The sequence below is a fragment of the Lampetra fluviatilis genome, chromosome 62, assembly GCF_964198595.1.
Source record: "Lampetra fluviatilis chromosome 62, kcLamFluv1.1, whole genome shotgun sequence".
In the NCBI taxonomy this organism is placed as follows: Eukaryota; Metazoa; Chordata; class Hyperoartia; order Petromyzontiformes; family Petromyzontidae; genus Lampetra; species Lampetra fluviatilis.
Window position 1 is genome coordinate 1,551,254 of NC_136336.1, and position 123,591 is coordinate 1,674,844.

Below are 123,591 nucleotides of genomic sequence, written 5' to 3' on the forward strand. Positions count from 1 at the left end.
GTTATTCTGTCTCTCACTGTTCAAATAAACCTACCATTAAAATTATAGACTGATCATTTCTTTGTCAGTGGGCAAACGTACAAAATCAGCAGGGGATCAAATACTTTTTTCCCTCACTGTATACAATACACAGACAGTATATACAATACACACACACAGTATATACAATACACACACACAGATAGTATATACAATACACACACAGACAGTATATACAATACACACACAGTATATACAATACACAGACAGTATATACAATACACAGACAGTATATACAATACACACACACAGTGTATACAATACACACACACAGACAGTATATACAATACACACACAGTGTATACAATACACACACACACAGACAGTCTATACAATACACACACACAGACAATATATACAATACATACACAGACAGTATATACAATACACACACACAGTATATACAATACACACACACACAGATAGTATATACAATACACACACAGACAGTATATACAATACACACACAGTATATACAATACACAGACAGTATATACAATACACACACAGTGTATACAATACACACACACAGACAGTATATACAATACACACACAGTGTATACAATACACACACACACAGACAGTCTATACAATACACACACAGACAATATACACAATACATACACAGACAGTATATACAATACACACACACAGACAGTATATACAATACACACACAGTGTATACAATACACACATACACACACAGTATATACAATACACACACACACAGATAGTATATACAATACACACACAGACAGTATATACAATACACACACACACTGACAGTCTATACAATACACACACACAGACAATATATACAATACATACACAGACAGTATATACAATACACACACACACAGACAGTCTATACAATACACACACACTGACAGTATATACAATACACAGTACAGACAAGAAAAAGTACACACCAGACAACACAGAATCGATGTTTTTCACTTGGAATCGAGGCGCGTGAATCGCATTTTGAGGCATCGATCCGCGCCCCCTGGGCCCCGCCTCCTCGCTCCTCATAAAACCATAGCGCGCTTAGGCACCGCGCGCCGCCCTGGCCGCGCTCCCATTGGCCGAAGCGGCCCCACGTGACCCGCCGCACGTGTCCAGCGTTCCCGCGCTTATGCGCTTTATGTAATTCAACGGCGTACTCCGGGCACAAATCCGAAATTTCCTCTTCCCCTGATTCATGGCGCCCGACCCCCCCCCCCACCTCATTTAATTCCGAACTTAGAAAAATAACAACAGACATCGACGCTGCTTACGGACGGCCACAGTTCACTCGGTATTCGCGTTATTCTCCTCCGTCTTCACCGGCGCAGGCGGCATCGCCCCGAGCCAACTGGGCCAAATGCGCATTGAACGGTCCTGGCGAATGTGCCGCGGCGTGGAAGCCGCCCCCCCGCCAAGTTTACGTGGTGGCCGCGTCGCCCACGTGGCCCAGGGCTGGGGGGAGGGGGGTCACGTGGGTGGCGCGCACGTGCGCGTGCCGCCTGCAGGTGTCGCTCTCCTTGGCCCCGCCGTGCGAATGTGGAATTTCAACTCGCGGTGCTCACATTTGACTGAAAACAACAAACTTTTATTTTTTTGTTGCCTTTCACACTTACATCCACGACCAGTAAGCTGACACACGTAGCGCGTTCCTTTTGTTCGACACGTTTTCCGCGCGTGTTTTCCTGCGCTAAGTTAGTGTCATAGTGTGTACCCAGACAAACTGTTATTTTCACTTTGGGGCCGTCCATAAATGACGTCACGCAATTTTGGACGATTTAACCCCCCCCCCCTCGTCACGCGGCGTCACAAAAAGTCAGACCCCCCCTCAAATATGACGTCACACAGCTCTGCCCCCCCCCCCCTCCAAAATAAAACATGCTTCAAATCGCTTTAAACTATTATCATTGTAGTGCGTATTTAATGTGGCACTGCACTCTGATGTTGTAATTAAGTAGAACGTGTTTATATTTATTTAAAGTTGCGCATTTTGATGTGACGTCACATTTCTAACCCCCCCCCCTCGTCACACATCGTCTGACCCCCCCCCCCCTAGGTGCGTGACGTCATTTATGGACGGCCCCTTTGTAAAAAAACCACGGAGAGGTTTGGGGTGGGTGGGTGGCTGACAAAGGACTGTCAGGGTTAGTGAGCAACGCAGAGAACCCTCAGCGTGCCGGTTTCATCTGCTCTCATGCCTGTCAACCCCTTATCAGAGCCCGACGTATTACAGACCAATTCAGACATTCTTGTTCACCCCGTGTCCCTTAACAATCTCAACTTCATCCTACAAAGTCCCATCACGAGGGAAAAACACAAACATATTAGTTTTGCCCGTATTGAAACGTCTTATGGACCAGAAAAGTAATTTCCCTGTACTTGAATACGGGTAACCCGTATGGGTTGACAGGGGCTCTTAGGATATACAACTTATTTTTCGTTACTTTCTTACTTTTCCTGTACTGTCTTTGGTTGTGTTCGTTGTAACTTATGACCCACCCCTTACTTGGCATCTGTGAAGAGCTTCATAGCTCATCGGATTGCTCCAGGATAAAGATTATGATTCTGATCTCGGGCTTGGGAGGGGACAGGTGTCGCAGCGGGCTCGGGAGGGCTCTCTGTGTGGGGGTCACTTCCTTTAAACAAACGGGAGGAGGAGAGTGCACAACGCATTGTAGTTGCTTGATCTGACCCAAAGATCATTAATAATTGGTCGAGAAAGCCAACACCGTTACATTTTTGAGATTCTTCATAAATGTAAACGGCGCGAAATCCAATTCTAGATTAATTTTTCGCTTTAAGGCCGGGTATAATATTTTTGATGTGTGCCGGCAGACACCGGTTCAATTCGATCTCCCGGCACGGCGGTTGAAACCACGGGGCAAGTTTATGAAATCCTCTGTCCACCAAGCGGTTTCAAATGGATAGCACCGCACAGTCGCACCTCCCGATGAGCACGGTTGGCTACGTACGGTACGAAAGAAGTTCAACGTGCATCGTCAATCGGCAGGTTGCGTCTGGTGGGGGTAAAGTGCGGGTGCTCCCATCACTTCCGAGACGTCAAAAAAAACTAAAGCGAAATACAGATTGTCCCCGAGTTACGATGGCCCGACTGACGATATTTTGACTGACGATGGGGTCTTCGTAAAGCATCTCCATCATAAGTAGAGGACTACCTGTACACCCCCGGGAGCGGCCTCTCCAGAGCTCCCTCCAGTGGAGGCCCCTTCCGCCAGCAGTGGCCTGAGCAAGCAATTGCAGGGCTACGCCTTTGCCGTCTGACCCTTGGCCCGAAAACAATGTGCACCGTAATCGATGTTTAGCTGGGGTGCTGTCACCGATCAATGTCACCAGCAGCTGCTCGTGTACCCAGGGGTCACTCTCGCGACTGAAACTTCATCCTGGCCCCTCGGCCTCTCACCTGGTTAGAAAAACTTTGGAACGCAGGCGGAAAGGCAGGCCTGGAGCAGCACACGCATGTGTGTATGTATGTTGATCTTCTTTCGCACCGTACGTAGCCAACCGTGCTAATCGGAGGTGTGGGGTAAGGACAACAAACTCAACACAAAAAACAGTTCTGAAGAAATTAGTTTGTCAATCCCGATTATTTAAAAGTGCATAGTTCCAGCGGCTTCCTAATATCGCAAGGAAGAGCGTTCCAGACGGCCGCAGAAACGCATCCAAAAGCGCACGATGCGGTGACCATCTTTGTTCGATGGCCGGCAGCCAAAAGTCGCTGCTGCTACTTGCGAGGAGTTCGCGTTATGATGTATTACTCCTTGACGAGATCAGCCAAGGTAGCTTTCACCTGTTGACTCTTAACGTTCAGAAACAGCTGTCAGGCAAGCAATGGCGGCGCTAGGCACAAGTAAAAGCGAACATAACGAGTCAATTGACATAAATGTAACAAGCTGATTCACGTCAAGACGTCTCACAATATTTTGCCCACATTCGTGTTCTCTCAGCAGCTCCATTCGTGTCTCTGTCGTCTATCTCTCTTCCGTCATCTCACTCGGATTGTATACATTGAAGAGGGAGGTTTGGAGGACAGCCCCTAATGGGCTAGTTTGGCGCTCTTCATCGCAAGGCCCCGCGGGCCACTGGCGGCCCCCTGGTGGCCTTTAGTGCGGCTCCTGACGTGCGACCCCCCGACAATACACAACACGTGACACCCCCCCCCCCTCCCCAAATCATCATAGTGCTGTTGTCAAACTCACCAAATGGTTTCACATGTGTGGCGGCCCTCCTTACACTGATGATGTCTTATCGGCGAAAGTGACCCCCCCCCCCCTCTGAAAATAGAACACTGCTCCAGCACCACCACTGCAGATCAGCCGATACGAGTCTCTGACTCTTCCTCATCCTCCTAATCCTCCTTCTAATGCTTATCCTTATCCTCCTCCTCCTTATCCTCCTAATCCCTTTCCTCCAGCGGCGGTTCCCATGACGTCTCTCTGCCTATGGGGCCCCCTCTCCCTGCTGAGGGTCCCGAACGGGGGTCCCCTCGTCCTCAGGCTCACTGGTCATCTCCCTGGGCCCTGCCGATCCCTCCCGGGCCTCCTCCTCCCCCTTCTCCTCCTCCTCCTGAAGGGGCCCTGGCAGGGCCGAGCCCTCGGCAAGGGGCGGTTCTGGGCCTGCCCTGGCCGTGACGTCACCGGCAGGGCCGTTACCGGCGAGTGGTTCCTCGCCGACAGCCCGGGGCTCCTCACCGAGAACCTCGGTGCCATCCCGTGAGCCATCACCGGTAGCCTCGCCGGCCTGCGAGTGATCGTCGTCAGCCTCACCACGCACCGCCAGAGGTTGCTCGCCGCTCACCTCACTGCCACCCTGAGGGTCCTCGCCAAACACTCCCATAGGGCCATTGCCGTTGACCTGATGTTCTTGTGGGGCCTCGCTGTTGACCTGACCTTGTGGGCCTTCACTGGCGACCTTCTGAAGCGCCTCACTATTCACCTGACGCTCCTCATCATCGGCCTTCTGAAGCTCCTCACCATTCGCCTTCTGAAGGTTCTCATCATCGGCCTTCTGAATCTCCTCACCATTCGCCTTCTGAAGGTTCTCACCATCGGCCTTCTGAAGCTCCTCACCATTCGCCTTCTGAAGGTTCTCATCATCGGCCTTCTGAATCTCCTCACCATTCGCCTTCTGAAGGTTCTCACCATCGGCCTTCTGAATCTCCTCACCATTCGCCTTCTGAAGGTTCTCACCATCGGCCTTCTGAAGCTCCTCACCATTCGCCTTCTGAAGGTTCTCACCATCGGCCTTCTGAATCTCCTCACCATTCACCTTCTGAAGGTCCTCACCATTCGCCTTCTGAAGGTCATCATCGGCCTTCTGAATCTCCTCACCATTCACCTTCTGAAGGTCCTCACCATTCGCCTTCTGAAGGTTCTCACCATCGGCCTTCTGAAGCTCCTCACTATTTAAATTGTGAAGCTCCTCACTACTAACCTTCTGAAGTTCCTCACCATCGGCCTTCTGAAGCTCCTGACCATCGGCTTTCTGAAGGTCCTCACCATCGGCCTTCTGAAGCTGCTCGTCATTGACCTGAAGCTCCTCACTATTGAAATTCTGAAGCTCCTCACCATTAAACTGGCCTTGCTCACTATTGACCTTTAAAGCTTTCTCCAAAATGACATCATCCTCTTCAAAAACCTCCCCTCTGACCTCCTGGGGTCCCACACTCAGCACCTTCTCGTCCCCCAGGGCCCCTTTCGCTGGCCCCGCTGGCGGGGCCCTCCCCGTGGCACGCCCCTCCTCCCCCTCCTCCCCCTCCTCACGGGCCCTCGTGACGTCTCCTCCGCGGGCCCCGTTCTGGGCGGCTGCTGGAGGAGGGAGGGAGGGAAGGAGGGGTTATTTCACCTGGATAATCGACGAAGTGGAACATCTCGTTTGCAAGGATGTCCAAGATGATGTCAGGTGACACACAGCAAACGCGTCATGACAACCAATAATAGGTACCGCGTCTTTTCAGATTAACAAGATCCACTGTAGCTTATACGACTACATTAACCCCCCTCTGGTCGTCGCACCCGATAGGCCCACGGTGATGACGTCACCTTTGCTCCCCTCTATTTAAGACCAAAACAGGAGGACTTCTTCACAATTCTGACTATCGCCTGATGAAGCTGGTAATCACCAGCGAAACGTCGGACTCGAATTGTATATGTTGTGGGGATACTCTCCAACACGCCGCTGTGCTGAAGTAGTGACCAATTGGCACGTTTTGTTTACGTGACGGGTGGTGGCAGGTTTAACGACACAAAAAACCTCTATTCTTGATATTATTTGTCGCAAAAGTCTACGTGTTAAACTAACGTCATGCCATTTACACACCCACACACTCGCGTACAAATATGCCCCCCGTATAGCATTTTGAGGCTTTTGGGGCAAACACTGTTAGTGAACAGCACCTACAAAGGCCGGGACGGCGCACGAGGGCGTGGTGTGGCCAGAACCATGCCGCCTTTGTCTCGCACAGCACCGGGTTCTCATTTAAGGCTGATGGAGATTAGTCCGCACACTTTGCTGTGCCACCTTCTCCTGGAAGAGCCAGCGTATGGCTCCTCCTCCACGCTCACCCACGGGGAAGGATGTTTCACGACATCGTCTGTGCGGTTATCCACCAACCCTCGCTGCTGCCTCCATAATCAATATCACACCCACTCGAACTAAACTATGTTTTTATTTTACCAGGAAGAGCTCACGGGGAGGGAGAGAACACGAAAACTCCAAATATACAGCAGGCGTCTTGGTCGCAATCGAACCCACGACCTCCTGTATCCCAGGCGAGGGAGTTAACATCTTGCCAACCGTGGCCCCCCAGATATAAATAATGAAGCGGTAGACACCGCGGGTTCACAGAGAACGAGCGACTTGAAGCTCGACTCTCTGGCACTCACCGGTAACGGCTCGCAGAGGGGGGCCACCCTTGGCTCCCACGGGGACCCCCAGAGCCCCTGGGACCCCGACACTTCGTTGGGGAAGGGGGCGAGCAATGGGGAGGGCACCACCGCACTTTGCAGAGACGGCGATCCCTCTGGGTTGGTGACACGGACAAAACATCAGCATAATCATCATCATCAGTAGGAGCAGCATCATCATCATCATCATCAACGGCATCTTCATCAACAATGTCAAGCTTGTCACCCATCATCGGCATGATAATCAGCATCGTTAATATCATTCCCACATCTGTGATCATCGTCATCATCACCATAATCGTCATCATCACGATGAAAATAATCATCACTTGCATCACCATCACCACCTTCTTAATTGTTACCACCACCATTATCAACATCATCATCATCGAATCACAATCCTCATTCTTTTATCTGCCATTTTAGCATCACCATCAACAAAGACAAAGATCCCCCATATAGTCTTAACAGACTGTTGGGGTAAGTGCCGTTAGCGAGTAACTATAAAGGCTGGCACGACACTGTGAGGGGGTGGGGTGGGTGGACAACACCACGCCCGGCTGCCTTTGTCTCCCCAGTGGAAATGTTTACACACCAGGTGCTCATTTGAGGCTGAGTCGACCTAGGGGAGGCCCATGTCCGGTTCAGATAATCGCTCCTGGTGTTGGCCGCCGTGAGCGGGAACCGAACTCGGGTCGCCGGGTTCGTAGTGCGACGCGATAACCGCTACCGCACTACCACCGCTCCCAATCACCACCGCCGCAGTCACCGTGACGACCCTCACCGTGAGTGGCCGCCCTCCCCGGCCTCGTGCACGAGTCGCCGGTAGGCCGCGATCTCCTCCTGCAGGGCCCCCCGCGCCTCCGCCACGTCGGCGCGCGCCGCCGCCTGCCGCGCCAGCCCCGCCCTCGCCCATTCCATCTCCTCCCGGAGGGTGCCGGAGCGGGCCCCCAGGGCCTCCAGGGCCGCCCGCGTCCTCCCCTCCGTCTCCTCCAGGGCCCTGTGCAGCTGCTGGTGCTGAGAGGAGCGTCCGTGGGGGGGGGGACCAACGAGGGCAGGGATTCACCAGGGGGGGGGGGGGGGGCCCAATCCTACGGCCGCGGCCTCTCGCGAGCGCTGCTCGCGCGGCACGTTTGCCCGTTGTCGCGAAATGTGATGATTCAATGTTATTTCACATCGTCCGTGCTAGTTGCATCCCACAACGCCGTGCATTAATTCATGTGCGAGGGACCACTCCGATTTATGGCGACTACCAAGCCGAATGAAAACCTTCAGGGGAAAAAAAGATTAAACAAAACGAGAGAAATGGCACGAAAGCCAAATACGCAACGAAAGTTTATCACACACAGAGGCATTTGATCCATAAAGTGTCCACATCTCAGAGCACATTCTCGAGCCGGGACACCTTCATAGGACTGCTGGTGGAGTGGCCAAAACAGCGATGCCTAATTCAAACCAATCGGTGACCGTGTCCAAACATTGTGTTGGGAATAATTTATGGGCAGGCAGAGCGGTAGATGTCTTGGACAGGCAGTGAGAACACACGAGGCCTCATGTGAATGTGGGGTTGACTACTTGGGGACGTCGGGGATGACAGTCAATTCAGTTGCACCAAGAGTAGCAATGAGAACAATTGGATGCCACTGGGAGGAGCGATGGTGTAGCGGTTAGCGAGCCGAGTTCGATTCCCGCTCACGGCTAAGACCATGCAGTGACGGTTATGTGAACCGGTCCTGGGCCTCCCCTAGGTCGATTCAGCCTCAAATGAGTACCTGGTGCGGTGTGTAAACATCGCCATTGGGGAGACAAAGGCGGCCGGGCGTGGTGTTGGCCACGCACTCCCTCGTATACTGTTCCGGCCTTCATGGGTGCTCGCTAACAGCACTTGCCCCAACATTCTGTTCAGGCTATACGGGGGATCTTTGTCTTTGACTGCTGGGGACATGATAAGTACCGCAAGAAGTCAGCGAAGACGGTGAATTACGTTGCACCACGAGTAGCAATGTGAACAATTGGATGCCACTGAGATGAGAATTCCTGTGCAGAGGATTTTGAGTGAATATCACGGACGGAGCTGAAACGTCTCGGAGGAAGGACGTGGCTCGTGGAGGACGCGTTCCGCGTTGCTCCGTGACACCTGGTGGGTGTCTCTGGGGTGGGGCTGCGTGGTGTCGCAGCCGGCGTTGTGTTCCGCATGAACCTGGGTGAACGTCGCTGCCCATCGGACTCGGGGTGGGGGCGTGGGATGCTCACCCGGCTCCTCTCGCTCTGCAGCTGAGTGCTCAGCTCCGCCACGGACCCCTCCATCAGCTTCGACTCCATCTCCCGTCCGGACGTCCCCGCCTGCCCTGCGGCCCCGTTCTCTAGCCCCGTGGGGGAGTCGAACTGAGAACATTGGGAGGAGGGGGGCGGACACGGGTGGGGGGCGTGGCAGTGTTTGGGGGCCAATTCCGCCGGTTTATTCATTCGCCGGCTTAAGTCGTTCGCTCATTTAGTCGTTCGCGCGTTCACTCGTGTTGTCGTTCGTTCATGCATTCGTTCAATGAGGCGCGTGGGAGATGGTGGAGGCTGCTTTGGGGTTGAGGTTACTCTCGGCATGCGAGTCGTGGAACACCGCTAGGATTGTGGTAGGGGTCAAAACTGGGTAAGAGATGTGTTACGGCGAGGATTGGGGCTCTGGTTAGGGTTAGGATTCGGGTTAGGACTAGGGCTGTGGGGGTAGCACTGGGGAAAGGGGCTTAGGGTCATAGCTACGATTAAGTTTGGGGAAAGCGTTGGGGGGCTGTGGTCAGGGCTGGGGTTGGGATTCGCGAGGAAGTCACCAGCGGATGTCCTATGGATATACTCGGCCATAGGAATGTGGATTTTGCCACGATTGGCTCTGCACCGCTGTAAGCTGTAAATGAGCACCAATGTGTTCATTTGAGCAGCAAATCACTTTGATTATTTGACAGCTGCTGCTGTTGCTGCAGTTGCTGCTACAGCTGATGTTGTTGCTACTACAGCTGCTGCTGTTGCTGTAGTTGCTACAGCTGCTACAGCTGCTGTTGCTATAGTTGCTACAGCTGCGACAGCTGCTGTTGCTACAGTTGCTGTTGCTATAGTTGCTACAGCTACTGCTGCTGCTGCAGCTGCTGTTGATGTAGTTGCTGCAGCTGCTGCTGTTGCTACAGCTGCTTGTTGCTACAGCTGATGTTGCTGTAGTTGGTTGCTCTGGTTGCTACAGCTGCTGCTGCAGATGCTGCTGCCGCTGCTACAGCTGATGTTGTTGCTACTACAGCTGCTGCTGTTGATGTGGTTGCTACAGCTGCTGCTGTTGCTACAGCTGCTTGTTGCTACAGCTGTTGTTGCTGTAGTTGGTTGCTCTGGTTGCTACAGCTGCTGCTGCAGATGCTGCTGCTGCAGATGCTTCTGTCGCTGCTACAGCTGCTGCTGTTGCTGCAGTTGCTGCTACAGCTGATGATGTTGCTACTACAGCTGCTGCTGTTGATCTGGTTGCTACAGCTGCCGCTGTTGCTACAGCTGCTGTTGCTGTAGTTGGATGCTCTGGTTGCTACAGCTGCTGCCGCTGCTACAGCTGCTGCCGCTGCTACAGCTGCTACTGTTGCGACAGCTGCTCTCACCTGCGATGAGAACGCGTCTCGCATCTCGTCCTGGAAGCGAGCCGCGACCTCCGCGTACTGCGCCCTCAGGGCGGCCAGAGCCTCGGGCAGAGAGGGGCCCCCCCCGGGGGGACCCTCCGGCACGACCCGCAGCCCGCGGGGCGGAGCCGCCCCGAGACCGCCCGCGTCCAGCTTGAGAGATCGCTCCAGCTGAGAGGGGGGGGGGGGGAGTAAGAGGGGGTTGGTGAAAAGAGCTTTACAGCGCATCGGATTCTTCCAGTATAAATACATATTCAGATTGTGGTGTTTGTGGTGAGTGGTAAGTGAAGACTGGTGCCTGTGGTGAGTGATGGTGAGCGGTTGTGAGTGGTTGTGGTGAGCGATAGACGATTGATGGTTGTCGAAGGCCGGTGTTGAGCGGTAGCTTGGTGGTTGTGGGTGAGCGGTTGGTGAGAACTCGTTGAGTGACTTGTGATTGTTGGTGGTCTGTGGTGCGTGGCTGTGGTAAGTGGTGAGCGGGGTGGTGTGGCCAGCGCCACACCCGGCCGCCTTTGTCTCCCGGTGATCCGTACCTCCTGGCTCCGCCTGTTCAACTCATTGAGCTCCTCCACCCGCGACTCCAACTGCTGATGCAGAGCCTCCCGCACGAACCCAGCCTCGTTCAGCTCCTGCACGGAGCAGTTACAGAGTGCACCCATTTTAAATGCATCCAAAGCAGTTACAGAGTGCACCCATTTTAAATGCCTCTGAAGCAGTTACAGAGTGCACCCATTTTCAAGGGTGGCACAGTCGGGTTTTTTACAATCGGGTTAAATTGTCTTTTTATATTAAACCCGATCATCTGAGATTGGGAGAAATCCGGTTTAATTGGTTCTAATTGCAGAACCGCACTTCGCCAACTTATCAACGATGGGCTTCATCCATTCCAAGCTAAGGAACTCACCGGTGCCCACGATTGTGGAGAAGTTCGTGTTCATCAAGACCAACCTGCCCGCCGCATTCTACGACTACCCCGTGCCCGACGGCCCAGAGTACGATAGCAGCACAGACGAGGAAGCAGCCTAAGCCTATCAGAGTTTCGTATTCATAAACCAGGTTTTAATTCTAAATTTGAATTCTAGATTTGAAGCTTTCGTGACTGCAAGGATTCATATTCTTAGGTTGTTTAGGTAAAGTCACGTAGGTAAATTTTTTTAATAAAATTAATAAAAGTAAAATAAAAATAAAATCAAAATCACGACGTTTCGGAGGCAACACAAAAACCTAAGAAGAGGTTTTAATTCCCCGAAATCGGGTTTAATTGTATTAAAGAAAAAACCCGATGCCTGCCGCTGGAAAAATCGTTTTTTTTCCACCCATGCTCATTTTAAATGCCTCAAGAGCCGTTACCCATTTAGGTACCTCTTTGCATTGGCACATATCCCCTAATTCTGGCAGTTTGACTCTGGTTATTTTTAATTCCTGCTTTTCATACACGGATAAAACGCGCCGTACAAATGTAAATTATTATTTATTTGTATTATACGCCCTTGAGAGAACAATTACAAAGTATATCCATTTAGATTCACCCTCCCTTCTTCTCCACCTCATAGAATAACTACAAAGTGCACCCATTTCGGTACACCCCGCCCCCCCCCGTTAGACCAATTACAAAGTGTACTCGTTCAGACACGTCCCTCCGCGCCTGCACGGCGGGTCGGGGTCGTCATCCAGCAGTGGATTGGCAAGAGGGTTGTACATGCGCAGAACCACATTGCATGCTGTGTGTTGTGTAATGTGTGTGTAGTGTGTGTGTGTTGTGTAATGTGTGTGTTGTGTGTGTGTTGTGTGTAATGTGTGTGTGTGTTGTGTAATGTGTGTGTTGTGTGTGTGTGTTGTGTGTAATGTGTGTGTGTGTTGTGTAATGTGTGTGTAGTGTGTGTGTGTGTTGTGTAATGTGTGTGTAGTGTGTGTGTGTGTTGTGTAATGTGTGTGTAGTGTGTGTGTGTGTTGTGTAATGTGTGTGTAGTGTGTGTGTGTGTTGTGTAATGTGTGTGTAGTGTGTGTGTGTGTTGTGTGTAATGTGTGTGTGTGTTGTGTGTGTTGTGTAATGTGTGTGTTGTGTGTGTGTTGTGTGTAATGTGTGTGTGTTGTGTAATGTGTGTGTTGTGTGTGTAGTGTAATGTGTGTGTAGTGTGTGTAGTGTAATGTGTGTGTAGTGTAATGCTGTGTGTGTAGTGTAATGTGTGTGTTGTGTATTGTGTGTAATGTGTTTGTTGTGTACCGATATTTAGGAGCGGAGGCGCAGCGGTTAACACACTGCGCTTACGAATCGGGGCCACCAGAGTTCGATTCCCACTCACGGCATCGCTGAACCGGTCCTGGGCCTCTCCTAGATCGACTCAGCTTTAAATAAGTACCTGGTTTTGGTGTGTAGAAACATTAGTACTGGGGAGACAAAGGCGGCCGGGCGTAGTAATTTTCCACCCACCCCATCGTGGATCATGTTGGCCTTCATAGGTACTGCTCGCTGACCGCACTTGGCCCAACATCTTGTTTGGGCTATCTGAGGGACCTTTGTCTTGTTTGACGGTCACCGCATCGCACAGCACTTTCAGATGCGCTTCTGCGGCCGTCTGGAACGCTCTCCCTTCCAATATTAAGAAGCCACGGGGGCCATGCGCTTTTAAATCTGAATTGAAAACTGTTCGTTTCTGTTTAGAACTGCTTTTTGTGTTTAGTGTGTTGTCCTTCCCTCCGCACCTTCGATTATCACGGTTGGCTACGTACGGTGCGAAAGAAGTTCAACATGCACACGTAACGGTGCACTACAATAATTGTTGGGAGAGTTTGTTGTTGTTTATTAGTGTTGCTGTGGTTGTTTACTCACCTGCACCATGCGCCCAATGTCACTGCTCATCTGGTGCCCGACTCCCGCAGCGAATTCACACCTGTGAGTGAGAGGGTGAGAAGGTGAGTGGGAGGGTGAGTGGGTGAGAGGGTGAGTGAGAGGGTGAAAGGGTGAGTGAGAGGGTGAGAGGGTGAGTGGGTGAGTGAGAGGGTGAGTGAGAGGGTGAGTGAACAGGTGAGTGGGTGAGTGAGAGGGTGAGTGGGCGAGTGGGTGAGTGAGAGGGTGAGTGAGAGGGTGAGTGAGAGGGTGAGTGAATGCGTGGGTGAGTGAACAGGTGTGTGGGTGAGTGAGAGGGTGAGTGGGTGAGTGTGTGGGTGAGTGAGAGGGTGAGTGAGTGCGTGGGTAAGTGGACAGGTGTGTGGGTGAGTGAGAGGGTTAGTGAGTGTGTGTGTGGGAGGACGAGTGGGTGTATAACTGGGTCGACAGGTGAGAGGGCAGGTGAGTGGATCATTGAGCAGGTGACAAGTGAGAGAGGTGAGAGCGCGAGTGGACAGCTGAGATACAACAACAGGCGAGATAGGTTAAAGCACCAAGTTTAGTGAGATAACAGCAATGATAATGATTCCACGCACCTCCGATTAGCATGGTTAGCTACGTACGGTGCGAAAGAAATTCAACACAGATGTACATAATGATTCTGAACAAAATGATAGCGATTATAACTCTTGTGATGCGATTTACATAATACTGATGATTATGAATATTGTGATGAAGATTGATACGGATCATGATGCCGATTATTTTGAGGATTATATTGGTATACGATCATTTATGATTACGATAATGATATAGATTAAGATAAGGATCACGATCATGATAATCAGAACGATAATGCTCTCTCTGACTTTTATGATAACGGTGATCACAGCCATGACGATTTGTGAGAGTAATGATGATGATGGTGACGGCGAAGGAGACCCGCACCTCCGATCAGCACGGTTGGCCACGTACGGTGCCAAAGAAGTTCAACGTACGCACGAGATAATGACGGATGATGATGATGATGATAACAACCGCACCTGGCCACCAGCTCGTTTCCCGCGGCACACGCATCTCCCAGCGCCACTCGGAGGCTCGCCGCCTCGCTCGCCGCTCTCCCCACGCTCCCGAAGGCGGCCCAGAGCGCAGCCTCTGTGCCCGCGCTGCCCGAGACCCCGGCTCCTCCTGCCCCCAGGGCTCTGAGCTGCGCCCTCAGGGCTTCGTTCGCGTCGCCGAGGCGACGGGCGCCGCTCAGGTAGCCCGGGATGCGAGCGTTGAGCGCCCTGAGGGCGTCTCGCTCGTCCTGCCGGCTCGGGCTCGGGCTCGGGGCGAGGGTTGTGGTTGTGGCCAGGGCGAGCCCGCGGGCCCTGGGCGGGGTGCGGTGCGCTGCGATGCCGGGGATGAGAGTGAACATCGCGGGGGATCGAGGAGAGGCGAGAGGAGAGGTGAGCGCAGAGGGGATGCGTCGTGTGGGGGTGGGAAAGCGGTGATTATATAGAGGGGCGAGTGAGCGCACGCCCATCACATATCACACCCACACATCACACCCACACACCCACACATCACACACCACACATCACTTACACTACCCATCACACCTACACTACACATTACACCTACGCCACTCATCACACCCACACATCATGCACATCGCATGTACTCTATGTTGACCTTCTTTCACACCGTATTTCGCCAACCGAGCTAATAGGTGCGGGGGGAGGACCGCAAACCAAACACAGCAAGCAGTTCTAAATAAAGTAGTTTGACAATCTAAGCGATTTAAAAGTGCATCATAGCGCCCAGTGACTTTCTAACATCGCGAGGAAGAGAGCGTTCCAGACGGCCGCAGAAGCGCATCTGAAAGCGCGCGGCGCGGTGACCACCATCGCACGCACACGCGCCTACATATCACAGGCACTCATCACACCTACTACGCCTACCACCCCCACTGCAGCCATCGAGCCATCACTGTCAATACACCCATCAGACGACGCAAACATCACTCACCCACCCACCCACACGTACAGCCATCACTCACTCGCACGGACATCACCCGCGCCCATCGCAACCGCCCATCACACGCACCACGGATGAGCTTCTCACTCGATATTTCCCGTGACGCCCCTCGGAGTTGGATTTGAAGCGAGGATTAACGGCCTCAAGCACCGCCACTCGAGTACAACGACGTATGCATGTCAACAACCACAGACAACGCCATCCCCCACATCCATCGCAGCCGGGTACGCAATGTCTCCGATGTCGCTGGGTCTCCTCCAAGGCGGCGGTGTCTGCCTGCGTTAGTGACGCCGCGTGAGCCGCACGCACGCGGGGGCAGGGTGTGAACGTCCACAGTGGCGCACGAGAACAGCCGCTGGCAATGCACGGTGCCCTGATGCCATCCACCATGGGGCAACGCTCACATCATCATCATCATGCGCGTAAGCATGTGTATGCTGAACTTCTTTCGCACCGTACGTAGGACAACACACTCAACACACAAAGCAGCCCGAGAGAAATGAGTTTTCAATCGAGATGGCCAGCAGCCAAAAGCCGCAGCTGCGAGGATGAGCACTGGAGTTCACGTGATGGTTTACGCTCCTTGGCGAGATCGCCAAAATGTTGTGGTTTATTCGTGGCAAGCACTTTGTATGCAATGAGAGCCACACTCTGCGCACTGCTGGATGAAGGCGTCCCCCGCACCCCTCACGATCCTGCCTCGCGACGATGCGTCCGCTCGCCAGCGCACGAACCGCTCCGTCTCCCATCGCCTCCTTTGGCCGCCACTCCGCCCCGAGTCTCGACCGCCGGCAGCGCATCCTATCCGAGGCCACTTTACTTGATTCTTAAGCAGTCAATGTGATGATGATGATGGCGATTCTAACCTTCCGCGTGTTCTCCAATCCACGTGCTCCTCCTTTGCGGAGCGCCGCGGTGGCGAGACGTTAACTTTCTCGCCTGGCATACAGCAGGTCGTGGATTCGATTGGAACCCTCATGCCTATTGTATATTTGGAGTTTGCGTGTCTCTCTCCTCTCTCTCTTTCTCCTCGCTCTCTCCGTGGTTGCGTGGCTTTTTCTCCGGGTTCTCCGGGTTTCACCTCCACATTTGGAATCAACATCACGCGTTTATAGAGTAAAATGTGGCTGCTGTACATTTACACGCGATAAGCCACCACGTCGTTGAGCTGTCATTCGTGGCCCGGTCGCTTCTGGAAAAAAGACCTACGCAGCTCAGTGGGGCCTTACCTGGCACAATACTAATTAGTTGACTTCGCTTAAAGCCTCTCGGCGCGGTGCCTGCCTGGCTGCCTGCCGGCCTGCCTGCCTGGCTGGCTGCCTGGTTGGCTGGCTGCCTGGCTGGCTGGCTGCCTGGCTGCCTGCCGGCCTGCCTGCCTGGCTGGATGCCTGGCTGCCTGCCTGGCTGGCTGCCTGGCTGCCTGGCTGGCTGGCTGCCTGGCCGGCTGCCTGGCTGCCTGGCTGGCTGCCTGGCTGCCTGGCTGGCTGGCTGCCTGGCCGGCTGCCTGGCTGCCTGGCCGGCTGCCTGGCTGCCTGGCCGGCTGCCTGGCTGCCTGCCGGCCTGCCTGCCTGGCTGGCTGCCTGGCTGCCTGCCTGGCTGGCTGGCTGCCTGGCTGCCTGGCCGGCTGCCTGGCTGCCTGCCGGCCTGCCTGCCTGGCTGGCTGCCTGGCTGCCTGGCTGCGCAAGTCTCGTGCCTCTGCTGGTGCGTGTTACACTCGACCGACTCGGCCCCCCTCACACGAGTACCTGGCGCGGTGTGTTGACATCGCCGCCAGGGAGACAAAGGCGGCCGGCCTGGGCTTGTTGGCACTTGCCACCCACCACCTCGTGTGCCGTGCCGGCCTTCATAGGTGCTACTACTCGCTAACAACACTTGCTCCGAATGTCTGTTGAGGCCATACGGGGGATATTTGTCGTTGTATTCACGAGTGAGGAGCGGTGGCGCAGTGGTTAGCGAGCATTGCGCTACGAACCCGTCGATCGACTTGCGTTCCATTGGCACCAACGGCCAATGTCCTCGACGAATATTTGAACCGGTCCAAGGCCCCCCCTAGGTCGACTCAGTTGCAAATGAGTAACCGGTGCTGCGTATAAACAATCAGCACTGGGAAGACAAAAGCGGCCGGGCGGGGTGTGGGCCACCAACCCCTACAACGGTGCTCGCTAATAGCCCTTGCCCCAACAATCCGTGTAGGCTATACGGGGGATCTTTGTCTTTGTGTACTCACGAAACGAGTTTTCATTGACATTTGACACTTTCAACAGTTGTGGGAAAACGTCCCGTGGAAGATGACACCACAACAGGCACTCGTTTAAGGCCGAGTCTACCTTGGGGAAGCCCAGGACCGGTACAGATTTCTTGTCACCGACATTGGCCATTGAGTGGGAATCCAACTGAGAGTCGCCGGGTTCGTAGCGCAGCGCGCCAACCACTGCACCACCGCTCCCCACGCACTCGCACATCAGCCCCCGTTCGCCACTACGCAGCGTTGATGTGAGCACAGCGCCTGTGCCAGGCTAGGTGCATTTTGAGGCCACGTGAAGCGTCGAAGGCTCGCTGACAGGAGGCCACAGGACAGACCCAGGTGCCATGGGTTTGGCTGACCGAGGTGACTGCCCGATGCGCCCACCTGCACTCCCTAACGTGCCATCTTGCTGCGTTTTAGCCGCTACCCCACACACACGCAAAGACCCCCCACGCGTAGCCTGTAAACAGACTGTCGGGGCAAGTGCTGTTAGCGAGCAGCACCTACGAAGGCTGACACCGCCCGGCCGCCTTTGTCTCCACAGTCCCGGATGTCTCCACGCGCGTGCAGACATCAACAACGAATGACACCCCGAGCCCGACTCGGCAGGTGCACGCCCTCGCCAGGGGCGCTCCTGGCACCCCCTTGCGCCGTCTGTCCTCTTGCCAGGCTGTCTGGGAGGCTGCGTCTCTTATCTCGGCGTCTCCCAGCTCGCCCAATCACACGCCCCACCGCCCCCCCCGAACGAATGTCATCGCTTTCTCGAGTGACAGATCTCGGAACACGAGGCTTGTGGAGACAGAGCGATCGAAACACCCAGAGGGTGCCGCCTGCAAACAACCACAACTAACCCTGGCATGACAAGCGAGGGCAAAGGTTTACCCCTCGTGTAGCCTCCGCAGGCTGTTGGGGCAAGTGCTGCTGCGAGCAAGCACCGATGAAGAACGGTGAGGAGGTGGTGTGGGCCGCACCACGCCCGGCCACCTCTGATTCCCCACAATGTATTGCTTTAAGGCCGAGTCAACCTAAGGGAGGTCCATATATTCGTCTCCGATGTTGGCCCCGCGAGCGGGAATCGAACTCGTGACACGTCTGCTTCGTAGCGCAGCGTGTTCACCTGTGCTCCACACACACACACAGCACCTCCAAACGAGACACACAAGCTACATTTTGATCAACAACAATGAATTACATTGCCGGCGTTTATTCACGATTGGCATCAACGGCGAATATCGGCCACAGGGCGATGTCAACTTGAAGACGACTCGAGCCGGATGAGGCCATTGTTTTAATCGCAGGAGGGGGCGAGGGGGGGGGTGGATGTTTTTGCCGTTGGCCGGATCATATAATCATCCGTCCATCTGTGGCGGGTGTTAGAGAGACGTAATTTGTTCTACGATAGCAATTTATAGAACTGGTAACGTGCAACAACCACGAACGACAGGCGTGCCCACGCCCGAGCGATCAGTTAAATGCAACTCAAGTTGAATGCAACTGTGCCGCTTGTACGTGTGTGCGGACGTCGCTGCAACCAGTTTTGCGAGCAATTTGGTCGAACCAGTTGCCTGCAGTACAGACTCCACTTTGCGACCATTGATCCGCTCCGAGGTTTGCAACGAGCTTTAAGTGCCCACCATGCGACCCAGTGCCGGATTATCGTAGTAGCATAAGTAGCTACTACATATGTAGTAGCCGCTACTACGTAGTAGTAGCCGCTACTACTACGTAGTAGCCGCTACTACGTAGTAGCCGCTACTACGTAGTAGTAGCCGCTACTACGTAGTAGCCGCTACTACGTAGGTAGTAGCCGCTACTACGTAGTAGTAGCCGCTACTACGTAGGTAGTAGCCGCTACTACGTAGTAGTAGCCGCTACTACGTAGTAGTAGCCGCTACTACGTAGTAGTAGCCGCTACTACGTAGTAGCCGCTACTACGTAGTAGTAGCCGCTACTACGTAGTAGTAGCGGCTACTACGTAGGTAGTAGCCGCTACTACGTAGTAGTAGCCGCTACTACGTAGGTAGTAGCGGCTACTACGTAGTAGTAGCGGCTACTACGTAGTAGTAGCCGCTACTACGTAGTAGTAGCGGCTACTACGTAGTAGTAGCCGCTACTACTACGTAGTAGTAGCCGCTACTACGTAGGTAGTAGCCGCTACTACGTAGTAGCCGCTACTACGTAGTAGTAGCCGCTACTACGTAGGTAGTAGCCGCTACTACGTAGTAGCCGCTACTACGTAGGTAGTAGCCGCTACTACGTAGTAGCCGCTACTACGTAGGTAGTAGCCGCTACTACGTAGTAGTAGCGGCTACTACGTAGTAGCGGCTACTACGTAGGTAGTAGCCGCTACTACGTAGTAGTAGCGGCTACTACGTAGTAGCGGCTACTACGTAGGTAGTAGCCGCTACTACGTAGTAGCCGCTACTACGTAGTAGCCGCTACTACGTAGTAGTAGCCGCTACTACGTAGGTAGTAGCCGCTACTACGTAGTAGCCGCTACTACGTAGGTAGTAGCCGCTACTACTACGTAGTAGCGGCTACTACGTAGTAGCGGCTACTACGTAGGTAGTAGCCGCTACTACGTAGTAGTAGCGGCTACTACGTAGGTAGTAGCCGCTACTACGTAGTAGCCGCTACTACGTAGTAGCCGCTACTACGTAGTAGTAGCCGCTACTACGTAGGTAGTAGCCGCTACTACGTAGTAGCCGCTACTACGTAGTAGCCGCTACTACGTAGTAGTAGCCGCTACTACGTAGGTAGTAGCCGCTACTACGTAGTAGCCGCTACTACGTAGGTAGTAGCCGCTACTACGTAGTAGCCGCTACTACGTAGTAGCCGCTACTACGTAGTAGTAGCCGCTACTACGTAGGTAGTAGCCGCTACTACGTAGTAGCCGCTACTACGTAGTAGTAGCCGCTACTACGTAGGTAGTAGCCGCTACTACGTAGTAGTAGCCGCTACTACGTAGTAGTAGCCGCTACTACGTAGGTAGTAGCCGCTACTACGTAGGTAGTAGCCGCTACTACGTAGTAGTAGCCGCTACTACTACCGCCTTTGTCTTCAACAGTGGCAATGTTTATACACCGCACCAGGTACTCGTTTGAGGTTGAGTCAACCTAGGGGAAGCCCAGGAACGGTTCAGATAATGGTCACAGGTGTTGGCCCTGAGTGGGAATTGAACCCGGGTTGCGGGATTCGTAGCGCAGCGTAGCGCAGCGTATCGCTAACCGCTACTACACTACCGCTCCCCACACACACACACTGACACACACACTGACACACACTGACACACACACACACACACGCGGTAGACATTGCCCCGGTTGCACAACTCCTTGCCCAGATGTGGACAAAGCAGGTGCAGGCAGCGATTAGAACAAGAGCCGGTCACGGTGTCCGTAGCGAGATTTACACTTAAACTACACGAGCGTGGGAATGGACATTAGCTACCCGAGGGTAAACCCGTTGTTTAAAGTAGGTAGGGCAGCAACACTCCAGGACGGCTTAAGAAGGTCATCCAGCAGTGGATGGATCACGGACGATGACGATTCCATCAGCACGGTTGATTGCGTGTGCCACGGGAGCAGGAAGGACCGGGTCCAGCGGGCTTCATGAGATTTCTAGGGTCCCTGGGATTAGGGGACCGGGTCCCTGGACTTAGGAGGGACTGTCCAATTGGTCTGAGTTCCTTGTCGAGGTCCCATGGTTCAGATCCGAGGTTCCGAAGTTCTAGACTCCTTGGGTCTGAATCGAGTCCTCCATCTATGTTGGATGACGCGTCGCTGGACAAACGCGATGTCAGGCGCCACGGAAATCTAAAAACCTAATTTTTACCGCCGTTGACTTCGTGATATGAATTTGGGATGGGTTCCTTGGGAGGGGTCACTTTAGGGTCGAATAAAATTGCACGGGTTACCAGAAAATTACATAACACGTTTAAATACATAAATTAAGATAGAATTATCACCCGAGATGGTGGCTGAGATTGCGTTTAGAGGGTAGCGCGGTGCAGAGAACGGCGACGTTGTAAACACGATTGAGCGCTATTTTGTTGGTGCCATGGCGTCGCTGTCGTCACGTACGCTGCATAACCTCCCGCGCTATCTTGCGATTGTTCATCACGTTCGGAATGAAATCGACGCTTTTTAAATCTAATTACGTTCCGTAAATTTGTTGGTGACGTTATAGAGAAACAACCAAAATAGAGGACTTCCTGTGTACGATCCCTGGAGTCCAGGAACGAGGTTCCAGGAACGAGGTTCCAGGAACGAGGTTCCAGGAACGAGGTTCTGGGTACTGGGTATGAGGCTCCAGGAACGAGGTTCCAGGTAAAAGGTTCCAGGAACGAGGCTCCAGGAACGAGGTTCCAGGAACGAGGTGCCAGGGACTGGATCCAAAGGCCCTCGGTTCCCTCATGCTGAGCAGACCTGGAATCGATTACAATTCACAGCAACGGCTTTTGGCTGACCATCGAACAAAGACGGCAACCGCATCGCGCGCTGTCAGATGCGCTTCCGCGGCCGTCTGGAATGCTCTTCCTTGCGATATTAGGAAGCCACTGGAGTTATGCACTTTTACGTCTAAATTGTGAACACATTTTTATGTTGTTTGTTGACTAAGCACGGTGTGAAAGAAGGTCAACATACGTACATAAATGTGTAATCCGCAACATATTACAATGTAATTGTCCTTTTAACCAACAATGCTGCTCTAATTGGAATTATAATTGACCCCAGTTCTGGTCCTGAGGCCTAGGTTCCTTGCTCAGATCCTAAGGTCCTAAGTTCTCTGTGAAGTTTCCATGATACCAGGCCCCTGCTTGCAAGGTCTCATTGTCCAGGTTGATTGGCAAGCACCAGTGATTCCAGGTGACCAGGTGATCGGTCTCAAGCTCTTTAGGACTGCTTTTAGTGTTTAGTTTGTTGTCCTTCCCCCGCACCTCCGATTAATACGGTTGGCTACGTACGGTGCGAAAGAAGTTCAACGTACACACACACGTACATCTTCCAAGCTGAGTGAGTGTCATAGGTCAGTGAAGGTTCTGTGGTCTGGGTTCATCGCCAAGGTCGGGTTATTCCAGGTCCCAGGGTTGCAGGAACGCGGCATCCCTGGGTTTCTATGGTCCGAGGTCCCAGGAAGGAAAGTTCTGCGGGTCAGGTCCATGACTGGGCTCCGGGTGCGCAGGTCCTGTGCCAGGCGGTGGCCTCGCCTACATCCCCTTGAGTTGCGCCATGAGGTCCTCCAGACTCTGCTCCGTCTCCTCCACGGAGGGCCCCGCGTCTTCAGCCAACTGCTCGGGGAGAAGGGGGTGGGGTTGGTGGGGGACCCGGGGGACAGGGGGGTGGGGTGAGGGGTGAGACCCCAAGGTAGACAAGGAGTGGTGGGAGACCCCGTGGGAGAAGGGGGGGGGCAGGAGAGACCCAGGGATAGAGGGGGGATGGGGCAGGGGAGACCCAGAGGAGACCGCGGGGGAGAGGCACCACGCAGTTCGACTTTAGAAGTGAAGGCGGGTCACCCCCGTGTCATCAATCCACTGCTGGATGAGTGGCTTTCTACACCACAGGAATACATACATGTGACCATACTTCACCAAAAAATGGTCACTCCGGAGGGGTGAATTATTTCTACTCTGGTCGCAGTACAATTGTAATGAAAGGGTGCCATCTGTTGACCAGGAGGGATAATCACAGGTATGGGTGTGTTATATGATAGCCAACTAGGAGGGGGGCGTGTCTGGGTTAAAGGTAAAAGGCGGGGTCAATTTGGAAGCTCCGGGAACCTGCTGGAAGGTTCTAGAAGGGGGCGTGGCCGGAGGCGGGGCCTGGCCACGCTACGGAGGATATCGGGGGGACGCGAGCGAGGGTTCGGGGCTTCCGTCGCTGTCTTCACCGCCATCTCTCTTCATCGTCCGGCCGCGTGGCCGATCCTCAGCACGGCTCCCATCGTCGTCGTCGTCGCTATATTAGTCAGCCAGCTGTAGAGTTAGACGCCGACGATGGGGCTGTGTGGACGGGTCAGCTATGCGTATCCCGTGTGTGTGTATATGTCGCCCAGTGATTGTGCCTGTAAGTGTGAGAAATAAATAAGGAGCCCTCTACACGTCGTATCTCGGAAGTCGCTCACTACACAATTACTAAATTAAGGTTACAGAAACATTAAACAGATATATGGGGTGACCGGTGTACACATATGTAAATAGATGAGGATATATGATGTCACAGTTAACTTCAAGTGATGTTATCAGAGAGAATTGAACATGCTATATCGCTGGACCATGTCACACTGTGTGATGTGTGCATACCTGTGTGTGTGTACCGGTGTGGGGAGCGGTGGTGCAGCGGTTAGGGCGCTGCAGTACGAATCCAGCGTCCCGAGTTCGATTCCCGCTCACGGCCAACACCAGTGAAGGATATCTGAACCGGTCCTGGGCCTCCACTAGGTCGACTTAGCCTGAAAAGAGTACCTGGTGTGGTGTGTAGTAAACATCACCACTAGGGAGAGAAAGGCGGTCGGGCGTGGTGCTTGCCACCCACTCCGTCTTGTACCGTTCCGACCTTCATAGGTGCTACTCGCTAACAGCACTTGCCCTAACAGTCTGTTAAGGCTATACGGGGAATCTTTGTCTTTGTATCTGTGTGTAACTGTGTGTGCGTACCCGAGTGCGTACCTGTGTGTGTACCTGTGTGTGTGTACCTGTGTGTGTACCTGTGTGTGTCTACCTGTGAGTGTGTACCTGTGTGTGTGTACCTGTGTGTGTACCTGTATGTGTGTACCTGTGTGTGTACCTGTGTGCGTACCTGCGTACGTACCTGTGTGTGTACCTGTGTGCGTGCCTGTGTGTGTGTACCTGTGTGTGTACCTGTGTGTGTGTACCTGTGTGTGTGTACCTGTGTGTGTGTCTACCTGTGTGTGTACCTGTGTGTGTGTACCTGTGTGTGTACCTGTGTGTGTACCTGTGTGTGTGAGTACCTGTGTGTGTACCTGTGTGTGTGTGTACCTGTGTGCGTACCTGCGTACGTACCTGTGTGTGTACCTGTGTGCGTGCCTGTGTGTGTGTACCTGTGTGTGTACCTGTGTGTGTACCTGTGTGTGTGTGTACCTGTGTGTGTGTCTACCTGTGTGTGTAGCTGTGTGTACCTGCGTGCATGTACCTGCGTACGTACCTGCGTACGTACCTGTGTGTGGACCTGTGCGGGTTTGGTGTAGGCGAGTCGCACCCCTGGCACAAGAACAACTCCCGGACTCCCCTCCTCCTCCTCGCCCGCCTCCGTTGACGTCTCAGCCAACAACTCTATCCCTGCAGGCAGGACACACAAAGACACACGTAGATATATAATATATATATACACAGACAAAGATCTCCTGTACAGCCTGCATAGACTGCTGCGGCAAGTGCTTTTAGCGAGCACCAATAGAGGCCTGCACGGGGCACGAGGCTTAGAGGTCAACCGAGGGGATGCCCAGGACTGGTTGAGATAGTCGCCACCGATGTAGGCCTTGTGCGCAAATCGAACGGGGGTTTGTAGCTTTCTGTGTGTGTGTACGTGTGTGTGTACATGCGTGTGTACGTGCGTGTGTACGTGCGTGTGTACGTGCGTGTGTACATGCGTGTGTACATGCGTGTGTACATGCGTGTGTGTACATGCGTGTGTATACGTGTGTCCGGCAAAAATAACCCCCTACCTCGTCTCCTGGCCAAACCCCATTTGGCGGAGCCAGGAGACTGAATCTTTACCCTCGGGCAAGGATAATTATCAACATCGCCTTGCCAGGCACGCTGAGGAGAGGCTTGCGGAGCCCCAATGCGGTTTCCGGAAAGGGCGGTCCTGCACAGATGCCATATTCTCTATCCGTCTGCTACAGCAGAGGTGTAGACAATTCCAACAAAACCTACATCTCTGCGTTATAGACCTGGTCAAGGCCTATGATACCATCAGTAGGCCTGGGCTCTGGGTTGTTCTTCGTGCTTTCGGAGTCCCTGACCCTCTGCTCATGTTCATTCAGGACCTTCATGATGGTGAGTGGGCCCTGGTAAAACTACGTGGCCGGGAGTCGGAGCCATTCCCTGTTCACCTTGGGGTGCGACAAGGATATCCTCTGGCTCCCACATTATTTAACATCTAGATTTGAAGTTTTCGTGACTGCAGGGATCCATACTCTTTGGTTATTTCGGTAAAGTCACGTAGGTAGAAAATAAATTAAATCACGACGTTTCGGGTGCAACACAAGCGTCCGTCATCAGGTGGGACAACCACAGCAAGAAACAACTTCAGCAATTGAAAGATCTGGACAAAGTCCCATCGGTGAGCTTCTCCGGCAGGCAAGGCTGCGTTGGCTGGGTCATGTAGCCCGCATGCCCAGCCACCGCATGCCTAAACAGCTTTTGTTCGGCCGGATCGAGGGGGCTAAACGGGCGCGGCACGGGCTAGAGAAGAGATGGAGTGATGTGGTACAGGAGGACGTGGAGCTGAGTGGACTTGCCGATGACTGGTACCAGCGGTGTCAAGATCGGCCTCTGTGGAGGAGGCTCGTGAAGGACGCTACTGGGCAGTTGGAGGCAGTCGCCCTCCAACAACAACGGAGGGCGGAGGAGCGACGCTCACAACAATGAGCGGAGCGCCGGGTGGCTAAAGCACAGCAAGTTGCCACAGTAGGGGCACAGGTGGTGCATCAGCCAGTCGTCTCAGTCAGTCAACCTGTGGCACCTGCTGAGTCTGCCCCATGACCTCCTGCCAGCGGGCGTTCGACACTTCACGTGGCCTCAAGGTGCACATAGCCTGGCACAAGCGTCGTGGTGACGTCACCGCCACTTAATGGCGAATGGCGGTTGTTGTTGTTGTACGTGTCTGTGTACGTGTGTGTACGTTAGTCTGTGCGTGTCTTTGTTTTTCTCACAGTTAGTGCACTGCGCTACAAACCTGGCGACCCAGGTTTGATTCCCGCTCACGGCCAACATATGTAGGGATTATCTGAACCGGTCCTGTGTCTCCCCTCGGTCGACTCGTCCTCAAATGACTACCTGGTGCGGTGTGTAAACATCGCCACTGGGGAGACAAAGACGGCCGGGTGTGGTGCTGGGCACCCACCCCCTCGTGTGCCGTGCCGGCCTTCATGGGTGCTCGCTAACAGCACTTGCCCCAACAGGCTGCTAGGGCTATATGGGGGATCTTTGTGCGTGTCTGTGTGTGTCTGTGGGGAGCGGCAGTGGAGTGGTTAGCGCACCTCGCTATGGAACCGGGCGACCCGAGTTCGATTCCCGCTCACGACCAATAACAGTGGTGAATATTTGAACCGGTCCTGGGCCTCCCCTAGGTCGACTCGGCATTAAATCAGAACCTACTGCGGTGTGTAAACATCAGCACTGGGGCGAGGAGACAAAGGTGGCCGGGCGTGGCGCTTTTCCACCCTCTCTCCCCCTTGTGTGGCGTGCCGACCTTCATCGGTGTTACTGAGAATGGCACTTGCCCAAACGGTCTGTTAAAGTATATTCTTGGTTCTTTCGGTAAAGTCACGGAGATAGAAAATCAAAATAAAATAATAAATTAAAAATAAAAGCAAAAAACCACGACGTTTCTTCGTCTGTTCAAGGCCATACGGGGTTCTTTGTCTTGTAGGTGCGTGCGGCTCGCTCGCCCTCTCACCCCAATCGTTGTCTTCGTGCAGGGGGGCCGCCTCCTCTTCCAGTGGGGCTGCAGGAGGCTCCTGACGGGGCTTCGCCTGGTGGTGGTGGTGGGGGGGAGGGGTGGGGGGAGGGGGTGGGGGGGGAGCGAGGGTGGTGAGGGACGATGCGGCCTAGCGTTATCGCGCTGCAGATATTCACCGTTCGAGAATCCAGCAGCCGCCCCGATTGTTACTGCGGGTCTAACAGCCGTGGCGATAACAACCCTGGCAATAACAGCCGTGGCAATAACAACCCTGGCAATAACAGCTGTGGCAATAACAACCCTGGCAATAACAACCCTGGCAATAACAGCCGTGGCAATAACAACCCTGGCAATAACAACCCTGGCAATAACAGCCCTGGCAATAACAGCCGTGGCAATAACAACCCTGGCAATAACAGCCGTGGCAATAACAACCCTGGCAATAACAGCCGTGGCAATAACAACCCTGGCAATAACAGCCGTGGCAATAACAACCCTGGCGATATCAACACTGCGCGCCATCTGCGTCACTCGCAGTGGAGACGTTACGGGTGCCATGACATCATTCGCAAGAGCAGGCCATTCGTGTGGCCGAGCCAGCATCAACATTTTAGCCAAATTCTAAGACATTACTCAAGCGGCGCGTCGCATGGCGATCGCCACCCACAGGCAGACCGTCTTGCTCAATGGGCTTGGTCATTGTCACGTCCCGACCCCGTGCCCCTAATGGACATCTGCGAAAAAGAAGATATTTATAACTCATCGGATTCCTTCTCCAGTACAAATAAAAACTCTGATTACTCTGGAAACCAACATCTCGTTCTCATGGCCTCAGACCACAAATGAGACTCTTTTGACTTCCACCTGGCTAAACCCAACTAGAAACTTGAACTGGACGAACGGAGAAATGGAGAAGACGGAGAGAGATGGGCTGGGTGGGGGTGTGGGGGGGGGAGAGGGGTGGGGGGCGGGTGGGGTAATTGGGGGGGGGGGGGAGCGCGGCACGAGGTAGCAGGCGTCACCTGGAACTCGCGCTGGCGCTCGCAGCAGTAGCGCTCGTCGCACGTGGGGTTGGGCTGCATGGCCATGCTGGGGAAGAAGTCCTGCATCGCATTGTAGCCCAGGTAGCGGCTCACCTCGCCGAACCCCAGCAGGTACCTGCCACAAAAAACCCCGCCCACCAGCATAGCCTTTCATAATATGTTGGGGCAAGAGCTGTTCGCGAGGACAACCTATGAAGGCCAGCACCACGTCTGTCCTGTTTAACACGAACTCAAACCATTACCATAATGCAAATCTCTCACTTGAACAATATCATTTACACTCATATTGAACAACAACCCCTGTGAACAACCCCCACTAACCCCAACAACAACCCCCACTAACCCCTACAACAATCCCCACTAAAACCTACAACAATCCCCACTAAAACCTACAACAATCCTCACTAACCATACAACATCCCCACTAAACCCTACAACAACCCCACTAACCCCTACAACAACCCCCACTAACTGGTACAAACACTCTCGCTAACCCCTAACCTTGGTATGCGTGGTGGTGGTGGTGGAGAGGCGTGCTTAGGGTTAGAGGTGTGCTGGTGAGAATGAGGGTGGACATGGTGTGGTGGAGACGATGGTGGTGAGCATGGTGATGAGCGTGGTGGCGAGCGCGGTGGCGAGCGTGGAAGCGAGCGTGGTGGTGAACGTGGTGGTGAGCATGGTGGTGAGCGTGGTGGTGAGCGTGGTGGTGAGCATGGTGGTGAACGTGATGGTGAGCGAGGGTGGCGTGGTGGCGAGCGTAGTGGTGAGTGTGGTGGTGAGCGTGGTGGCGAGCGTGGTGGCAAGCGTGGTGGCGAGCGAGGGTGGCGTGGTGGCAAGCATAGTGGTGAGCGTGGTGGTGAGCGTGGTGGTGAACATGGTGGTGAGCGTGGTGGCGAGCGTGGTGGCGAGCGTGGTGGCGAGCGAGGGTGGCGCGTTGGTGAGCCTAGTGGTGAGCGTGGTGGTGAGCATGGTTGTGAACATGGTGGTGAGCGTGGTGGTGAGCGTGGTGGCGAGCGAGAGTGGCTCGTTGGTGAGCGTAGTGGTGAGCGTGGTGGTGAGCGTGGTGGTGAACATGGTGGTGAACATGGTGGTGAGCGTGGTGGCGAGTGAGGGTGGCGTGGTGGTGAGCGTGGTTGTGAGCATGGTGGTGAGTGTGGTGGCGAACGTGGTGGCGAGCGTGGTGGCGAGGGTGGTGGCGAGCGTGGTGGTGAGCGTGGTGGCGAGCGTGGTGGTGAGCGTGGTGGTGAGCATGGTGGTGAGCGTGGTGGCGAGCGTGGTGGCAAGCGTGGTGGCGAGCGTGGTGGCGAGCGTGGTGGTGAGCGTGGTGGCGAGCGTACTTGAGCGCGTTCTGCACCAGGAGGCCCGCCACCACCCCCATGGTGGTGGGGAGGCTAGCGGCACAGACGCCGTCCCTCTTCAGCGCCTTCTCGTCCATGTTGGCAGCGACCACCAGCGGAGGGGCGCACTGTGGGCGGGCACCGACAAGGGCGACCAAAGTCAAACCACACGGTCGTGGCCGGGAGGAAGGGCCGTAGCCCCGAACACGTCACCTGTTACGTATGTTTTCCCGTTTAAGGCCAAGGAAGTTCTACTGACGAACGTGTCGAGTTCCTCGGTGCATTTCACCTCTATAACCACTGTTAATCAGGACGCGCATCGCACAGATGCAGCCAGTGGTCAGTCCGGATGGGCCCCACGTTTGTTTTCGATACGGGTATTTTTCCGCGAAAAATCGTGGCATTTTTGCGTCCACCATCTTCTCAGTTCAACTTAAAAAAAAAAATGTTACCAGGTAAGGCCCCCTGAGCTATGTGTAGCTCTCTTTCAGAAGCGAGCTGGCAACAAATGATAGCTCAACGAAGTGGCTTAGCATCGTGTGGAAATTTAGAGCAGCCGAATACTCTAAACGCGTGATGTCGATTCGAAATGTGGAGGGAAAAACCGGAGGACCTGGAGAACAATCTACGGGACCACGGGGAGAGACATACGCAAACTCTAAATAGACAGGCATCAGGGTCGGGATCAACCCCACGACCTCCTGTATACCAGACGAGGTAGTTAACATCTCGCCACCATGGCAGCACACATTAACCATAACCACCACGTGGGTCAATATCTAATACAGATCCCGTGATGTGAATATAAAACAAGTATAACCCGTAAAAACAAAGTTTTTCACTATAAATCCTTTATATGCGTGGCGGCTAGAGTCCTCTCGTCCTCTGGCTTGAGATGGCTGCCACCTATGGGTCAGATGATTGTCTGGCAGCATTAAACAATTGGTAATTAAATATTTAAAACAATTTCCCTAAACAGTGTAAAATTTAGGAATTTTTTTCACGAAAATGCATTGTCACGCACAACGAGTCTGTGTGCAAAATGTCAGCTCGATTGGATCACGGGAAGTGGGTTAAAAAACGACCGAAAGATGTGCACGGTCCTAAGCAAGCAAGCAAACTTAATATAAAGGATTTAAAAAAGGGTTCGAGTCCTTTAATTGGGAGAGAAAACAAAACACACGGCAACATCGAACGGCCTATTGGCAGACTGGTGGCCACTTGGAGGCCGACGGCGTGGGTTCACCACGTGCCCCGCAGAGACAGCTGCCAACGGGGGTCTCCCTGGGCTCAACTCCAGCAGGACACTGGAGTTGTCAATGTGAGATGTAAGGCGCGTTGAAGTGCGGCGCTGTGCAATCCAGTGTAGGGGTGTTGGTGTGGCGCCCGCGTGCTGGTGTGGGCGTGCGTGCTAGCGTGGTGCCCGTTCCCAAGCTGGTGTGCGAGCTGGTGTGGCATGTGCACGCCTCGCTGCTGATGTGGCTCCCGTCCCCGTGTGGTGCCCCGTGCTGGTGTGGCGCACGTGCCGCTGCTGCGTGTGTGGTGTCGGTGTCGTGTGCGTGGAACACTGCCAGCGTGGTGCCCGTGCCGGTGTGCCACGTATGGTGTGTGTACCCGTGCGGTGTGTGTACCCGTGCGGTGTGTGCACCCGTGTGGTGTGTGTACCCGTGTGGTGTGTGTACCCGTGTGGTGTGTGTCCCCGTGTGGTGTGTGTCCCCGTGTGGTGTGTGTACCCGTGTGGTGTGTTGTGGTGTGTGTGCCCGTGTGGTGTGTGTGCCCGTGTGGTGTGTGTACCCGTGTGGTGTGTGTCCCCGTGTGGTGTGTGTCCCCGTGTGGTGTGTGTGCCCGTGTGGTGTGTGTGCCCGTGTGGTGTGTGTGCCCGTGTGGTGTGTGTGCCCGTGTGGTGTGTGTACCCGTGTGGTGTGTTGTGGTGTGTGTGCCCGTGTGGTGTGTGTCCCCGTGTGGTGTGTGTACCCGTGTGGTGTGTTGTGGTGTGTGTGCCCGTGTGGTGTGTGTGCCCGTGTGGTGTGTGTACCCGTGTGGTGTGTTGTGGTGTGTGTACCCGTGTGGTGTGTGTGCCCGTGTGGTGTGTGTACCCGTGTGGTGTGTGTCCCCGTGTGGTGTGTGTACCCGTGTGGTGTGTTGTGGTGTGTGTACCCGTGTGGTGTGTTGTGGTGTGTGTGCCCGTGTGGTGTGTGTGCCCGTGTGGTGTGTGTGCCCGTGTGGTGTGTTGTGGTGTGTGTGCCCGTGTGGTGTGTGTGCCCGTGTGGTGTGTGTGCCCGTGTGGTGTGTGTGCCCGTGTGGTGTGTGTGCCCGTGTGGTGTGTGTACCCGTGTGGTGTGTGTACCCGTGTGGTGTGTGTGCCCGTGTGGTGTGTGTACCCGTGTGGTGTGTTGTGGTGTGTGTGCCCGTGTGGTGTGTGTGCCCGTGTGGTGTGTGTGCCCGTGTGGTGTGTGTGCCCGTGTGGTGTGTGTGCCCGTGTGGTGTGTGTGCCCGTGTGGTGTGTGTACCCGTGTGGTGTGTGTACCCGTGTGGTGTGTGTGCCCGTGTGGTGTGTGTACCCGTGTGGTGTGTGTGCCCGTGTGGTGTGTGTACCCGTGTGGTGTGTGTACCCGTGTGGTGTGTGTACCCGTGTGGTGTGTGTGCCCGTGTGGTGTGTGTACCCGTGTGGTGTGTGTGCCCGTGTGGTGTGTGTACCCGTGTGGTGTGTGTACCCGTGTGGTGACCCGTGCTAGTGTGGTGCATGTGCCGGTGTCGTGTGCGTGGAACACTGCCAGCGTGGTGCCCGTGCCGGTGTGCCACGCGTGGTGCCTGTGCGGTGTTTACCGCGAAGCAGGCTGTCTCGCCAGGAATGATGAGCTGGATGTGGCCGGACACGGCGTTCTCACTCACCCCCGACTCAATCCACACCTGGCTCAGCTCGTTACATGCCTAGGGACATCATCATTATCAACATCAGCATCAACATCATCCGCATCAGCCACAACCGGCCCACCTCATTACACGCCTGGGACTATCATCAACTTGATAATCCACGTGATAAATATAATTCACAGCAGGGGTCCGTTCAAAGGAGCAGTGCGCTCCAGAGCGCTGTTCGATTTTGAACGACTCTGCTGGCCCCGCGCGCATTTGTCACAATGGCGGGAGCGAACGGTCCGTGGAGCTGGAGGGGTGAGGACATTCGATGGGCGCTACCAGAGCCAACCGTGACGAGCTCTGGAGTGACGTGTCCCGGCGGGGCACGGCGTGTGGTGCTGTGGCGTGACCACGTGGCCACATGGACCACCCACCGTGTTGATGGCCATGCGCGCTTCAAAGTTGTCGACGCAGCAGAGGACCAACTCGACAGGCCGGCCCTCCTGCAGGCCCCCGTGACTGTGCAAAGACAAAGATTCCCCACATAGCCTTGAAGAGATTGTTGGGGCAAGTGCTGTTAACCGGCACCTATGAAGGCACGACGCACGAGGGAGGTGTGACCAGAACTACGCCCGGCCACCTTTGCCTTCTCAGTGCTGATGTTAAGGTACTTATTTGCGGCTCAGTCGACCTAGGGTAGGCCCAGGACGGTTCAAATAATCGTCACTGTTATTGGTCGCAAGAAGGAATCGAACTCGGGTCGCCGGGTTCATATCGCTGCGCACTGACTGCGACACTGCCGCTCTACATCATTAACCATATCTGCTGCACACACACATGCACAGAAACACACATGCACACAAACACACATGCACACAAACACACACGCACACAAACACATGCACACAAACACATGCACACAAACACACACGCACACAAACACATGCACACACAAACACAAACACACGCATCACTCCAGGCCTCTAAGGATCCATCGGCCGGTTTGAACTTTTGATCGCAACGGTGTCGTTGTACGGAGGTGTCGCGAGAAAGTGGGAAGAGGCCGAAGGAACGTCGATCTGACCTCACTCGCTCCATGAAGTGCTGGAAGTTGCCCATGGTGGTGATGTTGTAGTTGTGCGTTTCAAACTGCACGTCCGGGTTGATGTTCCTGCAGGGGGACGGGAGATGAAACGGGAGTGAGGGGAGGGGAGGGTGGGGCAAGGTGCATCGTTCTCGCGCGGCGCTGCCCTGCGCACGTTTCCGCGTTCCCCCACCGCGCCGCCGTGCATACCGCAGGGTGTGCTCCGCCGCCTCCACTTTGCTCATGCCCGCCTGCTGCGGCTGGAAGAAGAGCCGGTTCATGTTGGCCAGCTCCACTTTGTCGTAGTCGAACAGCAGCAGCTAGAGCGCACGCACGCGGGCGCAGGTCAAGGCGGTGGCGACGCGCGAGCCAAGTGCGACGGGCTGTGCGACTTGCGTGCGTGGGAGAGATAATCGTCGTCTTCAGGGTGCGTATCAGGGCGCGTCACATGCGATAAGCGACTTGCGTGACAACACCTCGTCTCTCAACCATTTGAAAAGGCACCCCCAGCAGCAGCTGTCCCCTGTGAGGCACACGGTGGCTGGGCACATGGCCTGCAAGCAGGCGTGAGTCTGCCAGTGGGGGGCGATGATCACTGTGTAGTCTCACTTTGGAAATAAATAAAAAAGGCTCAACACGTTCGTGGCATTTTTACGTGCTGACGGAGGAGCTTTACCCAAAACGTCTCCTATTTTTTGGTTGTCCTTTCAAGTGCAGCATTATTGAGGAAACACGTTGAGCTCGTGTTGTTCATTGCGCTTGCGCAACGCTGCCGACGCAGCACCGGCTGCTGCAGCACCATTGCCAAAATATTGCGCCGGTAGTTAAAGTATAAAAAAATAACCTCCATTCAATGGGAGGTCGCTCGCTCCTTCTCTGCAGCTGCCCGCAAAGGTCTGTGACTCCCTATCCCTGATCATATGGAGCTGCAGATGATCCTTCGGCACGTTCCAATCCAGGATCGGGATCGCACTCATGGACTCCACGTGGACCGACCCGCTCCCTCTGGAGCAGACGCGGCGAGCGAGCGGCAGCGGCGGCCCTCACCTTCCCCACGCCGCAGCGAGTCAGCATCTCGGCCGTGACGCTGCCGACGCCGCCCACACCCACGACCGCCACTGCCACGTCGCGGATGTGCTGGCACCGTGGGCAATGAGCCGGGAGAGTGAGGGGGGGGGGGGCGATGGGAGGCAGGGCGGTAGGGGGGGGTCACAAAGAAACAGAGTCAAAGTCACATCAATGTTCAGCAGCAATGAATCCCTTGATAAGCATTTTATTAATTTAAATATTTCAGCTGGATAGTCCCTCCAGAAGACAACGTCTAAATTTAAAGGTTGTAGATGGACACGTGGGGTGTCCAGGGTGTCGATGGACATTTATGACAATACGTCCAGGGTGTCAATTGGGTTTTGACGCGGCCCAGCTGGTAGCGCGTTCGCCGCTTGCTCCAGAGGTTCGTGGTTCGAAACCAGCGGCCGCCCTGGTTATTACGACGGATGTAATAACCAGTAGTCACTGTGATACTACGACTAAGTGCCGCCCACTTCACTCACAACTAAAGTTTGGCTGAAACACGTGATAACCGCCAGGCTTGACTCAAGACCCAGTGTACGTATGTATGCTGGGCTCTGTGGTGGCGAGATGTTAACTACGTCGCCTGGTATGCAAGAGGTCGTGTGTTCGATCCCAACCCTGATGCCTGTATATATGGAGTTTGCATGTTTCTCTCCCCGTGGCCGTGTGGATTTTTCTCCGGGTCCTCCAGTTTTTCCCTCCACATTCAGAATCAACATCACGCGTTTAGAGTATTTGGCTGCTATAGATTTCCACGCGATGACGATGATAAGCCACTTTGCTGAGCTCTCATTTGTGGCCAGGTCGCTTCTAAACAAGAGCTGGCTCAGTGGGCCTTGCCTGGTAAAATAAAGAATATAATTCATGTTGAACAGTGCTCCGAATGGTGCAGAGGGAATGAGGCCGGCTGGGTTGTCTCACCCACCTCATAATTGTCCACCACCCCCATCCTCTTGAGCGCCATCAGCCGACTGCGCAGTACAACACACGGGGAGACGCGTCAAGGAGGGCGGTAATGCGCGTCGTTGTGTGGCGCTGTGTGTGGCGCTGTGTGGTGCTGTGTGTGGTGGTGTGTGGTGGTGTGTGGTGCTGTGTGTGGTGTGGTGGTGTGTGGTGGTGTGTGGTGGTGTGTGGTGGTGTGTGGTGCTGTGTGTGGCGCTGTGTGTGGTGGTGTGTGGCGCTGTGTGTGGCGCTGTGTGTGGCGCTGTGTGTGGCGCTGTGTGTGGCGCTGTGTGTGGCGCTGTGTGTGGTGGTGTGTGTGGTGGTGTGGTGGTGTGTGGTGGTGGAGTCTCTCACCTGTAGGGGTTGCTGTGTGTGTGCTGCTGTGCGTGTGTGCTGCTAGGGAGCGGTAGTGTAGCGGTTAGCGCACTGCGCTATGAACCCGGCACCCCGAGTTCGATTGCCGCTCACGACCGACACCAGTGACAATTATCTGAACCGGTACTGCGCCTCCCCTAGGTCGACTCAACCTCAAATGAGTACCTAGTGCAGTGTGTAGTAACATCGCCACTAGGGAGACAAAGGCGCCGGGCGTGGTGCTGGCCACCCACCCCCTCGTGTGCCATGCCGGCCTTCATAGGTGCTGCTCGCTAACAACAGTCTGTTAAGGCTATATGGGATATCTGTAGGAGGCGGCTTACCGCAGCCTTCGCTCGGAGATTCGGAGATCCGTGCGGCGCTGCAAGGATGAGTGGTGGGCGCGGATTGTTGAGGAGATGGAATCTGCCTCAGTAGCCCGCACAAATCAATGTTTTATTACATCAAAAAGTAACTTGCAGCGCCTCACCTATCACCATCCTTAAGGGAAAGAACGATAATCCGATCTCCGACCCCCAGGTACAGGGCTGCAGGTTTTCAGAACATTTTTGGGAGGTCTTGGGGGAGGGGAATTCCCTCAGCCCAGGCAACATCATGAGGCAAGATAGGGACGACCCTGCTAGGGCTGCCGTGCCTCAAATATTGGCAAAAGTAGCCGCCTCTCCTGAATGGTTGGCTGAGGTGTCATCTGTGGAGGAAGCGTGACGGGCGATCCGAAGTCTGAGACCAGGAAAAGCGCCGGGCAGAGACGATCTCCCAAGCGTAATGCTGAGGGAGGGTGGCATCTGTGTGCAGACTGCCCTACATGACATCATCACAACTGTGTGGACCACAGGACGGGCTCCGCAGACTGTAACAACTATAGGGGCATCTCTCTTCTCAGTGTCTCAGGAAAGGTCCTGGAAAGGATTATTCAACATCGCCTTGCCAGGCACGCTGAGGAGAGCACCCCAATGTGGTTTAATATTTTCTGTCCGTCTGCTAAGGCAGAGGTGTAGGGAATTCCAACAAGACCTACATCTCTGCTTTATTGACCTGGTCAAGGCCTATGATACCATCAGTAGGCCTGGGCTCTGGGTTGTTCTTCGTGCTTTCAGAGTCCCTGACCCTCTGCTCACGATCATTAAGGGCTCTCATGATGGTGAGCAGGCCCGGATAAAACTACGTGGCCGGGAGTCAGAGCCATTCCCTGTACACCTTGGGGTGTGACAGAGATGTCCTCTGGCTCCCACATTATTTAACATTATCTTTGACCACGTAGTTCGAGAAGCTTTCCATGGCTGTACCAGAGGAATTTACATCTGGTACAGATACAACGGGAGGCTGATCGATGCCCGGGTGCGGTCAATGGATAGCTCCCTATTGGTCAACCATGTTATGTATGCTGATGATTGCTGCTCACTCAGAGAAGGAGTTGGAGGCGCTGCTGCTGAACCTGGAGTGTGCCACTAAGAGGTGGTCTTACCATCAGAAACATTCCGGCTGGCATGCCTACGATGCATCCTGGGTTTAACCAGGCTGGATTGTGTGAGGAGCTCACAAATCGTTGAAGATCTGGACACATCCCCATCAGTGAGCTCCTCCGGCAGGCAAGGTTGGATCATGTAGCCCACATGCCCAGCCACCGCATGCCCAAGCAGCGTCTGTTGGCCGCATAGAGGGGGCTAAACGGGCACGACATGGGCTGGAGAAGAGATGGAGTGATGTGGTATGGGAGGATGTGGAGCTGAGTGGACTTGCCGATGACCGATTGGTACCAGCGGTGTCAGATCGGCCTCTATGGAGGAGGCTCGTGAAGGACGCTGCTGCTGGGCAGTTGGAGGCAGTCGTACTCCAGCAACAGCGGAGGGCAGAGGAGCGACGCTCACAACAACGAGCCGTGGGGCTAAAACGCAGCAAGTTGGCACAGTAGGGGATACAGCTGGTGGCCCATCTACCGGTCATCTCAGTCACCCAACCCAAGGCACCTGCTGGGTCTGTCCCGAGACCTCCTCTTGTCAGCGAGCCTTCGACACTTCGCGTGGCCTCAAAGTGCACCTGGCCTGGTACAGGTGCCGTGGTGAAGTCACTTCGTGGCGAATAGCGGGTATTGGTGTGCTGCTGGCGGAGTCTCACGCCTGTAGCGGTGGTGGTGAGCGGTGGTGGTGAGCGGTGGTGGTGAGCGGTGGTGGTGTGTGGTGGTGGAGGTGAGTGGAGATGGTGGTGAGTGGAGTCTCCCGCCTGTAGGGGTTGCTGTGTGAGTGATGGTGGTGAGTGGTGGAGGTGAGTGGTGGAGATGGTGGTGAGTGGAGTCTCCCGCCTGTAGGGATTGCTGTGTGTGTGGTGGTGGTGGTGAGTGGTGGAGATGGTGGAGTGGTGAGTGGAGGTGAGTGGAGGTGAGTGGTGGAGTGGTGGTGGTGGTGGAGTCTCCCGCCTGTAGGGGTTGCTGTGTGAGTGATGGTGGTGAGTGGTGGAGGTGAGTGGTGGAGATGGTGGTGAGTGGAGTCTCCCGCCTGTAGGGATTGCTGTGTGTGTGGTGGTGGTGGTGAGTGGTGGAGATGGTGGAGTGGTGGTGAGTGGAGGTGAGTGGAGGTGAGTGGTGGAGTGGTGGTGGAGTCTCCCGCCTGTAGGGGTTGCTGTGTGAGTGATGGTGGTGAGTGGTGGAGGTGAGTGGTGGAGTGGTGGTGGAGTCTCCCGCCTGTAGGGGTTGCTGTGTGTGTGGTGGTGGTGGTGAGTGGTGGAGATGGTGGAGTGGTGAGTGGAGGTGAGTGGAGGTGAGTGGTGGAGTGGTGGTGGTGGTGGAGTCTCCCGCCTGTAGGGGTTGCTGTGTGAGTGATGGTGGTGAGTGGTGGAGGTGAGTGGTGGAGATGGTGGTGAGTGGAGTCTCCCGCCTGTAGGGATTGCTGTGTGTGTGGTGGTGGTGAGTGGTGGAGATGGTGGAGTGGTGGTGAGTGGAGGTGAGTGGAGGTGAGTGGTGGAGTGGTGGTGGAGTCTCCCGCCTGTAGGGGTTGCTGTGTGAGTGATGGTGGTGAGTGGTGGAGGTGAGTGGTGGAGTGGTGGTGGAGTCTCCCGCCTGTAGGGGTTGCTGTGTGAGTGATGGTGGTGAGTGGTGGAGGTGAGTGGTGGAGGTGAGTGGTGGAGGTGAGTGGTGGAGGTGAGTGGTGGAGGTGAGTGGTGGAGGTGAGTGGTGGAGGTGAGTGGTGGAGGTGAGTGGTGGAGGTGAGTGGTGGAGTCTCCCGCCTGTAGGGGTTGCTGTCCAGCACCTCCGCGCTCATGGTCGCGATGCGGGGACGACTCTCGCCGCCCCGCGCCGCTGCGCGCTCCGCGGCCAACGTCGCCTCCAGCTCCCGCACGCGCGCCTCCAGCTCCTCCAGGCGAGCCGCAGCCATCGCGATCTCTCTCTTCGCTCTCTTCCCCCGAACTCTCCCCGCGTCGCTTCTTTCCTTTCGCGTTCGTTGACTGTCCACCCTCCAAGTCGATCCGATTCCCCCACGATTTACTCAGGTGGAAGAATCGAATCCGTTTTAATTCCAACCCTCAAGTGTTTTTTTTAACGTAAATATAAAAAAAAATGTCCTCATCGTCCCTCACGTCAGACATTGCAACAGTCTGACGTTAACCCCTCCAGGGTTTTAAGCAACAAAAACGCGGCGGAATGAGTGTTGGGGGAATCGACGCTGTAGAAGTGGCCGCGCGTCGAATCGCTTCGTCCAAAAAGAATCGATCCGCGCGCCACGCGACTGCCTCGTCATTACAATCGGCCCGCCGGCTCGCGCCTCGCCCACGTGACGCGCGGGGACCAATCGGCGGCTCGCGTTTAAGTGCCGCTCAAGGCAAATAGACCACGTGGGTGTCCTGCATCCTACTGCAGAAGGTGCCAATGCCCGAAACGTCGCGCGTTACTTTTCTCTTTAAGGCCCACTGCGTTGTTGTCGAATGCACAGCAGAGACGGGTCATCGCCCGAAACGTTGCCTATGTAATGTCTACTTTGTAGTAATCAGAATATTCACTAGATACCGCAGGAATCCGATGAGCTGTGAAGCTCTTTGTCACAGATGTCCCAGTCGGGGCACGGGGCCAGAACGTGACAACAAACGTCACAATATGAAGCTCACACAGAGTTCTTGACGAATGTTTTATATATTTATTAAAATTTCACACCCACTGCGTTATTGTAAAATTCACCATAGAGAAGGGTCATCGCCCGAAACGTCGCCATAAAGTCCCGAACTATTTTATTGAACTAATGGTATAATGTGTTTATATATATAGGGACTTTATAGACGCCATGTATTTTTTTTTATATTTAAATGCCACAACACGGGGTGGGGGAGGCGTGGGGGCGGGGTGGAGGAGGCGTGGGGGCGGGGTGGAGGAGGCGTGGGGTGGGGGAGGCGTGGGGGCGGGGTGGGGGGGCGTGGGGGCGGGGTGGGGGGGCGTGGGGGCGGGGTGGGGGCGGGGCGTGGGGAGGAGTGGGGGCGGGTGGGGAAGTGACGTCACGGGGCCAGCCACAAGAAAACCCAAAACCACGTGGGGGTGTTTCCGGGCCCAGTGCAGGCGTCGAGGGCATCAGCAGCAGCGCCGCCCCCCCCCCCACGTCTCCAGCAGCGCGCCCCGCGTCACCTGACGAGCAGTGGCACGCGTGAGACGCCGTGCAGGTCGTGCAGACACCGTGCTCGCAGCAAGACGATGAGTGGACTCGCTGCTTGGAGATTCGCCTCCTACGCGGCTCCCAGCCGTGGTCCGTATCTCTCTCCCTTGACGTTTACGCAACAACACACTTCGCTTTTGGTGGACGCAAGCGCAGTACTCGAGGGTGCACCTAGCCTGGCACACGGTGACGACAAACCACCGCTGGGATGCAGCGTAAACTCGACAACACTGCGGGCCCAATAAGTAAAACCGAGGTGAATAGGGGGCGACGTTTCGGGCAATGAACCTTGTCCGTAATAAAGAGCGGAACAGGAGAAGCAGGAGACGTGAAAGGCCACGCGATGTTTCTTAGGAGCTGTGGAGGTCATGTTCACAAGATCGCCGTGATGACATTTTGTGTTATCTTGAGAAGGCGTTGCAGTCAATCGTCCTAAGAATTAATCAGTCCGTGTGATGCTGCGTTGGCAATCTGTCTCTGTCTCTCGTGTTTCCCTCGTATACTTAGAATAAAAATAGGCGTTTAGAATACTTGTCCACTACAGTATTATACATTGCCACGTGATGATAAGCCCACGAAGTCGAGCTGTCGTTTGTGATCGCCAGGCGGCTTGCTGAGACGGAGCTAAACTCGCAGCCTCGCCACCCAGTTCACATGTGCAGCGTCGTGACGCACACGAACAGAAGCCGCCTTCAGGAGGACGACGACGAGGAGCCGTGAGGGTGGTCCTCAAGGCCGTGCGGTTAATCCTGTGTCTCGTCCGTCTCGTGTCTCCATCTTGACATTGGGGGGGGGGCACTTGCCTCCGTCTCCCTCCAGTGTCGCTGCCCCTTCGGGCCACGGCGGCCTCCACTCGGGAGACACGTGACGACTTGCATGGAAGGAGCTAAATGACCTGTGACCCCCCCCCCCCCGAGAGGACCATTCACCGTGGAGATGGAGCGCTCCAAACTCGCCCGTGCAAGTGCGAGCTTTGTAGTCGTCGTTCTTGCATGTCGAGACGGCGAACGATGTCCTGGTGGGGGGAGGGGGGGAGGGAGGCCTTCGTCATCCAGCAGTGGATTGCGCGCTGGTGGAAGTTGATGCCACCGGAGAGACGCAGCAGCGGCGATGGTTGTTGTGTTGATGGTTGTTGTGTTGATGGTTGTTGTGTTCATGGTTGTTGTGTTGATGGTTGTTGTGTTGATGGTTGTTGTGTTGATGGTTGTTGTGTTGATGGTTGTTGTGTTCATGGTTGTTGTGTTCATGGTTGTTGTGTTGATGGTTGTTGTGTTGATGGTTGTTGTGTTGATGGTTGTTGTGTTGATGGTTGTTGTGTTGATGGTTGTTGTGTTGATGGTTGTTGTGTTCATGGTTGTTGTGTTGATGGTTGTTGTGTTGATGGCTGTTGTGTTGATGGTTGTTGTGTTGATGGAGGCCGCGCTGATTTGTGGCGGCGGCGGCGAGAGAGTAAACTTTTGACAAAATACCGGCAAAAGGTCAAAGACCCGCATGCTCTTAATGGCCAGCGGTCATCGATACTTTTCGTAGGTGCCGGGTGAGCCGGTGGTGGGCACTCCACGTTACTATGTCGAGGACCAAGCAGGGCACGCCTGAGAAGGAATGGCGCCGCTGTTAAAAAGCTCAAATCGCGCTGTGTCATCGTGACCGGAGGAATTGGCGCGGTGCCCAGGAGATGTTGACTACCTCGCCTGGTCTGCAGGAGGTCCTGGGTTTGATCCCGACCCTGACGCCTGCTGCTGTATATTTGGAGTTTGCGTGTCTCATCATCATCTCGGTGGCTAGGAGATGTTAACTCCCTCACCTGGTCTGCAGGAGGTCCTGGGTTTGATCCCGACCCTGACGCCTGCTGCTGTATATTTGGAGTTTGCGTGTCACTCTCATCATCATCACAGTGGCTAGGAGATGTTGACTACCTCACCTGGTCTGCAGGAGGTCCTGGGTTTGATCCCGACCCTGACGCCTGCTGCTGTATATTTGGAGTCTGCGTGTCTCTCTCATCATCATCTCGGTGGCTAGGAGATGTTAACTACCTCACCTGGTCTGCAGGAGGTCCTGCGTTTGATCCCCGATCCTGGCGGCTGCTGCTGTATATTTGGAGTCTGCGTGTCTCTCTCATCATCATCTCGGTGGCTAGGAGATGTTAACTACCTCGCCTGGTATGCAGGAGGTCCTGGGTTTGATTCCGACCCTGGCGCCTTCTGCTGTATATTTGCGTTTCTCTCTCCCTGTGGTCGCGTGGATTTTTCTCCGGCTCCTCTGGCGTTTTCCCCCTCCACGTTTAGAATCGACGTGCGTTTACAGGCATTTGGCTGCTATAAATCTCCACACGACAGGTCACTTCTAAAAAATTCGCTATATCTGTCAGCGGGCGTTACCTGGGCAAATAAAAAAAGTTCCTGGGTGCTACTGGCTAACGGCACCTCAACAGTCTGTGAAGATTTCACGGGGGGAGATATTTTGTCTGCTGCCCGTCCCACGCAGGGCTGCTGGGCGCTCGCTCTGCCCGGCTGCACGGCGCCGCCGGGCGACTCCGCCAGCAGCAGAAGCCGCCACCGGGAGGTGCCGGGTCCGTGAAGCAGGCGCTCTACAACGACCCCAACTACATCCCCAAGCGTCCCGCCAACAACCCCATGAAGACCGTTGGCTGGGCCTGGTACGAGTACGCGGCCACTTAAGTGACTCATATTTTAACCGGTCCTCCGCTAATTGGAGGTGCGGTGTAAGTTGAACTTCTTTCGCACCGTACGTAGCCAACCGTGCTAATCGGAGGTGCGGGGGAAGTACGACAAACTAAAACAGTTTAACACGTAGCAGGCTTTCGCGACCAATATTATTCATAATCAACGTTTTTGGGTTTAGATCGCGTTATTTATAAATGTGTCGTAACCCTCCACCACCCGACACGGCCAATCGTGAAACCACAACATTTACAAATTGTAAATGTTGTGGTTTCATGCTTCAACACACCGGTGGGCTAAAGCAGTGAACTATTTGTCTTTTGTCAACGTGACACTTTTTTACTGATTGGCCGTGTCGGGTGGTGGAGGGTTACGACACATTTATAAATAACGCAAACTAAAACACAAAAAGCAGTTTTAAATAAATGAGTTTCCAATCTCGTACCTGGTGCGGTGTGTATAAAACATCAGCATGGGAGACGAAAGCGACCGGTTTATTTTCTGCCAGCGTCCAGATTGCCGGAGACGTGCTTGCTTCGCTCTGCCACGCAAGCCCCAAGTGTCGTGTACTCGACTCGGCCCTGAACGAGTAGCTGGCGCGGTGTGTTGACATCGCCACTGGGGAGACAAAGGCGGCCGGCCGGGCGTGGTGCTGGCCACCCCCCCCTAGTGTGCCATGCTGCCCTTCATTGGTGCTACTCGCCAACTTGCCCCAAACAGCTCGTTAAAAGGCTACGCGGGGGTGATCTTTCATCTTTGTTAGCGCGTGATGGCGGGTGCGCGCCCCCGTGTGCGTGCCTCTGCACAGGCTGATCGGGATGCCAGTCGGCGTGACGCTCTTCATCCTCGCCAAGGGCCAGGTGGAGCGGAACCGAGCGAAGCAGCTAAGCGTGCGCCGCCGCATGCAGCTGGCCAACGAGGAGGAGGACGTGGGGGCCGCGGAGACGCGGTAGCACGTCGGGGCCGAGCCGGCACCACCGGCAGTGGGCACCTCCGCCGCTCCGCCTTTGGAATGGAACGCCAAGGGCCACCGCCGCTGCTACCGCGGGGGTTTCCGCGGACGTGCTGCAGCGCAGCCCTCCGATGTGTTTTCTGGGTCGTACCGCGTGGCGTTCGCTACGGCGTTCGCTACGGCGTTCGCTACGACGTCCGCCGTTTTGCTCCCACGTGCCAGGAGCTGAATTGAGCTCCACGCGCCGGGGAACCTCGTGGCACCGGTGGTTGCACCGCCAACGATGTTTTTTTTATTTACCGTGTTTGTTATCAGCGGTTTCCTTTAACCTCGGCTATATGAAATATAGACCCTTTGATACACGCTAAATATTGCCTCTATCACAAGGGCGACCTGGGTTATATGAAGATTAAATGCTGCCTTGTTCATGTACAGCTATCTGTCAATCCATTGCTGGATGAGGGCTTCAGTGTGCCATGCGGGTCATCTCGTGTTTTTTTTCACCATACTTCACGCTCGTCAGAACCGGTTTATAAAAGGTGGCAAACACAGTACAATGATGGATTTTGCCTCAACCACACATCACGTAGACCCCCCCAAGAGCGTCGAGACCAGCATATCATGGTTTGGTTCTGGCTTGGTTAGGTAAATCACCCATGCTGGCTCGGCACGGATGTACCAGTGGAAAAGGAGTTTTTCAGACAACCTGCGCAGGTGCCGCATATTCTCAGGTTCGCAATGCATTGTAATTTATATAACTACATGAGCCGCCCACTGTGGTCTTCGCACCTGATAGGCTCAGTGATGTCACCTTGACTCTGTTTAAGACCGAGACGGGAAGACTTCCGTCACAATTCTGGCAAATCGCCCAATGAAGCTGGTTATTGTAATCGCCAGAGAAACGTTACAGCACTCAAAGTGTAAATGTTGTGTTAACACTCCCGACACACCGGGTGTGTGCTGAAGTAGTAATCAGCATGTTTTGTTTACGTAACAAACCTTACCGATTGGCTGTCAAATAATAGTCGTGGGTTAGCGACATTTATATTTACACGATCTAAACCCAAAAAATACTACCCCGTATTTATTAGTGAGATTACTTTAAAACATGACCGCCACCTCGAGACACGACTTCACACCTCGAGACCTCCCAGTTGTTGTCGCTCGCCGTCTGGATTGTGCTCGGCTAACATCACGGCCCAGCTCTTTGTAGCCGTTGGCCATCCGTGAATCGTCCTCCCGTGGTGGATGGGGCGCCCTGTATCGTTAAAACCGCCTGCAGCATTCTTGTCGAGCCCGGCTGTGCGAATAAACAGGACTTTTTAAAAATGCTGGCGCGCAATGTTTGGTTGTTACGAATGTGTGCAGAAAAAAAATATTCTATGTCGGACGTTGTGCAGAGAAACTGCTGTTCTTGCTGCACAGTGGCGAGATATTAACTACCTTGCCTGGTATGCAAGTCGTGGAGTTCGATCCCGACGCCTCTATTATATTTGGAGTCGACACGTTCTCTCCCCGTGGTCACATGGATTTTTCTCCGGTCTCCTCCCTCCACATTTAGAAACGCACGTTTTAAATTATTTGTCTGCTGTAAATTTCCACAAGCCACTTTGTTGAGCTGTCATTTGTGATCACCAGGTGGCTTCTGAAAAAGAGCTACACAGCTCAGTGAAGACTTAACTGTTAAAATAAAAATATTAGTGTTTGCGTTGTGATGCGCAGAACAGGAGCCATGTTCAATAGGACGGGAGAAGCGGTGGCCAGAGCACCAAAGCTTCGAGGCCCGTGATGGTGGCTCTCTCAAGACGTGTACGTTGCCACGCGATTCTGTGTTGTCTGTCTCTTGTGTACATCTTTTCATGGGGTCACTTCCTCTTGTCTCCTTAACAATCGGTGTCTGTTGGTCTCGAATAGTCGCAAGAGTGTTCACTGCGGTATAAACCCGTTTCCACGTCCGTCTTTCATGCTGTGTCTGGGATCCCCCCTCCCTCCCGCTCAATGCAAAGCCCCAATTAGCATTGAGACAACGCTGCCTCTGCAGGAGACTCAAATACAGGGTGTTTCAAACAGATGGACCCGATTTGAAATTGCTATATCTCTGCAACCACAAACCGCCCATGAATGAAACTCTTACCACTTGAAAGGGCGGGGCATAGAGAGGGCGGGGCATAGAGTTTCAGATGATTACAGCTAGATGCCTCTTGGCCCCCAAGATCACCCCCAGACATCACCACACCCGGCGACTGTTTCGTGTGGGGACACGTCAAAGACCGTGTTTTTGTGCCACAATTAGCGACTAATCTGGATGACCTCAAAACAGAATCACGGCAGCGGTGACTTCAGTGGAAGACACTTTGAGAGGCGTTTGGGATGAATTCAACTATCGTCTGGATGTTGTCCGTACAGCAGGTGGAGGGCACATAGAGCATTTATAAAATGGCTAGTAAAACTTGATAACTCGTTAAACCGTTTGTAACTTTGTGTAATTGTAACATGTTGCCATCGTGAAATATACTGCTATGAAATTGGGTCCGTCTTTTTGAAACCCCCTGTACATCCTTTATTCCTAATCCTCTCGTCCAGTGGTGGAACTGCATCATGTACACACGCCATACGCCTGAAGGACGAGACGAGGGCTTGTCCAAGCAACAGCAGCGTCATCAGTCCCAGTTCTTCGTTCACCATCGTCTCGAAACAGTCTCCGGACCCCGGCAGGACGTCTCCCAGGAACGATTGTCATCTTCATGATTGTCATCTTCATCATTGACTCAAGGGACGCCCCCCCCCTTCCGTGCGTGGAGGATCGATTCACCATCTCCAGGCAGTCTCCAGGCAGTCACCGGGGCTTCCGCAGAACGTGGTCCCGGGAACGATCGCCATCTTCCTCTTCCTGATCGTCTCACCCAAGGACCACCCCCACCACCCCCACACCTCCGCATTCTAGAAGATCGATTTGTTTGTCCAGCGAGGCTGTCCAGGGGATCCTCGGTGGATGCGGCCACGATCCTCCAGCAACTCCTCCAAGGCGATCCTAAACCTTCCGTGGCATTTCTCGTCGTTCTCTTCGCTGCAAGCCGATTGCCCGCGATTCACAGTCGCAAACCCCCCTCCCGTGTTAGCAATCCCACCTTGTGATCGCTGCCAACGCTCTTGGCCGTCTTAGGGACAAGGCAAGGAAAGAGGCCACGCGCGGGACGTTTACAGAACCAAACATATTTAATAGAGACATGTGGGAATGCTCATTAAGCCATCATCCGGAATTTCCTATTCAAAACGCACACGGACACCGTTCCCCCCCACCCGACCCGACGCGGTAAAACGGGATAAAAACGCAACGTGAGATTCGTTTAAAATGTGCTTAACCGACGACAGTTCATCTAAAAACTTCATGGATGCAAAACAAATTAAAAGTAAAACGACACAGTACTCCATAGTAATCATGATACAAACATTGACCCATGTTGCACGCGGTGACTTAAAAAAAAGCGACACATTTGTTATTATAAACACAGCCAGGCGCGCGTGGTGGCTTACCTAACTAGGTTAAAAAGTTCCGACGCTCCCGACGTTTTGCCGAGTTTGGGAAATCCTCTTAACGGATGCCGAGACGACGGCGCGAGCCGTTTTCACGCTACCAGCTGGTCGTTTAGGACAGGAGGGTAGAGAGACGGGGGGGGGGTGTTGTGGGATGGGTTCGGGTCCTTTTCATTAAATAAAGTGATGCGTCGTCGTTATAGTTATTATGGACTTGTAGCTATTTCTTTTACTTACAGAGTTATTTACGGGGAACGCCCACGCCACCAGGCAGGGGAGCAAGATGGGTTTGTGCGCAGGAGCAGAGATCCGCACGCAAAGTGGTGTGGTCGGAGGGTGGGAGGTGGTGTGGTGGGAGGCGGAGGTGGGAGAAGGGGGGGTGGGAGAATGGGGGGGGGGTGGGAGAAGAGGGGGGGTGGGAGAAGGGGGGGGGAGAATGGGGGGGTGGGAGAAGGGGGGTGTGGGAGGCGGAAGTGGAAGGGGGGGTGGGAGAAGGGGGAGGTGGGAGAGGGGGGTGGAGAGGGGGGGAGAGGGGGGGGGTGGAGAGGGGGGGAGAGGGGGGGAGAGGGGGGGGGTGGAGACTCGAGCTTGGATTTACGTTGAGGGAGGGATGCGTGGGATGAGAGAAAGCACGCGGATTACAGGTTACTTACCTGATTAAAACTGTTAGGAACAGCAGTTGGTGGTGGTGGTGGGGGGTTGCACAGGACACGTTAGAAGGAACGATGGCCGATGATGGTCGAGAATCATACAAGAGGGGGGAGCGGGCGGGCCAAGGAATGCAACGCGCCACAAGAGCACGCCCGCCAAAAGAGATGGAGCGATGAAATCGGCGCGCGTGAAGGTTTCTAGGCAGATTGTTGCATCGCAGGATAGTGTGAAGGCGACGGTGGCGGCGGCTTGGGGAGGGGCCTTTATCCAGCAGTGGATCAACCGTGGCCGACGATGCACATGATGGCTTGACAAGACTGGAGGATCTACATCATTAGACCTCCTTTGCCACTACCAAAATATACCAAAATATAATAAGAGGGGTTTTCCCCTTTTTTTCTGGCAACCCAAACTGAAACCCTTTTTTACAAGGATTCATGTCTGCATTAACCACACTATGATAATATATGCATTGTCCTTGAAACTGATTGGTCCACACCAAGGGATGGCTTTCTTTTGAGCCTCGACCCAATTGGTGCTCGACCAGAGGACGCCAAAAGGCGTAAAAAAGGGTTTCAGTTTTGTTGCCAGGAAAAAGGGGAAAACCCCTATTATTAAGACTGGAGGACTCCGAGAGAAGCCGATGGCCGCCACTCAGTGATGGAATGTCAGCTTGAAACCGATTTAAAAGGGAGCGAGCGGAGAGGTGAGCGAGGAAGGAAAGGGATGGCAACTCCATCTACTCCGATCGACCGATGCGTCTTGGGGTCGTTACGTGAGTACAGGCGGTCGCCGGGTTACGGAAGGGTTAGAGGTTCACGGGAGATATCCGTAACCCGAATTTTCCGTACGTCGGAAAGTGAATACTTTCCCCCCCAAAATCAACGATAGAATCCCATAGCCGGAAATAGTCTCCCCCCTACCGTTTTCTCTCAGTGCTGCATCACGCTGTCGTCCGTTTTCTATCGCGATCTTTACCGTATCGCTGAACGTACGCTCTGCGCTCCCTATGATTCTTGAATTTAATCGAATATCTTACCCTAAAACTACCCACAATGACACTCATGGAACATATACTGCACTGTGTCCAATTGTTTATGAATACCACGAAGCATAGAAAACATGATTTATGAGAGCATCGGATTTCCCGAAGTCTTCCGTAACACGGGGACTGCCTGTAGTTCGGCACAAGGCTGTCGGGAACAGAGAGCAAGATCCGGGAGGCGTGGGAGCGAAAACGGAACAATTGCATTTCTCTCGAGAAGCTTCCAAAGCAATGGGAGCAAAACGTCAGACATCGGCCGTGCGTAATGACGCACGGCGCGACTCGGCACAAACTACTCCTGAACAATCCCCACCAATTTCATTTGTGTGTGTGTGTATATATTATACACTTTTTTTGGACGGGTCAGGGTTGGTGGGGGTGGTGGGGATGGGGGTGAGGGGGGCGAGGGGGGTGAGGGGCCGGTGCGACGGGCACCGCACACAGCGCCGGGAACCGCACACAGCGCCGCAGAACGGCACACCGCGACACCGAGCGCGCCATAGAGCGCGCCACCGAGCGGGACACAGCGGCACACAGCGGCACACCGACATCCTCGTACGAGACGTACAACCAACCACGGCAACACACACGCAAACGTTCGGGGAGTATGAAACAAAAATATAAAAAAATGAAACAAACGTAAAAAGGGAACCTTCAAAAGACAAAACCCCCGCACGCGCACATGGAGATGTCCTCACACATGCTGATGTCGTCACCACCACCACCACCCATTCCTGGCACTGCCTCATGGCGCCAACATCGTCACTCGTAAAAATAAAAATCTCAGGGCTGCGCGAGAGGAGAGACAAAAATCAACAGAGACATGCGAGACGTTGGCTACGGCACGGCCAAGGGGCGCGTGCGAGAGAACTCCGCCGACGGGCAATTCACAATCACCGGCTCTCACATCCAAGGACGTCTAAGGAATTAGCATCATGCAGATTCGATCCATTCACTTTCACCGAGATCTGTTCGATCGGAGATATATGGTTCATTCGTTTTCATCGAGATCCGACTGATCTTAGATTTTTTTCCTATTAATTTGATTTCATATACAGTACAGCTATTCATTTAGAAATCGATTCAACCCATTCACTTTCACCGAGATCTGTTTGATCGGAGATATCCGGTTCATTCATTTTCATCGAGATCCGATTGATCGTTACTTTCAATGTGATTCAATTTGACATGTTACTCTTCATTCATGAAGGACCAAAGTAATTTTTGCAACTTCTTCTTTCGTACGGCAGGAGGGGAAAAGGAGCGCCACACCGATGGTGGCGTTTGATGTTTGGGGGACTTCACCTCACTTCGCAGGCACGGTATGGCGATTCACTTCCACCTAGCTATGAATTCATTTAAAGATCAACTCATTCAATTTGGATAAATATTAATTCACAATATCTATTTCATTCACCTTCGCAGCGCTGTACCGCAGGGGATGCTTCCAACGTAATCGACATCGCTACGCGTGTACGTGCGCTGGAGGTAGCTGGTATGAAGCCCCAAGTGATAGCAGAAACAATATGCGTGGCCCCCCATTCGCAATCCATTGCTGGATGAGGAGAGCTTCCCCACACCGTGTGTGCTGGGGGGGGGGGGGGGCTATCTGGCATACTTCACTCCACTGGTCCATTGCAACACATAGGTGCGGGGGAGGAGCGTAGGCGTTGGGAGCGGAGTAGAGTACAACGGCGGATTTTACTGCACTGCCCCACACCCCCCACTCCGGCTCCGAACGTAGCCTTGACAAAGAGTTAACAATTAAGTTGTTAAATATATCCATATATTTCATTAGTTGCTTGTACAAAAAGGTGGCCACTTTCGGTGCAAATGAGAGAAGCAACAGAGATCGCGATCACTTGACAGCAACAGAAGAGGTTGAATCGATTCACTCGGGGAAAAGCCACACGACCGCCTGAAGAGTCCGCAGACCGTTTATTTGTTTTTCAGGAGACTCCTGTGAGACTAGGGTGTTTTTGGCCAATCACCAATTAGTTACACTCTGCATGTTGGCTATCAGCTATGGGAGGAAATCGGAGAACCCCAGCGGAGGAAACCCCATGTAGGATTACGCAAACTTCGGCTGCCGATGAAAGTGAACGGCGATAAACCGTCACACGTCCCACAGAGCTAAGCCGAGCGGTGCAATCGGAGGTGGTGCGCGAAGCTCTCAACGAAACACGCTCGGAATGTGGCCCCACCGCTCGCCATCGCTTGCACAGCGGCAGACGAGAGCGCCGCTTCGTGGGCAAGTCAATGGCGGTTTGTCCTGCGGATCAGACTCGTCGCCGCCGTCACCATAAGAACGTGGAACTTCCATCAATGGCTCGGGGGGGGGGGGGGCTGTAAACGGGAGATGAACGCCAATGCCTCAATCCTCATTTGAGCGCAGATTATCAGACTGACGTTTGTTTGACGCAAGTGGATGGGCGGTGATGGCGCCGTGTGCGAGGGCTCTCACCTCCTCTCCGCGGTGCCACGAGTCGGACAGCCGAGGTGCTCGGAACGCAGACGAGCTCCCCGCGTGCGCGAAACCGAGCAGCCGTGCGCACATACACAGGCAGGCAGGCGGACGGACGGAGAGCCAGGGGAAAAAAAGAGGAGTAGAAGGAGAGTCGTGGGCAGCCACGGGATAAGCGAAGAGGGTTTTCACACAAAAATAATTGTTTTTGCAAGCTTCTCCCAACGATATTGCACGTGTGCAATATCGTTGTCACATGCCAGACGAAGCGGGCTACCGTTGGGGAACCCTCGCAGAGTGCTGCCATGCGGCCGCTTGTCGGAGAGCTGGCCGCAAAACTGTACGACTTCGGTGAGGTCCCTCCAGGAGGTCTTCATCATCCACATCAGGCAGCAAAACCCGTTTATTTGTATGCTCTGCGCTGCGAGTTCGTCGCATGGAAAGCGGGCGATGTTTTACACTTTCCTGAGCCGGGCCAAAGCCGAATTAAGTGACGAATCATAATTTTCCGATGATGGGGGGGGGTGGACTTAATTTTTGGCGCCGTCAATCGTGACTCAGCGGCCTGGCGGTGGCGCGTTCGCTTGTTGCAGAACTTCACGGTTGGAATCAAGTGGCCCGCCCTGGTTATTACTGCGGTTGTGGTGGTGCTGCACATTTAGACGCGGTAATAACACCACCACGCGCCATCTGCTTTGCAGCGCGCAGGAGTCAAAAGTCCACATTTAAAAAAACTAAAAATCTTATTCCGTAAATTACGCAACTGGGGCCGATACTACATAAGCGACCGTCGCCCGTCCTGGCAGACTTAATGTCCCGGGTCACTCTTGCTAATGAGACTGCACCTCGTTCTCTCGAGTGCTCAACTGGTTAAACAAAATAAAAAAAAACTGGAACCTGGCTTCGAACCCAAGGTGTGTGTGAGAGCGGCGGCTGCCACACGAGGACGGCTCTGCAGTAAGTCAACGCTGGCCACGGCTAGCGGTGCGCTGTGGGACACACGGCACGGGGGTTCAACCTGCACCCTGCAGTTCGGCGGACTCGCCGTGGGCTCTCACTTAATCTCTCCGCCTTCCTCTTTCCCCATCTCCACCCAGCAGCTCGCTGGTGTATGACGTATACCCCAGGCTCCGACGTGAATGTGAACACAAACACCACCCGCGACTATAACCCCAACACTAATTTAAACACGATTATAATTAGAACTCTCAAACCCTCATCCCAATTCTATCCCAATCTCCAAACGTAACTGGAGCCGCTAACGCTAACCCGAACATTCACCCCCACCGTACTATATCCCTAACATTAACTATAACCCTGACTCTTATTGTAGCACGAACCATGACAACAAACTCCAACCCCAACACGTATTACGCTTCCCAAAACCACTCGCCTAACCCTCAACCAAACTCTATCCCGAACATGAATCCATCTCTAAACCGTAACACGCATCCAATTTCTACACCCTAACACTAATCCAATCACTAATACTGCTGGCTGAACCCACACACACACGCAATCACTCACGCTCACACCTCGTCCTGAAACCCAACCCCAACCCCATTGGCGCGGCGCAACATCACGCTGGCACGCGCACACACACACATCTTCTCCCTCCATCACCCGGATTTATAATAATATCTTTTTGCAAAAAGGACATCAACGAGTGGACTGGCACCCGCCAATCTCTCCCGGACGAACACTTGGCTGGGCGGGCGAGGTGGGCGGTGGGGGGAGGGTGATGGACGCGGGAGGGGGGGTCCCACGTCTCAGCCCAAGAAGTCATCGTCGTTGTCGTCGTCGTCCGAGGCCTCGCAGTACTTCACCTGCTTGCGCGCGCGCCCCGGGCGCTCCCTCTGCTGGGCGCCCCTCGACGAGCCGCCCCCCTTGGCTCCGGCCCCCGCTCCCTTGGGCCCGGCCCCCACCCCGTCGTCGCTGTCCACGCCTGCTGAGCCCTCGTCGTCCGACACGGCCGCCTTCTTGCCCTTCTGTGGTCGGCGAGACGACACGCCAAGGTCCATCGTGTTACAGTCCGCGGCGCCGACACGATTTGACGATGAGCAGCGTGTCGGTGTTATGGGTGTGTGCCCGGTGTTTGTTGCTCGTGGTGGTGTGTTTCACCGTGGTGTCAGGGCGCGTGTCGTGCGTGTTAATGGTGTAGAGCGTTCAGGGCATGTATCGTGTGTGTTCACGGTATATAGAGCGTTGCAGCGGTAACGGCGAGCATGTGGCGATCATAGCCACGGCTACAGGTGGTAACGGCTGCCTCACCTTGCTGCCTCCGGAGGCCCCTCTCCCGGCCTTGCCAGTCGCCGCGGGGAGAGCGGTGGCGGCCTTGGGCGTCACCTTCTTCTGCGGGCTGTACTCCCCGTCAGACTTCTCCGAGTCGGAGGCAGCCACCTTCCTCTTCCTGCTGCCGCCACCCTTGCCTGCCGCGGGGCGGAGACGCAGGGGAAGTGGAGTCGGAGGCAGCGGTGAGACGCAGGGAGGTACACACGTGCGGAGACACAAGGGGCACGTGGATGAACAGCGGGGCCCACGGGGACTAGCGGAGATCCGCAGGGACACACGCAGGGGACACGCGGGAGACACGAGGCTTGCCGGACGGGTGCTCACCCTTGGCGGCCGGCGCCGGCTTGCGCGAGGAGGCGACCTCGTCGCTGTCGTTGTCCGAGTCCAAGCTCAGCGGCTTCTTGGACTTGGCGCTGGGCTTCTTCTTGGCTTTGTCTCCTGACCGGGATAAATAAGTCAAATAAATAAACCCGCCGTGTTAATAGACGCGGCAACGCAACGCGTGACGGGGAGTGTGCGGCACGGCCAAGCCACGCTCGAGGGAGATAGGAGACACTGTGAAGCCGACTCTGAGGGCAGGGCGTAAAGACGACGGGTAATGACGATTTCCCCAGGGCTGTTCCAATCATTTTGAATCGGATCCCCGACGAACACGTACACAGCGGCATCAAGTCCACCACCACTTGTAAGAGGTGAGTCAATTCAGTCATTCCCCACCTCACCCCTTCCCTCGCTCCACTCTCACCGTCCTTCATTCATTCCCCACCTCACCCCTTCCCTCGCTCCACCCTCACCGTCCTTCATTCATTCCCCACCTCTCCCCCCCTTTCCACCCCCCACCCTCACCATCCTTGGCGGCCTGGGACTGTTTTTTCGACGCGGCCGGCTTCTTGGCGTGGGAGGTGGCGGCGGCAGCGGCGGGCGGCTTGGTGGAGGCGAGCGACGAGATGAGGGGGGTGGCCGTGCTTGCAGGTTTCTCGTCGTCGCTGCTCAACGCTGCCGGTGAGGAGGGGGGCAGGGTGGTGGCGGGGGGGAGGGCGACGACCGGAGGAGCAGAGCTCACGACTCGATACAGGATGAGGCAAAGATCGCACTGGACAGCCTCAACAGACTGTTGGGGCGAGTGTTGTTAAGCAAGAAGCACCTATGAAGAAGGCCGGCATGGCACGGCACACGAGGCGACCAGCACCCACGCGTGGACGCCCTTGTCTCCCGAGTAAGCGACGCTTCCACACCGCACACCGCACCAGGTAGTGGGTACGTTGCTGACCGCCGCTGTCTCGATGCACAAAGCCGCCCCCTCCCACGCACCCCTCCCGCCCCCCCCCCCCCCCCGGCACGCCACGGGACCTCAGTCAGCGGTCGATGTCCGAAGTGGATTACGAGCCCACACAGGACCGGCGCCAGTCCCCCGTCGTGGTCACCCCCGCGGACGCAGAGAGCGCACACGATCCACCCCCCCGGGGCACTGCAACGGCAACTTAAGAGCAGCCTTTGCCGATGCCGTCTTAAGTAAGAGGTTTCGCGACCGTCCTCTGCCGACTTGGCGTGACGAACTAATGTATCCGTCGACCGATCGATCTCAAGAGTTTGATGATTGAACTCTGTTGTGGACGGAGTGATGCGGTGGGCACTGCTGCGCTACCGGGCTTGGCGGGGCTGCTGGTCGTGGCGGAAGCGGCGGGCGCCTGCGGCGGGTGAGAGGGGGTGCCCATCACCTCGTCCCAGTCGAACTCCGTCGACTTCCAGCCCTTGCGAGGCTCCGGCGCCCGCCTACGGCACACACCGTGGTCACCGTTGTTGTTGCTGCTGCACTCGTTAAAGCTGCCACCATCGATATCGTCGTCATCGCCAAGGAGTCATAAACCATCATCACGCAAACTCTCCGGTCATCCTCGCAGCAGCAGCAGCGTTTTTGGTTCAGCCATAGAACAAAAACGATCACAGCATCAAGCGCTTTCAGATGCATTTCCGCGGCCGTCTGGAACGCTCTTCGTTCCGATATTAGGAAGCCTCTGGAGCTATGCACTTTTAAATCTATATTGAAAACTAATTTCTTTAGAACTACTTTCTATTTCGATTTAAAGCTTTCGTGACTGCAGGGATTCATCTTCTTGGTTCTTTCGGTAAAGTCACGTAGAAGGGAAGTAATAAAATAATAAAAATAAAACATAATAAAACAATTCTCACGACGTTTCGGCCACAACGCAAGCAGCCATCCTCAGGCGCCTGAGGATGGCTGCTTGCGTTGTGGCCGAAACGTCGTGAGAATTGTTTTATTATGTTTTATTTTTATTATTTTATTACTTCCCTTCTACGTGACTTTACCGAAAGAACCAAGAAGAACTACTTTCTATGTTTAGTTTGTGGTCCTTCCCTGCACCATCGATTAGCACGGTTGGCTACGTACGGTGCGAAAGAAGTTCAACATACATATACATACATTACCAGTATCATGGTTGTCACCATAACCAACCATCAGAATCACCACCAAAACCAAAGGTCCCACATATAGCCTAAACAGACTGTTGGGGAAAGTGCTGTTAGTAAGCATTTTTGTAGGCTCGTACAGCACACGAGGGGGTGGGTTGGCCAGCACCACGCCCGGCCGCTTTTGTTTCCCGAGAGGCGATGTTTACACTCTGCACCAGGTACTGATTTGAGGCCGAGTCGACCTAGGGGAAGCCCAGAACCGGTCCAGACAACCGTCACTGGTGTTAGCCGTGAGCGGGAATCGAACTCGGGTCGCCGGGTCTGTAGCGTAGCGCGCTAACCACTACGCCACCTCTCCCCACAGAATCATCACCGCTACCACCACCACCACCACAGGACACATGCAGCCATCTCGGCGCACGCTCTTACCGATCGACGGCCTCTTTGGCCTTGGTCGGCGGAGGAGGTGGAGGCAGAGTGACGTCGTCCTCGTCCTCCTTGTCAGAGAAGTCGAAGGAGGAGGTCTTCTTCTTGGCCACGGGGCTTGGGGGGGACTTGGAGCGCACCCTCCGCGGGGGGCTGCTCACCACCTCGTCCTCGTCCTCGTCATCCCCGTCCGAGAAATCAAACGTGAACTTCTTGGGCGTCATCGCTTCACAGGGGGGCGGGGGGGGGGGGCAGGTGGTACAGAGAAGGGGGGTAAGCAAGGACCGTATAGCCATTACAGATTGTTGGGGCAAGTGCTGTTAGTGAGCACCTTTGAAGGCCGGCACAGCCACACGAGGGGGGGGTAAGCGGCCAGCACCACGCCCGGCGAACTTTGTTTCCCCAGTGGCGATGTTTACACAACACACCAGGTACTTATTTGAGGCTAAGTCGACCTAGGGGAGGCCCAGGACCAGTTCAGATAATTGTCACTGGTGTTGGCCGTGAGCGGGAATCAAACTCAGGTGATTCGTAGTGCAGCGCGCTAACCGCTATACGACTGCTCCCCACCAAGTAAGGACACACACACCGACACGTATGGACAAAAGACAAAGACCCCCCAAATAGCCTTAACAGACTGGAGGGGCAAGTGCTGTTAGCGAGCACCTATAAAAGCCGGAACGGTACACGAGGTGGGTGGCCAGAACCACGCCCGACCGCCTTTGTCTCTCCAGTGGCGATATTTACACTCAGCACCAGGTACTCATTTGAAGCTGAGGCGACCTAGGGGAGGCCCAGGACCGATTCAGATAATTGTCACTGGGTATTGGCCATGAGCGGGAATTGAACCCGGGTCGCTGGGTTCATAGCGCAGCGCGCTAACCGCTACACTACCGCTACCCACTATGGACACACACACATCCACACACCGACAAGTATGGACACACACACAGACAGAAGACATGAATTAGTTTTTGAGCGACAGAGGGAGGGGGGCAAGGAAAGACATGGACACAACGTGGGGGGGGTGCAGGGAGACGGCAACACATGAAATGGATAAATACAAAACTACGCCGGGACGAATTCAGAGGAGGAGACCACGAACGAAGAGGCGGTTACCGGCAGCCCGGCGTGGGACGTTCTCCCGCGGCACGAGGCCGATGCTCGTGTCGTCCGCATCGCTCACGGATTTGTCTTCCAGGTCATCGCTCCCGTCCGAGTCCGACCACGGGTTCCTCTTGGGCTTCTTGGACGACGTTCCCTTGCGCGCCGACTTACTGCCTGCAGCACGGCAACGGCACGGCAAAGCACGGCATCGACACGGCACAGCACGGCACAGCACGGCAACGGCACGGCACAACAGCGCGCCGTACCCCCCCCCGTCCCCCTTCGTTTACAATAGTCACAGCGGTCGCCCACGCTTAGACACCGCATGCACACTCACACACCGCACGCAAGCACACACACCGCACAAACACTCACCGCACGCGCACACACTCGTGCAAACCGCATGCACACTCACACACCACACGCACACTCACACACCGCACGCACACTCACACACCGCACACACACCCACACACCGCACGCACACCCACACACCGCACACACACTCACACACCGCACGCACACTCACACACCGCACGCACACTCACACACCGCACGCACACTCACACACCGCATACACACTCACACACCGCATGCACACTCACACACCGCACGCAAGCACACATACCACACGAACACTCACCGCACGTGCACACACTCACGCAAACCGCATGCACACTCACACACCGCACGCAAGCACACACCCGCACAAACACTCACCGCACGCGCACACACTCATGCAAGCCGCATGCACACTCACACACCGCACGCCCACTCACACACCGCACGCAAGCACACACACCACACACACACTCACACACCGCATACACTCACACACCGCACGCAAGTACACACACCGCACAAACACTCACCGCACGCGCACTCACTCATGCAAGCCGCATGCACACTCACACACCGCACGCACAATCACACACCGCACGCACACTCACACACCACACGCACAGCGTATATACACTACACGCGTACACACACACCGTATGTACGCACACCGCACGCGTACACACACACAGCGGTAGCGCGGTCACCGCTAGTTACAGAGATTGGTATGAACCCTAACAATAAGCAACGCCTGCTTTGCTGAGGAAGGTTAACGACGCCGTGACACTTCGCCGCTCTCGTTAACAAGAAGCCTCTTTTTCTTGTTCCCTTCATAAGCACCAGAGACCAGGACAGCAGAGACTGAGAGAAAACATCCTTTATTGCCACGACAGGCGCGCAAGAGGAAGACAGCCTCACGGGTGAACGTAAAAGCTTATCTAACAGTCGATAAAGAGGATGGCCAATTAAGCCGATGCAATTCTTCGCATAACCATTCAGTGCGACAGTAGTACCCTATTGCTTTGTACAAGTATGCACGCTTACAAATAAATAAATATAGCGCCTTTAATTCAATGAAACCTCGCCACGTCTCGGACAGACTTAGTGGGGTAAGGCTCTGCACATCTGGCTAAGAATCCCATGGAGATAGAGATGTGCATGAATACACATTACCACAGTATGCGGCAGACCTTAAGTATCAACTTGAGATAATGACAGCCATAAGTTACTTAGACATCAAGCAACTTAACACACACACCAGTGTATACGAATTGCACACGGTGTATTTCCTGACTGCTCGGAAAATTCATAATGCCGTACCGGAACTTCGTGTGATTCTGGGTTTAAGCCATCGGCCACCACCACCAGCACCACCCCCCGCTAAGTTCTCAGCGCACCGCCACTTTGATCGCCGACAAAGCCGCGTGCGCCACGTGCAGGCATCGCCGCGGTGGAACCAGGGCCACGCCACTCGTCCCGAAAGGCGGTGCCCGGCGGCACGGCCCCACCGGCATGGCGGCGGCGGCGGCGCTCGCTGGCCGGGCGAGCGAGCCGCGGCTAGCGGTCGAGTAGGATCGGAGCGGAAAGAGCGCGAAGGGAAACAAACCGGGCTCGGACTTGTCCGCTTTGGGAGCCCGCTTGGCGGTGCGCCGGACCAGCGGCCGGGACTCGGAGTCTTCGCCGCCGCCGCCGCCACCGTCCTCGCCAGGTTCCATCTTGACCGGCGTTCCATCGACGCCCTCCGTCTGCCAAACACAAAAACGTCCACAAAGTGTCTCCCTGACCAGGGTCCTCATGATGTTTATTGCAGCGCAGACTCCAACTATTGTGATTCACTCTTTTGTCTCTTTGGCCCTCTCTGTGCATTGTGGCCTTAGTCAATTTAGATTTGGGAGTGGGTAGGGGGTGGCGGGTGGTGGGTTGGGCGGAGTGCCAGGGACCAGTGGTCTTGATTGGTGGGTGGGGGGGACGCCCTACCAACAACATTGACGACCACCGGCTTACCACTCGGAAGAACCAGTGCGGCGCGAAAGCGCGGGTGGTGCAGGAGTGAAGCCCTCACCTTGACCTTTTTGCGGCCCAACTTCTTGCTGGCCTCGGCCTTCATGGCGAGCGTGACCTGCGGCACGACGCGGCGGCCGTACGGGGACGGCTGCGTCTCCTCCAGCTGCAGGCGCTTCATCTTGGGCTTGCCCACCTTGCCCTTGACGGCCTTGGTGGACATGCCACTCACCTCGTCCTCGCGCTCCTGGGCCTCCACTCGCTGTCGCCCACGGAGCGAGGGGGGTGCAGGGGGGGGCAGGAGCAAGGGAGGACGGCGGGCAGTGGGAGGAGGGCGAAAGCGCGGCACGAGCAATTATTTGAAGAGGGCATCTCGGAGCGATGATGACTACGATCCCCGAGCCGTAGTGAACAACGTCACAATGGGGGCACCGCAGTGGCGAGATGTGAAGTACCTCGCCGGGTAAGCAGGTCAGGGGTTCGATCCCCAACCTTGATAACTGCTGTATATTTGGAGTTTGCGAGTCTATTTCACCGTGGTCGCTTGGATTGTTCTCAGGTAAATAGTTCAGTGGGCCTTATCTGGTAAAATAAAAAAGTTTAGTTTTTTAGTTTATCTGATAAATAATTACGATAGTGATGATGTCCTTTCCCCAGGCGAAGCCTCACTTGAGTCCCAAGACTCGTTTCCGGAAGAGTCCTGCATTGAGAGTTTTTGGCCGATTCCGTGAATGGATCAATGCCCAAAGGATACCGCAGAACCTAAAGAAAACTGTCATATAAAGAGAAAGGAAGGCAAACTCTAGTCCAGTGTGATGACCATTACACCACGGCAGCACCTGCTTTACGCTACAAATCAGGGTTAATGCTGAAGCTGGTGCATCACTTCCAGTCCTAGCTGTTGGTGCTAGTTGCTGCCGCTATTTTGGCAGTGACTTTGAAGACCGCGCCTCCACTCACGTCCAGCTCCTCCACGAAGGTGGCCAGGTCCTCCTTCCACAGCTCCGAGGGACTCTTCCTCTTCAGCTCCAACAGCTCCTTGGCCTGAAGCAGCACAGAGTTTACGGTGTTTGGCTGCTGCTATTCATTTCCACGGGAGGATGATGATGAGAATCCACTTCGTTGAGCTGTAATTTGTGATAGCCAGGTCACTTTTGACAAAGAGCTATATCGTACATGTCAAGCCCTTATCAGTGCCTACCTTAATACAGACCAATTCAGACCTTATTGGTCACCCTGTGCCCCTTATAATTCTCAACGTTCATCCTACAAAGTCCCACCACAAGGGAGAAACACAAACAAAGAAAATTATTTTTAAAATGTTGCCCGTATTGAAACAGCTGGATGCGGTATGCAATGGCGGAACCAAGATTTTCAGGTAGGGGGGGCAACCCCTCCAGCAATGAAAAATGATAGAGGAGTTGTTAGTAAGTAAGGAGTTGTTAGTGAGTAAGGACTTGTCCCTTGCTTTTTATTCGACGCGTGTGCGGCGAGGCCGCAGCCATCGATCGAGGGTCGAATTCGAACCACATCGTGTGATCGGCATCGCGCTCGCTGAAGGTGTTGATGCCTTCAGGGAAGTCGTGTTCTGTTTACGCAACTGCGCACAATTCTGCGAGTCACTTATAACCGCTTTGCCGTTACTTATTGCCAATTATGGACTCGGACTATTGTTCTATCATCTCAGAGTCCCTGGCACATAATAATATGCTACACAGTGGCAGTGGGGGTCGCAAAATGCCGATTTATTACTAATAAACCCCAATGATCCGATGGAAATTAGGGAAATTAGGGATTTCGATCGGATCATTGGGGGGGGCACGTGCCACCCCACACCCCCCCCCCCCCCCCACTGGCTCTGTCAGTGGCCGTATGGACCAGAAAACGCAATTTCCCTGTACAGGAATACGGGTAAACCATATGGGTTGACAGGTATGCTATACTCAGCTCAGTGGACCTTACCTGGTGAAATAAAAAACTGTCTAAGTTTCAGCAATGGGAGACGCTTCCCGTAGACACGACCACGTCCCGTAACGCTGACACTCCTGCTCCCGAATGTATCAAGCTCGCACCCGGCGCACCACATCCATCATACCTCTCACTGTGGCCTGCTGGCTATCCGTCAAGTGCCATCTTCTCAAATAGAGTAGAAAATATTCGGCGAGAAATTTTACCAGGGTGGTGGCATGGCCCCCTCGTGATTGCCCTGTGCTGTACGAACAACGCCGATGTCGAATGGACGGACGATCTGATTCGACGATGAGCCCAGGGGGGCAACTCTAGCAGCGGTGGTGGCAGTGGGCGGTAGATGGGACAGTGGTGGGCGATGGGTGGTGGGCTGTGGGCAGTAGCTGATGGGCAGTTGGCAGTGGACGGGGGGGTGGTGGGTGATGGGTGGTGGATGGGGGGGTGGTGGGTGGTGGGTGAGACGGTGGTGGCCAGTGGACGAGGGGGGGGGTGATGGGTGAGACGGTGGTGGCCAGTGGACGGGGGGGTGGTGGGTGATGGGTGGTGGACGGGGGGGGGGGGTGGTGGCCGGTGGACGAGGGGGGGGGTGGTGGGTGGTGGGCGGTAGGCACCTTGATGTCACGCTGCTTCACGAGCTCGTCCTTGCGCTCACGCGACAGGCTCCACAGCGGCATGTTGAGGATGTAATTGAAGTTGGGGCCAGTGCCTCCAGCCGCGTCAGAGGCGTCGCTGTCGCTGTCAGCACCACCCCCACCGCCGCCGCCGCTGTCCACAGCCTGCGTGGCGAGGAAGGGGGATGGATCAGAAAAGGGGCGGTCAGAATCAGAATCTTTATTTAGACTGGAGGTGGAATCCGATGAGCTATGAAGCTCTTTGTCACAGATGTCCAGTAGGGGGGCACGGGGTCAGAACGTTACAAGGGGGCGGTCAGAGAGGGAGCAATGAGAAAGGCAGCGGTCACATTAACTGGGTTGCCGGGTTAATAGCGCGGCGCGCTAGCCACTAGCACACCACCGCTCCCCCATATCGCCTTAACAGACTGTTTGGGCAAGTTCTGTTAGCAAGACACACGCATGCACGTAAACACAGACACACAACGCACACACGCCCAGCTCGCATCTGAACTCCGCACCTTCTCCTGGGCGTCTTTCCAGTTCTTGATAGGGTCCGAGTCGTAGCCGCGCTTCAGCAACATCTGGATGAGCTCTTTCTTTGGTTTGTTTTCTGCAAGTTGGGAGGGGGGGGGGGGGGTTGGGACGAGACAGATCGTTTAACACGTTTAAATCACGCAAAATAAAAGTTGAACGTTTATTGTGTTTCACCCCAAAGCGAGAACTCAAAGAGACCAGGAGAGTCTCACTTTCAAGAGTGACTTTGGTCACCAAAACTCGAGTCCGTTAATGTACGAGACGGCGGAGTGAATGAGCGGGTGACTGAGCGAGTGACCGAGTGGGTGGGTGGGTGGGATGGTGAATGAGTGGGTAATTGATTTGAGTGAGACAATGAGTGAGTGAGTTCAAGTTTCCAGTTGATTCTGTTTAATCAGGCGAGAGCTCAAAGAGGCCAGGAGGTGTCTCATTCGCAACGTTGACCGTATTGGGACATCAAAATTCTAAATTATTGGACTAACATAAATCAATGTTAAATAATGTATTCCTTGAAGATTAAGTTGGCTCAGGCAGATCATTAAATCCTTCATATTAAGTTCGCTTGCTTGCTTGCGTGCTTGCGTGCTTGCTTGCTTGCTTACGACCGTGTAAATCTTTTGGTCGTTTTTTAACCCACTTCCCGTGATCCAATCGAGTTGACATTTTCCACACAGACTCGTTGTGCGTGACAATTAATGTTCGTGAAAAAAAATTCCCAAAATTTTACACTTTTTAGGCAAAAAAAAATAATTTTACATATATTCAAATAGAACTCATTCGTGGCTTTGGAAGAACGTCACAGTGTAAGAGCCCAGAACGTAACCCCTCCACAGGCCGTGGCGGAGTAGCGCAGTTGGTAGCGCCCTCGCTTCCTATGCCAAAGGTCGCGGGATCGATCCCCGCGTCCTCCACAGGCGAATATATTTTTAAATCCTTTACATTAAGTTCGCTTGCTTGCTTAGGACCGTGCAAATCTTTCGCTCGTTTTTTAACCCACTTCCCGTGATCCAATCGAGCTGACATTTTCCACACAGCCTCGTTGAGTGTGACAATTAATTTTCGTGAAAAAAAAATTCCAAAATTTTACACTGTTTAGGGAAAACAAATTAAATATTTAATTACCAATTGCTTAATGGTGGCAGACAATCATCTGACCCATAGGTGGCAGCCATCTCAAGCCAGAGGACGAGAGGACTCTAGCCGCCACGCATATAAAGGATTTATAGTGAAAAACTTTGTTTTTACGGGTTTACTTGTTTTTAGACTGATCATAGCACAATTGTATGTGTGTATGTTGAACTTCTTTAGCACCGCACGTAGCCAAACCGTGCTTATCGGAGGTGCAGGGAGAAGGGAAAACAAACGAAAGGCCAAAAAAATGTTGCGTCACGATCAATTTGACTAATCATAGCACAGTTGCAATTAATTTGAGAAAACATGAACAATGACGCGACGCCGCCGCCACCGCCGCCGCAGCACGGTATCCACTCGCTCTCGAGGAGATAGAAAGAACGACTCAGGAGGTGCCAGGAAGGAGGAACTGCAGACGGCGTTTTGTATCGCATCGCATTTGTCCTCTTGGCAACAACCCCAGCTGGTCGTGGGTTCGATCCCGACCCTGACGTTTGTTGTATATTTGAAGTTTGCGTGTCTCTCTATCCCCGTGGTCGCATAGAATTTTCTCCTGGTCCTCCGGTTTTTTCCCTCCACATTACGCGTTTAGAGTATTTGGCTGCTATAAATATCCACTTGATGATGATGAGCCACTTCATTGGGCCATCATTTGTGATGGCCAGGCCGCTTCTGAAATAAAGAGCTACATAGCTCAGTGGGACCTTACCTGGTAAAATAAAACTAGCCGCGTTTTTTTGTTTTCGTTATGAGCTCACCGATGGTGATCTTGCCCTCGATCTTCTCGAGGATGAAGCGCGCCTGGTTGTTGAGCTTGGAGGACTCGGCGTGGAGCATGCCCTCCAGCCACTCCTTGCGCAGGCTGTAGTACTTGATGCGCAGCTCGTAGAACTCGCGCAGGATGTCGGCCACGGACTCGTACTTCCGCAGGCAGCCCATGTGGTCGAAGAGAACCTGCGCGCGGTGACACGTGTAAACACGTGTGTCGAAAGGCGTCAACACGTGTAAACACGTGTGTAAACACGTGTGTAAACACGTTTGTCAACATGTGTCGACATGTGTAAACACGTTTGTCGACATGTGTCGACCGCCCATCACTATCCATCACTGCCCGTCACTGTCACGTTGCCTAGCAGCAGCACCACCACCCATCCTATCCATCACTGCCCATTACTATCCATCACTGCCCATGACTATCCATCACTGCCCATCACTGTCAAGTTGCCTAGCAGCAGCAGCCCCACCCATCACTATCCATCACTGCCAACCACTATCCATCACTGCCCATCACTATCCATCACTGCCCATTACTGTCAAGTTGCCTAGCAGCAGCAGCAGCACCACCCATCACTATCCATCACCGCCAACCACTATCCATCACTGCCCATCAACGCCAAGTTGCCTAGCAGCAGCAGCACCACCCATCACTATCCATCACTGCCAACCACTATCCATCACCGCCAACCACTATCCATCACCGCCAATCACTATCCATCACCGCCCATCACTATCCATCACCGCCAATCACTATCCATCACCGCCCATCAACGCCAAGTTGCCTAGCAGCAGCAGCACCGCCACCACCGCCACCACCGCCGCCAGCGCCGCCGGTCCCGGCACGCACCATAGAGTTGCAGGTGGCCGAGCTCTGCAGCTTGAAGACCTTGTGGAGCCCGGTGGCTTCGGCCTGTGCGAGCTTCTCCTCACTCATCCTGATCGTGAACTTGACGGTGGTGTCTGTGTGGTACTCCTTGTAGTCGGAGATCAGCGGCGGCGTCTTGTCTGTGCCCGTCAGCATGGGCTCCAGCACCGTCTCCTTGTATGCCTGCGTGTGGTGGGGGGGGGGAGCAGGGCAGAGGGAGACACAGGGGGCGAGCGGTTGAGCGTGTACAGCGGTAAACAAACGCACCACTCAGGGGGGGCCGCCAACGTGTGACGGCATTGAGTGACCTTACCATTGGAGATCGTATTACAATGTCGAAGCGCTCTCCTGCTCAAATGAGCATTGATTCAGGCATTGGTGCTCATCTCCTGTTTACAGCCCTGCAAGAGCCAGTGGTGGAAATTCCACATTCCCCTTTGTGGGAGGCGAGTCTATCCATAGGACAAAATCCACTGTTGACTTCCCCACAATGTGGTACCTGTGCCCAGATGTCTGTACTTTTGTGTGTGTGTGCACTGTCCCTGAGTATATGGGTACCTGCGTCCAGATATGTGTACCTATGTCCAGGTGTCCAAGTGTTATCAGAGTGTTTGTACCTGTGTATTAAATGTTCTACCCTATTATATAGGCGTCTGTACTCAAGTTCAGGTGCGTGTCCGTGTATGTCTGCACCGTGTGCCCAGCTGTACAAGTATCCCTGCACCGATGTATAAGCATCCCTATACCCTCTTGCCCAGGTGGCGTTACCTGTGTCCAAGTGCGCACAGGAAGCTCCGTGATCTCCACCGTGGTGGAGTCCAGCACGGCCACCTCCCCGCTCATCAGGAACTGGTTGGGCCCCAGTTCATCGATGGTGCCCTTGAAGTTCTTGTACCTGGGACCCTGTCGTTAGCAGACACAAAGCGAGAGATGAGAGTGACGTGGCCAAAAGCAGGGCGGGGTCCTTCTCGATACACCACGGGGCCCACGGGTGCCCGTGGATAACGGTCTCGAGTGCCCGCAGGAAAATGTTTTTTTTGTGACTCTGTGCATGCGGGAGAAAGTGTGGTGGAGACTGACGAATGCGCCGGCGCAGTGTAGGAAAATACACGCAGTGAGTGCTCGTTAAGGCCGGCATGGCACCTTCACCGTGTGTGGGGGTTTGTCCGGCACCATTCTTTCTCACTCACCCACTGGGCAGTACCACTCACTTACTGGGCATTCACTCACTGGGGCAGTACCACTCACTCACTCACCGGGGCAATACCACTCACTTAGTCACTGGGGCAGTATCACTCACTCACTGAGGCAGTACCACTCACTTAGTCACTGGGGCAGTACCATTCGCTCACTCGCTGGGTGAGCCATTGAGGTGGGACCGAGCGGTTGAGATTTGTTTAAGACAGAGACGAGTCGAAGGAGTGCATCCATCGCCTGCGACTTCAGTCAGTCCAAACTCAAAAACGCAGCGTCCCCCGTCACCTACGCGTGCGTCCCCTCCGTTTCGCTGGGCGTCGCGCGTCAGCAGCACGGCTCGGGTTCAGCGGTCTCACAACGACGGTGGCCTCACAATGCTGGCAGTCTCACATCGCTGGTAGTTTTACAAGCCACCGCTGACTGGGCGGTGGCCCCGGCGCAGCTCGGTTGCGCCGGTGAGAGAAAAGAAGAAACAAACACGCCGTCCTCACCATGAGCAGGGGTTCCTCTCCGTCGAGCATGCGCCGGATGTTGTTGACGATCTCCCGCGTGTCGTAGTTGAGGATCCTCGAGGCCCAGCCCGTGCCGATGCCATCGGCGCCGTTCACCAGCACCAGCGGGATGATGGGGCAATACCACTCGGGCTCCACGCGCTGGTTGTCATCCCACAGGAAGCGCAGCAGGTTGTCGTCCACGGCCGGGTACAGCATGCGTGCCAGCGGGCTGTGGGGGGGGCGGCAGGAGAACCGGTGGTGGAAGCGGCGGCGGTTACGATGTAGCCAACCGCGATAATCGGAGGTGTGGGGAAATTACAACATAACTAAACACAAAAAGCAGTTGTAAAGAAATTAGTTTCAATATAGACAATATAAAAGTACATAGCTCCAGTGGCTTCCTAATATCGGAAGGAAGAACATTCCAGACGGCCACAAAAGCGCATTTGAAAGCGCGCGATGCAGCGACCGTCTTTGTTCGATGGCCAGCCAAAAGCCGCTGCAGCTGCGAGGGTGACCGGAGTTCGCGTGATTGGTTTATGCTCCTTGACGCTTGTAACACACGCAGAATGTGTCACACACAAGACTCAACAGATCCAGGAGCTATTGGTCAAGTTTAATCTTGTTTAGCCATATCTTATTCTTTCGTATGGCTGATGTACCACGCACGGCAACCACAATTTCACATTCAGGTGATCAATCCAGACGACCGCATAAGAAGCAGCAAAGTAGTGAATCGCTGTGATGTCTCTTTCAAAATCTGTGGATTGGGGCGTTGCGTAGGTACACGTTGTACGGTCCCCGTTCTGGATGACCACAGTCCCACACTACTTGACAGTTTTTAATTTTGTCATGGTTTGTACAGTGGATGCGGTTTAGGGTGGACCATGAGCTTCGTGGAATATCAAAACCAGGGTGATAACTCAAAGCGACCCGGATGAGTCTCATTTGCATTAGTCTGCCAGTAGGAGGGGGGGGCGATGATTGCTGCTGTGTAATCCCAATTGAGGAAACTTATAATGCCAATTACACACAACACATGCAAGTGTCAGACATACAACACATACAGAGGGAGTGGTGGGAGTGGAAACAGAGAGAGGCAAGAGAAGGAGTGGCGAGAGTAGAGAGAGAGGAAATGGGGAGAGTGGAGAGAGAGGGTGGTGGAAGCAGAGTGAGAGGCAGGAGTGTAAGCAGTGAGAATGGAGAGAGAGAGGGGCAGCAGAGGGAGTGGTGAGAGTAGAAAGAGGAATGGTGGGAATGGAGAGGCAGACAATGATGAGAGTGGAAAGAGAGGGAATGGTGGCAGTGGAGAGAGAGAGTGGTGGAAGCAGAGAAGGAGGCAGGAGTGGAAGTGGTGAGAGTGAAGAGAGAGGGGCAGCAGAGGGAGTGGTGAGAGTGAAGAGAGAGGGGCAGCAGAGGGAGGAGTGGTGGGAGTGGAGGAGACGTTGGCAGGAGAGGGCGGGGAGAGCGCTGACGGCAGTGGCGGTCACCTGAGCATGGTGAAGATGTAACGGGGGCTGGCGGCGTCCTTGCCACCGTGGAGACGAGTGCCGAACTGCCCGATGGGCTGCAGCAGGTTCACGTTGTTGCTGCCCACGAAGTTCTGCGCCAGGTTGATGATGGTCATCATCAGCGATTGCTGCCAAAGACGACAAAACGCGGAGGGGGAGAACAACGTCGGCCCACGTCAGATGGCGGTGAAACGGCCACGCGAGCGCCCGTCTCTACTGGCAGCCGCCGGAGGGAATGTTGGCAATTCCACGTTCCTGTAACCAAGAACCTCAAAGGTTGTTCCGTTTTTTATTTCAAATGAGGATTTAATGAAACAACAACATAGGCCCGTAACAACGCTTTAGGTCAGGGGTCCCCAACCCCCGGGCTGCGGACCCGTACCGGTCCGTGGCCTGTTAGGAACCGGGCCACACAGCAGCAGGCGGTGAGAGCGGTGAGTCCGCACGTGGCCCGCCCATTGTTTTATTATTTACCACTTCCGTCCGCGCCTCTTTCCCGCACTGCGCACTTGTCTCAATCACAGTTTTGGTAAGCCCACAAGCTGCTAACCCCTAGCCACAATGAATAAAAAACAAACGTCGCTGGTGAGCTTCTTTGAAAAGGGGGAAAGACCCAATGATGAACCACCCCCCTCGGTCCGTGCAAAAATTGTCTCCAATGAAACCGGTCCCTGGTGCCAAAAAGGTTGGGGACCGCTGCTTTTTAGGTGACAGAAAAACCAGACAAACTGGGGGGCCCTCAGACCCGACACGACCAGTCGATATAAGACGGGGGAATTTAACCGCGGGTGTCGGGGGTGCTAGACATCTATCGCCTCTTTCACACAAAGGAATCGCGTCGGGGAGCCAATGTGCTTTCATCTGGGGGAGGGAAGGGGTGGTAAGGAAAGAAGGGAGAGGTAGTCCCAGACCTGCAGGGGAAACAAGAGTCGGGGGTGTGACAGGAGAAGGGAGGAACGGGGCAGGGGGAAGTTGTTCCACCTTTAATGTGTCTCCCACGGCTCACCTCTCCGTGGTGGTAAGCCGACATCTCGGCCACAGAGCCGGCGAGCTGCGCCACCTTCACCTCGCGCTTGTCGTTGCGCTTGAAGCAGGTGAAGAGGACCTTCCTCTGCCCGGGCTTCAACCCTGCACGGGGCGGACACGGGGGTCGGGGTAGAGGCACACCATGAAAAATAAACTACTTGGAACTAAACTATTATTAAATTTAGCAGGTAAGGCCCCCTAAGCTTTGGTAGCTCTTTTTCAGAAGCGACTTGGCTATCACTCACGAAAGTCGTGGCCGAGACAGGAAAGGGTGGGGCCTAAACAGGAAGGGCGGGTCTTCAATCGGTTCAACTCCCCTTGTTGATTTGAGGCAATAGGACTACAATTAAATACGCGGTGCACATGCAGCGACAGGCCAACTGGTGCCAGTGTGCGTGCGTGTGTGGACCACGTTGGCACAGTAGGGGGCACAGGTGGTGCATCGGCCAGTCATCTCAGTCAGTCAATCCATGGCACCTGGGTCAGTCCTGTGACCTCCTGGCAGCGGGCGTTCGACACACGGAGCCTTAAAGTGCACCTAGCCTGGCACAAGCGCCGTGGTGATGTCACCGCCACTTAGTGGCGATTGTTTATATTATAGACCAAGATGCCACCCCACGCCCCCACCCGCTCAAGGCCCACAGCCACGCACCGTCAACCAGCGAAGGGATGGAGCGCTCGTTGTCGGAGTTGGAGAAGAGGATGAGCTCCTTGTTGATGAAGTCGTTGTAGGTCAGGTACTTGGTCTCCTTGCCATACAGGAATTGCTGCGCGACATGGTCACGCGGAGGGGATCGTTCTCAAATGAATGCCCCCCAGACACCCGGAGTTCCGTCGCTTTAAACAATATCCTTGGTTTCCCTCCAAAACTAAATGACAGTTTTATGCCAATTCGTTAATTCTTACAATGGTAACATTTCACCTGCATTTGCATTTCACATCGTATATATCTGTGTCTGTTGGCATACAAGAACAACAGTCACCCTCTGAACAAAATAAGAATAGGTTTTACCCTTTGTGGCAATACAACACGAGGTGTTAAGATGTTCAATCACCAAGAGACATTTAGTAAGGAATCAAGTACTGCATGAACCACACGTACCGGTGTTGAACATGCAAACAAACATGCTCTGATGTGTCCTGGCATAGCGCCGGCTGCTGGCTGAAAAGGGGATCTGCGGCGTACGGCAGTTCTGACGTCAGCAGGCCAGGATAGACACGAGAGGGGGGATCTCGAGGAAAGGTCACAGAAGGAGCCCACCAGCAACCCGCTGGTAGGTTCCAGAACGGGGACGTGGCCGGGGCGGAGAGAGGCCATGCTGACATCATAAGAGGGGCCCCTGTGGGGGACTTCGGGGCTGTTGTTGGGAGTGGGATCCCCGTCGTGCAGCGTCCTTCTCGTCGTCGTCTCCATCTTTACCATCTCGGGGCGCCGCCAGTCAGACAGCCCACCGACTGTTCTAACTAAGTAGCGTCGCCGACAATAGACGGACTAAATATTAAATGCGCTAACCCCGATGGTGCTCGTTAATAAATAAGTGCCTCCAGGTTTCATCATCTCCGAGTTAGTCACTACATATGCATTGTCTTTGAAACTGATTGGCCTACACCAGACAAAGCCTTCTTTAGGGCCTCATCTCACCAGTGCCAGACCAGAGAAAGCCAAATCGTCACCTTGTATCCGTTTAATGTTTCCGTAACTTAATTTTGTAAAAGTGCTGTGACCAGTCGAAAAATAATCTGCCTGAGCTGACTTTGCACTGCATGGAATTAAATATTTAACTTTGATCTGACAACTATTTGGGTCCGTGAAACATTTTCAAAAAAAATGTTGTTGTCCAAAGCAACACAGCTCGCTTTTGTGCTGATTCTGCCGGCTTCGTCGCTGTACTCCATTTAATAATCCGCTTCTTATTCTTTTGTAATTCTCTTGTTGACCCAGGTCATCACTCTCATCCCGGTATCTTGAGTTCTCAGCCCTGGCTGTTCAACAAGATCAACCTGAGAAAATTGACACTCGCACTCCTCCGTCCCCACCTCGGGCAGCCCGTGCAACCGCCTCTGCCTGCGATCCTCCATCCAGTTCGTGAGCCACTCTTTACGGTCGTCGACTTTCTTCTTGCTGAACGCCTACGGTGGTGGTGGGGGGGGGCAAGTGGGGGACAAAAAGAGCCAAGACAGCGAATCACGGCGGAGTGCCATTCCGGCGGTTAAGTTCAAGAGGTCGCCACAGCCAAGAGCGTCGACCAGTCTCCATCCATCTATGTCCATGCGTACCAGGGTGGCGTGCTGCCCCCCGCCGCCCCCACCCCGCACTCCCCTCATGAGCATGCGTGGAGTTTTCTCCGGGTGCTCCGGTTTCCTCCCCACGCACATAAACACAATCACCCAAAAACATCTCCCAATAAAACACCCAATGTCGCACTGAGTCCTGGGACTCAGTGTGCCTCTCCTGGACAGATTAGTTTTGATAATCATTTTAATTATTGACGCCTCCACACCTCGCCATTGCTTCCTTCATTCTGCCAAATCCCAGAGTTATAAAGTGGAAAGCTATCTCTAAGAGTTCAACAAATTAACTGGTGAGGGTGCCTGCTGCATGGTAGTGCACAAGTAAAATTTTACAAAAAACTTTACACATTCGTCAACAACACTTAAAAAAAAAATAGAAAAAAAAACTTTTCTCAAAAACACGCTTTAATGAAATGTACTGTCCGAGCTGCACCTCCCCCTGCCCCCTTCCCCCATCGCCCCTCCCCTCCTTCCACATCCCCCGCCCCTGGGCGTGGCTCCCCGAGGCTTGCCGTGACGTAAGGGACCGTGGTGATTTACAGGCAACGTTAGTTGAGCATGGACAATTAGAGCTGTTAAAAAGATTGTTTAAAAATATATTTTTTAAATTTTTAATGATAGAATATAGCATTGTCATCAGTATGACATACCTATACGAAGTTTGCAGTCGATACGACATTGGGAAGTGTGTAAAAATTGAGTTACAAGATTTTTTTTTTGAGGATACAACAGACGAAGTGAGTTAAATAAAAGCGTGTAAAAAAAAGAAAATGTATGGAAGAGGCAACCTTCTTCATAGCACGTAAATTTATGGCCATTTTTCCCAAAACATGATATACATGTTGAGTTTTCAACGATACTAGAGCTGCCCACCATCACTGTTTTATGGTATTATAAATCTGAATCGTACTTCAAGAATCGCTGTTATGAACTAGTAAGCGAGCAAGCGAGCGAGGGGAGAGCGAGTGAGCGAACAAAGGAGCTAATGAGTGGGAGAGAGTGTGCGGGCGAGTGAGTGAATGAGCTAACGAGGGAGCAAGCGAGTGTGTGAGCGTTCGTGTGAGTAAGTGAACAAATCAGTGGGTGAGTGATCGAGTAAATAGGCACATGGAAAAGTGAGCAAGCAAGTGGATAAGGAAGCTAATAAGTGGGCGAGCGGGTGAGTGAATGAGCAAGCGTCCGAGCTAGCGAGCGAGCGAGCGAGCAGCCGAGTGAGGGTCGCACCAGAGTGATGGCGTTGTCGTCCTCGGTGCCGATGTAGCGGAAGGGGATGCGGTGCCGCTCCATCTCCGCAAAATATTCCTTCGCTTCCTTCGCCGTGCTCGTGCCCAGACCTGGCGGGGGGGGGGCACAATGGTGGTTTATAATGGCCGTTGCCACAATGACCCTGAGAGCCAGAACCACGCGTTCACCGCTTGCTGCAGAGGCTCACGGTTCGAATCTGGAAGTCCGCCCTGGTTAATACTGCGGGTGCATTATCAGTGAGATACGAAGCGCCGTCTACTTCGCTGTTGACATGATAGATCTGGTGTTTTTTTCTCCACAAAGAATAGGCCATTGTGTGCCGGCATCACAGTCCAATTTGGTCAAAATCCGAAAAAAATATTCACAAAATGCTTAATTGTGAAACACTCAGATTCGTTACCCTCTCCTGTGAACGTTTGGCAGGAGCCTCCTGAAAGTTGTTTGAGACTTAGTGAGTTCTTCCTGGGTAAACAAGCATCTTAAGTACATCTCTTAATATCTTAGTCGGCTCAAGCCGCCTGTAAATCACATAACTGCTGTCTGTGTGGGGACCCCCCAACTCTCAATCCCTCCTCTCTCCCCACCGCCCCGTCGAAGCAACACGCCGCAGCTCACGTCTACTCGCTCCGTCCTTCTCTCTTCTCCCTCTCATTCCTCCCCTCTCATCATCATCACCACCACCCTCCCTTCCATCCCAGATATCTTGGCTCGGTCATTCCACCTTCCCCTCCTACTCGCCTTCCTGCACCCACACGCTGCTCCTTCACTCTCCCTGCTGCTCATCTTGAGCCGTGCCCTTCTCCTCTTTGTCCGTCTTGGGGAATTCCCTCCCGGCCTCCTTTTCCTTTCCCATTCGTTTAGTTCTCTATTTCCCCATGCATTGTCACACCCCTGACTCTTTCTGCACATTTCCACCCGTGGTGTGCCACGTTTAAAACATTACACACATTAAGACTCTCGATTATTCGCGCTAATCACGGGGAGGACGGCCGCGGATAATTCAAAATCAAGGATAATCCAAAATTATACATTTTCCGCTTGATCTCCAAAAAAAACACGAATATAGGTAGAAATTATGTTTAAGTGTCTCTGCCACCACACAGTTTCGTAAATTAAACTCAAACCGAAGCACAACTAATGATTTTGATTGTTACTCTTTCAATTTAGAATGAATCCTCACGATCGATCGATGCGCGTGCTCAGTGATAACACTTTCCTGCTCCTGCATAGAAGACTTGGTCCAACCAAGTGGACAGAGCCACGCCAATAACATTCAATCAAACTCCGCACACTGTTGTAAACATATGCAACTATTGTACTGTAGAGGCGATCACAAGGATTTCGGATTCACCGTAGAAACAAATTTGTTCGGTTTAAGCACGTGACTTGTAATAAACATTTACAAGCATAACAAAGTAGAACTTTAAGATTCTAAATTTGGTGCTTAATGGAAAATCCACGAGTTATTAATTTACATAAAAATCTCAGGTACGCGGTTAATCCACAAATGGGATAAACCACGCGCGGATAATCGAAAGTCCTCCTGTATAATGCATTTCCCATGAATATGCTAAATTCCTCTTGATGTGCACATTCTTTTGTTAAGGCGCTCTTCTTCCACCTCCAACCCAGCTTATATATAAGCTCCAAGCTTGGCAGTGTCTCATTCTTCACCTGCATACGGCTGCTTGCGTTGTGGTCGAAACGTCGTGAGAATTATTTTATTATGTTTTATTTTTATTATTTTATTACTTCCCTTCTACGTGACTTTACCGAAAGAACCAAGAAGATGCCTAATAATGTACACAGCGTGAAAACGAGTCTAGCGGGGGTGGCTGCTTGTCCGTCAGACCTTTGTAGTACTTCACTCTCCAGGTCTTGTTGAGCTCCGAGCCCTTCTTCCACTCCTCGAACTCGGGCAGGCTGTAGAAGGGCAGCTCCTGCTTGTTTTTGGACACCTGCGTTTCAGGGGGGGGGGGCGGTAGGGAAGGAGAGGTGGAGGTGGGACAACGAGCGAACGAGTGGGGCCGGGTGGCTCGGTCAATTCACAAAGGTCTGATGATTATTATTGTTGTTGTTTAACCCTCGACCATTCCGAGATGTCTGCAAGTTGCAGGGTGTGGGTGTACCCGTTCACCGATGAATGTTGGAACACGCGAGCGGTTCGGCGTTAAATTTATTTAGAGAGGTGTAGTAGCGCAGTTTTTAAAAGACACTGTACTCACCGCAGAGAACTGTAAAGACACAACCGCACTCTACGATAGCTGGCACCAAACTGTGCCCCACACGCCTTCCCGCATGGCCTTGTGGAAGCCTCGGTGCCAATTAAGTTATTTTTATTTTTGTTTGTCTTCCAATTTCATTCCCATGATGTACTCTACGTCATGATGTACATGTACATCATTGGAATGGAAACGGAAAAAAAAGGGTTAATAGTCATTTTACTCAGTCCCACGCCAACTTCGTGTGTCTATGCCGATGTGCCTGTGCATGTGTGTATGTGTGAATGGCTGTGTGTGACTTTGTTCCTGCGTGTGCATCTACGTGTGCCTGTGTGCCTCTGTGCGCAGGTGAAGAACCACATTTGGCTTTTTGTGAACTGCCTGTTATAAATGTTGATTTACGTTCCTACGAAATGTGACTGAAGGCGCTTTGGAGCTGCCAAGGCATTGAAGCGAGCGCCCCTGAACGCGCGCAAATATTACTAGGACAACAATAACCCACGCGTCTCCCCGCGATCACTTCCCAACTTGTTTTAACGTGACACAAACGTCGCGCACCCACCTACCTTGACCAGCGGCGTGATGAACTCCTCCAGGAAGTGGTGCTTGAGCAGCGAGGGCCAGTTGTGATGGATGAAGTTGATGAGGAGCCCCTTGATGTGGGAGCCGTCCTGGTCCTAGATGGCGAGAAAAAGAAAAAAAGGCCGTCTGCCTCTGCGCCAACGAGCCAAGAGCGACCTCCTGCTCACACGGAGCATCTTCTGTTCACACCCCAGTCAGCGGGTGAGGGGGGGGGAAATTCCACGTTCCTGTGACGGAGGCGAGTCTAACCACAGGCTAACCGCTGTCGACTTCCCCCCAGGGATGAGGATGAGCTGAGTCAACCTCCCTCAAGCCAGGAATTGAACTCGTGACCTTTCGAACGCGAGCCACTCACTCTGCCGATGAGACACCCGGCCGGGTAAAGAGCTCAAACTCTTCAACTCTCTAGCGTTTCGACGTTGGGCCGAGTGTCCGCCGAGTGTAACCGGCGAACGCCCGACCCCTGGTGGCAGCTCACCTGATCGGTCATGATCATGAGCTTGCCGTAGCGGAGCGAGCGCAGGGACTCGGCATCCTCGTAGCTCTTCTTGTACTGCAGGCCCATGATCTTGATGATGCTGTTGATCTCCTGGTTCTCCATGATCTGAGAAAGAAAAAACGAGAGATACTGCCGTCACTTTGTGGACACGTCTCCCCGTCTCAAAGCAAATTGCGCGCACTTTGGTTTGCGGTCAACGTTCGAAATGAGGACTGCGACTCTCAAAGCGCCCCACCCCTGTGGTCGCCCCCCTGTGATACGTGGATCAAAACAAATCACTCGAGACGCCGGTGTATGGCAGCAAGAGAAATTTAATAAAATGTCGTCGCGAGAGGTCAAACGTTTTGGTGCAACGGTCCTTCGCTGACGACGTGTGACGAATGAATGAATGAGGTCACGGGCAAAGGTCTCGCGGGAACAAACACAAGAGATTCCCAGCATGGAAGGTAAATCACAGAAGGAGAGACAGAGAGAGAGACGAGAGAACTGAGAGTGTACAACGGAGTGGACCAGTCTCTGGAGCGAGAGTTCGATGGGAACGAGCGATCGAGCAGAACCTGTTTGTGCGACGCTTCGCGGACGTTGAGCATCTTGCCGCGCAGGGGGAAGACTCCGTAGCGGTCGCGCCCAACCACACTCAGCCCCGACACGGCCAGAGTCTTGGCCGAGTCGCCCTCCGTCAGGATGAGCGTGCAGCTCTGGGAGTTGCGCCCTCCTGCACAACGACGACCGCAGACGCGCGTACGTTTACACACACACGCACGTACGGACATTCGCACTCACGTACAGACATTCACACACGCACGCACATATTTACGCACGCACGCACAGACATTTTCACACACACTCGGACGTATAAACAAACACGAGGAGAACGTGCAAACTCCAAATATACAGCAGGAGTCAGGGTCGGGTTTGAACCCACGACCTCCCGTATACCAGGCGAGGTAGTGAACATCAGCGGTGAGGGGGTGGACACTCGCCGGCATCGTTGGCGTCATCCAGTTTGGGGATGCCCCGCAGCTTGGAGTGCTTCACCGAGGAGCACTTCTTGTTGAGCTGAGTCTGAGCCTTGAACTTCACCCAGTTCAGGATGCTCTCCACTATGCCGCAGTTGGTGGCCTGCGTGGAAGACGACGCGAGAAAGGCGGCAGCGGTGAGCGAATAGAAGAGGATGCCGTCATTGTCTACGGACCCCCATCGGACAACCCGTCTATCCGTCTGCCACTGTTGTTCTGAGACCTATTTAGAAGTCGGCCTACCTCCAGATAACAATGATTTCTAGCTCTGAGTAAGAGCAGTAGCAGAGAGAAAGTGATGCTACAGCCAACTAATGTGACCCCTTTGGCGACCACTTGGTGAGGGCAGAGGCGGAACAGACAAAGATCCCCTTTCAATTTAACACGTAGGCTTTACAGACTTAAGAGACAGACTTAGACTTAACAGACGTTTGGAGAAAGTGCTGTTAGCGAGAACCTTATGAAGGCTAGCAGAGCACACGAGGAGGTGGGGTGGTCAGCAACACGCCCGACCGCCCCAAGTAGCGATGTTTACACATCGCACCAGGTACTCATCCAGAGCACAGCGTGCTAACCATTACACCATCGCCCCCCACAGGGGCAGCACAAGAAAGACAAAGACCCCCCATATAGTTTGAACAGACTTTTGGGGCAAGTGCTGTTAGCGAGCACCTATAGAGGCCGGTACAGCACACCAAGGGGTGAGTGGCCAACACCATGCCCAGGCCGCCTTTGTCTCCCTAGTGGCAATGTTTACACACCGCACCAGGTACTCATTTGAGATAATGGTCACTGGTGTTGGCTGTGAGCGGGAATCGAACTCGGGCCGCCGAGTTCGTAGGGCAGCGCTAACCGCTGCACTACCGCTCCCATGGGGCAGCACACACACACACACAAGCACAAACGGGCGCACGCGTGCGAGTGAGCGAGCGAGCAGGGCTCACCGCCTTGGTGAACTTCTCCGAGAGTTGGCACGTCGAGCCAAAACGCTTGTGCTGCAGCGTCATGTTCTCCTTGGTCTGGGAGTCGAAGGTCGGATTCTCCACCAGGCAGTTCACAAAAAGCCAGATGTGGTTCTTAACCTGCACACAGAGGCACACAGGCACACGGAGATGCACACGCAGGAACAAAGCCACACACAGCCATTCACACATACTTGGCCGACAACAAAAGTGGATTTAGTTTGGCAAAAAAATCTAAAATTTCTAAATCGAATGTCAATCTTTCACGCCATTCACACACACATACACATAGGCATAGACACATGCAGCCGCAAAGACAGAGGCACACGGGCATAGGTGCACACGAACAGTCAAAAAGGCATACATGCACGCAGGTGCACAGAGACACGCAAATGCACCAAGGCGCACACACACAGGCATATATACACACAGGAAAATGCACGCGAACAGGCACACGTACAAACAATCACACACACAGTTATACACAGTCAAACACAGAAACATGCGCTGGCTCATGCACACACATGGGAGGTAGCCACTGCCGCTCCACATTCAGTAGCGTGCCATTTTCTTTGCCATCATCCAGAACAAACTAAACTAACCTATCTTGATTTGAAGCTTTCGTGACTGCAGGAATCCACTCTTTGGTTCTTTCGGTAAAGTCACGTAGGTAAAAATAAAAGAAAATAAATCACGACGTTTCGATCGCAACACAAGCAATCGTCATCAGGTGGGACAACGACAGCAAATAAAAACAGCTGAAGTAAATACGATCGAAACGTCGTGATTTATTTTCTTTTATTTCTACCTACGTGACTTTACTGAAAGAACCAAAGAGTATAAACTAAACTATTAAACTATTTTTTATGTTACCAGGTAAGGCCGACTGAGCTATGAAGCCCTTTTTCAGAAGCGACCTGGCTATCACGAATGACAGCTCAACAAATTGGCTTATCACATGGAAATTTACAGCAGTCAAATGCTAACTAAATGTGGAGGGAAAAACCGGAGAACCCGGAGAAAAATACATGCAACCAGGGGGAGAGAGAGAGAGAGACACGCAAACTCAAAATGTACAGCAGGCGTCAGGGTGGGGAACAGACCCACAACCTCCTCCATACCAGGAGAGGTAGTTAACATCTCGCCACCGCGGCAAACAAAAAACAAGAAGAGTAGGTGAACCCTCGTGTGCAGGTGGGAGGTGGGAGCGGGGTGGAAGTGGGGTGGAAGCAGGGTGGGAGCCGGGTGGGAGCGGGGTGGGAGCGGGGTGGAAGCGGGGTGGGAGCGTAGTGGGAGCGGAGTGGAAGCGGCGTGGGAGCAGGGTGGGAGCAGGGTGGGAGCGGGGTGGGAGTGGGGTGGGAGTGCGGTGGGAGCGGCGTGGGAGCAGGGTGGGAGCGGAGTGGGAACGGCGTGGGAGCAGGGTGGGAGCAGGGTGGGAGCGGGGTGGGAGTGGGGTGGGAGTGCAGTGGGAGCGGCGTGGGAGCAGGGTGGAAGCGGGGTGGGAGCGGCGTGCTCACCTGGAAGGGCTTCACAAGCACCCCAGCCTTGTTCTTTTTCTTGACGACCTCGATGAGTTTGGCGACAACCTGGTCGGCCACGTAGTCGACGTGGCGGCCGCCCTGATGTGGGGAGGGGGGGGGGGGGAACGGCAGCAGCAGGGGTGGGGGGGAGGAGGAGGAGACAACATAGTACGGGCGATAAGTTTAAATCAATCTGCTTTGTTACACGGATGGTCCAATTTAGCCATTATGTAAATTATGTCAGACGGAGCCCCAAGTTACCCTGATATTTACCACGGGAGATCCGCAGTGCTGCGTGAGCACAGCCACAACCGCAGCAACAACAACAACAAAAACATCGACATTGCAGAGGGTACTGAAGGGACATCGCATAACCAATAAACGAGGAATGAACGGTCGGACACGAAACACATGGATCGAAAAAAAACCGTGCAAATATAATACGAGAGCAAGAGGCGTCAGTCAAAAGTTAGGTACAGGTGCAAGTAGGCCACGGCACAATTGGGCAAGTTTGCAGGTGCTAATTCTATTGGTGGTGGTGCTAATGCTGGCGGTGATGATGGTAGAGTGAATGATGCAGGAGGTAATGACACTAGTAGTGTTGGTGGTGTTTGTGAAAGAGTTTGTTTAACACGGAGGCTTTCACATGATGTATCGATAGAGTTGTCACGGTGGTGATACGTAGCACTGGCGGTGACAGTAGTGTTCATGAAGGAGGTACCAATGATGGCGACGATGGTAATACGGATGGTACCGTTCACAAAGGAGGCCATCAAGCTGGCCAGTGGTAATACTGCTTGCTGGTAGAGGCCACGTTCTCGAAGGGAGCGGTCACAGTGGTCGAGGTGACACTGGTGGTGATGATCGCGTTCAACGGACACGTTTGTGGTAATACTAACGATGGTCACTCGCATCTGCAGTGACGGTGATGGTAACGAACAGCGATGGTGCCAATGGTGGCGGTGGTTGCGGAGTCACCGCGCGTAGCTTCGCTGTACCTTGGTGGTGGCGATGCTGTTGACGAAGCTGACTTGCTGGAAGCCCTTGTCGCTAGCGGTAAGACAAACCTCCCAGCGCTCGCCCACCACCTCGTGCACCACCTTGAGCATGTTGCCTGTCTCGTCCACCTTGTCCTTCAGGTACAGGTCCACGTAGCTGCGGAAGCCGGTCACCTGCACGCTCGCACCAAAGGTGCTCATTTATTGCCGAGTCGACATGGGGAGAAGGCCCAGGACCGATAATCCGCCACTCGTGTCGGTGCCGCGAGCGAGACTCGAACTCGGCTCGCCGGGTTCGTGGCTCGGTGCGCTAACCACCGCACCGCCGCCACGCCCCTTCCACCACCACCCTCAACAGCGAACAACAACGTGAATTTACACCCAACTGAACGTGCTCACAGCTGATACAGAGTGCAAACACACACCCAGCTGTGATTTGCCGAGTTAAGTCACACTCAGACGTGCCTACATCCACAGCGCTGGCCGTTTTACACGTAAAAAAAAATGCATGGTGTGCAACGTTTACATTTCACACACACAGCGATGTTTTATTTAAAATATATATTTGAAATGACTCATAACTTAATACGATGCTGCATTTCACTTACACTGCGTAAAAATTAAAGAGGGTGAGTTTTACTCCAAAGACCTAAAATGCTTCTCTCCAGCACAAGTGAGATACCCAACACTGCTCACAACACAAATATCCCCCTTATAGCCTGTAACAGACTGTTGGGGCAAGTGCTGTTAGCGAGTGGCGTCTACGAAGGCCGGCACGGCACTCGACGGGGTTGGTGACCAGCACTACGCCGGCCCTGACGCCTTTGTCTCCCTCGTGACTAGGTTTACTACACACCGTGCCGGGTACTTGTGGATGAGGCGACGTAGGGGAGGCCCAGGACCAGCACACACAGAGCGAGTGTTCACACACAACGAGTGACCCTTGCCCAAGTGCTCAGAGCCCAGCAGTGCTCACACGAAGATAGAGAGAAGTGCTCACAACCCATCGCAGGGATGCGCGCACACCCTCACCTGCCAGCGACACAAGCTGTTGTACGCTGCAAGAGAAAGACATACGTTGGCGCTCAAATCGATGGACGGCACTTGTGCGGTGTAACGAGAAAACGGCATCACTAACACGGAGGTAGAAATCACCTTTCGGCCAATTTGCCAGGAGGGGAAATGCTAAATTGGCAGAAACAAGGTGGCCGGATTGGCTAGGGGTCAATTTGGTCTGAAAATGAAATGTATCCACCCCTTGGGTTCATGTGAAACTTGGCCGACAACAAAAGTGGATTTAGTTTGGCAAAAAAATAGAAAATTTCAAAATCGAATGTCAATCTTTTCCGCTGCTTTACAGTATAAACACTTATAATGAAGGGCTAATGATGAGCAGAAATGGAATTTAAACTAACTCTTGTTCAACAATAATAACGAATTCACATAACTGTTTTACTTGAGGACCGATTCGTCTGCGTTTCCCCCAAATGCCAGTCCTCTGATGGAGTTTCGAGACATGGGCAGGCAGACAGACCGGTCTCTGGTGATGCCTGTAGATAATACTAGTCAGACAAGCCTCTGATGGGGTCTATAGACAATGACAGACAGAGCAGACTTTACAATTACTTGGAGAACAAGGGATCAACGATGTGGATCCAGGTCCGTCAATCATCGGTGTGGTTTAGGAGCGTCCCCCAAACCCTCCCACCCCAAGCCCCCGAAGCCGCCCCCCCCCCCAGCTCCCCGTTGTCGTGTAAACTCACGGGCAGCTTCTTGCCATTGAGGAACACCTTGACGCCCTTGCACGAGCCGGCGATGTCGTAGGCGCGGCGCGTCATCAGCGCCATGATGTCCTTGTCCAGGCTGCTCATGCCGAACTTGTCAAGGTCGGGCTGGAAGGTCACGCACGTGAAGTCGCTGCCGTCGAAATAGCGGATCTTGGAGTCGCTCGACTTGCCCATGTTCTCGGTCCACGTCTGAGTGAAGAAATCGCGCCAACCCACGGAGGAGTCATTAGGCAACGAGAGAAAGACCCTTCTCCGACGGGGTCTCGAGACAACGACAGCCTGGCAGGTCTCTCGTCATCAACATCAATACGTTAGACCAGGGGTGGCTAACCTGGAACAGATCAAGAGCCAAGGGTGTGTATTTATTGACAGTTTTGGGCACAGCACGGGAGACGATCATTATTCTGTGCTGTGACAGCGCGTTCTACGTTATGCCCCTTCGATAGAGCTGCGTGCGGTGGATTAAAGAGACGCACGTGGTGGATTAAAGAGCCGCACTTTAGACTCTACCAGTGACAGCAAAAACTAAAATGCACAAATATTTACGCCTCACTTGAATATTAACACGCAAGTACAAAATGGACCCACGCCAGGCCATGCCAAAAGAGAAACAGCTGCAGGCAATTCACTTCTCATGCGAAGTGCGTGCGCTAGCCGACGCGTGAACACAGACCCCCAACCAACACCAAGACTGGCACTGAGAGGCAGCAGAGGCACTGCGGGTGTGTGGCACGAGAGTGAGGAGCGGCAGCGGCGGTGGTAGTGGCAGCGGTGGCGGCAGCGGCGGTGGTAGCGGCAGTGGTGGTGGCGGCAGCGGTGGTGGCGGCAGCGGCGGCGGTGGTGGTAGCGGCAGCGGTGGTGGTGGGGAGGCTCCCGGCACCTGCTTGAACTGCTTCTTGGACTCCTTGCAGGCCGTCTCCACCGTGAACTTCTTGCTGAAGATGTTGCAGAGCTTCGCGCCATAGCCGTTCCTCCCACCTGACGGGAAGAGGGCGACGATGGTCACAATTGAAGAACGCACGGGGCGACGACGGCAAAAAAAAAAGAGAGAGATGACGACGACGGCGGCTTAACTGAAGACGGCAATTTGCTATCCGTCTGAAAATGGCTCAGAATTTGGTTTTGTTGGAAATAACGGCGTTTTACGAGTGGAAACTTGATTTACTAGGGCACCTCACCCCCCGCGACAGCCCGGTGTCACGGGGGGCGACACGCTGCAGGCACCTCCCCGCTCCCCACCTACCTGTGACCTTCTTCTCTTCGTCGTTGTAGTTGCTGGAGGTGAGGAGCTCGCCGAAGATCAGCGCTGGGACGAACATCTTCTCCACCTTGTGCTCCACCACGGGGATGCCCTTCCCGTTGTTCCACACGCTCACCGTGTTGGTCTCCCTGCCGGGTGCGTGCGCGTGCGTGCACGTGTACAAGGGAGCGGCACAGCTGTTAGCGCACTGCGCTACGAACCCGGCCACCCGAGTTCGATTGACGCTCAAGGCCAACATAGGTGACGGATATCTGAATCGGTACTTGGGTCTCACCTAGGTAGACTCAGCCTCGAAATACAGATAGTCCCCGAGTTACGATGGTCCGACTTACGATATTTCGATCTTACGATGGCGATACGACAAAATTGTAAAATATTTTAAATTTCACGCGGCAGGCAAACGCAACAGCGTACAAGGTACGATACTGTATGTTGGGACGCTGCCGGGATGTACTGTACGCATCTCCCGCCTTGTGTGATGCCTCACTCTCACCAGCGGTCGACGGAGTTAAGTTGTTTCAGTGTTAGCGTGTGTATAGGATTGTTTCCTGAAAAAACTTTCTGTTAAATTGCAGTTCATATAGGTAGGCTAAGATTTTACCTTGTTTTTTTACTTTACATTTTACTGTGCAATACAGTATTGTAATTAATAAATACATACAGTATTTTTGTTTATACAGTATGGTACTGTAAATTGCTCTGTTTTGCTAAATTATCACCATTCTTTAAGACTCCTGGGTGGGCTAGGCCATCTTCGACTTACGATATTTTCGACTTACGATGGGGTCGTCGTAACGCATCTCCATCGCAAGTAGAGAACTACCTGTAGTAACTGGTGCGGTGTGTAAATATCAACACTGGGGAGGCAAAGGCGTCTGGGTGTGGTATTGACCACTCACTCCCTTGTGTGTCTTCATTCGGTGCTTGCTAATAGCACTTGCCCCAACAGCCTGTTAAGGCTTCATGAGGGAACGTTGTTTTGTCTTTGTGTACAGGGCACAGTGGGGGGGGACAGGTGGTGCTTCATCTGTCAGTCAGTTAACCCACAACCCCTGGGTCTGTCCCGTGACCTCCTGCCAGCAGCCAGAGCCTTCCGCACTTCACGTGGCGCACATCAAAAGTGCACCTCGTCTGGCAGAAGCGTCACGGTGATGTCACCACCACTTTGGTAGCGAATCGCGGCCGTTGCCGTTGTTGTTGTTGTTGGTGAATTGAGCCGGTCAGCAGACGTGCAACGCACACACTTAAACGCACAACCAGAGGGCCGCGGCACCGATGTCATGGTAACACATTTATATTTGGGATCATCGGGCATTTTAATGTGGGCCTGACTGATATTTGTTTTTTGGAGTGTTACAAAAACCGGGAGCACATCTCTCATGTATAGGAAGTGCAAAACATGAAAATCGAAGGGTATCTTACGATTCGATTGTGATCTTGATGCACGTCATGTTCTTGTCCCTCTGCTTGTTGTCGGCAGCGTTCACTGAAATTGACACGGATCGGAGTAAACCGCGCGCGCTCCTCTGCACGTGCGACGTTCTTCATCACGGGACCGAGAGACAACGCTTTTTGTTTTAAACAGTTCTCTCAAACGACCACTTTCGCCGACATTCTTAAGCAATCCTCCCCAAACCCCCGGTTGACTGCTGCTTGAACGGAGGAGGCCGCTCTTGCTCATTTGCTGCACCCACACAGTTTATCGCCTGACAACGAGCGAGTGAGCGACTGAGGGATGGCTCGAGTGTGGCCGATAATGTGGATAGAGGCGAGTGAGACGAGAATGGGTGCGAGTTATACGTTTGTTGTGTCCAATTAATTTACACAAAAACACGATCAAACGAGTAATAAAAATTATTGCACGAACATGAATAGATGTTAAATCAGAGCTAAATATTAAATTCCCAGCAGAGAAAATCGCCTAGGGCAGATTACCATGAAAAAGTGCAGCAAGTGAGAGAGCGTGGGTATGAGAGCGACTGGCAAGTGAGCGAGCAAGCGATGAATGAGTGAGCGAGCAAGCGATGAATGAGTGAGCGATACGCGTACACAAGTGAGCGAGTTGTCGAGTATGCGAGTGAGCGAGCGATTTATCGAACGAGTGACAAATAAGCGAGTAAGAGACATGATGACGCCTATCACACACACAAAGACAAAGATCCCCCCTATAGCCTTAACAGACTGTTGGGGCAAGTGCTGTTAGAGAGCACCTATGAAGGCCGGCACGGCACATGAGGGGGTGGGTGGCGATGTTTACACACCTCTCCAGGTACTCAATTGAGGCTGAGTGGACCTAGGGGAGGCCCAGGACTGGTCAGATAATCATCACTGGTGTTGGCCATGAGCGGGAATCGAACTTGGATCGCCAGGTTCATGGCACGACACGCTAACCGCTACACCACCACTCCCCACCACACACGAATACCAATTCCCGCCATTCGCCACTAAGTGACGGTGACGTCAACATGGCGCCTGTGCCAAGCAAGGTGCACGCGCACACACACACACCGAGAATCTCATCGAAGATCTTGTAGAGGCCCGGGACGAAGGTGATCTCTCGGTTATTGAGTCCCATGTCCTCGTCGAAAATCCACATGTTCTGTGTGAGGAGACAGCCACAAGGCCAACCGCTTACCGACAACCTCGCCATGCACACACGCACAACTCCCGTCACGGCTAAGCCTTGCGCGACATTACACGCTTCACGACACAAGTGACAATTTGAACGCAGTGATGTAATCGCAATGTCAGTTCGCCATAACTGTGCGGTTGTATTTCACATTATCCCGTCCCGCTTTTGTGCTTCGTTCAACTCCAGCACAAATAAAGGTGGATTAAAAGTTCTTAAACTGCAGTCTGCCGTAAGAATTTGATCATTGCAAATGTAGAATCCACACCGTTAGAAACCGCTATAAAGAGCGTGCTCCAAGTGTCTGCATGGCAGTACAATAAACGTCGCGGTGCCGAGATGTTAACAAACTCGCCTTGTATACGGGAGGTCGTGGGTTTGATCCTGACCCTGACGCCTGCATATTGCGTGTTTTCCCACGTGGTCGTGTGCATTTTCCTCCGGGTCCTCCGGTTTTTCCCTTCACATTTAAAGTATTTGGCTGCGATACAATTCCACGTGACGACAAGCCCACTTCGTTGAGCCATCATTTGTGATAGCCAGGTCACTTCTCAAAAATAACTCTATAGTGGCTCAGTGGGCCTTACCTGGTAAAATACAAATAAACTTGTTTGGTTTTAGTTTTGCATCAACGCAGGGCATGAAGCCGCCGATGCTTGGTCGCCGGCGCACACCTGAGTGGTGGGCTCTATGGAGCCAATGTAGGTGTCGGGCCGCAGCAAGATGTGCTCCAGCTGCGTCTTCTTCTGGTAGATCCGCTCCACCGACAGCCGCTTGGAGGGGTCGCCGCCCGCCGCGCCGGCCGGGGCCGTCTTGCCGCCCTCTGCATGTTGCGTGTCGAACACGGTCTGCGGAGGTGGGGGGGGAGGCAAGACGCCGCGCTTTCTGTTAAAGAAGAGGGGAATGTGGCTGGAGGCCCCCACCCTCATCCCCTCAGAGCCACGAGGGGGGGCAGAGGTGGCTCCGAGTCGCGCTCCGAGTCGCACTCCCTGCACGGAGCAACCACGCAACAACAACTCACTGTGTGAGCAAACAACTCACTGTGTGAGCAACAACAACAACTCACTGTGTGATCAAACAACTCACTGTGTGAGCAAACAACTCACTGTGTGATCAACAACAACATCAGCAGCAGCAACACCGCCGTGCGTCTTCACCGGTTCTGCTGCATAGTTAGTCAGTTCTTCATTTAATTAGAGTCCAGTTGTTCTTAACCTGCACCGCAGCCTTGCAACCCCGTCAAATGATAAAAATGCATAATGTGGTCACGTGGATTTTTTCTCCGAGTCCTCCGGTTTTTCCCTCCACATTTAGAAACATGCGTTGAGATTATTTTGCTGAGCTAAATGTCCAAATGATCGGCCACTTTGTTAAGCTATCATTTGTGGTGGCCAGGTCGCTTCCGAATATTTTTTTTAATACCTCAGTGGGCTTTGCCTGGAAGGATGGGGATGGTTTAGCTGTCTTTGTATGTGTTTTGGGCGATTTGTTTACCTTTCTTGTACTTTGCACTGCTATCGTGTTTTGTACTGTTTGTTGTTGTCACGTTCTATCGCTACACCCACGGCTGCTTTTCTGTGAACTGCGCTCACCGATTCCCCCACCCACGAGACTTATAATCATTATTAATAGTAAGGATAATAATGTTGAGGACTCGGGTCTATCAGACTGACTTTTTCGTCTCGTCCATATTTTGTTCAGCCACCATCACACTGCAGGTCACAACAACACAGTCACCTACTCACTCACTCACCCACTCACCCACTCAACCACTCAACCACCCACTTTATTTACTCTCTAACCACACTGTAGGTCACCTCACACTTCTCTTTCCGATTCTTCCCTCGCACAGCTCCACCTCTAATTGGAATTCCCCCCCATCATCTCGTTTCCCAAGCTCCAACAATAACCTTGCTTAATTAAAGAAACGCATCGACTCTCATCCGTTACAACCTTCAATGGCGCCGCTTGTTTGCTGGCCGCCCGCTTCGCACGTTTGGGCCTCTGGGGCCTGGGCTTGCGATCAGCAAACCGTAACGAAAAACGCAAACAACTGGAGACACTGCATCCCAAGAGAGTCAATTCAGTCACGGGGCAAGGGGGAGAAAGGTCTCCAGCCTGGTTTTCAGTCACAGCCTCCTTCACTGGTGAAGGGGCAAAAGGCGGCATTGCGGGCGGGCATCATGCACGCGCAGCGGCCACGCCGCAACGGTCGGAGTTAAATGAAGCAGCCAATGCCGCTGCTGCGCTGGACCATTCGAGGTCACCTTTCCCCGGCTACTCTTAGAAACTTTCCATCGACGGTGCCTTCATGTGCCCCTTTGAGCCTTAGTTTGTCTCCAGCAAATTCGAATAATTTTAGATACAGTTTAGTTTGATGGTGCTCAAGCCAGGTGTTTCTACTCAAACTTTGGAATCTATAATACGCATTACACTGGGACTTTTGAGTCCAGATATTTTTCTCCGAACTCTAAGAATGCAACATTTTCCCCTGGCTTTTGGACAATTGTGTGCTATACTTTCCATTAATAACTGCAATACGAAATGCTGTCGTATCTCATCGTGGCGACTGCTCAGCTTTTGTTGTCAATTTATTTTTTAGATACATGTGGAGGCCCGGTGGATCTGTGGTAGAGTGAGCGGCTCGCAATCGGAAGGTTGTGAGGTCAAATCCTGGTTAGGGGAGGGAGGTGGGGGTCGTGACTCAAACCACCATCCCTCCCTCCGAGGCCGATACGAGTACCACTTTGAGGAGAAAATAACAAGTTGTTGTCCTATGGATCAATCACCCAGCCAAAGAAATGTAGAATCTCCACCACTGGCCCGTGGCAGTAAACAGGAAATGTGTGCAAACCTCAATGCCCATTTGAGCAGGAAATCATGTTGACATTGATAACGGCAATTCAGGTTTTTACAAAAATATAGGAAAACGAGACATCACCAAAATGAGAACGATACCCACAATGTCCCAAACTTGCCCAACACACACAGGTGTATATGTTGGCTTAGTCTTGATATCAGTCTTTACCGTTCATTCTCTTCACATCAGATGGTGTTCAGGCGTAGGTGTCAAAAGCAGAACTAAAATTAAGAGTGAAAAGCCTGGTGGGCAAAGCGCCAACAAGGGGAAGCTGTGACTAGGCCGAGTAATAGGGCTACAGAGTAGTCAAATTACACTCTTTGTTTCTTTCGGTAAAGTCACGTAGTTATAAAATAAAATAAAAATACATCACGACGTTTCGGGAGCAACACAAGCGTCCGTCATCAGGTGGGAAAGCATGGTCTGCTGCTGAGGCAGACTGTTTTATAAGGTTTGAAATGGGTGTAGCCCAAGGGTCATAAAGAAGTGGCTGGGGCTAGTGATGTTAATGTGAGAAATTAGCATGTAACTGTAGAAAAAGAGGGTGAGCATGAGAGATCTAAGAGAGAGGCATAGAGTAAGAGACACAGAGAGTCGGAAATAACAGCTGACATAGGCAGGTAGGATGGAAACATCACAGTCAGTTAAGACTTTACCTGGTTAATAACGTCCTTCCAATGATTGCTCAGTTTGTATCCATCCTCTCGGTTGAAGTTGTGTCTGTGTTTATATATCTGGATGGCTTCATGAACAAATCTCTGAAGGTAGCCGGTGGGTTTGCATAGTACCTTCGTCTTGGAGAAATCAATTTCATGTGTGCCCACAGCGTTAAAACAATGATCAGCTACGGCAGAGGTGTTGGTCCTACCGTGTTTCAAATCCGCCGGGCTGACCGTGTTCGTGAACACAAGGCAGATCTGAAACACGGTAGGACCAAAACACCTCTGCCGTGGCTGATCATTGTTGTAACGCTGTGGGCACACATTTAATTGATTTCTCCAAGACGAAGGTACTATGCAAACCCACTGGCTATCAACAAAGATTTGTTCATAAAGCCATCCAGATATTTCAACAGACACAATTTCAACCGAGATGGGTACAAACTGAGCAATCATTGGAAGGACGTTATTAACCAGGTAATGTCATAACTGGCTGTGATGCTTCCATCCTACCTGCCTATGTTATCAGTTATTTCCGACTCTCTGAGTTACATTATCTTGTAGTACAGGTAATAGGTTTTTACCCTTTTATCTGGCACCAAAACGGACATCTTTATACAAGGGATCATTTTTGCAATAACCACAACACAAGCAGTCAAAATGCAAGCAAAAAGAGACAACTCTGATAATGATATGCACTGTCCTTGAAATTGATTGGTCCACACCCGAGACGGCTTTTCTTAGAGCCTAGTCTCCACTGGTGTTGGACCAGATGACACCCAAAGGCGTAATCTAGTCTTTACATTAACTTGTTAAATGTCTTTACATTAACAGGCTAAATGTCTCCCTTTTCCTCGATGCGGCGGTGGCGCTCGTTGTTTAATAGGCTGAATGTCTCTCATTAACACAGCCGCTGCTGCGGGAACCGTCTCACATTGACATGCTAATCTCTAATCTCGAGCAAAACAATGGCTTCTTCAGCACCGAAGCCGAGGGGTTACATTAACAGATTGACATGCTAATCTCTAGTAATACAATGGCCGAGGTATACCGAGATCTGCGATCTTACATTTACTTGCAAATTCCATCTCTAGCCCCGCCCACTTACCCTCGGGTTGTACCCATCTCAAACCTTTATAACCGTTGGCTGCAGTAGCTCTCTCGCTTTATTTATTCCTGCCTCAGCAGTCCGCCGGCTGTATTTTTTCACCTGAAGACGATTGCTTGTGTTGCGATCGAAACGTAGTGATTTTTTTTTTTCTACGCGACTTTACCGAAAGACCCAAAGAGTATAGTGTAGTTAGGGTTAGGGCTAGCGTCGAGTTGGCTAGTGTAGTTAGGGTTAGGGCTAGGGTCTTGTTGGCTCGTGTAAGGGTTATAGATAGTGTCTGGTTGGCTAGTGTAGTAAGGGTTAGAGCTAAAGGTCTGGTTGGATAATGTAGTTAGGGTTAGAGAAAGTGCTCGTGTCTGCTTGGCTGTGCACTGACAGCGAAATGCTAACGAGGCTGCGACAGGAATTAAGCCGTCTCTCTCATGATAAGAACCTTAAGTTTTAAGTCTGCCAACCACTGGCACACTGACAGTGATTATTAAGACGACACCAGTCGGTGGTCATGGCCACATACGAATATAAAACAGCTCAAGTCACCGGTAAATCACGTGACCTTTGTGTGGCCACCCACACTCTGAATCCCTCCACCTCTCCCCGCCCCCTGTGAAAACAGACCCTGCTCCATGTACGTACGTACGTATGTTGAACTTATTTCGCACCGTACATAGCCAACCATGATTTATTCAAAGGTAAGCTCACTTCTTGTACACGAAGCCATACAAATATACAAACACAGACATCATTTCAACCGTGATGATGGGTACAAACTTAGTAATCATTGGAAAGATGTTATCAACCACGCAAAAAAGACTTAATTACACTTTTTTGGACCATCTTATCTGACAGGCACTATTTTACTTTACTTTACCGAGTGTTAACATCCCCAGTTATTTTTTAACAGTACTCTCTTCATTGTTCAGCCAGCATTGGTATAAACATGGGCATTTTCGTTCTTTTGTCTATCATGTGTATCAGGCCTCCCCTCCCCCTCTCTGTCCATTGTGTTGGCGTGTGCAGCAGCAACCGCGTCCAAGCCGTCGTCCATTCTTTTGGCCCCGCCCCCCCCCTCCCGATGCGTTGTACTTAGCACTCCGTGCTGTCTTTGAGCCCCGCCCCCCTCCCTCCCGATACGTTCCATTCATTGGCTACCACATTCTGATGAGCTCCCCCCCCCCTCTCCTCCCCCCTTCAACTTGCTTATAAGGGATTACATCTTGAATCATTGCCTCACTTGATGCAGCTAATTCGGCTGTGACGGTCCCACCTGATGACGGAGACTTGTGTTGCCTCCGAAACGTCGTGATTTTTGTTTTATTTTATTTTCATTAATTTTGATGTTTTACCTACGTGACTTTACCGAAAAAACCTAAGAATATGAATCCTTGCAGTCACGAAAGCTTCAAATCTAGAATTAATGCCCTCTACGGGGAGGAATTCCACCTATCTGTTAGAGTTTTTAACAGACGAGACAAGAAGTCACAGCTTCTCGAGAAGCTGGCCTTCCTCAAGAGATGCCGAGATAACAAGGTAATACCCATCGCTTTCACACTCACATCCGCTGCTGTGTCCTCACCGAACTCTAAACAGATCTTATTTAAAGCTAGCCTATCACTAATCTCGGAGAGAATAAGGTTACTCCGATCTGAACTCGATAATTTAGACAAGACTCTCTTACAAACACATTTAATGTTAACACAAAAAATGTCACCTTCTGATTGGAACCACGTTGATAACATGACTTCTGCTTCTGCTGACTCAATGTCAGCCAAATGCAAAGCTAACCTGATTTCTAAATTCAACCTCCTATCTAAGAAGAAACCAGAGCCACACATCGCAAAGCTGGATGTTAACAAGACCGTGATTAATCAGAGTAACATCCCAATTTCTGACACTCTAAAAACGGTACTGGCCAAAGGACTAAATTTCGCCGTCACCCCTAAATATATACCAGTAGAGGATATGATTTCTCAGATTGATGTAGCCCTCAGAGGCATAGGACACATCCATGCGGATGTAGCAAGAGCTGAAATAGCTACTATTCTTAAGAATGCTAAGAAACCCACTCGTAACATCAGCAAAAACGAACGCTCTGAACTCGCGGACCTAAAAAAGAGAGATGATATAGTCATCCTCTCGGCAGACAAGGGCAATGCCACGGTCATCATGGATAAAGATTCATACAACAACAAAATCCTGGGCCTTCTTAATGATGGGAGTTACTCCAAAATTAAAAACGATCCCACTAAAAGCCTAACGACGAAAACCAACAGTATCATCACGAGTTCGACTTCCCTAATCGAACCAAGCAAACGTCCCTCTCTAAAACCATCGGCGGCAAGACCTCCCAGACTCTATGGTCTTCCCAAAATCCATAAGGAAGGCACCCCGCTACGACCCATTGTGTCGACAATAAACTCTCCTACGTACAAACTAGCCCGTTTTCTATCAGATACTCTGCTCCCTTTCACAGGCAAGACCTCTTCGGCAGTACTCAACTCAACCCAATTAGTCTCTATGGTTAAGGACATGGTACTATCTCCTGATGACATCCTCGTCAGCTTTGATGTAGTATCTTTGTTTACCAAAGTCCCAGTACCGGACACCCTAACAATAATTGAGGACTTAGTCCAACATGGATTGAATTCTGATGCACCTGCGCTGGTTAGGCATTGCCTCACCAACACCTATTTTACCTGGAATGGCACCTTCTACAAACAGAATGAGGGTACCCCTATGGGCTCCCCTTTGTCACCAGTTATAGCCAACATGTTCATGGAAAAGTTTGAATCAGACGCCATCCAGACATCCACCCTGCGTCCTTCCCTGTGGAAGAGGTATGTGGATGACACTTTCGTCATCTGGCCACATGGCCTCCCAGCATTGAACCACTTCTTGGACCACATCAATTCTAGACACCCATCCATCAGATTCACCATGGAAGTGGAGAAAGACGGTAAACTACCATTCTTGGATATTCTGTTTGAGAGGAGGCCTGACGGATCCTTGGGACATTCTGTCTACAGGAAAGCCACCCACACAGATTCCTACTTGAAACCGGATTCCCACCACCACCCATCTCAAAAGAATTCTCTCATCAAAACGCTATACCACAGAGCCCATGGCATTTCTGACAAACACCACCTGACCGGTGAATTAAGACATGTACATCGGGCCCTCAGGATGAACGGATACTCTGACCGTACTATCCGCCAAGCTGTCTCTCCCACCACACAGAAACAGCCACATGAAACTCCGACCAAAACCATCACGTTACCATACATAGCAGGCGTGACCAAAAAGATCTCCAAAATTCTAAACAAACATAAGATCCAAGTCCGATTCAGTACAGTGCATAAAATCCGTGATCTGATTCCATCTGTGAAGGATGTCGTTCCTGACTTACAGTATCCTGGAGTCTACAAATTGAGTTGCATTTGTGGTGATTGCTACATTGGAGAAACGAAACGTCATGTTTCTGATCGTGTCCGCAAGCACAAGTCAGATCTGAAACACGGCAGAACTGATTCTTCTGCCGTTGCCGATCATTGCTACAACTCGGTGGGCTCTCATGAAATTGTCTTTTCCGAGACCAAGGTTCTCTGCAAACCTCCCGGCTACCATCAAAGGTGTGTACACGAAGCCATACAAATATACAAACACAGACATAATTTCAACCGTGATGATGGGTACAAACTTAGTAATCATTGGAAAGATGCTATCAACCACGCAAAAAAGACTTAATTACACTTTTTTGGACCATCTTATCTGACAGGCACTATTTTACTTTACTTTACCGAGTGTTAACATCCCCAGTTATTTTTTAACAGTACTCTCTTCATTGTTCAGCCAGCATTGGTATAAACATGGGCATTTTCGTTCTTTTGTCTATCATGTGTATTAGGCCTCCCCTCCCCCTCTCTGTCCATTGTGTTGGCGTGTGCAGCAGCAACCGCGTCCAAGCCGTCGTCCATTCTTTTGGCCCCGCCCTCCCCCTCCCGATGCGTTGTACTTAGCACTCCGTGCTGTCTTTGAGCCCCGCCCCCCTCCCTCCCGATACGTTCCATTGGCTACCACATTCTGATGAGCTCCCCCCTCTCCTCCCCCCTTCAACTTGCTTATAAGGGATTACATCTTGAATCATTGCCTCACTTGATGCAGCTAACTCGGCTGTGACGGTCCCACCTGATGACGGAGACTTGTGTTGCCTCCGAAACGTCGTGATTTTTGTTTTATTTTATTTTCATTAATTTTGATGTTTTACCTACGTGACTTTACCGAAAAAACCTAAGAATATCACTTCTGCCTGCTTCTTCCTCCTCTCTGCCTCCATTCCGTCCGCTCTCATCCCCAACATCTTGACCCAATCATTCCTTCTCCCCCTCCTCCCCTTCCCGCCTTACCCGTGGTACACCACCAGTGAAGAGTTATATTAAGATACAAAACATTATCAGCCACTTTATTTATACCACAGAGGATAACAACATTGTGACAATGGCATACAATAGCGATAACAATAATAGATTTACGACATCACCTACGAGGATAACGATGTGCCTTTACGCACGCATCAACGAGTAGTGATGTACACTTGATGACGTCGACACTGTTGACTATGACAGGAATTACAATTTAACACGAAGGCTTTCGTGACCAATCTGGATGTCGCCTGATGATGCTAGTTGTAATAACTGGCGAAACCTTGTACTCGAATTGTAAATGTTGTGGGTTTTACTCTCCAACACATCGGTGTGATGTACTTGTAACGAATTGGCACTTTTTGTTTACGTGACAAACTTTACAAATTGGCTATGTCGTGTGGTGGCGGGTTTAACGACACATTTATATTTACGCGATATAACTCAAAAACCTCTATTAAGGAATTACGATGTCAATGATGTGTGAATTCTGTGATGATGGTGAGCTATGGTGTATTTGATGAGGGCAACATCATTGTTACAGGATTGTGGTTGATGATGATGTTTGGCGTGATGCTGATGGTTATAGGTGATGATGTTACACTCGACAGACACTGTCAGTGATCGAGTTGAATGAGGGTTGTTACAGTGTGATCAGTTACGTAATGTTTATGACATCAAATACAATGACTGCAGTGAAGAAGGCCATGGCCCGAAACGTCGCCGATTATATTTTCAATTCGAGGCCACGGTGTTACTGAAGGCGTTTTCATGGCAGTGAGATGAACTGAAAATTAACTAAATGATGTGTTAATTGAAGTACACATTACCATTTTTTTCCTCAGAAAATGATTTAAGTGTTTTAAAGAAAGGACATCGCCCGAAACGTCCCATATTATATATTTTTTTCTTTTTAGACCACGGTGTTATTGACGAATGTGTTGAGTTGTTATTTCGTACATTCCTGTATAATTTGGCATCTGTTATGTGGGTGCAATGTTAATAATGCCAATAATAACTACACTACTTTCTATAACATAGCTTGTTTAGTATGTTGATAAAGACACCAATGTTCAGACGAACTATTGACAGTTACAAGATTAATCAGGCAATCGTTTGCGTATATTTTGCCACTCATTTATAGACTATTAAGCACGCTGAATATCAGCTATCAATCTAATTAAATCGTCCATTAATTGAATAGGTTTTTGATAATGCCTCGATAGATTACACCCTAAATTATATTGATTTAGGCACTATCAATACCGTGTCATTCCCCAATGATGAGGTCAATCAGTAAAGCTAGAGACTGCACATTATCGACGCGGCACTTGAAGGATATTTATGACTCAATCATAGTCAACTGATGTCTGATGCCTGGTTTGCTATCCATTTGCTAACTGGAGCAGGCGCCCTTATTTCAAACCATTTAGATACTCACTCCTCATCAATGTTTGCTCGCAAAGATGACCGGAGAACAGGTGCGTCCTTTATTCATGTTGAATAAATCCACGCTGGATAGAGAAATTGAACTTTTAAAGGAAATATGCCACGTGCAGTGGGCTCATTCCAATCACAGTCACAATCAAGAAGCGGCCGTGAAATCAGCTACGTGTGACCATATTCCATCCCATCAGACGAGTATAATCAAGACACGTCCTGTGACATTAAAACTCGCATTTGTCAAAAAACCTCCGATGAGCACGGTTGGCTACGTACGGTGCGAAAGAAGTTGAACATGCATACACCGCACCTCCAATTACCACGGTTGGCTTACGTACGGTGCAAAAGAAGTTCAACATACATAACACCGCGGCCTTAAAATGATATGTACGTACAAGCAGGCGTTTCGGGCAATGACCCTTCTCCAGAACAACAATTCGTTTTGGAAAATGAAAAACCAACAACTGACCTTATTCAATTATATTTTGATTTTAACAAAAAGTCGAGTTTAATTATCCTACTTAATTATCCTGCTCATTGGAAGCCCAGTGCTGCAATTAATCAACGAGGCAATCAAGGGCAACGCTTTTCAACCGCAGCCCATAGTTTTTTAGCCGTATGCTTGGAAGACGAGAGGGCCCATTCATGATTCACAGTCCAGCGTTGGCCTATGAACTATGGTCAAATTAGCCGCACGAAGCCGCACGGCGTGGCATGCGGGGGGCCACTGCCTTCCAGCAGTAGACTCACAAAGTGGTGCCTTCGTTTCATTGTAGTAGGTTTTTACCCTTTCAACTGGTACAAAAACTGACACCTTTATACAAGGCATCATGTTTGCAATAACCACAACACAAGCAGTCAAAATGCAAACTAAAATAAACAACTCTGATGATGATAATGATATGCACTGTCCTTGAAGTTGATTGGTCCACACCCGAGACAGCTTTTCTTAGAGCCTAGTCTCCATTGGTGTTGGACCAGATGACGCCAGACATCTGCTGGCTATCGAATCAGGTTGACCACGGCTCATCGTTTGCCTAGTCAGTCGATCGCAGTATCACGAAACAAGGATGCGATTGGTCGCTCGCGCACACTTACACGTGAACAATTACACAACAACAACAAAAGGCCTTGACAGACGTGTGGGGCAAGCGGTGTTAGCGAGTTGGGGCCGCCTATGAAGGCCGGTACGGTACACATATGGGCTGGGTGGCCAGCACCACGCCCGGCCCCCTTTGTCTCCCCAAGTGTGGATGTTTACACACCTCACCAGGTACTCCTTTGAGGCTGAGTCGATCTAGTGGAGGCCCAGGACCGGTTTAGATAATCGCCACCGGTGTTAGCGGGAATCGAACTCGGGTGGCCGGGTTCGTACCGCCACACAAGAGGCATCAGCTCACAACAAGACACTTTGACGAGACATCAACAATACACTTAAACACATTGCAGTATACAACAACCAGCAGCCATGGCACACACATTCATACTCAAGGAGTGGACAGGAGCTACTCGGCATCTGCTTGCTATCGAGTAATCGACTATCTATAGAGATAACGTCGCTCAAAGCTTATCCATTAGTCGGGTTTTGCAGGCGATTGACCTACGATCTACGATCAAAAACGATTATTCGAGACTATCGATTACAGACTCGTCATGGATGTTTGTTTGAGGCCCACGTTCATGACACAGATTTGCGTGTGTCGTCAAGGCTTCGACCACCCGACGCTGTGTACAAGCATCTAACGCCGCTCACCGGAGATTTTAACAATTCTCGCATTATATGAGCACTGGCATTGTGTAAGAATTCACGTCAGGTGGTGGTTGGGGACGGTCTTGACAACACACACTTTTTTTAATATACAAGGTACACAGTTTGGGTAACGAGTCGCAAACATCGGACTTGATCAACATTTGAACCCCCTGCACGGTTAAACGAATATCGATTAACAACCCGATTTGTCACTTATCGATTCGTCGGCGACCGTGGCATTTGATGAAATCGATGACCCGACACTCACCACCCACTTGAGCCCCGCGTCGCCGTTGCTCTTGGACATCTCGCTCGTGGCCGGCCGTCCGTCCGTAACAATAATTACACAAAGAATACAAACGGCGTCGAACCTAAAGCCTCGACGAAACGGAGGGGAACAACAAAAATGTAAACCCCCACCACGAAAACAACGCTATTGTCTGACGCGCTACTGCCAAGGGCCCATAGCCCCGAAACGTCGCCGATTTGATTTATTCTCGACACAAGAGGCAGTGCGGACTTGTCGACAGCGGCGAGCGATAATTATGATTTTGTTGTTGTTTGTAATTTCTTCTCCCCCCGGTCGGCTTAAGTTGTAATCGCGATTCGTCCAATCGACGAAACCGCGGCGAGAACAAAGCGGAGAGAGGCTGAGTGAGGAGGCTGAGGGAGAGGGGAGAGAGGCAGAGGGGAGAGAGGCTGAGGGGAGGAGAGAGGCTGAGGGGAGAAGCTGAGGGAGGCAATGAGAGGCTGAGGGAGAGGGGAGAGCCGCCCCAGCGAGGCGGGAGGCCGCCGCCGGAGTCGCCGGGGGGGTCTGTGGCCAAAGGCGAGGGCCGCCGCCTCCTCCTCCCCCTCACGCGCTAATACTACAACAGCGAAAGTTGTTTAATTTTAAAAAGCTACAATCGTACACAAAATAATAATAAACGTGACGGGGAAGGGGGGGAGGTGTTTGATTTGGCAGTGGGGGGGGGGCGGTGGAGAGAATTTTTTTGTTTTAATCCGCGGGACCGAGTCGAGGCCGCGCGGGGCTGAGACGCGGCGCCGCTGGCGGGAGCCAATCGCAGAGCCGCTTGGATGCGCGCGACGCGCTCGGAGAGCCAATCGCAGAGCCGCTTGGATGCGCGCGCCGCGCTTGGGGAGCCAATCGCAGAGCCGCTTGCTGGTCGTCCGCGCGCGGAAGGTCACGTGGGGCTCGGCTGTGCGAGATGAGTTTACCCACGAGGCACTGCGGCACTGACCCCCCCCCCACCGTCATTGGCCCCCCACTCTCACTGGTTCCTCCTCCCCCCCCCAGGGCCCCCCACTCTCACTGGCTCCTCCCCCCCAGGGCCCCCCACTTTCACTGGCTCCTCCCCCCAGGGCCCCCCACTCTCACTGGCTCCTCCCCCCAGGGCCCCCCACTCTCACTGGCTCCTCCCCCCAGGGCCCCCTTCTCGCTGCCCCCCCCCAGGACCCCCCACTCTCACTGGCTCCTCCCCCCAGGGCCCCCCACTCTCACTGGCTCCCCCCAGGGCCCCCTTCTCGCTGCCCCCCCCCCCAGGACCCCCCACTCTCACTGGCTCCTCCCCCCAGGGCCCCCCACTCTCACTGGCTCCTCCCCCCCAGGGCCCCCCACTCTCACTGGCTCCTCCCCTACCCCCCAATTGAACCACGTGATCCGTGACACATCGGCACTGCGCTGCCGCCCAATCAGGAGCGAGCATGAGGAACCCAGGCGCGCCGACTCTGTGGCGAGCCGACTCTGTAGCGATTCGACTCGTTATCGAATCGAGTTCTCGATCCATACCACAATTCTATTCAGTAATCGATTATTTTGTATTGGCTTCGCGGTGGCGTGCAGAATTTATAGACGCTGTAAGGTTCTCGCATGAAAATGGTTCACAGTATCAATTGTAATTATGCAGCCGCTATCGATTCCACACGTAAAAAATGATCGATGCAGGCCTCACTTCAATTCCTCGATTAATGGTAATTTCGTACTAATACGAATCTAAACCAACCTCGCGCATACATCTATGAGCACAGGAATCGATTCCAGTCTCAAGAGCATCAACCAAAATCCCAACGCGCACGAATCGCGATCCGAATACTGAATCGATTTATCGCCTAAATCGATTAATCGCCAGGTGCCCTTTGCAGGCGCAGCTCTGTAATTGCTTTGCTCATTCTCCTGCTGGCGGAAGGGCCTCTACACTGGAGGGAGCTCTGAGGCCCTCTCAGAGGTGCTTTGGCCTACTCTTCCACGCTGGCCATGTGCCTCTGAAGTCGCTTGGTGTCTTTCAACGCGGCGTTCTAAATCAACAACAACAACAATCATTCGGCGGCGAGAGGGCACGAGTCGCATCGTTGTGTTGGTGCTGCACCAGAAGGCTCGTGTTGTCTAAGCGCGCACGTGTTCTGCTGCGGGGGGTGACACCCAGAGCCCTTTAACTCGCACGTGTTCTGCTGCCCTTTAACTGGCGCGAGGTCACGCGTGGAGCAAGCGCCGGGACATCACCAGGGCAGCGTGACAGCTCCCTCCTCTCGGCCTTCCCTTCTCCCTGCCCTTCCTCATCGCTGCCCTTCCTCATCGCTGCCCTTCACTCTCCGCTGCCCTTCACTCTCCCGCTCCATTCTATGCACTGCCCTTCTCTAATCCATCGCTGCCCTTCTCTCGCCGACCCTGCCCCCCGGCATCCATCTCATCCCGCTGCACCCCCCCCCCCACTCCCGAACATCTCCTCGCCACGACATCGTGGACCATGTCCCCCTCGCCCTTCCTCCACCTGCGTGCCTGTCGCAGCCTGCTCAAGCTCCCGGCCGCCTCTCTCACGTCAACGTCGTCGCCCCCGGCCCGCCCCGGCACGAGCGCCGCTCCGCTACCGTCGCCGCCTCGCCGCCGCGTGGTCATCACGGGCCTCGGCTTGATCTGCCCGCTCGGCGTGGGCACGGACGCCGTGTGGCGTCGCCTTCTGCGGGGCGACACCGCCACCGTGGCGCTCGACCACGCGGCCTTCGCGTCGCTGCCGTCCCGCGTAGCCGGCCTGGTGCCCCGCGGAACGGGGGGCGGCGACAGCGCCACGTTCGACCCGTCCCTCTTCGTGCCCGCGTCTCAGGCCAGGCACCTGTCCCCCACCACCGTCATGGCCTTGGCGGCGGCCCGCCTCGCCTTGGACGACAGCGGCTGGCGGCCCCGCGGCCCCGAGGAGCGGCTGCGCGCCGGGGTGGCCGTCGGGGTCGGGGTGGCCGATCTGGAGGAGATCGTGAACGCCGGCGTGTCGCTGCGTGAGCTGGGAGCCCGCAAGCTGAGTCCCTTCTTCGTGCCCAGGATCCTCACCAACATGCCCGGGGCCCACATCAGTATCGCGCACGGCCTCAAGGGCCCCGTGCACTCCGTGTCCACGGCCTGCGCCACGGGAGCGCACGCCCTGGGCGACGCGGCTCGCCTCGTCGCGCGCGGGGACGCAGACGTGATGGTGGCGGGCGGCGCCGAGGCGGCCGTGACCCCCTTGGCCGTGGCCGGGTTCTGCCGGGCGCGCTCGCTGAGCACGGCCTTCAACGGGAGGCCCGGGGCGGCCTCCCGGCCCTTCCACCCGGAGCGCGACGGCTTCGTGATCGCCGAGGGCGCCGCCGTCGTGGTGCTGGAGGAGATGGAGCGCGCCATGGGGAGAGGCGCGCGGATCCTGGCCGAGGTGATGGGCTACGGGATGTCCGGCGACGCCAACCACATCACGGCGCCCAGCGAGGATGGTGACGGTGCCTACAGGTGGGTCTGTGTCTGTGTGGGTGGGTGCCCATACCTGTCAACCCCTTATCGGCGACCTTACCTTATTGCAGACAAATTCAGGTCACTCGTGGCCTTATACATTTCAACGTTCATCCTACAAAGTGTCATCACAAGGGAGAAACAAGTAGCCAATCGCCACCACTACACTCGCCACTACATACCTGTCAACCCCCTATATCAGTGCCCTTACCTTATTACAGACCAATTCAGACATTATTGGTCACCACGTGCCCTTGTCAATCTCAACGTTCATCCTACGAAGTCCCATCACAAGCGAGAAACACAAACAAATAAGAAACAAATTAAGTTACTGAACAATAACTGTTTTATGTATTCATTTTGATAATTAGTGTCAATAATGCTACTTGTCATGCTGCTGTCCGTGATCTTGCATGCTGACGCTGCTTACTTGATATGTCGATGTACGCACTCGGCCATATGATTTTGTGTTACCCGTATTGAAACGGCTGTACGCCTTGTGGTCCTGAAAACTCAATTTCCCAGTACAAGAATACGGGCAAACCGTATTGGTTGACGGGTATGTGTGTGTTGGTGAGTGAGTGTTGAACTAGATCGACTCGGCCTCAAATGAGTACCTGGTGGGGTGTGTCAAAACATCTCCACTGGGGAGACAAAGGCGGTCGGACGTGGTGTTGGCCACCCACTCCCTCGTGTGCCGTGCCGGCCTTCATAGGTGCTACTCGCTCACAGCATTCTCCCCAGCAGTCTGCTAAGGCTATACACGGGCGATCGGTCACGTGTAGAACTTGGTATGGAACTACTCGCTATATCACGTGCAGGACCTGGAGTTCAACGCATCACTCTGTCACATGGTGTTGAACTGGTCTCTGTGTCACTTGGAGGACCTGTGGCTACTTGGATATAATTTCCCTTCATGCACATGATTTAAATGACAAACTAACTTGGGTGTCCAACCGGCTTGTAGCACGTGGAGTTGAACTGTTAACTGTGACACGTGTCGGACCTGGCGGTGAACCGGCCACTCGGCCACCTCCTCTCACCGCAACTCCCACCACTCCACTGCGCACGCAGGTGCATGGAGGCCGCCCTGCTCGACGCCGGCCTCAGCCCCGGCGACGTCGGCTACGTCAACGCTCACGCCACGTCCACTCCGCTAGGCGACGCGGCCGAGCTCTGCGCCATCCAGCGCCTCTTCGGGTCTCGCTGCTCCTCCTCCTCTGGCGGCGTTCCGGCCCTCGCCATCTCATCGACGAAGGGCGCCACCGGTCACCTGCTCGGCGCGGCCGGCGCGCTCGAGGCGGCCTTCGCGGCCCTGGCGTGCGCGCGCGCCGAGCTGCCGCCCACCGCCAACCTGGACCGCATGGAGCCGGGCTGCACCCTCAACCTCGTGCCGCTGCGCTCCCAGCCGTGGCCGCACGATGACCGTTGCCGCCGCCGCCGCGTGGCGTTGACCAACTCGTTTGGGTTTGGCGGCACCAACGCCTCGCTCTGCCTGGGCAGTGTGGACGTGTGATTCGCCTGTCTGGGACGCTCTTCCCGCTGATGTTCAGAAGCCGCTGGAGCTATTCACTTTTAAATCTAAAATCGGTAACTAATTTATTCAGAACTACTTTTTGTGTTTAGTTTGTCCTTCCGCCGCACCTCCGATTAGCACGGTTGGCTACATACGGTGCAAAAGAAGTTCAACATGGTTGGTGACAGTGGTGGTGGTGCAGGGAGGTGGAAGGCTTCGTCGAAGAGCGGCGTTAATTTCTTTATTGGCATTAGTGACAAACATATTTGCCAATAAAGTTTTATTTTTATTTTAGTCAAAAACGGTGACTATGAGTGGATGACAATCATCAAGCGTGACGATGACTACCGGAGCAGAGAGAGTGTGAGGAGTTGAAACTCATGAGTCTGAATGAAGACGCGCACGTCGGTAATTTAGTGAAATTATGAGAGACTACCTTCACAGGGGATGTGGTGGAGACACCCATCACTCATGCCTGGCAACCCAAACAGCCGTCCATAAATGACATTTTGAACGATTTTTGACCCCCCCCCCCCGTCGTCACACGGCATCACAAAAGTCAGACCCCCCTCAAATATGACGTCACAAAGCTCTGCCCCCCCCCCCCCAAAAAAAATACTTTTGCCATTGTAGTGCGTATTTAATGTGGCGCTGCACTCTGATGTTTTTGGAGAAAACATTAAAAGTCTATTTAATTAAGTAGAACGTGTTGTCTATATTTATTTAAAGTTGCTCATTTTGATGTGACGTCACATTTCTCAAACACCCCCCCCCCCCTCGTCACACATCGTCACAAATGTCTGACCCCCCCCACCCCCAGGTGCGTGACGTCATTTATGGACGGCCCCTTATCCGTATTCTTGTACAGGATGTTTTCAGGTTCATACGGCGTACAGCCGTTTCAATACGGGCAAATATATTTTTTTGTCTATTTGTTTGTGTTTCTCCCTGGTGAATGAACTTTGTAGGATGAATGTTGAGATTTATAAGGTGACAGAAAAGTTTCACGAAATTGTGGAGACTTTTTTTAAAGGAGGTTTTCCTGCTTTGGGATGTTTGTCTCTTTCCATTTATCATGAAAGAAACTCAACAAATGTGTCAAAACACACGGCCTTAAAAGTTAAAGAAATAAGTATAATGCTTGACGTTTTGGGCAATAGCCCTTCTTAGCACATGTGCTCAGACATTCGTTCACGGTGTCATTATTGTAAGAAGATTTGTATATAAGCAGTGTAAATTTGTACAACCCAGAAGAGTTTTTTTCGGAGCTTGTGAATAATGTAAATAAAAAAAGCCAAGTTGACTTGTGCAAATTATCATCAGCGTCCTGAGGGTCATTTGTCGAAGTTCAAATCGTTTGCGTGCCGAGTGAACGCAGCGATAATGGTGGATATTCCACATTCCTATGGCGAGGGCCAGTCACTGCGCGGGTCATCCACTGTCCTTATTTGATGACCTCCGGAGACGATGGCTTTAAGTTCGTGCTCTGTGTCTATGGGCCTGCTCGATGTTGAACTTTTTATCCACCATACACCGTCAACCGCGCTGATCGGAGGTGCGGGGGGAAGGACAACAAACTAAACAAACAAAAAGTGGAACAATTCGTGCAAGTGCGTTTATGTTTTATTATTTTAAAAAAAACTTGAAAATTAAATTACTATTCTTCGTTCTTTCGGTAAAGTCACGTAGAAGGGAAAAATATTTGTATTATTTTATTATGTCCCTTCAAAGTGACTTTACCGAAAGAACCAAGCACATTAATCCCTGCAGTCACGAAAGCTTTAAATCTAAATTAAATTACTGTACTGTCATATAAAAGCGTTTTTTAAAATAAATCTCGCTAAATAAACCATCCCGTCTTCCGTAGATACTACGCCTCATGGGGGAGGGGGAGAATCCGCCTTGGATTCGTGACGTCAACGCGTTTAGCTCCGACGTCACCACGCTGCACGTCACCCGCCTTCGCCTCCTGAATGACATGACGGCGTTGAACACCAACGTCACCACGCCGACTGAGCAAATTCGCCGTTCAACGTCACCACGTTTAATCCTGACGTCACCACGCCGCATGCCCCCCCCCCCCGTCAACGTTCATCGCCGCCGCACGTGACCACCAACTCTGCGCGATGACGTCATGACGCCGTTTTACGTCAACGCCTTCCTTGCGAGTGACGTCACAGCCGAAGCGGTGACGTCACGGCGTCGAGACTTCCCCCCCCAACGAACTCGGACCCAGGCCGTAGTGGAGATGGCGGTGTCGCTGGGACAGCTCCCGCTGCAGCAGCTGGAGGCGCTGAGGACGCAGCTGGAGCAGGTAGCGGGCCGCCTTCGGGGGCTGGGGCGGCAACGAGGGGACCCCCCCCCCCATAAACGGGGCTGGTGGCGGGGGGGTAACCGCGCCGCGGGGTGGCTGGGGGTGATGGCCGTGAGTGAACCTGTCATGGCGGCGGTTTCTTAGGGTTCATTCTGGAGGGCTGCAGTGCGAAATGCGGGGCTGGAGGCGAATGGGAAGCTCGCTCAGCTCGCTCCGCGGTTGTTCTCGGGGCCCGGGGCTCTCGTTCCTGCGGCGCTTTGATTGACAAGGGCCCAGCACCGCGTGGGAGCGAAGCGCGCCCTCAGATGATTGCGTGTTGTGTTGCTGCTGCTTCTGCTGCTGTGAATGTCTCCACGTGACGGGAGACACTTTGTAGAGCGGCGATCATTGGTGGTCGCCAGGTGGCTTCTGAAGAGACGACGTTGATACCTCGGGGTGGGCTTCGCCTGGCAGCACGGCGGCGGTGGCTTCGTGCTGTTTGTTTGTGTGTTCGGTGACTGGTTTAGCTTGTGCCCGGCACTGTATCGTGTTCTTGTAATGTTTGTTGTTGTAACAATAGGTAACATTAACACGCTGGCTTTCGCGAACAATACCCATAAGAGGTTTTTTGGGGTTAGATCGTGTAAATATATAAATGTGTCGCTAAAACCCGCCACCACCCAAATATGGCTGTCGCCTGATGAAGCTGGTTGTAATTACTGGCGAAACGTCGTACACTCAGATTGTTAATGTCGTGGCTTGGCTCTCCAACACAACCGGTGTGCTGTACTAGTATACTATACTACACTATACACTACACTATACACTACATACGAGTGCTGTACTAGTATACTACACTATACACTACACACGAGTGCTGTACTAGTATACTACACTATACACTACACACGAGTGCTGTACTAGTATACTACACTATACACTACACACGAGTGCTGTACTATTATACTACACTATACACTACACACTAGTGCTGTACTATTATACTACACTATACACTACACACGAGTGCTGTACTAGTATACTACACTATACACTACACACTAGTGCTGTACTATTATACTACACTATACACTACACACGAGTGCTGTACTAGTATACTACACTATACACTACACACGAGTGCTGTACTAGTATACTACACTATACACTACACACTAGTGCTGTACTATTATACTACACTATACACTACACACGAGTGCTGTACTAGTATACTACACTATACACTACACACTAGTGCTGTACTATTATACTACACTATACACTACACACTAGTGCTGTACTATTATACTACACTATACACTACACACGAGTGCTATACTATTATACTACACTATGCACTACACACGAGTGCTGTACTAGTATACTACACTATACACTACACACTAGTGCTGTACTAGTATACTACACTATACACTACACACTAGTGCTGTACTATTATACTACACTATACACTACACACGAGTGCTGTACTAGTATACTACACTATACACTACACACTAGTACTGTACTATTATACTACACTATACACTACACACTAGTGCTGTACTAGTATACTACACTATACACTACACACTAGTGCTGTACTATTATACTACACTATACACTACACACGGGTGCTGTACTAGTATACTACACTATACACTACACTATACACTACACACTAGTGCTGTACTAGTATACTACACTTTACACTACACACTAGTGCTGTACTAGTATACTACACTATACACTACACACTAGTGCTGTACTAGTATACTACACTATACACTACACACGAGTGCTGTACTAGTATACTACACTATACACTACACACTAGTGCTGTACTAGTATACTACACTATACACTACACACTAGTGCTGTACTATTATACTACACTATACACTACACACGAGTGCTGTACTAGTATACTACACTATACACTACACACTAGTGCTGTACTAGTATACTACACTTTACACTACACACGAGTGCTGTACTATTATACTACACTATGCACTACACACGAGTGCTGTACTAGTATACTACACTATACACTACACACTAGTGCTGTACTATTATACTACACTATACACTACACACGAGTGCTGTACTAGTATACTACACTATACACTACACTATACACTACACACTAGTGCTGTACTAGTATACTACACTTTACACTACACACTAGTGCTGTACTAGTATACTACACTATACACTACACACTAGTGCTGTACTAGTATACTACACTTTACACTACACTACTATACACTAGTGCTGTACTAGTATACTACACTATACACTACACACTAGTGCTGTACTAGTATACTACACTTTACACTACACACTAGTGCTGTACTAGTATACTACACTTTACACTACACTACTATACACTAGTGCTGTACTAGTATACTACACTATACACTACACACTAGTGCTGTACTAGTATACTACACTTTACACTACACACTAGTGCTGTACTAGTATACTACACTATACACTACACTATACACTACACACGAGTGCTGTACTAGTATACTACACTATACACTACACACTAGTGCTGTACTAGTATACTACACTTTACACTACACACTAGTGCTGTACTAGTATACTACACTATACACTACACTATACACTACACACGAGTGCTGTACTAGTATACTACACTTTACACTACACACTAGTGCTGTACTAGTATACTACACTATACACTACACACTAGTGCTGTACTAGTATACTACACTTTACACTACACACGAGTGCTGTACTAGTATACTACACTATACACTACACACGAGTGCTGTACTAGTATACTACACTATACACTACACTATACACTACACACTAGTGCTGTACTAGTGACGAATTGGCCACGTTCTGTTTACGTGACAACCCTTACTAGTTGGCTGTGTCGGGTGGTGGCAGATTTTAACAACACATTTATTTACATGATCTAACAACAACAAAACTCGTATGAATAGGTAACTTGTTCATTACACTCATATACTCATTTATCCTGTAACTTTCTATGGAGCTCTCACAACCCAGCCACTCCCTTTCCCCTCCAGGCTGAACCGCCTTGCAGCTGCTACTTCACCCCTTTGTATCGCGACCCTCCAACTCCCTCCATTGCCCCAACTCACAGCCCCGTGGCTGCCCACCCGAGTCGGGAGTCCCATCCCCCCCCCTCCCCACAGCTCCCTGCCGTGGTGCCACCACACAAGGATCGTGCTTCAACGACACTGTTGTAACGTTCTTAGCCCGTGCCCCTACTGGACATGTGTGGGAAAGAGCTTTATAGCTCTATTTAAAGCTTTCGTGACTGCAGGAATTCATCTTCTTGGTTCTTTCGGTAAAGTCACGTAGAAGGGAAGTAATAAAATAATAAAAATAAAACATAATAAAACAATTCTCACGACGTTTCGGCTACAACGCAAGCAGCCGTCTTCAGGTGAAGAATGATACACTGCCAAGCTAGGAGCTTATATATAAGCTCCTAGCTTGGCAGTGTGAGACACTTTATTATTTTTATTATATATTTTTTTATTATTTTATTACTTCCCTTCTACGTGACTTTACCGAAAGAACCAAGAAGATGAGGTTTATAGCTCATCGGATTCCTACGGTGTAAATAAATATTGTGATTTAGAGTTGGTGGTGGCGAGCGGTGGTCGTGTAGCCGTTAGCGCGTTGCGTTGCTACGATCTCGAAGACCCGAGTTCGATTTCCGCTCACGGCCACCGACTCCAGTGACGATTATCGGAACCGGTCCTGGGCCTTCCCTAGGTCAATTCAACCTCAAATGAGTACCTGGTACGGTGTGTAAACATCGTCACTAGGGGAGACAAAGGCGGCCGGGCGTGGTGCTGGCCACCCAACCCCCTCGTGTGCTGTGCCGGCCCTTAATAGGAGGTCGCTAACAACACGGGGATCTTTGTTGGTAGATTCGACTCTATTCTTGCTTAGGATGGCAGAAGTGCGATTCAGGAGCTAAATACCCATGTCGAGGTCTGGTAGCCACGGCTTCGGTAGAGACAGAGTTCGTGTAGGTTTGCTTCGGTAGAGAGAGAGTTGGTGTAGGTTTGCTTCAGTAGAGAGAGAGTTCGTGTAGGTTTGCTATTCCTCCGTTGAATGAGTGTGTGGGTGATCGAGTCTGTAAGAGTAAATATACAGGCAGTCCCCGGGTTACGGAAGGGTTACAGTTCCTGAGAACGATCCCTAACCCGAATTTTCCGCATGTCGGAAACTGAACAATTTCCCCCTAAAATCAATTTCCCCCCAAAATCAACGACAGAATCCCATAGCCGGAAATAGTTGTGCCTCCCCTACCGTCTTCTCTCTACCGCATCGCGTTTTGTATTGCTGCCTGTATCGCTGCCTGTACATACACTCGGCACTTTGATTATTTGATTTAATCGAATATCGACACTAACACTACCCATAATTGGAATAATGGAGTATGTACTGTATCCAAACAGGTTCTTTCAAGTTGTTCGACCTCCGAATTTTGATTCGATATCCGGGGCAAAAATTTGTTCAAAATTTTGTTCGATCACCGAATTGTTCGAGTTCTGGGGCGTTCGATCTCCGAGGTTCTACTGTAGTTCCGAATGTTAGTTACCGTGCATTAGGCTAGGCCTAGACTTCACATACTCACACACATACACACGGATAACAACAACAACCGCCATTCTCCACTAAGTGGCGGTGAGGTCCCCACAGCGCTTGTGCCAGGCTATGTGCACGTTGAGGCCAATTGAAGTGTCCAACGCCCGCTGGCAGAAGGTCACGGGGCAGACCCAGGTGCCACGGGTCGACTGACTGAGATGACTGGTCGATGCACCACCTGTGCCCCCTACTGTGCCAACTTGCTGTGCTTTAGCCACCCGGCGCTCCGCTCGTTGTTGAACGTCGCTCCTCCGCCCTCCGTTGTTGCTGGAGGGCGACTGCCTCCAACTGCCCAGTAGCGTCCTTCACGAGCCTCCTTCACAGAGGCTGATCTTGACACCGCTGGTACCAGTCTACGGCAAGTCCACTCAGCTCCACGTCCTCCTGTACCACATCACTCCATCTCTTCTCTAGCCCGTGCCCACACCCGTTCAGCCCCCTCCATCCGGCCGAACAAAAGCTCTTTAGGCATTCGGTGGCTGGGCATGCGGGCTACATGACCCAGCCAACACAGCCTTGCCTGCTGGAGGAGCTCATCGATGGGACTTTGTCCAGATCTTTCAAGGATTTGTGAGCTCCTCGCACAATCCAGCCTAGTAAAACCAAGGATGGATCGTAGGCAGGCCATCCTAAATGTTTCTAACCGGCGAAGATGTTCCATTAGGGGGGTCCACGTTTTGCAAGCGTAGAGAAGGGAGGGCATGACTGTGGCCGAGAAGACCTGAAGCTTCGTGTGGAGCGACAGACCAGGTAGCTTCCACACAGCGTTACGCAACCGATGAAAAGATAATGCCGCTCGACTGATTTGGAGTGAGACCTCTGCTGTCAAATCGAAACCGCTCATGAGCACACTTCCCAGGTATGGGAAGCTCTCCACTCTCTCCACAACTGCCCCATCACCGATTCGGAGTTGTGGGGTTGGAGTGTCCGATGGTACAAAATACCCAGGCAGGTGCTTCGTTTTGGTGGGGCTGATAGTAAGGCCCCACCTCTTAGTAGCACGCTCCAGGTTCAACAGCAGCGCCTCCAACTCCTCCTCTGAGTGAGCAGCAATTAGCAGATCATCAGCATACATAACATGGTTGACCAATAGAGAGTCATCCCTTGACCGCACCCGGACATCGATCAGCCTCCCATTGTATCTGTACCAGATGGAAATTCCTCCGGTACAACAATCGAAGGCTTCTCGAACTACAGAGAGTCAGGGACTCCGAAAGCACAAAGAACAACCCAGAGCCCAGGCCTACTGATGGTATCATAGGCCTTGACCAGGTCAATAAAGCCATATATATACACATACACACATGCACGCAGATACACACATATACACATAGTACATACAGTAAATAACTCATGAAATAAACTTAAAATGAAGAAAACATGGGAAAAAAATAAGTTCTAAGCATAGAAAACAAACAATTACGTAATGCTCAAAAGGAAAAGAATTATGTAACACTACAAAAAACCTATTTAACTTAATCCTAGTAAAGCTCGGGCTCCGTGGAGGTGGCAGTTTAGCGAGTACGTAAGGCGGCCCGCCTTACGCCTCACTCTGCGGTATTCATCCGCAACCTCACCACGCTACACTATTTGTGCTTGTGTAATGAATGCAAACATTTACGCATATTTTAATTTGTTTTAACATGATTTATGGGGTCTTTAGTAACCCGGGGACTGCCCGTATTGGCGAGTATATGTGTGTGTGTGTCCACACGAGTGTGTATCCTCGCGAGTTTGTGCAAGTGAGTGTGTGTCCACACGTGTGTGTCACCGCAAGTGTGTGTGTGTATCCACGTGAGTGTGTGTCCGTCCACGCGAGAGTGTGTGTCTATCCACACGAGTGGAAGCCCTCGGCCAGCGGTATGGATCGGTTGTCGCATGGCGCCCTGACACGCGCCCCTTTCTCTCTCCGTCACCCGCATCGCAGGAGTTGGATTTCCTGTCCACGTCGGTGCAGCAGCTGAAGGTGGCTCAGACCAAGTTCGTGGAGTCCAAGGAATGCCTCAGCAAGCTCAATAAAGACAACGCAGGTGCGTGTCAAGGTCACACGGTTTACACTCCAACAATAAACAACACGCTGCCCGCCTTGGCGCGTCGTGAGGGATGGGAGAATCGGGATCCTTATTTAGACTGGAGGAGGAATCCGATGAGCTATGAAGCTCTTTCGTCACTGATGTCCAGTAGAGACGGGTCAGCAAAGTTACAACCTGGGGGTGGGGGGGGGAGTGGCTAACATATGGGAGGCCATGGAGCTGCGCGTGTTGGCTGGTGGGGGGCCGGCGGTGGGGGGGGGGTCACTAAATCGTTGAAAGACTTTCCGCCTGTGAGACGGCGCTTCTTCTGCCAAACGAACGGCCGGCGTGCGGTTTCTCTCCGGCGTCCACTTTGGCGCCTGCGTCAGGAGCGTCGTCAGAAGTCGACTCGTCCTTCCCGTGCCGCCGTGTCCGTACGCGTGCATGTGTTTATGTTCGCACCGCACCTACCCGGCCGTGCTAATCTGACTACTTCCCGTGCGGCATGACCGCTCACCCGTTGGTTTATTTTGTTGCAGGAAAAGAATTGCTGGTGCCGCTCACAAGCTCCGTATCCTTGGCCTCGACATCTCCCCTGCACCCTGGCTCGTGGTGGTGGTGGTGGTCATCTGGCGGCGACGGCGGTGGTTACGTTTTGTTGGCGGTGGTTTTGATGGTATTGTGTGGTGGTGGTGGTGTCCAGCGGTGGCGGTCGTCTGGTGGGTGTGTTTTGTTGCCGCTGGTGGTTGCGTCATGTTGTTTGTTTGGTGTGGTTGTCTGGTTGTGTTTTGTTGCTGGTGGTGGTTGTTGTGCCTGGTGTTGGTTTTGTGTGGTTCTGTCTGGTTGTGATGGTGACTGAGTTGCTGTTTCCGGTGGTGGTTGTGTCTGGCAGTGATGGTATTGTGTTGTGGTCTCTGGCAGTGGTTATGTTGCTACTGCTGGTTGTTGCTGTCTGGTGGTGGTGGTGGTTATGGTGGTGGTGTGATTGCGTTTTGTTGTTGCTGGTGATGGGTGGTGGTGGTTGTGTTGCGTCTTTTTGGTTTGGCTGCACACCGTGACCCTTAACCGCACAGCAGATGTACGTGCCGGGGCATCTGAACGATGTGGAGCACGTGATGGTGGACATCGGCACGGGCTACTACGTGGAGAAGGTGGGTCTCCCTTGCCTCTTGTCCATCACCGTCTTATCCCAAAGTGTCGCCCAGCCCGCTGGGCTTTAGTGCTCGGCAACTCGACGGGACGTTTAACGCCTTGGCACAGTACGTGGAGAGTTTGATCATGCGGCATGCGGAGAATGTAAATGTGGGATGGGGTAATCAACTTCGAGGTTGGGAATAGTGCGTGGTAGTAAGGCGTTGTGGATGTAATTGGAAAGAGGAGGAGGAGGAGGTTACTAATAGGGGTTTTCCCCTTTTTTCTGGCAACAAAACTGACACCTTTTGCAAGGAATCATGCTTACATTAACCACAATACTTGCAGTCAAATGCAAACATAAAAACAATACTCTGATAATTTATGCATTGTCCTTGAAACTGATTAGTCCACACCAGAGACAGCTTTTCTTAGAGCCTAGTCTCATATGGTGTTCGACCAGATGACGCCAAAAGGCGTCCGTATGAGACTGCAAGTATTGTGACTGCAAGTATTGTGGTTAATGTTAACATTATTCCTTGCAAAAGGTGTCAGTTTTGTTGCCAGAAAAAAGGGGAAACCCCCTATTAGTATATCTTGGTACTGGCAAAGGAGGCCTCATAATGATGAGGAGGAGGTTGTGATGGGTGGGACACGTGTGCAGGGGTGGTCACGATAAAACTCTGGAGCAAATTCTGGAGAGTCGGGTGATCACTAGAGGATTAGGCAGGAGGAAGGAAGCAATGGCGGTGTGTCCACGGCATCGAAAAGCGTTTGCCGCGATGGTCTGTTCACCTTGACTGTATTCTCTTATCCTGTTGTCCGTGAAGGCCTGCAAAGCTTCGCGTGTGTGTGGCCCCATCGGGGATTGTGTCTGCTTGTGTATGTATCAGGGCCTAGTCTCAATCAGTATCAGACCAGAGGACGCCAAAAGGCTGTCTTTGGTGTAGACCAATCAGTTTAAAAAACAATGCATACATTACTAGAGCATGGTTTTTTTGCATGTTCACCACCTGTTTTATTTCCAGAAAGGGTAAAACTTATTCTTATGCTCTGATATTGGCAGGAAAGGTCCCATGTTGTGTGTATGTATGTGTAGGACTCGTACTCGGCTGTCTTTCTGTTCTCTTTATTTTACGCTTAAGAGTCCACCTCCGCTCCGCGTCGCTCCGTGCCCTCACTCCGCTCCGCGTCGCTCCGCGTCTCTCTCGCCGCGCCGCATCTCCTCCGCCTCTCCCTCTCTCTCTCGCTAGGTCTGTCGACTCCACTGCTATTCTACACTGCATCCTTCAGATGCATGGCTACCCCTGTTCGCACACTGCATTCTCGCTATCACTGTCTCTCTATACTCTACTCCGTCTGTCGCCGCTAACCCACTCTTTCTCTGCTCTACTACCGTCACCGCCTGCTCTGCGATTCCCCGGGCACCGTCGCTGCAGCTCCATCCAAGACGCCGACCAAGACAAGAAGCCCCTCTCTCCGTCGCGCTGTGGCTTATATCCCCGTACCAATTAATCCCCATTAATTATCTCAACCCCCCGCTTATTACTCGCCCCCTGGCCCCCGGTCTCACGTGACCTTGTTATTGCCGCCAGAGCGACGCCAGCTAATAACCAATTACCCTCTTAGCCAATCGCTGGCCTGTCCCCCCGGCTACCCCGAACACCTGTCTCAACACTTAACGACCCTCTCACCTAATGCCACAACAACAACCGTGTCCTCACATACACCCCACTGTACTCTGCTCGCTGGCATAGCAACAGTAAAAGAGAATGCGTGGCGCGCTATAACTCAAGTCCTACATATGTACTGATGTATGTTGAACTTCTTTCGCACCTTACATTGCCAACCGTGCTAAACGACGGTGTAGGGGGGCAGGACAACAAAACTCAACGGGGACATTGTGGAGGGAAACTGGAGTGCCCCGGAGAATACCAGTTGTGCGTAAGCGGGGGGGGGGGGGGATCACACTTGTGTGAATCCACACTCGCATGCTGGTCGAGTGACGCCAGTCGTGCCCTCCGACTCTCGCGGTTCTGAAGTGGAGGCACGTGTCACTGACGATTCCCAGACCGTGGAGGAGGCCAAGGAGTTCTTCCAGCGGAAGATCGACTTCCTCACCAAGCAGATTGAGAAGATCCAGCCGGTGTTGCAGGAGAAGTTTTCGCTGAAGCAGGGTGAGCGAGCGACCACCGGCACCATCGGCACCATCAGCACCATCAGCACCAGCACCACCAGCAGCAGCAGCAATATCGCTATCGCCAACATGAACGCCATCATCACGTTCATCACCATCATCCCAATCGTTCACATCAAATACCATCAGCGTCGTCGTCGTCACCACTCGCTCCATCGTTGGCATCAGCACTATCCTCACTGTCGCTCGTGTCAACAACATCAGCGCCAGCTTCAGCAATGTCATCACTGTCACAACACCGTCAGTTACGATCATCGGTGACGTCAATATACCATCATCATCAGCACCATCATCACTGCCACTAATATCAACGCCATCGGCACCATCATCGTCATCATCACCTTCAGTATTATCATCGCAGCGAATGTGGCGTGTGCATCGGTGGTGTAACGGCGGTGGTGTTGGTGATCTCTGTTCTCCCACAGCTGTGACCGAAACATTCAACGCGAGAGTCCAGCAGCAGCTGCAGGCCATGCAGCAGCAGCCGAGCGCGTCCAAGGCGTGACCCCACCGTGCGCGGCTCACCCATCCCCTCCCCTCCTGGCATCTCCGGAACCTTTCCCGGCCTCTCCTCACTCTGAATGACGACCTCTCCCTGACTTCTCCTGACCCGTTTTTACCCCACCTGATTGTCCCCTGACCTGTCTTGACTTCTTCTGACCCCTCCTGACCCCTCTGCACCCCCCCCCCCACCCCTGCCACCCCCCTCCGCTCCCCCAATTATTTAATGCCGGCGTGTTCACGCCCCGCTGTGATGACCGCTCGCCGTCTCCCCACGCCGGGCATCGCACGCAAACATTTCTCTCTCTCGCGCGGGTTTTCATTTTTATTTCACCAACGTTCGTTCCGCCTGCGGCTCAGCCACGGGTTCGGTCCCCGATCAGCGGCGTGCGGCTCGCACCACGCGGCCGACCTCTGACCGTGTCATCCGGTTCGCTTCCCGGTAACGTCGGCGCACACTGCGGACGGAACCAGGTTTTCCGCGTCGGCTTCCCGGTCGCTAACCCGCCGCCGAGCGGCGTGGTGACGCGCGGTTAAATAATCGCCGTGGCCTGACGCTGATTGGAGGAAGCCCTTATAAGGCAGTGGAGCCGTTGCGCTGCCGGTGGCGAGATGTTAACCACCTCGCCTGGTATACAGGAGGTCGTGGGTTCGATCCAGACCTTGACGCCTGCTGCTGTATATTTGGAGCTTGCGTGTTCTCCCCGTGGTCGCCTGGATTTCCCTCCGAGTCCCCCGGTTTTTCCCCTCCACATTTCGAATGAACATCACGCGTTGAGAGTATTTGGCCGCTATAAATTTCCACACGATGATAAGCCACTTGGTTGAGCTATCATCTGCGGCCAGGTGAATTCTGCAAAAGAGCTGCTTAGCAGCTCAGTGGGGCCTTACCTGCTGAAAATAACCAGATGGATCGTCTCGTCGGCGTGACGCGTTACGAGAGAAGGGGCCCCGCCAGCCAAAGCCGACGGTCGTGGAACCGCTGCCGAGGTAACTTCTGGGCGAGCTCTTGTCTCCAGCAGGGGGCGCTGCACGATGCGGCACAGCCACGGACGTCGTCGCGATTGTGGGCACGGCGCCACGTTTCCGTCTCGTCCGTGAGCTCAGAGCTGGCGTTGAACAACTTGTGAAGTTGGTGCCACCTGAGGGGTCGGGTCAAATCGAGCGGCTTCAGTTTGTGTGGCCAACAACAGCGGATTATGTCATAGCCGTGTGCGAAACGAGTCCTCATACAATGGAACGACCGTTGACCGTATTATTGTGCCGCTAAAAAATAAAAGTTTGTTGCCTGCAAGGTCGCGTGTGCTGATGTTCTTCTGCCTGTGGCGCCGCAGCCGCTGCGAGTTTAGAGACAAACCCCTCGGTGTTTGCCGGGTGCTCGACGAGAGCCGAACAGAGCGTTGCGAAGGAATCGTGAGCAGCCTGGAAGTGTGTGAACAGAGTCGATCTAGGTTCTCGGCCGCCGACTTTCACACCGAGAGTCACGCGTCGAGAGGAGGGAGGAAATCCCAGGAAACGGAGGCTTCACTTTTCCGTATCGCACATTGAGTGGCACTCTTACGCCGTACGACGAATAAAATCTCGTCCTGTGCTGAAGTCGTTCTGCCGTGGGCGGTGACGATTTGTGCTCTCACCCGCGGACTCTTTTCGGGCCTGGAGTTTCACCAAGTAAAGTGACGAATCAAATCGGCTGTGCCGGGTTTTTTTGTTGTCTCTGTGCGTTTCTATTTGCTCGTAGCGCACGATGGCAGCGGCCATTCGGTTCAAGAGCCGGAGATGCCAGAGAGGGCTTCGGCAGAGAGAGAGAGGGTTCGTGTTGTTTTGCTGTTACTGTGTGTTCCGTGGTTTTGGATTTCATGGACACAATTGCACGCCTGTGGCTTGTCTTGAATGCATCTCTTTGTCTCTGTATCTCCGGGTCTATATGCATCTCGATGGGTCTACGTGTCTCTACGAAGTCTCTGTGTATGTATCAATATTTATGGATAGATTTATAAATCTGGGTCTATATGCATCTGCAGTATAGGGTATATGTATGTATATGGATCGACGTATGTATATGGGTCTCTGTATCTCCGAAATCTCTATCTGTGAATCTGTCTCGAGTATCTTTGTGGGTCTTTGTGGGTCTGTATACATCTTCAGTATATGGGTCTACGCATGTCTATGGGTCTCCGTATCCCTGTAGATCTCGGTGTATCTATATGTGTCTCGAGTATCTTCTGTGGGTCTCTATGCGTCTGTATTCTCTGTGGGGTCACCGTCTGCTCCACGGCGTGAGCTGCATGGCCACGGCCGCGCTGCTCGTCGTCTTTAGCGCCGTTATTTAATTACAGGGGACGGGCGCGCGGCGCGCATGTAAAGTTGCGGCGGGGGAGCGGCGCTCCATTTGAATTCTGTGCTGCCGCTGCTGCGTTAATCTCTTAGGGGGGGGAGAGGGGCGGGGGGAGATGGAGTTGGGGGGTGGAGCAGGTTCGCGAGCTGCGCTATGAACCCGGCGGCCCGAGTTTGATTCCCGCTCACGGCCAACACCGGTGACGATTATAATGATCTGAACCGGTCCTGGGTCTCTTCTAGGTCGCCTCTGCCTCAAATGAGCGCGGTGTGTAAGCATCGCCACTAGGGAGACAAAGGCGGCCGGGCGTGGTGTTGGCCACCCGCCGCCTCGTGTGCCGTGCCGGCCTTCATAGGTGCTCGCTAACAGCACTTGCCCCTACAGCCTGTTCAAGGCTGTACGGGGGATCTTTGTCTTTGGGCGGAGGTGGTAGGATGCGGTGTTGGAAGGCGAGCCCGGAGAGTGCCGTTGCGAGTTGAACCGTTCCCTGTAATTAGCCCGATGAGACCCCCGTGGGAATTCATTAATCATCGCGCGGGGCCAGGCGATCGATTCCGCGGGGAGGGGTGGGGGGGGAGCCGTGTGTGGACGAGCGCCGCTGGGATGATGTTTAGATGGGTTTGGGCTGCTGCTGCTGTAAATTGTCCACACGACGAGGACGTGTGATCGCCAGGGCGCTTCAGTGGGCTTTAACTGCTAAGGGGCCGTCCATAAATGACGTCACGCACCTGGGGGGGGGGGGGGTTTCAGAAATGTGACGTCACATACAAATGCGCAACTTTAAATAAATATAGATAACACGTTCTACTTAATTAAATAGACTTTTTAAGAAATGCTTACTCCCACAACATCAGAGTGCAGCGCCACATTAAATACGCACTACAATGACAATAGTTTAAAGCGATTTGAAGCATGTTTTATTTATTTTGGGGGGGGTCAGAGCTTTGTGATGTCATATTTGAGGGGGGGGGGGTCTGACTTTGTGACGCTGTGTGACTAGGTGGGGGGGGTCAAAATCGTGTGACGTCATTTATGGACGACCCCTAAGATAAAATAGCTTGGTTGTATTTGTATGTCACGTGATTTGCTTAGCGGCACTTTGCACTCCCGTCGTGTTTTGTGCTGCTTGTTGCGACCTTCCCACCCGCCCCTACTGCGGACATCTGTTGTAAAGAGCTTTATAGCTCATCGGATTCCTCCAGGATAAATAGATATTCTGATTACTATCGGAACTGTCATGAGTTAAGGATTTGCATTAATTGGGTCCCCAGATACCACCACCCACCCACCCCGCCTGAGATCACAAAACCTCAAGCACCTTCGTCAGTAGCACGGCCCCTAAAAGGTTGTACTGTACTGCATGTGCACCGCAGTGATCGCTTCAACTTGTAGCTCTGCGCCGCTAGCGCACGGCAGTTGCTCGCTCTTTCTCCCAAGACGTCTCTGTTGGCCAGAGTGGAAGAGTAGGCCAAAAACAACGGTGTACTCCAACCTCTTCGAGACGTCTGTGGGACCAGTGGCACCTCCATATCTGCACCCAAGACATCTGTAGGTCAATGTGGAAGAGTAGGCCAAAAACAACGGTGTATTCCCACCTCTTCACCCGAGACGTCTGTAGGTCAGAGTGGAAGAGTAGGCCAAACACAACCCGTTTGAACCCTAGCGCTCACTGCGTGTGGATTTGAGAGGCGCGTGATGCATCATTTAGAGGCGTGGTGGTGGGGGGGGGCCCCTCAAGCGAGACTCGGCGGGCTCTGGCTGGACGCAGAGACGAGAACGGGCGACACCAAAGCCGCCTTCGTCTTACCTATGGGGGTGGGTGCCAGGAGGCCCACGCCTCCTGCCTCGCTCGCTCGCTCAGGGGCCAGCGCCAACGCTGGCGGCAACTGGGCACGCGGAGTGTAATTGGCCTACTCTTCCCGCGTTGATCTGCCGGCGTGCTGGAAGGTGGGGGCCGTGCCCCACACCCCCCAACCACCGCACGGCACCTGCCCATCGGCTCGTGCTGCCAGGTGGACAGGAAGAGGCTGAAGCCGGCTTCGAGGTCAGAAATCGTCCTTCAGAATCCACAAAGCAATGACTGCTGATGAGATACTGGATGTGGAAGCCGACCCCTGCCTCGAAGCATCTGGCAGTTCAGCAGCATTTGTTCAAGCGAGCATGACTGCTGACGAGACACTGGGTGTTGAAACCGGTTGAAACGTTTTGTTTGCTTGTGGTTCGGAAACTAATGCTGCTTACTCAAAGTCGTTAACTCGCAGAAGACGCGTATTCATTGCTGATGGGATGCGTAAAACGTACTCTGATTACATTTTTGTTACGTGGGAATAAAAAAAAACCACCCAGATGTGTGATGCATTAGTCGACACGGGATCTGCTCATCTCTTTCGCTATTGGCATTCTGCACGACGACATTGCGTGCGATGGGGGAGAATCCTGTGGAGCGGTGGGGCAACGGTTAGCGCGATACGTTACCAACACCCCCCCACCTACACACCGTCGCACGTTCAATCCCAGGCTACGGGTAAATCCTCCGGCTCGCGAGTCACGGGTGAGCAACCTCCGGCTCTACAGCCGCTTCGTGGCGTAATGCGTGTAGAACAACAAGACAAAGATCCCCCGTGTAGCCTTAACATACTGTTGGGGCAAGTGCTGTTAGCGAGGAGCCCCTGTGAAGGCCGGCACGGCACACGAGGGGGTGGGAGGCCAGCACCACACCCGGCCGCCTTTGTCTCCCTAGTGGCGATGTTTATACATCGCACCGGTTACTTATTTGAGGCTGAGTCGACCTAGAGGAGGCCTACGACCGGTTCATATAATCGTCACTGGTGTTGGCCATGAGCGGGAATCGAACTTGGGTCGCCGGGTACGTACCACGGTGTGCTAATCGCTACGCGAAACACTCACATTGACACAAAGACAAAGCTCCCCCGTATGGAATTATACAGAATGCTGGGGCAAGTGCTGTTAGCGATCACCTGTGAAGGCCGGCACGGCACACGAGGGGATGGGTGGCCAGCACCACGCCCGGCCGCCTTTGTCTCCCTAGTGACGATGTTTACACACCGCACCATGGCACTCATTTGAGGCTAAGTCGACCTAGGGGGGGCCCAGAACCGGTGCAGATAATCGGTCACCGGTGTTGGCTCTTGAAAATGTTAAATATTGATTGTTACGGAATTCGCAAACAAAAAGTGTCTCTTCT

The 123,591-nt window shown here is 52.8% G+C and overlaps 5 protein-coding genes across 7 annotated transcripts; 3 read left to right on the forward strand and 2 right to left on the reverse strand.

Moving 5' to 3' along the window:
• Positions 1-20,715: 20,715 nt before the first annotated feature.
• UBA5 (ubiquitin like modifier activating enzyme 5) lies at positions 20,716-39,518 on the reverse strand. 2 transcript variants are annotated; one of them, XM_078881757.1, is made up of 12 exons: positions 39,275-39,518; positions 35,664-35,709; positions 34,712-34,801; positions 33,875-33,984; positions 33,665-33,751; positions 33,015-33,099; positions 32,548-32,652; positions 29,722-29,849; positions 28,364-28,499; positions 27,339-27,414; positions 24,861-24,994; positions 20,716-22,987 (listed from the first exon to the last, which is right to left on the reverse strand). In XM_078881757.1, exons 1-12 carry the CDS (start codon positions 39,421-39,423, stop codon positions 22,907-22,909), a joined length of 1,227 nt encoding a protein of 408 aa, XP_078737883.1. In that variant the 5' UTR covers positions 39,424-39,518; the 3' UTR covers positions 20,716-22,906. The 2 variants fall into 2 exon arrangements, with proteins under 2 accessions (XP_078737883.1, XP_078737884.1); XM_078881758.1 differs by having other exon boundaries at positions 20,717-22,987; positions 24,873-24,994.
• A 1,036-nt stretch (positions 39,519-40,554) lies between these two features.
• On the forward strand, positions 40,555-45,881 carry LOC144951341 (uncharacterized). Its single transcript, XM_078881545.1, has 3 exons — positions 40,555-40,776; positions 43,171-43,342; positions 44,176-45,881. The coding sequence occupies exons 1-3, from the start codon at positions 40,725-40,727 to the stop codon at positions 44,318-44,320; spliced, it is 369 nt and encodes a 122-aa protein (XP_078737671.1). The 5' UTR covers positions 40,555-40,724; the 3' UTR covers positions 44,321-45,881.
• Positions 45,882-51,142: 5,261 nt separating this feature from the next.
• On the reverse strand, positions 51,143-101,036 carry LOC144951348 (DNA topoisomerase 2-alpha-like). The gene is made up of 36 exons (XM_078881562.1): positions 100,251-101,036; positions 88,419-88,592; positions 87,624-87,714; positions 86,538-86,601; positions 85,098-85,243; positions 84,735-84,832; positions 83,831-84,043; positions 82,068-82,241; positions 81,067-81,168; positions 79,532-79,669; positions 78,552-78,690; positions 78,126-78,283; positions 77,548-77,673; positions 77,054-77,164; positions 76,118-76,223; positions 74,245-74,354; positions 72,766-72,858; positions 71,381-71,495; positions 70,709-70,830; positions 69,682-69,830; positions 68,189-68,420; positions 67,269-67,403; positions 66,483-66,683; positions 65,617-65,812; positions 63,712-63,803; positions 63,191-63,355; positions 61,572-61,655; positions 60,673-60,873; positions 60,217-60,355; positions 58,284-58,445; positions 57,168-57,390; positions 55,951-56,078; positions 55,152-55,301; positions 54,630-54,743; positions 54,285-54,442; positions 51,143-54,001 (listed from the first exon to the last, which is right to left on the reverse strand). Exons 1-36 carry the CDS (start codon positions 100,287-100,289, stop codon positions 53,783-53,785), a joined length of 5,067 nt encoding a protein of 1,688 aa, XP_078737688.1. The 5' UTR covers positions 100,290-101,036; the 3' UTR covers positions 51,143-53,782.
• Positions 101,037-102,045: 1,009 nt separating this feature from the next.
• Positions 102,046-105,798, forward strand: OXSM (3-oxoacyl-ACP synthase, mitochondrial). Of its 2 annotated transcripts, none has more exons than XM_078881777.1 (2): positions 102,046-103,734; positions 104,805-105,798. In XM_078881777.1, the coding sequence occupies exons 1-2, from the start codon at positions 102,727-102,729 to the stop codon at positions 105,153-105,155; spliced, it is 1,359 nt and encodes a 452-aa protein (XP_078737903.1). In that variant the 5' UTR covers positions 102,046-102,726; the 3' UTR covers positions 105,156-105,798. The 2 variants fall into 2 exon arrangements, with proteins under 2 accessions (XP_078737903.1, XP_078737902.1); XM_078881776.1 differs by having other exon boundaries at positions 102,046-103,730.
• A 1,621-nt stretch (positions 105,799-107,419) lies between these two features.
• PFDN5 (prefoldin subunit 5) lies at positions 107,420-119,712 on the forward strand. Its single transcript, XM_078881829.1, has 6 exons — positions 107,420-107,560; positions 114,138-114,240; positions 114,762-114,793; positions 115,299-115,373; positions 117,425-117,530; positions 117,976-119,712. The coding sequence occupies exons 1-6, from the start codon at positions 107,495-107,497 to the stop codon at positions 118,053-118,055; spliced, it is 462 nt and encodes a 153-aa protein (XP_078737955.1). The 5' UTR covers positions 107,420-107,494; the 3' UTR covers positions 118,056-119,712.
• The last annotated feature ends 3,879 nt before the right edge of the window (positions 119,713-123,591 follow it).

Coding starts and splice junctions, on each gene's coding strand:
- UBA5 (XM_078881757.1), bottom strand. CDS start 39,423: ATGGCTGCGGCTCGCCTGGAGGAGCTGGAGGCGCGCGTGCGGGAGCTG. Junction 33,985..34,711: donor CTCGCTGCGGCGTGGGGAAG/GTGAGGGCCGCC, acceptor CGTGCGCTCTAG/CTGCTGCTGTTCGACTACGA. Junction 33,100..33,664: donor CACTTCATGGAGCGAGTGAG/GTCAGATCGACG, acceptor GTCTTTGCACAG/TCACGGGGGCCTGCAGGAGG.
- LOC144951341 (XM_078881545.1), top strand. CDS start 40,725: ATGAGTGGACTCGCTGCTTGGAGATTCGCCTCCTACGCGGCTCCCAGC. Junction 40,777..43,170: donor CTACGCGGCTCCCAGCCGTG/GTCCGTATCTCT, acceptor CGTCCCACGCAG/GGCTGCTGGGCGCTCGCTCT. Junction 43,343..44,175: donor AAGACCGTTGGCTGGGCCTG/GTACGAGTACGC, acceptor GCCTCTGCACAG/GCTGATCGGGATGCCAGTCG.
- LOC144951348 (XM_078881562.1), bottom strand. CDS start 100,289: ATGTCCAAGAGCAACGGCGACGCGGGGCTCAAGTGGGTG. Junction 88,593..100,250: donor ACGCGGGGCTCAAGTGGGTG/GTGAGTGTCGGG, acceptor CCACCTCCGCAG/ACCGTGTTCGACACGCAACA. Junction 69,831..70,708: donor CGGCTTACCACCACGGAGAG/GTGAGCCGTGGG, acceptor CGTCTTTGGCAG/CAATCGCTGATGATGACCAT.
- OXSM (XM_078881776.1), top strand. CDS start 102,727: ATGTCCCCCTCGCCCTTCCTCCACCTGCGTGCCTGTCGCAGCCTGCTC. Junction 103,731..104,804: donor GATGGTGACGGTGCCTACAG/GTGGGTCTGTGT, acceptor CTGCGCACGCAG/GTGCATGGAGGCCGCCCTGC.
- PFDN5 (XM_078881829.1), top strand. CDS start 107,495: ATGGCGGTGTCGCTGGGACAGCTCCCGCTGCAGCAGCTGGAGGCGCTG. Junction 107,561..114,137: donor TGAGGACGCAGCTGGAGCAG/GTAGCGGGCCGC, acceptor CCCGCATCGCAG/GAGTTGGATTTCCTGTCCAC. Junction 115,374..117,424: donor CGGGCTACTACGTGGAGAAG/GTGGGTCTCCCT, acceptor GACGATTCCCAG/ACCGTGGAGGAGGCCAAGGA.